Below are 112384 nucleotides of genomic sequence, written 5' to 3'. Positions count from 1 at the left end.
AGAAAGCGGCAGGTTTGGCAGTCTGCCTGGGAGAGGGGATGTGCTCACCTTCAGGCACACCTGAACAGACAGCTCCTGGCTTTTACTTTGAGGGTGACTTTATTTGGGTGGCTTTGGAGGGACTGAGGTGAGCCCTACTTGAATTGCTCAGTGGCTCAGGCCCTGTTCCATATTTTGTGTCACTGCAGGGCTGGAAGGGGGCAGTTCTGTGTCCCCGGTGGATTCTCTGCCACTGGAATCCAGGAAGGCTTGTGAGGGGGGAGCCCCCCTCCCTTAGGCTCTGGTCACACTCTGAGGCAGGGATTAATACTAACCACTTACCACCTGCCAGGCGTGGCCTGAGCATTTTATATTCATTTTTTCCCTCATACTCATCTGAACCCGACCCTTCCCCGCCCAGAGCAGACTGTGGCTCACCTTGGCCAGCACAAACGGTCCAGGAGACTGCTTGGAATCTTGATCTCTCTAAGCCTCAGTTTGCTTTTCTGTGATGTGTTCATTCACCAAATTGAGAATCTACCACATGCCAAGCTCTTGCCTACCAGAGCTTCTATACAGGGCAGATAAACATGGGACAAGTAATTTCACACATATTGGTGGCCACCATGGAGGTGCTGTGACAGAGAAGAGCAGGTATCTGACGGCAAAAGTGGCAGTGGGACCTGGGGGCCCAGGAAGATCCTCTGCCAAAAGGCCTTTTGCACCAGGGACTGGAGGATGGATCCAAGAGATGCCTGCTGAGGCTGAGGAAGCAGAGGAAACCAAAGAAGAGACTGTTTGCAAAGGGGCGTGTAGAAGGAAGGGGTGGGAAAGAAACTTAGTTCTTTCAAGGCCTGAGGGAAAGCCAGTGAGTAACAGGAGAGAGAGGAAAGTGGGGGAAGGAGGTGAGGTGGGGGGGCATGATGGGAAATCTGGGTTTAATTTTCATTGAGAGGGTACGTACTGTATCAGGGCACTCTGCCTTCATCCCTGGAGATGGCATCATAAGGACTGTGTGGAGATGGATTTGGGAGGTGGAATCTGAGGGCTTGTGAAGCAGAGGGTGTCTGAGAGGCAAGTGGCATGAATGGCTCCCAGGTGACCTGAGCCCATATGGGTGTGGGGGGGCAGAGGGCCCTCAGCTCTCTGTTGTACCTGCTAGATTTGAGATACTTTATGTCATCCCAGAAGAGATGCCTGAAACCAGATTAGAGAGGACATATGCCTGGGGATCCAGGCTCGGTCCTCATCACATGGATGCTCAGCTAGGAAGAGAAGAGGGCCCAGTGGGAACCAGGCAGGTTACCAGCCCCAGGTGACCCCAGAGAGGAGGCAGAGTCAGCCCAAAGACCCAAATGCAGCAGCAGAGGGAGCTGGTGTGAGAAAGGCCAAGATAAGTGAATGTTCTAGAAGGAGGGCATGGCGAACATGTAAAATCCTGCTGGGAGAAGGATGAGGGCAGATAGCCCTTCTTCAGGGGCTGCTGAGGGGACTCCGCAGAGCTATGAAAGCACCCACCAGCTCAGCGTGCAGCGGTGCTCAGTTGCCTCTTGTCATCATCAAACTCCTTAAGCTTTCAGGGCTTTCACAGGAAGTGGCCCTCAAACAAGGCAAGCCAGCAGAGCAGCAAAGGGAACCACCTCTCCGGGAGCTAACAACAGGGGGAGGCCCTTAGCACCACCGAGGGCTAGGAGAGGGAGCCATCACTCCCTGAGTCCAACTGGGGAGAAGCTGGAGCTGGAGGGAGGGCAGACACTTGAGGCACCTCTTCCCCTACAGCCTGCAGGGAAGGAACTGGAGAAACAGTTATTACCCTAGTCTCCTCCTGCTCCCAGGACTCTAGCTGGACACAGGGACTTGCAGCAGGGAGGTGCCAGCTGCAAAATGGATCTGCAGGGTAAACTGAGAGTTCAGCGCATTTGGTGTCCTTGCCCTGCCCAGCTTTTCTAGCTTCCTCACTGCATGTGGCCCATCATCTCCCCAGAATCTGCTGGATTAGCACACCTCCAAAATGTGTGTTCTCTTGTAAGTTAAAAGAGACTGTGGCCTTCTGGTCATTTTAGATCATTAAGGCCACTCACTAAAAGGTCTTCCCACAGTTACTCTGCCTCCTCTGGTTCCTCCTTCACTTGGTGCCAGGGTCATCTTTTAAAACCTAACTCTGGAGCTGGGGGTATAGCTCAGTGGTAGATTGTGTAGCCCTGGGTTCAATCCCCAGGCACTGCACTAGGGGAAAAAAAAGAAAACAAAAACAATTCCAACCATAATACTCTCCTGCCTTTTAAATCTTCAGTGTCTTCACTTTGCTTATTGGGCCTGCAAGGCCCTCTTTTCCTCAGGGCCTGGCACACAGAAGGTGCTGCATTTTGTTGATTGACAATACAGAGAGACAAGAACAGCATCAAGCACTTTACACTGTCAAGTCATTTCAGCCACATGGCAAAGGAGAAACCAAGGCTCCAAAAGATGAAATGATTTGACTCAGGTTGATTTAGACGCAGGGACTGAACCCAAGCATGCCTGATTTAAAACCTACACAGTGCTCCTGGGAAGAAGAATGGGGGTATGTGCAGGGAAATCCTACAAATATCCTGAAGATAGATGGGTGGGTCCTGAGGGCAATGAGGGCTTTTCTAGACTGAGACAAAGAGGAGCCATGAAACCAGGCCCAGCAAATGTTTAGACTGCGTTTGAGTTCTTAGGCCCAGAGAAGGCTAGGAAATTAGCCAAGGTTACACAGTCTCCGTGGCAGAAGCAGGACTTGAATCCTTAACAGGACAGGCTCCTGATGCCCTGTTGAGAGATTGACTGGACACAGCTTCACAGCCTAAATCAAGATAGTTATGGGGCTGGGGATATGGCTCAAGCAGAAATATTAAAATTCTTTCTCTCTCTCTCAAAAAAAAAAAAAAAAGAGAGTTATGTCTCAGGCTGGGAGAGGTAGTGCCTGTAATCCCAACAGCTTGGGAGGTTGAGGCAAGAGGATTTCGAGTTCAATGCCATTCTCTGCAAAAGTGAGAAGCTAAGCAAGTCAGTAAGACCTTGTCTCTAAATAAAATACAAAATAGGGCTGGGGATCTGGCTCAGTGGTCAGGTGCCCCTGAGTTCAATCCCCGGTACCAAAAAGAAGACAGCATAGCACAGTGGTTGCTTTCTGAATGATTATCCTGGTTGTATTATGTGAATTGGGAAATTCACAAAACACTGTGTGAATTGGGAAAATCTCTTCCATTTCTCTATGTATCTGCTTTCTCAATTTTCAACAGGGAACAATGAACTGGTATTTATGAAACCTGTAACCAATGCCAGGTACATACACATACTCAGTATATATTAGCTTTCTTCATTGTTATCTAGGTCTGGGAGCCGTGATGGGCTGTGTGATGGGACAGGGGCTGTCCACACAAGGAGAACTACGGCAGTGAGAAGTACCATGTGCCTGTCTATGTACCATCTCTCACTGAGCTCTGAATGTCTCTGGGAAGCTTCTAGCCTCTGAGGAAAGAAATGGCTCTGGAGTAGTAATAAGGAGTTTCAGGCAAGTCCATCAGGTCAAAAAAGGTTGTGGCTGGGTTGTGGCTCAAGGGGTAGAGCGCTCACCTAGCATGGGTGGGCACTGGGTTAGATCCTCAGCACCACATAAAAATAAATAAAGGTGTTGCATCCACCTAAAACTAATATATATATATATATATATATATATATTTTAAGAGGTTGGGTGGAGTTACAGAGGCAGAAGCATCTCTCTCCGTAGACACTGTACTGAAAGTGGCCATTGATGATCCTGCAGATATGCCATTTATTGTGTGTACCAAAATGGTAAACATGGAGAAATGAGATTGGAAAATGAAATTAACTTCACACTTCATATGAATGATTTAATTTTTTTTTCTGCGCTTTGGCTAGAACCCAGGGCCTTGTATATACTAAGCCACATTCCCATTTCCCCCTTATTTATGTGTATTTTTTTAGTTGTACATGGACATAATATCTTTGTTTTTTTAGTTTTTATATGGTGCTGGGGATCGAACCTAGTGCCTCACACATTGTGGGCACATGCTTTACCACTGAGCTACAACCACAGCCACCCAGCCCCTTTTGATGGTTAATAAATCATAAAGGTTCTTCTCCCCTTGACTTTTCTCACCTTCTACACCAAGGTAAGGCCTACTGTTGAGAACTCAGGACTTTGAGGAGCACTGACTTCCAGAATGGAGTCATGAAGCCCCAGCCCTGCCATGTCCCAGGTGACCAGGGATAAATCTCTTACCGGAGACAAGCCTCGGCTTTCTCTTCTGCAAATTGGAATGCTGATAAGACCTAACTCAGTGAAGTTCTAAGGGTTAAATGAGATGCTTCTTGAAAAGCTCTTAGCTCAGTGCCTGGCACAAAGAAAACACACCCAAAACGGAGTAGGGTTATTTTCATTAAGAATCCAGTCCTTTTAATTTCCCAGAAATGTCAGATCAGTTCACATGCAGGGAAGAAGAAAAAGTGCCTGTTAGTGTGGAAAGCACAATGCTGTAAGTTATGCTTTGCAGAGTCACATGAAAGTGGCATAGGCCACTTGTTCATGTGAACATGCGCCTGCAGATAAACCAGTCTTAGCTGGTCCTTTAATGTAGCTGAGTGTGAATATGCCATCACAGTGTGCACTGTTACCCAGGAAAGGGCCTACCCACAGGTAGGAACAGATGCTGCTCTTGCTCATAGGAACCTGTGATAAATTCTGTTGACAGGTGAAGGGTCAGAAAGAGCCCAAGCCCACTGCTTCCCAGGCAACTGGTCTGCCTGCCATGACTATTGCAAATGTATTTGCCACCAACACTTCTAGGAATGTTCTATATGCCTTCCTCTTGTCAAAGACCACAAAAAGTCTGAGATCTTACCCCACTAGGAAGCTGGCAAGTTAGCCTACCACAGGTTCAAGGATTCTAGCAGAAGACATGAGATTCCTGGGTCAGAGACAAAGGACTTTATCATGGCACAGCAAACCACATGAGCAGCAGCATGTGCTTGTCCCCTTGTCTCCAAGTTCCACTGGGGTGATGTAGATGGGCTCAGATTGGTGCTCGCATGTGGAGTGTATTGTAGTATGGGAACCCAAAGCCAGTGAGCATGCCCATCTCTTGCTCTGGGGGGAGACACTATCTCCACCTTCCATGGCTCTTCATTATATCTTTGAAAAAGAGAGTCCAGAGCAAAGGCAATTAATGCCTCATTGCAAAATGTGCAGAAACTCCAGAGACTCATAGAGAATTGTCTTACAGTAATATCCAATCCTCACTTGTACACCAACTTGGCTTTTTTTACTTCCATGGTAATTTGATCAACAGGGGATAAAACCATTTTTTTCCCCATTTGTCACATACAACATTTAATTGAGGTCACTGCAGACATTCTTCAAGCAGCAGGATGAGGCTAACTTGCAGTACTGACTTCACCCATGTCCCCCGTGGTCCCAGGTGAGCAAATCTATAAAACATCAGACCTATCTTAGAAAACCAGGTGGCTTCCTCCTTAAGTCTCTGCACAGACCCCTCCACTAGGCATGAAGCACTAACCAACCCAGGTACAAGGGGATACATTAACTGCATAGGGCTGGGGATGTGGCTCAGTTGGTAGAGCGCTCACCTAGCACGGAGGCACTGGATTCAATCCTCAGCATCACATAAAAATAAATTAAAGGTATTGTCCATCTACTATTAAAAATATTAAATGAAAAGAAAAAGAAAATTTAAAAATTAACTGCACAGACTCTGTCTTGGCCATAAGGAAGAAGCCCAGAGAGATCCGATCAACCATATCAACCTTGGTCAGTGAATAGAGACTGACCTAGTGACTCAAGGTGATGATCACTTTGGCTAAAGTCAGGGACAGATTCCAAGAGACTGTTTCCAGGAGAGAAGCAAATTAATGCTTGACTTCCACATAAAAAGTAGAATCTGGTGCAGAGGGGCTCATGGCACTTTTGGGAAGAAACACAAAGCTGTCTCAAATAAGTGGGACCTACATCAGTTAAGGGACACCGATTGATATTGCCTCCAGTGTGGCCTCCTCACAAGCTGGTAGGTCTCCCAACCCCATTTGGATAATTGAGTCTACCCCTTGTTTTGGGAAGGACTGAGAACCATAAGTCAACCTGTCCTGTTTGTCTGTGCCACTACCCCATGAAATGACTGAGTCCTGGCTACGGGAATAGTGATGGGGACAGCATGTGAGTATTGGTGTTTATGTGGGAGGTACAGGAGCTGAGGCCACCTCTGTCATTTCCCATCTCTTGGGAAGGCTAAGAAGAATAGCAATCAAATCCCTGACAGAACCAAGGTGGAGAATGGCAGACCCACAGTCTGTTAAATTTAAGGCACTTGCAACAGTCTGGGAGAGGTGAAGCAGGGTTTTTCCCTTAGCAAGGAAGGTTCCAGGGAAAGCGGGTTGGAAAGACAGAGATGATTAATATCGCTCCTTCTCCCACGTCCCCAGGGTCTGAACTGTTCCTTCCCAGGTGCCAAAGCTGTTGCTCTCCCTCCTCTGACTCAAAATTTGTATATCCCATTCCAGTAGCTGTAACTTCTCCCTTTTCCTGATCATCTCCTCCTCCTAATCATCACCTGAAAGTGTCAGGTATGAAAAGGACAAGGGCATTTTAATCAAACTTACAGGGATACATTCTGTCCCCACTTAGCCTATGGACCACTGTTTGTATGTGGCAGGGAATATTGAGGGACTCTGGGAGAGGTGTCACAGCCAAGGGCTGCAGTTATTCCTCTGATCCCAAGAGTGCCAACAAGAGAATTCGGGTGGCCTGGGCCACAATTACATTTGAGTCTTTCCAGACACAATGATGCACACCTGGATCCAAGAACTTGGGAGGCTGAGGCAGGAGGATTACAATTTCAAGGCCAACCTCAGCAACTTAGCAAAACTCTGTTTCAAATCAAAACATAAAAAAAAAAGGACTGAGGGTGTGGTTCAGTGGTAAAGTGACCCTGGATCCTATCCCCAGTACCATACACTACACACACACACACACACACACACACACACACACACACACACACACACGTTTGAATCTTCTAATCCCCCTGTTGACTAGGCTGCTACCTGGGAATCACTAACAAGCCTGGCCTGAAATTGATGTTAGGGGGAAGAAAGAAGCATCGTGTCCCCTACATGGTTAGGATGGAACCTGGAATTTTCAAAGTTGTTCTAAAAAAACCTCCACCCTCACATTCCAATCTTCATGAAGGATGTGGCCAAGATGGGAGATGGTCCCATCCTGGGGACAGCTGCATTCATAATTAGATTGCCTCACCAAGGTGTGGGGACCAGGAGGGAGAGCTAGAAGTATTCCTGAGTTGATTTTTGAGGAGGCTGTTTCAGAGTTCACAGGGGCTGGTAGGGAGCATGGTCACTGTCAGCCTATTCTGAGTGGCTTTTGGGATAAAAGACTTCATATGGTCCAGAAAACTGTAAACACAACACAGATTCATCTCAAGAATTACAATGGCAGGCTGGGGTTGTAGCTCAGTGGTAGAGCACTTGCCTAGCATGTGTGAGGCACTGGGTTTGATCCTAAGCACCACACAAAAATACTTTTTTTTTTTTAAAAAAAAAAGGTATTGTGACTATCTACAACTAAAATAAAATAATAAAGGACCACAGTGGCAAGGCACCATTTGACCTGAAAAGTGTGAGGTATCACCATAGTCCCAAAGGGGAACTGAGCATCTCGTAAATTAATCTGTCAGGTGTGGGCAGGGGCAGTGCTACATATAGTGTAATCTCCCTTATTGTGAAATAAACAGATGAACTTTTGGCAGAAATCACAAGTCAGGCATGGAGTGGCAGCCTCTGCTTCAGAAGCACAGAATCCTTTCCTTTGTACCCCCTCTATGATGGCTAATGTGCTGCCAGTCTAGTATGGTGATGAATCCAAGTGGAAATGAGAAAATGGCAGTGCAGCAAGCAGTGAATCACGATCAACAGCTTGATCCCAGTCAGTGTCATCATATAATGGGCCCTTAACACGGGCATCTATGTGAGTGACAGACAGTTTGAGCAGCTACGATTTTGTTTCCATGATTAGTTTCAGTTTGATGAAAACTTTGCTAGGTGCTTGGCAGTGTTCTTGCTACCCACTTTGTCCATTTCACATAGGGTGGCTGCAGGACTCAGCAACCATGGCCACCTTGTTTTCCACCTGCAGTTGCGATGTCTGCACCATTGGCTGACCTGGATCAGTCTCTAGCTGAAGATTCCTCAATTTTGTTGGTCTTTTAAAAAACTTTTGGATCAGTTTCTATTCTCTATTTCACTTATTTCCACTCAAATCTTTATTATTCTCCCTTTATTATCTTTCCTTCTACTTGTTTTTGGTTTGTTCTAGTTTCTTAAGGTGAAACATTAATTTATTGATTTGAGATCTTTTTTTTTCTTTTTAAAAATTTTTTAAAGATGATGATGAACCTTTATTTTATCCATTTACTTATACATGGTGCTGAGAATTGAACCCAGTTCCTCACACATGCTAGGCAAGTGCTTTACCACTGAGCCACAACTCCAGCCCTTTTTTCCTTTTTTAATATAAACATTAGAAGCTATACATTTCCCCCTAAGCATCACTTTGGCTGCATTCCATAAAATTTTCTGCATTGTTTTCATTTTAATTAATCTCAAAGTATTTTCTAATTTCCTGTGTGATTTCTTCTATGACCCATAGATATTTTAGGAGTATGTTGTTGAATTTCTGTATAAAGTTTCCTAAATCCCTTTCTGTTATTGATTGCTAATTTCATTCGATTATGGAATGAGAATAGATTTTGTATGAGTTCAATCTTTTTCAATGTATGGATCCTTAGAGAGTTTTCAGACCTCACATACGGTCAATCCTGGAGAATATTCCATGTGCATTTCAAAAGAATATGAATTCTGCTGTTTATGGAGTGTCCTATAGATGTTTGTTAGAACGTTGTTTGGTGTCTGTCTGACTTGCATAGCTGTGACCTTTGTTTTTTAAAGGAAGTGCTTAGGGGAAAATTTATAGTTGTTAATGTTTACATTGAAAAGAAAAAAAAAATCTCAAGGGCTGGGGATGTGGCTCAAGCGGTAGCGAGCTCGCCTGGCATGCGTACGGCCCAGGTTCGATCCTCAGCACCACATACAAAGGTGTTGTGTCCGCCGAAAACTAAGAAAAATAAAATATTAAAATTCTCTTTCTCTCTCTATCTCTCTCTCTCTCTCTTTCTCTTTAAAAAAAGAAAAGAAAAAGAAACTCGAAGAACAAACCAATACAAGCAGAAGGGAGGACAATAAGGATAATCAAGATTTGAGTGCAAGTAAGAGAAATACAGCAAAGCGACAGGGAGAATCAACTAATTCAGAAGTTAATTATTTGAAAAGAATTGACAAACCTTTAACTAGAGACCGAGCCACTCAAACCCAGGTCAGCCAATGGTGCAGACCTCACAGCTGTTGATAGAAAGTGATATGGCTGTGGTTGTTGAGTCCTAAAGTCTCCCACAGGTGAAATAGTCTTTAATAAGCACACTGCCCAACAACATGCATCGATGGCAAGCCAGGCGAGCACGCTACCGCTTGAGCCACATCCCCAACCCCTTATAAAAGAATCTTTATCTTAAGAAAAGAACTAAGATCTTTCCCCGTTTGGGGCGGTTTGTTTTGGTTTTGGTGGGAGGATGCAGGGATTGAACCCAGGTTCTTAGGCATGCTGAGTATCTTAGGCATGCTAAATACATGCTCTACCACAGAGCTACACCCCATCCTTTACCCTATGCTGAAAGGGGATGGGAACTTCTGTACTTCCGGGATCAGTGTCAGTACTGCTTGTTTCAATGAGGCAGACCTGCATCTGACTGTGAGAAGCTATCTATTCCTCCCCAGGACAGATTTATGCAGGATATGCAGGAGGGGTATTGGGGATTGAACTCAGGGGCCCTCAACCACTTAGCCACATCCCCAGCCCTATTTCTTGTATTTTATTTAGAGACAGACTCTCACTGAGTTCTTTAGTGCCTCACTTTTGCTGCGGCTGGCTTTGAACTCATGATCCTCCTGCCTCAGCCTCCCAAGCTGCTGGGGTTACATGCATGCACCACTGCACCTGACCCTACTCTACTTTTAAACAAACTAGTTAAGACTGACACAAGTTCATGGATGCTGGCAAAAGACACAAGACTTCTGGGATGAAGACAAAGGACTTTATTACAGCACAGCAAGCAACATGAATGTAAGCATATCTGTTACTTCCCCCTTCCAAGTCTATTGAAGGGGGCCTGCATAGATGCCTATACATGGTGAGTTGAATTACAGAGAACCCAGGTCTTTTATAAGGGACAGTGGGTATAGCAGCCCTTTGCTCTAGAAGGAGCCATTATTTCTACAGTCCAAGGCTGTACACTATACAAACATACTTGAAGATAGTTCAGAATAAAGGTACATACTCTTTTGTGTCTCTGCTCCTGCAAAACCTGCATAAATGAGAGATTGGTAGAGAACAGTTGCCTAGTACTCTTTACTCACATCTCCTCGCTACATCCTCACACAATCCTGCCAAGTAAACATAAGTAGCTCTGTTTCAGAGGAGGAACTGAAGTCTGGAGAGGTGAAGTCAATTCCTCCAGGTGACAGAGCCAGTAAGCAGAAGATCTAGGATCAAACTCAGGCCTGCCTGATTCCAGGCCTATGTCTTGTCCACCCTACAGTGGATCTTGAGGCAGGAAGAAGTCCTGAGAGAGGAAGGGGATAGAATTCCCTGGAGTAGTGGGTCAGGAAGAAAGTAGGAACAGTAGGAAGAGATGAGAGAGAACAAGGATTTTATTTGTAGGATCTTGGAGACCATAATAAGGACTTTGGACTATTGTTTATGTGTAATAGGGAGATGCCAGCTAGTTCTGAGCAAATATAACATGCCATATGTTCTAAAAGACTTATTCAAGTTTCCTACTCTGTGAAATGGTGACAACAGAACAACAATATGAGGAGAAAATGAAAGGGGAAAAATGGGAGGATAAATGACCAGTTGATACCAGGCAGAACAGGAGTTGAGTGAGTCTTGATGATGACACAGAGGGTACACTGGGGAATTCAGGATGGGCAGGAACTGGAGACTGTAATGGCCTGGAAAGTCTGTGCATATAGGCTGGAGTCCAACAGATGGTTCAGGGACAGTTTCTACAGTCAGTCTGGCAGAAATGAATCGGGATGCAGGCCCTGAGTTAAGTACATTGCTGCCCAAGAACCTGTTGATGATGGAGAGAGTAAAGAGGTACACAGGGCTCTCCTAGGAGGCAGCAAGAGTGAAAAAAATGGCAGTGCCAGGGGGTCCTGTAGGAGGAAGATGGGATTGGTGAAGGGCATTACAAGTAAGATTAAGAAAGCATATTTTGCCGGGCATGGTGGGGCACGCCTGTCATCCCAGTGGCTCCAGAGGCTGAGATGGGAGGATCATGGGTTCAAAGCCAGCCTCAGCAAAAAGTGAGGCACTAAGCAACTCAGAGAGACTCTGTCTCTAAATAAAATACAGAATAGGGTTGGGGATGTGGCTCTGTGGTCGAGTGCCTCTGAGTTCAACCCCTAGTACAAAAAAAAAAAAAAAAAAAAAAAACCAAAAACATGTTTTGTCCAGGGAAGGAGGTTTCGGATGCGATTTGGGGGGGTCTAGTCCTAACTCCTTTTTTACTGTCCTGGTTTACAGCCTTGAGACCTAGCAAGTTGCACATCTAGGGACCCCTGCCTACCCCATCTGCTTCTAATCTAATAAGGAGGTAGATGCACCTAGAAAAAGAACACGAAAGAAAGGGGAAAATCATAAAGGCCAATGTTCAGGGAGTACCAGCAACTTTCACTTGCAATCCACTTAAGAAAAGCCTAACGGTCACAAGTATATGTAATAAGTACCCCATCCCCACTCCAGAGCGGCGCGGCTGGAACCTGATCTGCGCATGCCCAGCACAAAGCGGGTTTTTCAGTCAGCAAACTTTCTGAGGTCATAAACTTAAAAAAAAAAAAAAAAAAAAAAAGTCTGCTTAGGGACAGGCTTTGCATTAGTCCCAGGAGTCCCAGGTCTTGGCACTAGGTGGGGGTAGAACATGTGACAGACTGGAACTCTGGACGTGCAGAAGGGGAGCGTCTTGAAATAAGCCGACAATGATCCCCGCTGGTCCAAGTGAGGCTCCACACGCGCGCAACCACGGTGGCGGTGGTTGGTTGGGATTACGACACTGCCCCGCCGGCTCAGCCTGTGAGGAAAGGACAACCCCAAGTCAAGCAGAGGCCAGCGAGGGCTTTTCAAATCAAGTGGTCCCCTCAATTCGCGGAGGGCAGGAAAAGCGACCTAGCGAGCTCACTCCTGAGCCCTACGACGCGAGCAGGATTTCCCCGAACACGCCTCTCCAGTTTCTGTCTGCCAGGGTCTGGGTGACTGACGCCCTTCCCGGGTAAGGTCGAGACTGCTGCAGACACGCCCCACTGTGGGCAGAGCGAGATCTGAGGACTCCTGGGATGCGTCACTTCCGCCCTCATCCTCAGGCCCCTGTGGAAGGGGCGGGGGCGCGGCGAAGGCGCTCTGCTTGTGCGACATTTCCGGTGAGCCCAGCGGCGACAACGGCAACATGGCCCTGAACGGCGCTGGTGAGGACTTGGGCTACGGGGGCCTGTGGCTGCGGGGCGCGGGAGCCTGCTCGCTCCGGCAAGATCCCGGTCTCTTGTGCCTGTCTTCCCCAGAAGTCGACGATTTCTCCTGGGAGCCCCCGACTGAGGCGGAGACGAAGGTGCTGCAGGCGCGACGGGAGCGACAGGATCGCATCTCCCGGCTCATGGGCGACTACCTGCTGCGCGGTTACCGCATGCTGGGCGAGACGTGCGCGGACTGTGGGGTGAGGAGAGGCTCGGGCGAGTGGCCGGCGATGGGCCCGCGGGCAGGCCGCATGGCCCCTCCTCAGCCCTCCCCTTTGAATCCCATCGCCCCGCTTCTCACCCTACCCCGTGTGCTTTCTGGTCCAGACGATCCTTCTCCAAGACAAACAGCGGAAAATCTACTGCGTAGCTTGTCAGGAGCTCGACTCAGACGTGGATAAAGATAATCCGGGTGAGGGGTCCGATGTGCTCGGTGGGGAATTGTTGTGGTGGTAGATGCCCAGAACAGTAGGCCTGGGAGGTGACAGTGGAGTCTGTGGGTGGGCAGACTCCAAGATGCTTTCTCCTTTAGGCTCTGGAGAGGACCATTCATTGAGAACACTAAGCACCTCCTGTTCCCACACTGCGGGAGAGTCTGAGTGCAATCAGGCACAGTCTTGATGGGCCCATCAAGTTAGGGCATAAAAAAACTGTGATACAAAAATAGAAAGTGGGTTGTGACTGAGAGTGTAGCTCAATGAAGTGCTTGCCTAACATGTCCAAGGCTCTGGGCATAGTTTTAAAAATCTGCAGCAGAGTTTAAAAAACAAAACAAAACAGTAAAGAGCACAAATAGAGGGTTCCTGGGTGTGCCAGTCATTCTGACCATTCCACCCACTTTCTTCCCTTTTTAGCTCTGAATGCCCAGGCTGCCCTCTCCCAAGCTCGGGAACACCAGCTATCCTCTGCCACAGAGCTGCCCTCTGGCCCCAGGCCCACACCTCAGCCCCCAGTACCACGACCGGAGCATTGTGAGGGAGCTGCAGCAGGGCTCAAGGCAGCCCAGGGGCCACCTACTCCTGCTACGGCTCCAAGTGCAGATGTGGTGACTTGCACACAGGCAGCCCTCCTGCAGAAGCTCACCTGGGCCTCAGCTGAGCTGGGCTCTAGCACTTCCCTGGAGACTAGCATTCAGCTGTGTGGCCTTATCCGGGCATGTGCTGAGGCCCTGCGCAGCCTGAAGCAGCTGCAGCACTAAGACCCAGCCCAGCCCAGCCCAGCCCACCCCCGAAAAACCCTCTAGAAAAGTCGATGTTCCTGTGTGTTTTTTTTTTTTTCTTCTTGGTTCTAAATGTGCATGCCAGCCCCAGCTCCACTCCCCTTTTTCCTACTTTTGGCCTCTCACCTCCCTACCCTATACTTCTCCTGAAGCCCTGAAAGTTGAGTTGAGTTTATATCTGCAGTCAGGATGAGTGGTAGGTACAGGGCTGTGTGATATCCCCTTTCTGAGGAGGACATAGCCTTCTCAAAGTCAGGAGCAAGAGGGTGGACCACCAGCCTTGTCTGTAGCTGCACCCTCCTCCCCTAGCCAGCTAAGCTAATTGGTGACTGAGATTTGGGATTCTGTTCCCAGGGTAACTTCTCCTCTCTCTCTTAAGCATCCTGGTTCTATCATGCTGCCTCACCTCATGCCCACTCCAGTACTCAGACACTGACAGAGATTGTAGGAACCCCAACTTTGCACGCTAAGAGCCACGCATGGTTTTGCCCCAATATTCTGATCCCCATTTTTAGTACCTTTTCTTAGGGAGGGTAATTGTGAAGGACACTTTGTGGAGAGGGGCAGTAAAAAAGAACCGCCAACGACACCCGCCTGTTCCTTTCGGACTCTTTTTTTTCTTTCTCCCCTTCTGTGGGCGCTCCTGTTGTTTTTACCAGGCTTTTCGCGACGCGGTCCCCCGGCCTGTTGCCGGTTTAAGAGAGGCCCCGCCCATGCGGAGGGGTGGGTCAGGGGCGGAGTCAGAGGAGCCAGGGAAGGAACAAAGCGCGGCCTGCGGGTGGCGGCTGTGCTGGGCAGGCCGGGCCGGGAGGTGCCGAGCCTGCGGGTGGCGGCCCGGGCAGGGCAAAGCTTTGCGGGGAGGAAGGTGGTATCGCCCTCTGCGCCGGCACGGCCATGAACGGGCTGCCCTCTGCTGAGGCTCCAGGTGGCGCGGGCTGCGCCCTAGCCGGGCTCCCGCCGCTACCGCGCGGCCTCAGCGGCCTCCTCAACGCAAGCGGGGGCTCGTGGCGGGAGCTGGAGCGCGTCTACAGCCAGCGCAGCCGCATCCACGACGAGCTGAGCCGCGCCGCCCGTGCCCCAGACGGGCCCCGCCACGCCACTGGCCCCGCCAGTTCGGGGCCAGCCTCCGGCCCGCGTCGCCCAGTCAACCTCGACTCAGCACTAGCCGCGCTGCGCAAGGAGATGGTGAGTGGGTGGGCGCCGCGGGGGGGAGGGTCCCGGGCGAGGTGGATCGCAGGGGCACCGGACTGGGTCTCAGAGGTCCCACAGAGGCATTTGAGTTATGGGGGTTTGTAACAGTAATTAGCAACAGCCAGGCGTGACAGTAGTTACTATACATATGTATTTTTAATGTTTTACTCACGTTACCTCATTTCATTCTCAAAGGCAGGAGCAAGAGGGCTGGACCACTAGCCTTGCTCTATTGCAACCCCACTTTACAAATGAGGGTCAGTGGCTTGCTTAAAGTTCCACAGCTTGCACGTGCCTTCTGTTGTCCCTAGAACTTTCACTTTGGAAAGATTGGCTAGGGTTGTGACCTGGGCCGGGGGCTCTGGATTCCAGGAGAGCCCACTGTCAGTTGTCTGCAGGTGGGGTTACGGCAGCTGGACATGTCGCTGTTGTGCCAGTTGTGGGGCCTGTATGAATCAATCCAGGACTACAAACACCTGTGCCAAGACCTGAGTTTATGCCAGGACCTGTCATCTTCCCTGCACTCGGACAGCTCCTATCCACCGGATGCCGGCCTCTCTGATGACGATGAGCCTCCTGATGCCAGCCTGCCCCCTGACCCACCACCCCTCACTGTGCCCCAGACACATAATGCCCGAGATCAGTGGCTGCAGGACGCCTTCCACATCAGCCTTTGAACAGCTGGGGTGGGTGGGGATGCACCCATGCAAAAGGGTCAAAACTCGCCCCTGAGCATGTCCTCAGAAGACAGTGCCTGCTCTTCCACCTGTACCTCCTCACCTCAGGAGAGCCAGGCATATGCCTCTCAGGCAAAACTGCCAACCCCTTCCTGGTTGGTTGGCACTGGGTGGGCACCTGGGTTGCCATGATACTGGGCCTCTTCTCTACATATGTGCACCCCCAGCTTGGCGATGGGGCCCGAAGTATCTTGCACTCTCCTTGGCATCACTGGGATTGGGATGAGTGCCTGGCTCCTATCTTTTCATCTTTTGCTGCTAAATGGCAGCTGCTGGCTCAGGGGCATTCCACCTCTGGTCCCTGGGATCCACTGCCCTGAATAAGGGCCTCAGGACCCATGCCTGCACACATCCAAGAGTCCATAACAGGCTAAGGCCCCAAGCTGGATATTTTAAGTTTAGGGGCCAGCCTCCTGGGCTGGTAAATAAATAAATAAACAAACATCCCTGAGTTCCTGTTCTGATTGCTGGCGCTGGGCAGGAATGTAGCGGCTTCTGACAAGTGAGTTCCACATTTCACCGGCAGGTGGCGTCCGAGACCCCTGAGTGAAAGGCTTACCAGCGGCGGCTGCGAATCATTCTCCCCCAGCGCAGTTGGGAGCGTTCCAGGCTGCCCGAGCCTGGCTCCGCAGCTGTAGGACTGCGGTGGAGTCACTTCCCCTCTCCCACTGGCGGCTTTCTCGCCCAGCCCGCCTTTCCCAATCGCTTTGGGTTTTCCTGGCCCGCCGGGAAGGAAGGAGAAGAAGCCGCCCATCTTGAGGAGAGAAACTTTCCACCTCGAGTGGGGGCGGAGTTGGTGCAACACAGGAAATGGGTGGGCCGGAGCGGCGGTCCGGGGGCCCCTCGGCAGGAGAGGGGAAAGCTCAGGAAGGCACTGGAGCTCATGGCTGTGGAAAGAGCTATGGAGGCTGAAGGGAGTGTAGTTTCGGCCTCAGTAGGGGCCAGAAAAGCCCAGAAGATGAGGGCTGGGCCCCAAGCCTGGGTGTAAGAGACTCAGTGTCAGTGAAGCGAGATTGGGGTCCCAGACACCCTCATTGCACACTTTGTCTCATACACATCGCACGGCTCGCCTGCTCCCCACACACTTTGCACTAAAGACTTTCATGTAAAGCTCTTCCCCTTACTCCGGAAACCGAGAACCACGCTATTGGGACTGAAAGCCATAATCGGGTGTCAAGCCCACCGGAAGAAGCCAGCACATTCATGAGGTTGCACACTTCAGGCTTAACAGGCAGCTCACCCCGTACTCTGCAGCACAGTCACCTGCCTCCTGGAGTTGCAACTCAGCTGGAACTCCTGGCAGATCAGATGTCCTGATCAAACCAAGTACCAAGCACCAGGGTCCCCTGTCAGTTCACAAACCTGACAGGGCAAAACGCAGGTCGGGAGGAAACCCACCACCGATGTATTGCCCCAGGCCAGTTCTCTTAAGTCAGGGTTTGACTTCTGCAGATGCTCATGCCCCTGCTGGGCTGGTGGGTGGGCAATAAAAACTCTAACTTAGGTGTTAAGTCTGCAGCTAAAGCAGGGTGAGGGGTGCATTTCCCAGGGGAGAGAAAGTAAACAAACATACCATACATGCAGGCACACGTTTCTTTCCTGTCCATGATAACGGATTTCATGAAATGATGCCTGTCAAAATTAGCCAGGCTCTGTGATAAATGCTTTCTGAGGTTTCATCCTCTCAATGACTCTATAAAAGACAACTATAGTTATCCTCATTTAACAGTTGTCAAAACTGAGGCTGAGTGTTAGTACTTTGCCCAAGTCCACACACTTGAGTTGGAGTCAGGATCTGAACCTCCAGCTGCTTGTGGGAGGTCGAGGCTGTCTTCCCTCTAACAGCTGAGGAGTCAGGTTCTGAGAGACTGGGGGATGGGTGCTGCCCACTGATAGGGCACCAAGGTTAGTCCCTAATTCCGCTTGCTCCTTCCTGCTCTGGTTAAGGCATGGATGGCAGCCATGCCAGAGTTGAGAACATTTGAATCTGGCCCAGACTATCAGGAAGACCCTGAACAAGTCCCTTCCCCTTTTTGAGTCTCTCTTTTCCTAGCCTGTGAAATGGGGTCACGAGTAAGAAAGGACAGCAAGCAGGAAGGGAGGCGGCCAGGACAGCACTCCTCCAGGGCGGCACGAAGTTGCCAGTTGCCCGCTGTCCCGGACCACGCGCTTCCATCCGGACCGCGCGTCCACGCCGCCTCTGCGCGCATCAAACGGGCACTACAGTCGCATGTCACCACCTCCCACCCCCTACCGCCGCCCCCCGCGCGCGGGTAGCGGCTCGAGGCCCCGGAAGCCGGGTCGCTCCGCCCCCCGGCTCTCCTGCCCCGGCTCCCGCCCCGCGCCCGGGCCCCGCCCGCCCTCCGACGGGGGTGCGGCTCCAGGAAACGGCGCGCTCGCCGCTCCGCTCTCCTGCCAGCCCGACGCGCCTCAGACCACCCCGCCGACTCAGCCAGACCACCGGGCGGCGGCGGGGACAGCAGCCCGGCGTCCGAGCCTCAAATACTTCCGCACGGACGGGGCGGGCAACGCGGATAGGAGCCCCGGACACCATGGGTACCCGGGTAGGGCCAGTGATCGCAGGCCAGCGGGAAACTTGGGCCTGAGAAGTGGGCAGCAGGAGCGGAGGGGGCCATGACCTCTGTGTGGAAACGTCTGCAGCGCGTGGGCAAGAGGGCCGCCAAGTTCCAGTTTGTGGCCTGTTACCACGAGCTGGTGTTGGAGTGCACCAAAAAATGGTGAGTGGGAGGGAGGCCTGAGGGACCATTCCAAGATTGGCTGGGACGCCGCCATCAGGCGGTTTGAGCCTGAGAGAACTCTGCCCGCCAGCCCAATAGCCAAAGGGTTCCATCCCAGCTTGAGCCTGGGGTGCCAGACTGAGGGGCTCAGAAGTGCCTTGCAACTTGTGGAACCCCTAGAGTTGGGGGTGTGGGAACCCTCTTGGGGCTGGGGTCAGGGCTTGGAAGCCTGAGCATCTGTCTGTGCCCACAATTTCATCAGGGCTTGGGGAGGGAGGTTGGGGGGGTTGGGGCCAGAGAGATGGTAAGGCCCGCACTGGAAAGTTGCATAAGGTCTACAGGTGGCCAGAGCTGGGGCAGAAACCTCATGGACCTTAGTCCAGCTTGGAACAAAAATGTCCCCCTCTCAAGCCCTGCCCAGAGGACACCCCTCCCCTTGAGCCAGAGTGGGCTCTGGGAGGCTGGAAATGTCTTCACAATGTCCTTAAAAGGGGAAACTGAGCACTTGGAGGGATGAGGAGGGAGGCGGGGAGCAGCTTAAAGGGGCCTCAGGACCTAGGAGGTTTGGGGGGTCTGCAGTAGAGGACCTGCAGAGGGCCAGGTAGTAGGGTGAGGGTGCACGTCCTGTCCCTAGACTGCCAAAAGGGCCAGGGGCATCTGGTTCAATTGTCCCCACCGGCAGCTGCCGGCCCCTGCGTCACACCCTAAATATACGAGCTCCCTGGTGTCAGCTTCCCTTGGCTGGATTAGGGCACAGCTGTGGGGGCCTCACCGCCCAGCCCAGTGGGGCTAAATTTAGGTTCCCAAGGGTAAGGGCTGGGGCAGGAAGAAACCATGGGGTCTAAGGGGAGGGGAGTGAGCAAAGGCTGGGGTGCCTGAGGCAACTGATATATGTCTCAGGTCTTGCTCACACCGAGCCCTTCACTTGGCAGAAGCCCAGAGAGGATAGGGCCTGACTCGGGTAACACACCACAGAGCTAGCACTTGAACTCTGACCTCTGGCTTTTGCCTTAGCATCCTGGGTGAGGCCAGGGGGACGCTGAGCATTGTCCTGGACAGCAGGCCAGGGGTGCAGGCAGTGTCAATGCGGCTGAGTCACAGGCAGTGGGTAGGGCCTTCTGGGCTTCTTAGTCTGGAGACCAGGACAGGAAGCTGCCCCTGCCCAGGTTGGAGCTCCCTGGGAGGGTGTGCCTGGCCTGAGTCAGGCTGCCAACCAGGCCCCCGCCCTCCCTAGGCACCCTGTGTTTTGCTTCCCCTTTCTGGGAAGGCCTGTGGCTATCTTTGCTTGGCTATTGCCTGCAGTTTGGGGTTAGGGAAGAGAGCTTAGCTCTGGGCCAGAGGGCTCAGGGCTCAGCTGTGGGTTCTTACTTGGTTGACCCCTTTGAGCCACAGCATCCTCAGGGGTTAATAGGAGAGCTATTTATCCGGGCTTGGCCTAGGAGGGGCAGTGAGTGGGCCAAACCAGAGCATCCTGGCATGGGGCTAGGGACAGGCAAGGAGTGCTGTTGGGTTCCTTTACCTGATTTTCCCTCAACCATCCTCATCCTTGGCAGCAGATGGACACTAACTCCATCGGGCCCTCTCCCTCAGGCCCAGCCACGTCAGTTCCATGTGTGGAACTAGGCCCTGGGCTTCATGCCTCCTTTTGTCTTGGCCTCCACACATCCCTGCATCTCCTGAGTTGGCCCAGACCCTCCGGAAGTCTTCCCTGACTAGCCTACACTGACATCATCTTTCTGCAAAGCTAGGATCTAGGGCTCTGGGGGCAGGCCCCCATGTCTGTGGCCTCACCCCCACTCTCTCCCTGGCCCTCTCCCTCCCTTGCACCTGCCTTCCCCTCTGCCTGGAGCCCTCTTGCTAGAGAACCCCAAATGACCCACCCCTCCCCAACTCACCTCTGCTCAGACCTCCCCCTCCTGGCTCTCCCACAACCCCCTGAAGTTAGTTTGCCATTTCTTTTCCTTCTTGCCTCCCACTTCCCTTGTCCTTAGCCCAGAAAGGTCTTGCCTTTCCTTTTTTCCTCACTGTTCCCCAAACTGGGCTGGGTTCATAGTGGGCAGTGGGTACTTCACAAATAATTTGTGAGTGAACGGACCATTTTTACTCTGAGACTTTGTCTTTGCTTGTGTCTCTGAGTGTGTGTGTGTGTGTGTGCGCGTGTGCATGTTTGTGTCCATCTATCTTTTATGTCTGTCTCTGCTTTCCCTTTCTTCTTTTTGCACTGGAGATGGAACTCAGGGGTATCTTTTACTACTAAGCTACATCCCCAGTCCTTTTTATTTTGAGACAGCATTTTGCTAAGTTGCTGAGGGCCTTGCTCAGTTACTGAGGCTGGCCTCAAACTTGTGATCCTCCTGCCTCGGCCTCCTGAGTGGCTGGGATTACAGGCATGCACATACCTCTCCTCTTTCCACATTCTTGTTGCTGGTCCATGTTGTCTGGGCCTTTGCCCTTGGCCTGGGCTCCACCCTGCCTCAGCAGCCCCACCCTCACCCTGTGGCCCCAGATAAGGGGCTGCCCATGCCCTCTCCTGGGGGAAAGGGACAAGGGCTGAAGGAGGACCCTGAAGGAAGTGGAGAAGGAAGACGAGATGAGGAGGCTGGGTGGGCCTGACTGAGCCCCCTCTTTCGCTCCCTCCCTCAGGCAGCCGGATAAGCTGGTGGTGGTGTGGACTCGGCGGAATCGTCGCATCTGCTCCAAGGTGGGGGACAGTGTGGTTGCAGGTTGGGGACAGGGCCTACTGGGTGGAGTGGGAGGCTGGTTGCAGCTGATGGGGAGCTGGAGTGGGGTTCCAGGTCAGACCAGGATACACAGGGGAGAGGAAGGTAGGGTCAAGTTTGGAGAGAAGGGAATGGGGGTGAGGGAGAAAGAGGTGAGTGCAGGGGAGGACTCACACTGTCCCTTTTAGGCCCATAGCTGGCAGCCAGGTATCCAGAACCCATACCGGGGCACCGTAGTGTGGATGGTGCCTGAGAATGTGGACATCTCCGTGACCCTGTACAGGGTGAGTCTCCAGCCTCTGGCATGGACAGGAGCAGGCAAGGGATTGCCGTGCTGGGCAGCCATGGGGCCCATGGTGGGTTGTTCATCCAGTGAAAAAGAATAGAGGGGAGATACCCAGATTTTCTGGTGCGGGGGTTGCACTACTCCACGTGGGTGGCCCGGGAGTTCTTGGAGGAGTCGGTATTTGCCACACCTGCAGGAAGAGGGGCAGCTGGCATTGGGGAGCAGAGGAGCTGGCTGCAGGCCCACAGGCGTGAAGGCCTCGCAGCTCCTGAGCCAGCTCAGGCTCTTCTGCTGCCCTCTCTGCAGCCCTGTACTCACTCACGCCCTTGTTCCCAGGACCCCCACGTGGACCAGTATGAGGCCAAAGAGTGGACATTTATTATTGAGAACGTGAGTGCTGGGGTGGGATGGAGAGGGCTGGGGTCCGGGGGATCTGAGGGCAGCATGGATGCTCTTGCTCCATTCCACCCCCGCCCACAGGAGTCCAAGGGGCAGCGGAAAGTGCTGGCCACAGCCGAGGTGGACCTGGCCCGTCATGCAGGGCCTGTTCCAGCCCAGGCCCCGCTGCGGCTGCTGCTGAAGCCCAAGTCTGTGAAGGTGGTGCAGGCTGAGCTGAAGCTAACTCTCTCAGGGGTGCTACTGCGGGAGGGCCGCGCCACGTGAGTGCCCACTTGCCCTCCTGGCCCTGGCTTGTGATCTCTGGCCCCAGCCCTCATCCCTGACCTCTCACCCCCAGGGATGATGACATGCAGAGCTTGGCCAGCCTCATGAGCGTGAAGCCTAGTGATGTGGGCAACTTGGACGACTTTGCTGAAAGTGACGAGGATGAGGCTAATGGCCCAGGGGCCCCTGAGGCCCGGGCTCGAGGCCCCCAGCCAGGTGGGCGCACAGCCTGCCAAGGCTGAGACTGCCAAAGCCTAGGAGCATTGGGGGTACCTAGGCTACAAGCCGCTGACTGTGCTGGGGTGGGACCAGCTTGTGCATGCCCAGAGGTGGAAGCTCATTTCTGCCCAGCACTTCCAACCTGCCCAGCAGCCCTGTTTGTTCTAAATGGATTCTGCCCTATAGCATTGATCTGACTGAGTCCTGTAGGATGGCTTCCCCTGCCCCTGGCCCTCTTAGCCCCGGGTTGGTGGGTGCCTGCCTGGACTGTGCCTGACCTGAGAAGCCTGGTCAGAGGCCCAGAGCTAAGCCAGGCTGCAGTCCAATCTCCCCACCCCTCACCACCTGTCCCTCCCTTCTGCTCATTAAGGCTTTTTGTCTGTCTGCCCCTGTGGTTTTCTTTCTCGTTCCTCTCTCTCTCTCTCTCTCTCTCTCTCTCTCTCTGCATCTGAGGGCCTGTCTCTTCTCGAAGGCCTGGGCGGTGCCCTGAGGCTGGGGCGATTCCCAGGTAGGCCCTGTACTCTAGTTGGGGGAGGGGGTGTGACCTGCAGGCTTGCCCTGGGCTCATTGAACTCCCCATGCCAGATACCTCTCGGGAGCTGAAGACACTTTGTGAGGAGGAAGGTGAAGGCCAAGTACAACCCCAGCAGGCAGGTGAGGCCCTGGGTTGGGATGGGGTGAGAACTGAACCCCAAGTTACAGGTCCCAGGCCTCAGTGGCTCCTCCCTTCCTCTCTAGCTGCCAGTCCTTCTAGTGCTGAGGATATCAGCCCAGCCCCCGTGAGTGCCCCTGCACCTGCAACTGGGGCCTCCCGGGGCCAGGGGTCAGAACCAGCTTCTGCAGCTGGGGGCCAGGTGGGGCCTGAGGCCCCAAGGCCCCCGGGAACCCCACCAGAGTCAAGGTGAGCTCTGGAACCAGCCTCCCCTGCCCCGTCCTCCTGGGAGCAGTCCTCTCCTCCTGCCCTGCCTCGCCAGTGCCCCAGCAGGCTGAAGGATGTGGTAGACGTGAGAATGGGGCCCACATGAGCCCCCCAACACTTCTTCCTGCTCTCTCCTCAGGTCCTCGACACAGCCAGGCCAGGACACGGCCCCTACCCCAGCCCCTCGGCTCCGGAAAGGCTCTGGAGCTCCCCGGCCCCCGGCCCCCAAAGGGGCTGATGAGGTCCCCAGTGCTCCAGAGGTTCCCCAAGCAGGAGTGGGTTCTTCTGGGGAGACCCAGACCTGGATAAGCCCCCAGGAAGGGACAAAGGCCCAGGGAGCCAGGCCAGGCCCAGACATTGAGGACCAAGGTCCCAGAGATACCTTGGAGGTGCAGAGACCCAAAGTTGAAGAGGGAGACAATGGGGAAAGACCAGAGGCTAGTGGGGTGGACACTGCACAAAGGGCAGGAGGCACAGCTGGGGAGGCTGAAGAGAGGTCAGAATTCAGTAGAAAGGATGCTGAGCAGAGATCAAAGGTGAGTCTTCTAGCCAATAAGGGACCAGAGGCAACAGGGCTGATGCCTGAGGCATGTTTTAGGGTAACTCCTGAGGCTCCTCCAAGGGGCTCTCAGGGGAAGATGGGGTTCAGAGCCCAGGAAGAGATGACTGCAGTCCTGAAGCCACCTCTAGTAGAGCTTGTAGAGCACTCTGGACATCTCAGTGACCTCGGGGGGGCCAGGACTGCTGTAGGCCAGGAGAGAGAGGGTGCAGAGGTGAGGGGCAGAGCCCCTGGTGTTGGGAGGACAGCCCTGGAGCAGGGCCCCTCTGCCGGAGCAGCAAGCACCAGGCCCCAGGTGAGCAGGTTTCAGGGGGCCCCATCATCAGCTGACCAGGGGGCAATATCTAGGGATCTGAAGGTCTGGGAGGAAGAATCTGACCAGTCAAGGGTCCTGGGAACAGAGGGTGGGCTAGCAGAGTGGGAGGAATTGAAGACTCAGAAGACAGGCACAAGCAGGTCAGTGTTCCCAGTGAAGGAAACTCGGAGAGTGGAAGCTGAGGTATTGGAGGCCCAGGCAACAGAGGCAGGAAGATCAGGGGTCCTGGAGGTAGAGGCTGCTGGGACAGCCAAGTTGGAGGTATCAAGGACTCAGGAGATACCTGAACGTTCTGGGTTGCTGAGGATAGAAGCCGAGGTAGCAGAATCTGAGATATTAGGGATCCTGGAGATGGGGAGAGGAAGTTCTAAGATATCAGAGACAGAGGCTGGGGAGGCAGAAGCTAAAATATTGGAGACCCAGGAAATAGCAACTGACAGTTCAGAGGTTCCAAGAATAGCAGTTGAGGTGGCCGAATCTGAGATATTAGGAGCCCAGGAAACAAAGTTGGGGGTTTTGGGGATACCAGGGATAGAGACTAGGATAGCAGAAGCTGAGATGTCAGGGATCCAAGAGGTAGCACCTAGGGGTTCAAGGGCCCCAAGGATACAACCTGAGATTGCAGGGGGTTCCCAGGAGACAGAGGTAGGAGATTTAGAGGTTTCAGTGATAGAAACTGAGGCAGCACATGCTGAGATATTGGGGGCCCAGGAGACAGAGGTAGGAGGTTCAGGGGTTCTAAGGATTGATACTGGGACAGCAGAAGCTGAGATGTTAGGGATCCAGGAGATAGTAGCTGGGGGTTCAGGGGTCCCAGGATTAGAAGCTGAGATAGCCAGGGCCCAGGAGACAGAGATGGAGCACTCTGGGGTCTCAGGGCCTGTGGCTGAAGTGGCAGAGGCTGAGATGCAGAGTATGGAAACTACAGTTCCAGAGCCTGGGGAGGTACAGACTGAGAATTTTGGGGTCCAGGAGGCAGATACTAGGGTCTGGGGAGCTCTCAAAAATGAGGATTTAAGGGCTCCAGGTACTAAGCAAAGAGTTTTAAGGTACCAGGAAGTAGGGGTAGAGGTTTTAGTGGGAGAGAAAGAGACTAAAGTTTTGAGAGCCCAAGGGGCAGAGCCTCATGTTTGGGGGTTGTCAGAGGTCAAATCTGAGGTTTGGGGAGCCCAGAAAGCAGACATGGTCAGTTTAGAGCCCCCAGAGAACAAATCTGTTATTTTTGAGGCCCAGGAAGCAGAGGCTGGGGTCTTGGGAACCAAGAAAGGGCAAGAAGCTGAGGGAAGCCTCCCAAAGGCCAGTCTGATTTCAATGCAGGTGGCCAGCGGGGCGGGGGCTGGGGTGCCCAGGCCCTCGGGGGCCTCTTCCCCAGGGGAACCTGAAGAGGACAGGAGGCTGCCGGGCAGCCAGGTAGGGATGGGGGCCGCCGAGGGCCCAGCCTGCTTCTTCTCACTAACCTGGGGCTGAGCGAACGGCGGCTCTGCATGGACCCACCTGGTGGACTGAGATGGGATGGGATGGGGAGCTCAGCTTCAAGAGCCCCCTCATCCCTTCCTTCCTCAGGATGTCCCGGCTCTCCCACCCTGTCTTCCCTGGGTCGCATGGAGCTGGTTTTCTGGGCTGACTGAGATGTGGCTGCTGGTGACCTCTGATCTTGCCTGGGGGCATCTGACCTTTTAAGTAACCTTGGCAGATAACACCCTTGAGCTGGATACCCTTTTACCTGACCCCAAGGTTCTGGCCAAGTGGTCTCTGAAGACCCCTGCAAACTCAGAGCTGGGATTGTTTTGTGCCAAGCCTGAGCTTCCCAAAGGGCAGAGGGAACAGGTCCCAGATGCACATCACCTAAGCCCACCTCTTTGTCCTTAGGCACCACCTACCCTGGTCAGCTCCAGCCAGTCCCTGCTGGAGTGGTGCCAAGAGGTCACCACCGGCTACCGTGGTGTCCGCATCACCAACTTCACCACATCCTGGCGAAACGGCTTGGCCTTCTGTGCCATTCTGCACCGATTCTACCCAGACAAGATGTGAGCTTGGGGGGCAGGCAATGACTGGGGGAGCCTGTAGGCAGAGCAGTCCAGCTTCTGACCAGCACTCTTTCTGCAGTGACTATGCCTCCCTTGACCCGCTCAACATCAAACAGAACAACAAGCAGGTGAGATGGGGGAGAGAGCCACGGAGGGGGGGGGGGATGAGGGTCTAGAGTGATGCTGAAGACCTGAGAATTGGGGAATCTATGGACTGCAGGGACCCGCCAATGTGGCTTTTGGACCTATGTCACCCTTTTTTGTCATTAAATTGTTTCATTTAGTTTGTTTTGGCGTTTTGTTTTGTTTTGTTTTGTTTTGTTTTGTTTTTTAAGCATTATTTCCCCCAGATCCTTTTTACAAAACCACCCTTTGGTAACTGGGGTGGACAGTGCAGTTGCTAAGGAACGCTTTGGGGGGGGGGGCTGTTGCTAGATTTCCCTCTGCAGGAGGTAGAAGGCGTTGCTAGGCAAACCCTGGCTTGCAACTCGGGGACCCCCTGAGCGGGCTGGCCCTGGGCTGCAGTTGCTGGGTAACACCGGTGGCTACCATGGCTGCTGACCCTGAGTGCACCCTTCCTAGGCCTTCGATGGCTTCGCGGCCCTGGGCGTGTCGCGGCTGCTGGAGCCCGCTGACATGGTGCTGCTGTCTGTGCCCGACAAGCTCATCGTCATGACATACCTGTGTCAGATCCGTGCCTTCTGCACCGGGCAGGAGCTGCAGCTGGTGCAGTTGGAGGGCGGTGGTGGTGCCGGCACATACCGCGTGGGCAGCGCCCAGGCGAGTCCTCCCGACGATCTGGATGCCAGCGGCCTGGCGCAGCGGTTGCGCGAGCACGGGGCTGAGGCTTCCAAGGAGCCCAAGGAGGCCACTGGCCGCGAGAACCGAGCGGCCACCAAGGGCGTGGACGTGGTCTGCACGTCCAAGGACGGAGAGACCGAGGCCACAGGGGAAGCGCGCCCGGCAGGGACCCCCGGGGAGGGCTCCGGAGCCCGGTCGCCCCCGTCCCCAGTGCCCCTAGCGGAGGGGCTGGTGAATGGGGCGGGGGGCCCGAGTGGCGCGAGTGGTGCGGGCGGTGTGAGACTGCGGCGGTCTTCCCTCAATACCGAGGCCGGGCCCGTGCCGCCGCCGAGAGCGCACGGCTCCTTCTCCCACGTACGCGACGCGGACCTGCTGAAGAAGAGGCGCTCTCGGCTGCGGAACAGCAACTCCTTCTCGGTGGACGACCCGGACTCGGGAGCCGCGGGAGCTTCGGCAGCCGTCGCTGGGGTGAGTGCCCCGCTTCCGCTGCAGCTTGAGGTGGTAAGGAGCTGGGCCCAAGGACAGAGCTGGTTGCGAGGGCAGCAGTTGAAGAGCAACGGGACTCAGCTGGATGCTGAAAGGCCTCTGATCAGAGGGACCCTTGTGTGGTATTCGTTCCTCATCCGGAGACATTGTTAAGCCAAGGCCCATCAGGCCCTCAGTGGGCCTGGACTTTGCTGCCTGCCTGGGATATATGCCAGCGGTTTTTAATATTTGTCACCCATTTTGAGGAACCATGGGCTGTAGTAGGAAGTTTCCAGAAGGCTCTGTATTGTCAGCACTGGGCACAGTGCTTTGTGGACTATAGAGTTCAGGCCTTTCTCTGTAAGCCGCCCCTAGGCAGGCACAATTGGGGCAGGGTGTCTGTCCTCAAGGGTCCTCTTAATCCTAAGATTCTCCACCTTGGATCTGTAACAACAGAAGCTGGAGACCAGGTTCCTTTTTTTCTGGAATGGGAGGTTGGAGGTGGAAGACCCTACTGGGGCCTGTGTCCCACCCCCTGCAGGTCTCTGGTCCTGTCACAGAGTGTTACATCTCTGTGCTCAAGGGGAGACAGTCCTGGAGAGAATAGGGACTCATTGAATGACTCCTGTTACTAAAGTCCAGGCTCTGGCTTTGAAGCTGGGGTCTCTGACAGTAGGGGCAGTTCTGTCAGGCCACTTCATGCCTGCAACTGCCCAATAGTCCTTGAGTTCAGAAGAAGGAAGGGACTACATTAGAAAAGGCTTTCTGGAAGAAGTAGCAGCCCTTGAGCTCGTTGATAAGATAGGAGGGCTTTCCCAGGTGAAAAATGGGATGGGCGGCTCTTAAGTGGAGGAAGCTGCACAAGCAAAAGCCGGGCAGCAGGCAAGTTCAGGGCTTGTTTAGGGAACTGCCAGTCATCTCCCAGAAGGTCTGCAGATGGTAGCTAGCGAGGCCAGGCTGAGGGCTAAAGTGTCAGGTCAGAGGCACAGGGTTGAGCCTGTGAAGGGGGAGCCTGAGAGGGCCCTCATCAGAGATAAGGTAGGCAGGCATCAGTGGGACACAGCCACCTCTAGCCCAACTGGTGAGTGTCAGTGGCTCTTTAAATCTTAAAGGGGAAGCTCTAGCCTACATCCTTCTGGGACCTTGTCCCAGCATCTGGTTCTTCCAAGCCTGGCTCTCCTCTAGCCCCTGCCCCACAGGAAATATTTGACCCAGGGGGCTGGGGAAGGCTCCTCCTCATTGGTCGCCCCCATCCCCAGTGCCCCACATGTACAGAGGGAGGTGGCTCTGCCTGGCCCCACCTTTGGGAGTCCCCGTTGCACCTAGAAGCTGGAATGGGGATGAAGCAACTCCATGAGAAAAGCAGATGTTTCTGGTGCAGCCCTGCTAGGCTTCCTGTTGGAGGGGCCACATTAAGGGTATAGAAAGAGGAATCCGGGTCAGACATGAGGAAGAAGCATTGGAATTCCCATCAGCGCAGGCATGAGTAAACTCAATTCCTGCTGTGGTTGGTCTTCTCCTCTTCCTGCCTCTGCCTGCCTTGTCGGTTGAGCCCCCTCCTAATTGCTGGCCTGCCACATGACCCCTCACAGTGCCGGTTCCAGGGAAGTATAACTACCCCATTTTCCACCTTGGAACATGGAAAAGCTCAGAGAGATGAAGAGGCCAAGAGTATGAACCTATGTTCTGAACCTGAGCTCTTAGGTGGCGCCCCCTGCTGGCCCAGCTCTGTGGATGCACTGTGCCATCCTGGGCAAACATATTTAAGCTCTGTGTGCTCTTTCCTTGGGGCCAAGAAACAAAGGTATGAAAGCCCTTTGAAAAGAAGCCTGCAGGTACTACTTAGGGTACTGTAAAAAAGGGAGCTCCGTGTTCCCTTAGATGCCATTCTGGAGCCCTGCAACTCTTACGTCCTAGGGAGCTGGGGTTTCTCCCCATTTTACATATAAGGACACACACAGAAAAAAATCCCAGTGGGAGTTCAAGCTTGGAAGTAAGACTTGGGTGAAATCATGCCTCATATGGGCTTCATCTCTGACCCTCAGTTTCCTTATCTGTAAAGTGAGGGTGGTAAGGGTCCCCACTTCACCAGGTCGTCAGGTAAACTAAACGAGAAAGCAAAGTAATGTGCTTTACAGTGCCAACTCGAATTTTTGATAGATATTTGTCATTATTAATTTTTATTTGATATTATTATTAATTAGTATACCCTGGGTGCATGATAGGGCCCAGCCCTATCTGAAGGAGAGCCCTTTGGTCAGGGAGACATGCACAGCTATGGTAAAGTGTGGGTAGGATCAAAGCTGTCATGGGAAAGGCCCTTGAAGGAAGCATCTGCCTAGACTGGGGACCAGGACAGGCTTCAGGAGGTAGGCAGAAAGGAATGTGGGAACCTGAGGGGGCCTCAGCAGGAGGCAAGCTGAGCTGAGTCATGAAGGTGTCCAGTTGGTTTAGGGCAATTTAAGATGGAGGCCCATTTCATGCTGAGAGTACTTTTTAGGGAACTGAAAGTCCATCACTGTGGCCAGATGGTGTCATCTAGATGGGACTCAGGATGGTAGGGGAATTGAGGCTAGAGCCACCCACAGGCTTTGGCAGTGAGGCTGAGGACTGAGAAGAGGTGCAAAGAGAATAACGCCATCAATGAAGGTTTTGGGAAGACCTTTCAGTTGTGGCATGGGGGTAGAGTTGCAGGCAGGGCATGGTGGTGGCTGGTGCGGAAGCCACCACTGACCCAGGCTTTAGAGGATGGTACCCGGTCCAAAAATGTCCTGGGCTGCTTCTGAGAGGTTGCAGCCTGGGGAAAACAGTGAGGGGACTGGACACCTTCTCTCCACCCTGTGAAACAGAAAGGTGGTCAGAGCAGCATTGTCAAGGAACTAGAATGTCAGATGAGCTAAAGTGGGAGCCCCCAGGGCTGACGTCCCGGCAGGATGACTATCAGGAGTGAGACACATCACCCTGGACTTCCAGGGTAAAATTTTCAGGTCCAGCCAACCTGGATTCTGGGTGTAGGAACGGATAATAAGGTGGGAGGGTGCCCCCTTTTGGCTGGGAGATGGAGGTGCTGGCTCAGGATGGCCTATATCCAAAGATGGGGCTGCATCGGGGCAGCTCAGTGTCACTTCCAGGGGCTCTGGCATGATGAGGGTGCCAGCCCTGGGTGACAGGAGTCAGGTGGCCTGGGGGTGCTCCATGGAGGGATTGGTAATCATCCTAGTCCCAGGAATGAGGACTTGGAGGCTTGGAGGATTGGTGTGGATGGGCCAGGACCGTGGGCTGGGAGTGGAGGCCTGGCCTTTGCTTAAGGAGGTACTTTCCCCAAAAGAAGGTGGTTGGGAACTGTAGAAAGTGCTGGGTAGCAGGGTTTGGGAGAGTGGACTCTGCTTTCCCTCTGTGTGAGAGGCTCTGGCTGGCCCAGGCTGGGGCTGTCAGGGAGCCCCTCCCAACCCTCACTGGTCCTTTTTTCCACAGGAAAGCCCAAGCCCTGACCCCAGCCCTACCCCTGGCCCACCCACAGCCACTGCCCTGCAGCAGCTCCCTGGTGAGTAGTTTGGGGGTGGGGTGACCCCCAGCTCAGCTCAGCAGCTCACAAATCCTGGGCTGAGGATTTCCTGGGGCATGTGTTGGCTGGAGATGCCTTAGCCCATCTCTGTCTACAGGTGGCAGTACCCCATTGGAGGAGTTACCCCCAAGTCCAGGGGAGGAGGCTGGACTGGTATGTAGGGCTAAATGGGGGAAACTGGTGGGTGGGAACTTCCTAGGCAGAGCTTGGACTGAGCCCACCTATTCCCTGATCCCCTTTCCACCCCCAGCAACGCTTCCAGGACACCAGTCAGTATGTGTGTGCAGAGCTGCAGGCCCTGGAACAGGAGCAGAGGCAGATAGATGGGCGGGCTGCTGAGGTGGAGAAGCAGCTGAGGAGCCTCATGGAGTCAGGTGGGGCTTGCCTCTGGGGTCCACTCCTCAACATACACCACCAGATCTAACCAGCCCTGCAGCTTCTTCCGGCCTTAGGAGGATCTGGGAGTAGGCCCAGCTGGAGTCATCGTCCCTTTGTATAGCTGGGCATGCTGAGCCCTAAGTGGGGAGCAGCTGGCTGGAGGCACACAGCTCAGGCTTCAGGGATGCCACAAGGAAGCAAACCCCTCCCCCAACCCCCAGCTGTGCTGCTCTAACTGGCAGATGTCCAGTGACTGTCCTGGCCTAATTCAGGTGCCAACAGGCTACAGGAGGAGATGCTGATCCAGGAGTGGTTCACCCTGGTCAACAAGAAGAATGCTCTCATCCGAAGGCAGGATCAGCTGCAGCTGCTGTGAGTACCAGTCCCAGCAGCGGGCCTGCTGCCCCACCAACCCAGACCCCACCAGCTCAAGCCCTGCCCCCAGCTGGCGTAGGGAGGACTAGCAGAGGGACTCTTAGCTACTTCAGTTAGAGGTATTTACTGCTTTCTTCTTTCTAAGAAAAATCTGTTTGAAAACCATTGTTCACTCATTGTATTAATTTTTTATGCTTATTTCCTGTATAAAGAGCATACCTTTTTATTAATGATAAAGCAAAGACTCAGAGAAAATTTTGGCCCAGAAGGGACAGAGCTAAGTCCTCCAATGTGATCCTCTGCCTTTTCAGTAGGAAAAACAGGCCTGGAGGGGTCTGAGCAGGCTCCCAAGTGGAGTCAGAAGCAACTCTCCCTATTATTCTCCATGGTGGAGATGATTTTGCCTCCCTTTTGCATTGGGGAATTTTTATTTATTTATTTATTTTTTGTGCCAGGGATTGAGCCCTGGGGTGCTACTGAGCCATATCCCAGCCCTTTATATATTTTATTTGAGATAGAGTCTTACTAAGTTGAGAGCCTTGGCTAAGTTGCTGAGGCTGGCTTTGTACTCCCAACCCTTCTGCCTCAACTTGTCACTGGGGTTACAGGTGTGCACCACCACACCTGGTAACATTTTGGATAACTTTTTCAGAACAATTTTAGCCTAATACTTCCATCCACATACCTTCTGGGTTGTTTCTTATTTTAAAAATGGGCGTGGACAGCATAAATATTCAATAATTGGAGACCAGTCAGAACAAAAGGGAATTCTCCATGGGGACTGGGGTATGCTTTTGAGATCAGCCTGAGGGCTAAGAGAATGGGGGTGGGGGGGTGGGGGGGATGGGGCCACAGAGCCCTCAGAGCCCTGGGCACTCCCACCCTGTGCGCTTTCCTTACCTGGCCTGCATCCTGCTTCCCAGCATCGAGGAGCAGGACTTGGAGCGGAGGTTTGAGCTGCTGAGCCGGGAGCTGCGGGCCATGCTGGCCATCGAAGGTGGGAAACAGGGCTGAACGGGGCTGGAGGCGGGACAGGGCCACTGGGGCACTCCTGACTCAGGCTACTCCGCCCTCAGACTGGCAGAAAACCGAGGCGCAGCAGCACCGGGAGCAGCTCCTGCTGGAGGAGCTGGTGTCGCTGGTGAACCAGCGCGACGAGCTGGTCCGGGACCTGGATCACAAGGAGCGGATGTGAGTGGGGACGGGGAACAGGAGTGGACCCAGGGCGCCGGTGTGGATCGTGGGTCAGTCGAGGCTGGGCTGACTTGAACCTCTTCCCTGCCAGCGCCTTGGAGGAGGACGAGCGTCTGGCACGCGGCCTGGAGCAGCGGCGCCGCAAGCTGAGCCGGCAGCTGAGCCGGCGCGAACGCTGCGCACTCAGCTGAGCCGCCCGGGCTGGCAGGCCTCCCTGGCCTCCCGGCCTCCCGGGCCTCCTCAGCCTCGGAGTCTTCCTGCTTCCCGGCCTCCCCAGCCTCGGAGTCTTCCTGCCTCCCGGCCCGCAGCTTTGCTCGCCTCCCGCCGCCTGTGCTGGGGAGAACCCAGCCCTTGGGATGAGGCCTGTGGCCTCCAGGCTGTTGGCACCGCTGCATCAGACCGGCCGGCTGGACTCCCTGGCAGACCGACAGAGCTGCTGGTCTGTGGCGCCGGCCAGGACGTTATTTATTTGTCGGTATGAGTGTGTGTGCGCGTGTTCACGGGCTTCCAGGGGCGCCTCACAGAGATCTGCCCAATTGCAGGGCCCCCAGGAGGCCTCTGAGGAAGAGGGAGAGGGAGAGGGATGGCGGGGGACTGTCAACCGCACCCTCCTCCTGTTTCTCTCTTGACTAATAAAGTTGGACAAGGACAAGGACACACTGGGTGGGACCTTTCTCTGAACAATTTGGGATGGGACAAATGGAAAAGGGGCTCAGGGTGATGTGGTCTCTGCGACCTGGCAGACCAGGTCGGGGACTCCCAGGTACACACTGAGGCATGACCAGGCCTCTCAAGAGTGATGCCTGGAGTGAAGTCCCATTTTGAAAGAAGGCACGAAAACAGTGGAGCTGTTGCCATTTATTTCCTTTAACCCTCAATTACATGAAGTTCTGGCACCCCCCGCCCCCATCTCCAGGTTCCTCCCCAAGGACCCCTGGCCGTCTCCTCAGAATCTTCCATCTTAAAGGAGCTGAACTCGGTCACCTGACACCTGTCAGCAAGCTGGTGCCTGTCCCGCAGCTGGGGCATCAGGAGGCAGGGTGCTCAGAGACAGCTCATCCTGGCCCAGGATGCCACCTTGGTCCTCAGGGGTCATCGAGTCACTGGGCCCAAAGAACTTCACCATGGCACGGACCTGTGGCAGCTCTGAAAAGGTCTCCACCGCCAGCAGCATGGCCAGGAGCCCTAAGAGCAAGTAACCTGGAGAGAGAGGTTGCTAGGGCAGTTCTTGGGGTGCCCACTTCCCAGGGTGATGACCTACCCTGGCACCTGGCTCCACTCACACCTCTCTCAACCATGCCACCAGGCTTTTACTGTATCTTTCAAACAATGCCCTGGGTTAGGGTCTCCCACCTGTGAAACCCAGGCCCCCAGTGGCTTATGGGAGTTGCAGTTCAGACTCTTTTTCCCTTCTTACACTCACCAAGAAGTGCAAGCTGGCCAAGGTGGTAAATTGCTGGATGCAGGCCATGACCTTGACTGGGCAGCAAGTCCCCCAGCCCGATGGTGCTGAGTGAGCCAAAGCAGAAGTAGATGGCCTCCAGTAGGCTGCAGTCACCCTGCAGACCCCACAGCACCAGTGCCGGCAGTAGCACAAAGATGCAGGCCACCAACAGGCCCAGTCCTGCTGCCTGCAGCAGTGCAGCCTGTGCTGGTGCCAGCTGCCAGCGGGCTGCTACCCAGGTACCTGGGCATCTAAACACAGGCAGCAGGCAGTGGCGCAGGGTGGCCACAAGAACTAGGGAGGCTGGCAGCCCCAGGGATGCATAGACCACACAGAAGGCCTTTCCTCCTGCCGATAGTGGGGCCATGTGGCCATAACCTGGAGAAGACAGAGAGAGCAGGCAGTGAGCTCTTGAGTGGGATGGCTGCTGGAGGTCTTTACTGTTTTCATTGTCTCCCATAGAAAGCTGCCCTCTAGTGGCGGAAATTGCATGCACGCTTCAGGTTCTGCTGCTTCAGTGGGTTAAGGTCAACTTCCTTAACCTCTCTGAGCCGTGTTTTTCTGGGAAATGAAAGGATTAAAGAAGACAATCTTAGCCAGGCAGGCATGGTGGCTCAGACCTGCAAGCCCTGGTACTCAGGAGACTGAAAGAGGATTGCAAGTTGAGGCCATTTAAGGCAATTTAGCCCATCTCAAAAAAAAGGAAAAAGGTCCCTTTGGCCATCTGTAGCTGGGACAATTCACAGAAATGCTGTCCTTCCCCAGGGAGATCCTGGCTTTCCCTTTTGCAGTAGTGGTGATGGAAGCCAGAGCTTCACACATGCTGTAGGCAAGTGTTTTACCACTGAGAAACCCCAACCTGATCCTGGCTTCCTAAGAGATTGTTCAGTTCTGTCCTTAACCTGTACTGCCAATCCACAGCTAGTGGAATATCACCCACTATTTCATCACCCCAAAGTGCATTACATCTTTCTATGTTCTGGGTCTTGCTCTGGAATCTGAGTCTACCTGGGCCCTCACTTTTGGTTGGAGAGATAGACAGGAAAAACAGTCTCGAAGGTGGACACAAAAGTACTACAATCAGGCAGCATGCATGAGAGAGGTCAGTTGGAGCCAGGGAAGCACATGCAAGGCAGGGAGAGGTGACAGAGCAGAGCATGCTGGGAGAACAGGATCAGCTAGTTGAGAGGTTGCAAACTCCAATGCCCACAGAAACTGACCGTGAGATAAGAGGGAGAGGTGAGTGGTGGGACTAGGATAGGCTGGAGGGCATGTGCTTTGCCTAGAGACAGGACCTGGACCAGTAACATACTGGACCACTATGTTACCTTGCAGGGACTCAGACTCAGTATAAATTGTTTCTTGAATTTCCAAAAGAAGGTAGGTGTGAGGCCCAGAGTTTGATCCCCAGAAACACACACACACCACACACATACCCTAATAATGATAATAATTCAGACACTTTGCAGGACAAAACAAAAACCCAGGGCCATTGCCTCATTTCTCTGGGCTAAGTACATGCTGTTTTCCTCAACCAGGAATTCCTTCAACCCTCATGGCTGTGCCTCCTGTCATGGCTAACAGCTCATCGGGGATTCCTCCACTATACTCCTCCTGAGCTGGTAATCCTGGTCTGTGCTTTCTCCCTCCATCCAATAATCCATCCTTTGGTGTTGTCTCAGGCTCATGGATCTGAGTATCTCTCCTGGATTTCAAAGGGTGCCTGGGGAGGCCACACCCCTTCTGGCAGCTGAAGTGGAGGCACCAGTTGGGGTGTGTTGGTATGGGGAGCCCCAGTTGTGATGTCAGGCCTGATAGGGCTAGGCTCTGTCTTAGGGCTTTGGAGTTGGGGGAAGGGCTGCACCCCCAGGGACCTCAGGGAGCCAGGGCCTCAGGAGCCAGCTCCGACTGGGCTGCCTGGCAGCCTTACCCGTGGTGGTGAGGATGCTGGCAGTGAAGAGGAGGGCCGAGGGCAGATTCCAGTTGCTGGCCTCAGAACTGTTGCCCAGGCTGGAGACTCCGTGGGCTTGTGCTCTCAAGGCCACGCCCAGTAGCTCTTCCAGTGCTCCAGGTGGCAGGCAGGCCCCGTAATCTGCCTGGAAGGTAGCCAGCTCGACCTGGAGCTGGGTCTGGAGCTGGAGCGCTGGGGGGCCCTCCAAGGCCTGGAGTACCACAGCCCCAAGCCCCATGGCCAGCAGGTGGGCCACAACTAGGAGCATGTACCGGGCCCAGGGCCTCAGACCCCCCATAGCGTGGCGCTAGTCTGGTGACCTGGGAGCTGGTGGCTCCTCCACAAGCACCTGGGAGGGGCTCCGCAGGGCTGTTGGGAGGAGGCGCTGTGTGGGTGGCTGGGCAGAGCCGGGTGAGTGTGAATGGGAGGGTGATGAGCCTGAGCCTCCTCCCAGTTTCTGGGGGCAAGACTTTTGCCCATTTCAGGCAGCTGGGGTGGGGGCAGGTGGAGGAAGGTGCTGCAGTGAGGGAGAGGGCAGGAGGCTGAGGCTGAGAGAGAACCTCACATTTATTTCAGGTCATGTTCACCGGTCACACATACCCCATCTCATTCAGATACCAAGGAAGAGGACAGTCACAGGTCCCTTTCCTCCTGATGTTCACACAGGAAATGTATGAACCAAGACGTGACATCTTCACATTGTCTTAAGTTCTTGGAGCAAACAGCCAGGTCATGGGAAAGCTCCCTTAAGAAGGTGACATTTCAGCTGGGGAATGAGAACAGGCTACTCATGGTGGGAAGAGGCTGCGGTGGGGAAGGAGCAGGGGGCTCACCATGGGGAGGGAGCAAGGATACAGGCCCAGAGACCTATGTGGGGGACCCTGGGGGTGGAAGGACAGTGGCCAGGGCAGAGGAGTGGTGGGATTCAGGATGGACGTGGTGGGGGCAGGGAAGGTGAGTCTCTGCTACACTGCAGACAGAGCCTGGCTGCCATGGCATGCTGGGGCAGGCAGAGGAGCCCGAGCCACACTCCCACAAACTCTTGTAGAAGCGTTGAAAATGCCAGGATGGGTGGACTTATTTTGCGTGTGTCCAGATTGTGGATGAGACAAACACAGGCAAATCCTCAAGACACTGCTTCACGGCCTGTGGGCTCCTAAGTTCAGAGATCTACCTGGGGTGGGGACAGCACAGCCAGGGATGGTGACCTGGGGAGAGGACTCTTTAGCTGGCCCCAGAAGATAGGCAGAGACCACCCAGCAACAGGGAGGATCAAGGCAAACAGTCGCTTGAATGGTGGAATGACCTGCAAACGTGCAGGGTGGAAGAAGTCTGGGAGGGGTGGGGAGAAGGTGGGCGAGGCCAGCATGTGTGGGTGTCAGGAGGGCTGGGGCAGGTCTCAAGACAGGGGTATGGTACAAGGTATCCTGGCCTAGGTCCAGGCCATCTGCCCACTGTGCTAGGGGCATGAGGACACCAAGGTCCTCGGATAGCTTGAGTCTCCTGGTTACCTCCAAGAAAAGTGTCAGGCTGCATTTGGAGAGACAGCTTACAAGTTTATTTGGCTTCATTGGATCCCGAGACCAGGGCCCCCACCCTGGCTGGGGTAGCAGGAAGGCACCCAGAGAGCCCCGGCCCCACTGACCCCCAGGGCAGGGGGCCCAGGCACTAAGCCCTAGGGGCAGGGGCCACAGTAGCAGGACTTGGTCAAAAGTGCTGGTGACAGCTGAGGCTGGCCCCTCCCCTGCACCTCCCTCCTCCCTACACCCTGGGGGCAATTCCCTGAGACAGGCTCTGGTCCTCCCAACCAGCTGGGTACAGTGTCAGGCCCCAGTGGGGCAAATAAGTCAAGGGGACCTATAGGTCGTAAATTGCACCCCCCATCCAGTGTGATGGCTTCCTGTGCAGTGTAGTGTTCCTGACCCCCAACAGGGGGCGGAGTCTCTGGGGGAAACCAAGCAGCTCCAGATGCGTGCCTGGCTCCTGTTCCAGTGTATGCTGCGGCTCCTCCATGGCAGGTGGGACAGAAGACGGCCTGGCCCACTCAAGGGCCGGCCTCTGGTGCCCATGGGGCTTGGGCACCCATGTCTTTGGTCTGCGCCCTGCAGTCCTGGGGGCCTCCCCGGAAGGGGTTGGCAGGTGGGGAGTCCCAGAAAGGATCTGAATCTGGGAACAAGGTCCAAGGTGCCCGTCTGGGCGCAGGCTGTGGTGAGGGCAAGGGTGAAGGCCGTGGTCCAGCTGACACGAAGCTCCACGGGTCGATGCGGCTGCGAAGGGGTGAGGGCCGAGGTCGGCTGATGAGGCCCAGGGGTGGTGAGCGTGGAGTGCCCGGGGTGCCGGGAGCAGAGCGTGATATTCCTGGTGGGGGTGAGACAGTGCCTCCTATGAGGGTGCAGGAAGAGCACAGGGTTAGGCAGTCACCACCTCCTAGGTGCTAATAGCTCACTGCAGCTTGAGGAACCAAGGCCCGAAGGTGTCACCACCTTTCTCAAACTGCACAGTGAGCTACTTGATTCCTAACTTCCACAGCCCTATATTCCAGAGTGCACCTGTTTATTACTAAGTGGCTCAGAGCAGGGGTATGGAGCAGATTCCAACCCTGCCACTTACAAATCTGGGAGCCCAGAGTCCCTGACTCTCTGTGCTTTAAATTTTATCATCTAAAAACTGGGTACCATAAAGTGCTCATGGCAATCTTTAGAGACCTTTTCTCTACAGGACCACCATGGACAGTAACTGGCACAATTAATCAACCTGTAGGAGTTGTCTTTGTCACCATCACTTCTATTATTTTATAGCTAGCTGGCAGCCCATCTCGCCCCTGACCACCGTACAGTTGAACCTACAACTCAGTTCTTTACATGTGTCCCCAGTGCCCTAAGGGACCAGCTTGGGCTCCAGCAGACATCTGTGGTCCTGGCCTTGGTTTCCTGAAAGTTCCCAAGCAGTTCTTCCCCTCTCTGGTGGCTGCCATCTCAGCATCTGCCCTAGGGCCACTCACCACGTGTCTCCTCCCGCCGGGCACTCTTGGCCGACGGCTGGCCGGTGGGGACACCCAAGTCCAGCAGCAGGGGCCCAGGGGTGGAAAGGCCTCGGGCATCCTGCGACTTGGAAGAGAGGCAGCCGATCGGGGAGGCAGGAGGCTCTGTGGGGCACGGTGAGGTCACCGGCACAGGGGTCGCTGTTGGGGGCTCTCCGCGCTCGCGGCCCAGACCCCCAGGTGGCTGCAGGTCTCGGCCGAGGCCCAGGGAGGCCAGCAATGCGGTGCCGCGCAACAGCGCCCGCTGGATCAGCTTGGGCGTCCCGGAGCTGCTGCCGCGCTCCGCTGGTCCCGGCCTCCGCGGCTCTTCGGGCTCTGGGCTGGGCCGTGCGGGGTTACCTGTGAGCAAGGGTGTCACAGGTTAGGCCACGGCTGGCACAACACCCTGGTGAGGGTCTGGAGGAAGGACCGAGTTCTAGAAAAAAGGACTGAGTTCTGCTTCCCAGCATTTCCATGGGTCAACTCCTTTCCCAGAGGTGCCCATCCCATCTGATACCCTCCAGCCTTCCACCAGCTGGGGGAGCCTGGGAAGGGCAGCAGAAGAACCAGCAGCGGCAAAGCCTGGTAGGCAGCTAGGCCCCTGGGGAAAGGACAGGAGTTCAAGAAGTAGCAGGCTGAGGCCAGTGACCAGCCAGGTCAACTTCCAGGCCCCAGTGCCAGGTTGGCCCCATTGCCTGGGACCAGTACTGTGCTCTGTGCCAACTCCCTCCCCCGCTGGGCGTCCCTGGCCCTTCTCTCACCCACCCCCACTCCAGCAGCAGTTTGTAGGGAGCTCACAGGTAAATTCCAATGTACACAATAGTTCCTGGGGGCACACATCACTGTCGCTATTCCAGAAATGAGGAAACGGAAGCTCAGAGAGGTTAGTTCCTTGCCTGGGGTCACAGCTAGCTTACAGAGGATGTGTTTCTGCCAGGTCTGAGCTGGATGATTTAGAAATTTCATGTTGTCTGATCCTTAGGCCCCAGAGGTTCCAATACAGGGACAGAGACAGAGCTAGCCTAATTTGTGCAGGAGCAGCAATGCCTTTGTGACCCACCGCTTGCCTACAAGACTCTACCTAGATTTAAGTATGAGTGTCCTTGGGGCTGCGGTGGTGGCTCAGTGGTAGAGCACTTGCCTAGCATGTGTAAGGCACTGGTTAGATCCTTAGCACCACATAAAAATAAATAAAGGTATTAAAAAGAAAAAAAAAAAGAGTGAGTGTCCTGTCTTTGGGGTTAGGATTGCCTTGACTCCATTCCAGACTACCTGGGGGCGGGGTGGCAGAGCTGGGGAACTGGCCATGAAGGGAGACATAGGGCATCTACGATGGTCTCCTTAAAGTCCTGATTTGGTTACATCCCTCCTTAGTTCTCTACTGCCATCAGAAGAAAGTCCAGCTTCCATAGGGGGCTGTCAAGTCCTCCCTGGCCTTGCCCCTTTTGTCCTTTCCCTCCCCCTTGGGTCATGGACAGAGCAGGCTCTCTGGAGTGCCACTCTGGGTTGGGTGGTGGGAGAAAGAGCTGCAAGGCTAGAAATGCTCTGCTGTGAACAGGACTCGGTGTGGAGGTCCTGCAGTCAGCCACAACCCTTACCCAGTCTCTCTACCTCCCATCTTCCTCCCAACCACCCTTGACTACTGCCACTCAAAGGCCCTGTTGCAAACCTGTTAAAAACAGGGTTCCTCTTAAAACTCATCATTTCCAGGCCTTTCCTGAAAAGGCTCTGCCTACCCTTCCAGCTTCATTCTCTCCTCCACTGGCCCACACACCCTGGCGCGCCGCCTCTGGCCTGACATTCCTCGGCTTTCAACATTTCTCTGAGTTTCAGTGCGTTTCCTTCATGCCTGTACTCTTGCTATTCCTTCCGGCTGGCACATGTTTCCCACCTCAACTTTTAGCTGACCTCTTACTCACTGTCAAAAACCCAGCTGAGGGCTGGGGTTGTGGCTCAGTGGTAGAGCTCTTGCCTAGTGCATGTGAGGCCCTAGGTTTAATCCTCAGCACTGTGTAAAACTAAATAAATAAAGGTATTGTGTTCAACTAAAAGAAACAAACATTAAAAAAAAGAGACCCAGCTGAGATATCACCTCCTCTGTGAAGCCTTCTCAGAATCCCCCTGAACCTGTGTAGCTGTTGTCCATATTACACCTTCTAGAGCCATATTCTCAATACTTACTAATCCCTACTCTACTTGTTTATGAGACTGCCTTCTCCATCAGACTAGAATATCCCCAGGGTCATGGCAGTGTTGATCTCAGTGTTGACAACTGGCTCATAATGCATCAATATGTATTTGAGGGAAGAGTCTGTGCTTAAACTCCTTTCAACAACCATAAGAGATAATCACTAATTCACAGTGAAGAAACTGGCCATTTATAGTGAGTTTAAACAGAAGAGGGGAGAGACACATTTAAACAAGCACGAAGCCACCTGCAGTGGTATACATTTGTACTCCCAGCTACTCTGGGGGCTGAGGCAAGAGGATCTGAAGTTCAAGATCAGCTCAGACAACTTAGTGGGACTCTGTCTCAAGATAAAATAAAAAGGTGGGCTAGCTCAGTTGGTAGAGTGACTGCCTTGCATGAATAAGGCCCTGGGTTCAAGCCACAGCACCACAAAAACAAAGGGCTGGGAATGTTGTTCAGTGGTAGAATGTCCCTAGATTGAATCCCAGTATCAGAGAGAGAGAGAGAGAGAGAGAGAGAGAGAGAAACCCAGGGTTCCAGAGGTAAGCAACTTATGCCAGGTAATTCACCTAGGATTTTAATTTGCTTCTAAGCTTCCTAGCAGTCAGAGTTGGCAATCCTGTTGTTTAAAAGAAGGCAGTATGACTCTTCCTGACCCAGAGGTGAAGGTGAAATTGCTTCCGTGGGGCTCATGGAGAGGACATGGCCATGAAGTGGTTAGTGGCTCCAGGGCAACCAGCTTCCCAAGGCAGTTTCTGTCAGTGTGGGCTGAATATATCCTGCCAATGTGCAACTCACTGCAACAAGGTCCCCAGGGGTCAGAGACATCCAGCTGGAATCAGGGTAGGGAGGTTGGGGGATGAGGCTCCCCACAATGGCTTATGCCTGGGACACTTTCACAGAATCTGGGACCTCTGTGAGGCCTCACTCTTTGAAAAGTCAGATACCTGAAAAGCCAGGTATCTGATTCTGTGGGTAGTTGAGAGGCCAAGGTCATGTACTCTTGTGGGCCCAGATGGAATCAAGTGCTCAGTCAAGACTAGGCTGGGACAAGTGGTGTGGTTTTAGGCAAAGTGGCAAGCTTGAGGAGACTGGGCTTCAGGTCCTTGTCGTTCCTTTCCTTGGGAGCTCAAGGAGGACAAGGCCAGAAGGCTCTGGAGAACATAGTCAGGGACTGCTTCAACCTACACACCTAGATTGACAAGACCTCAAGTTCTCCATTGCTCTGCCTTGGGGCAAGACAACTCACCCCCCACTCCCAGGGTGAGATAGACCAACAGCCTCTGCTCTGTTGGGTGTCCTAAAGCAAACAACTCCCATCTCTTTGTCTCAGTTTCTTCTTCTGTAAAATGGAGCCAATAATAATACCCACCTCACAGAATTGCCTGCCACATGGAAGCCAATAAGTACTAGCTGATATTATTACTATCAAATCAGATAATGGTAGAGGTGATGGGCTGGGTGGACATGGGTTGGGAGGGGTGAGTCTAAACTGACTGTTGTATAGGGATTTGGTCTGAGGGCCACTAAGCTAGGTGGAGGTGGGGCTCCTGAGGATAGTACCTGGGCTGGTACAAGGATCCACAGGCAAGGGATGCCACCTTCTACCTCCTGCTAAACTCAGCGTTGAGCTGAGCCCTCAGCCCTCTGATGCAGGAGTTCTGCTCTTTGCCAATCCTCTGGCTTCCTAAGCAGTTCAAGTGAGAAATGCTTTTTCAAGTGAAAGCTTCTGAGGAAATGGGCTGAGGAGAAGGGAGCCAGAACATCTCTTGGTTTCATGCTTTAACTGGGGGTTTCAGGCAGGTTATTTCCCTCTGCTTTTTTTTTTTTTTTTGAATAAGGGATTGAACCCAGGAACCCTTCATCCCTGAGCCACATCCCTAACCCGTTTTATATTTTATTTAGAGACAGGGTCTTGTTAAGTTGCTTAGGGCCTCACTATGTTGCTGAGGCTGGCTTTGAACTTGCAATCCTCCTTTCTCAGCCTCTTGAGCCACTGGGATTACAGGTGTGCAGCACAGTGCCCAGCTTATTTCCCTTCTTGCATCCTCAGTCTCTTTATCTCTAAAATAGGGATAACCCTGGCACCTTCCTCACAGGGTTGAAGAGAATGCCTGACACACAGAGAAGCCCAAACTTCCCCAGAGGCAGTGACAATGGGCCCTGGATCCCTGGCTATTCTGCTCCTCACCTTCCCTACCCACAGGCTCCCTATCGGGGATTCTGAGAAGCACAGTGTAGCAGTTATTTGTTTGGCCCCAACCCGTAGGCAGTTTCCTTCCTCTCTCTGGACCTTGCTTCCCTCAGTGCCAAATGGTGGGGAGCAGTACCATTCCCTGCTTCCTTTCCTCCCTAGAGCCAGCTGAAGGTACAGTGCGGCCACAAGGCTAGGAGAGCCTCTGGCAGGCCAGGCTTGAACAGGGGGGCTAGTCTCTTGGCCCAAGGTCCTGGGCTGAATCCAGTTTGGCTGTGGGCCTGTAGGTCAGACCTAGGACTGCTCTGCCTAATCTCAGATTCAATTTCCCAGTTGCTAGAAAGAGACCTATCAGGGCAGGATTCCTGCTCTGTCTGGTTACATTTCCTGGCTCTCCCCAGCCCAGAAAAATCCTGCTGGGGGAGACAAGGCCACTCACCATTGAGTGTTGGGGGTGTGGAAGGAGATCCTAAGGGGGAAGAGTCATCTGAATCCAGGTACCACGCGGCTTCATCCATGCGTGACCTTCTCCTAGCGAGGGAAAGGGTGGGGGGGGCGTTTTGTGAGTCTGAGGAGTGTGGGGGAGGCAGATCATGCTCAGGTAGGAGGCATTCAGTCACTCACCTCCCATTCTGGGCCTCTCCAGGTTTGGGAGAACTGGGACCCCAGGCCCAGCAAGCTCGTCGCTCTCCATTGCTTGAGTCCTCCAGACGACGGGGAGACTGGCGGCCCCATGCCTGTCCAGGTTCTGCAGGTTCCACTGTGGAGGAACCCGATGAAGTCTGAGCTGATCCTTGCCCCCCCCCCCCCCCCATCACGAGGCTTTGCAAGAAACTCTACAGGATGCCGGGCAGGCTGGGCCCCAGATTACTCCCAGGGAGGGGACTTGTTGGGACAGGTGGATCTGGGTCCTGGGTCCAGCAGTGAGGTGGGGCATATCATTAATCCCTCTGATGACATTTGCTGTTTATAAGTTAGTACAGATAGGGACACAAACTGCCTTATTAGCTATATGGCAAATTACTTTTTTCACTTTTCTCGTGTATGAAATTTAAGATAGTAATGCTATTTGTTTAAACAAACTCTTGTAAAGAATTAAAATTAGCAAAGGATTTAAGAAAATGACAAGTACATAGTTGTTTAACTAAGAAATTAAGTTTTTTGGTGAACTGAGAGGCAACAGTCTAGATAGAAGGGGAAGGAACCCTGGAGCAGAAGGGAAAGGAGACAGTGGGCGGAGTCTGACACCAGGGATAAGGTGTGACACAGGACTAGGAGCTAGGGGAAGAGATAGGAGGCTAAATTTCTTACACTGGATGGCCCGGAAACGGGGGAAGGTCGGCGAATCCCCAGCCCCAACCTCAAAAACGTTTCTTCTCCGGTCAAGGCCAGGTGAGGCCTGCACGGTGATGCGGTGCTTGAAATCTGGGGTTTGGGGAAGGAGAGAGTAGGTGCAGGTTTGTGGTGGAGAGCTACCAAACCGCATGTGACCGTGATCTCCGTCTGCTCCCAAGCCACACAAGGCAGCGGCACAGTGGCTTTGTGACAGCCTCACCGCTTCACAGGAACCCAGACTTTGAATAAGGAAAGCTGAAAGACCGGACTCCACGAACGGACTAGCCCAGCAGAGTCAAGGTTCCCCAGGGGCGGCCTGCCACGCCCCCTCGGTCTTCCCAGAACAGTCATGAGCTCCGCCCCTTCCCGGCCGCAGCCACTCCCAGGCAGAAATGCAAATATTCCCGCCAGAACCCACCCACAGATACAAAAAATACTCAGGATCCCATCCTTCCAGCCTTCAGCTCCAGGGTCCACCCACTAACACCCTACACCAATCCCAGTGCCGCCAGGACAGGGGGCTAATCCCACCCCTCCGCCCACGCAGCCAATGGGCTCCGCGACCCTGCCCCTTAGTGCCTACAGCCAATGGCGGGCGGAGTCCTGAGGCCCCGCTTACCCAGGGGCATGCTGATGCGCTCGCCGCCGTCACGCGCCCGGAGCTTGCTGCGCTTGAAGGTGCCGCGGCGACGGCGGACGTGCGGCCGTTCGCGGTCCACTTGCTGCAGCAGCAGCGTCAACTCGCGCTCAAACACCTCTAGCTCCCACTGAGCCAATAGGTGCTCGCGTCGCCGTAGCTGTTCGGCTTGTGATCGCTGCTCACGCGCCGCTCGTGTCAGCTCCTCCTCGCGGCTCAGTAGTTCCTGCGCCCCCGACAGGGAAGGCGGTGGGGTCATCTCGGCACTGATCCCTGTCTGCCCCACCGAGATTCGGAAAATGCTTTCCGACTTTGGGTACCCGCGAGTCCACGCACCTTTTCCTTTGCCCGCAGCTCATCGAAGAGGCCCTGGATCTCTCGTTTCCAGCCTTCTTGCATCGAATGGAAGGAGTCCCGCGGCATTTCCCGCAGGACCTGCGCCTCTAGCGCCTCCAACTGCTGCAGGATGGAGGCGAAGTCGGGCCTGCGGTGAGGGTCCTGTGCCCAGCAGTCTAGGGGCACGGCAGGGAGGGGGGACAGAATAAGAAGGGGGTCTGTGGGTGGATGTGTCCTGGACCAGGGAGCTCTGCCCCTTAGCTGCCCACCTTGTCCTCTTACCGGCCATGAGCTGTGCGAAGGGTTCTGGACAAGTGGACGGGATGGGCAGTGTGAGCTTGTTAACAGCTACACCATAGGCCACAGCAAGACAGTCGATACCACGGTAAGGCACTTCCCCAGTCAGCAGTTCCCACAGCAGCACCCCAAAGCTGTGGGTGAGACAAAGGGTCTGTGTGCCCTCCTCTGCTTACTTATTACTATTTCACCCCAAAGCAATGAGGAATTAAATGGTCTGGGTCCCTTCCCCTGGTCTTGGCTTGTCTGCCCACCCAAAGGCTTTGGCAACCACTTCTGCCCTTTGTAGCCCCATGGCAGACCCTGTCCAGTCCCCCAGGCCACACCTCCAGACATCGCTGCCCTTAGAGAAGGTGGAGGCCTTGATAACCTCAGGAGCCATCCAGGCATAGGTGCCTGCAGCACTCATTTGCGTGGTTTTATGCCACTCTCGAGCCAGACCAAAGTCGGTGATCTTCAGGGTCTTGTGTTCCATGTCATCTCCTTCAATGGGCTGCAGCAGCAGAACTGGGGAAAAAGTGGGGCAGGATTGTGGGTGTTTCAGGATCAGGTAGTGGGGACAGGGGAAAAGCTGGCAGCAACCTGTCATCTGACAGATGGCCTGGCTAGAGATGATGTGGTCGATATCTTGCCCTTGAGAGCTTACAGCTGGGGATGGGGTGGAATCAGTCAAAAATAAATTCTGGGACATATTTTCCTAAGGTCTACTAGAGCCATGTATTTTACACACAGTCCTAGCACTCAGAAAAAAAAAATCACTGAGGTAGGTGTTATTCCTATTTTAAAGTTGATGAAATAGTAGGAAAATGACTTGGCCAAGGTCATACAGCAATAAAGTAGAGATTCCACCCTGCTCTGTGTAGTTCAGCTCATGTTCTGAATTTTCCCTAATATTACATGAATAAAACTTAGCAATGTTCTTAGCAGATTCTTAGCATTTGTGAGTCTGATTTCCAGAGAAATCCATGAGTGTCTTGTCATTTTGCTGAGACAGGAGTGTGAATCAGACACACTCCTGGGAGGGGGAGCAGGTAGGAAGCCCTTGGTAAGCAAGAAGCCCAGCAGTCACCACTGGCCCCTGGTGCCTACATCATCCTGTGGCTAATGCAGCCACTCCTAGTAGAAAGGCTCCAGAAGATAACTATTAAGGCTGCAGGATGTGAGGAGAAAGGGAGGGGTGGTGATTCTTGGCCATAAAGGAGGAGGCTATGGCAAGTAGGAGTGGATGGTCAGACTTGGCAGGGGTGCTTGGCTTTGACTCAAATTTGGGCCACCATACTTGGTACAGGAAGACAAAGAAGCAACTTGCAGATCTCTTGCCAGGACAAATGCAGCTCAAGGGAGAGCAGTTTTAGAGGAATAGAAAGAAAGGTCACAGGATTGTCAAGGGTCTGAAAGGGACCTTCTAATTTTCTGGTTATAGCCAACTGCATGGTGGAGAGCGACATCTGCTTGCTGCACATGCTCTCCTGCCCAGGGTGTCACTCAGCACTGTAATGGGTACTGGGGGGGGGTGGCAGGCAAAGGGGAAGGGTACCTACCCAGCCAGGTGAGTCAGGGAGGACTTCTCAGCCGAGGTGGCAGACAAGGCATTCAATTTTTGAGGGCCTAAAGCCACAGCTCCCGATCCTGCTGCTGGCTAAGCCCTGTGGACCTTGTTGGGGATCTGGCACTGCTGTCTAATCCTTCCCACCATCCCTGGCTGTTTCCTTAAGGGCCTTCCATCATTGGCTGCTACAGTTCTGGCATTCCTCAGAGCCCAGCCTCTCTTCAGCTTCTGTGCATCATCCCTAGGCCATCTCAGCTCACCCAGGTGCCAGTCCCCCTCCCCACTGGCATCTTCCATACTTAGAGTTCTAGGCCAGACAAGAGCCAATTCAGTGCCCATTAGCTGCTCCACCTGGCATTCATCTGCTCTCAACAGCCTTTATTATGCCTGGCAAATGTTTCTGTCATTTCTCCTAATTAAGAGAATGGTCTCAAAATCCACCCATTCCTTGGAGCCAAACTGGGGCTGAGTCCTGCAGAGTTAATGCAGCTCAAGATGACCCACCTCAGAGGATCATCACAGAAGTAAGCTATTCATACTTTTTAAAAGCCTCCACTGGGGTCTGACATCTGGCAAAAGAGTTTTCAATGCCAGCTGCCTTACAGAGTCTGTGCTCACATCTGTCCCATCCACTCACTCCACTGCACCCTTGATCATTTCTTACTTCCAGCTTCACAGCGGCCTCTGGTCAGGCCACGGAGGCTCGGCACAGCACCAGTTATTAGCCCTGTGCAATTTCATCCAAGGAACCACTGTGTAGGCAGGAGGGGCAGCAGGCACACATACCTTTTCTGGAGCCCAGGCCCACTTTTCTGGAAGACCGGCCCTTGCTCTAGCCACCTGTGTGACCCATCAGACTGGTATTGCACTTTCTGCACCAGTGTCTCAGCAGGGTGGCCCGTCTCTCTCACTTTTTTTTCTCTAGAGGAATCTGAGACCCGGAAAAGAGCAGCAACCCCCCCAAAGCCTCAGATTTCTTTCTACTACCTCCCCAGCCCCACCGCTGGCACCTGCTAAGCCTCAACCTCAATTTGGCATCCCCCGCTTCTCCTCCAAGCTGTCTTTCTGCCTTCCTGGGCCTCGAACTCATCTCATTCCTAAGTTGCTGTTGTGACCCTGGGCATGGGAGATTAGGGGGTACGCTAGAGGGCTCAAGGCTGGGACAAGCCTTGCAGCCCCTCTTAGTGCACTTTAGCCTCTCAAAGGGACCTGACCACCAACCCCACCCCCCCACCAAGCTGGCCTCTGTGGAGCCTGGGAGTGGCCTGGGCAGTTCACACCTCTTCCGCTTCCCTCCCATGGTCCTTACTTCTCCTTTCTGGGAGGCCTGGGCAGGTCTACAACTGGGAGGGGGGTCCTTCAGGGAGAACTGGGGGAGGTCAGACCCAGGCCGGGCTGGCTGGTCAGTCCTGTGACTCGTGGGCCTGGAGAATTCCCCCTTCTCTCCCCGCCAGGCTTCCTCACAAGGCCCCCATTGTCCAGGAAAATCACGCCATTGTTTCCTGCCTGTCCCCCCCATCTCAGAGACTCCCCCCACCCCAATCCTGCAGACAGCAACTTGGGCCTAGGACTGGGGTCTGTGATGTTGGATGCCAGACTCAGAGGCCGAGGGCACCTTGCTTGGCCTTCACCACTACCACCCAGACTCTTAGAGGGAAGCAGGGGAACTGAGGGGGGCAGTTGGGGGAGCAATCCCTGTCTCCTTCCTCTCTGGCAACCCCCCCACCCCCAGCTCTTTCCTCCCCTGCAGGCAGCTGGGCTAGGGAGGGAACAGGGGCTGGAGCAGGGGCAGGAAGCCAGCCCAGGGGCAGCAGGAAACACAGGAAGCAGTGGGGAGGGTGGGGAGCAGGGGCCTGGGCTATTGTTCCATTTTTTCTGGAAAGAAAACGGAGGAAAAACAGAAGACAGGAGCCCCCCCACCCCTTGGGCCTTCGGGGAATCCCCTTCAGGCTAGAGCTGGGAATGGGGGTTCCTGGACAGCTAGTAAGGCTTGGGGGGCAGACTGCTCCCTCTTATGGATGAGTGTGTGGGGAACGGCAGGCCTCCCCTGGTCTCTCCAACCTTGGCAAGGACTCAGGTATCATTGAGTTTTGGTGCTATCCTCTCCCTAGCCCCTTGTCCAAAGAATAGAAGCTCAAAATACCTATGCTGCTTTCCAAATGCTTCTCCAGACTCCACTGAGCCTCCTCCACACCCTCACCCCTAGGTTTCCTATTGCTACTACTCTCCAGCCTGTGCCCTGCTGTCTGCCTACTTGCCTCTGCTTTGGTTAGGCTCTGCCTGGACACCCAACCAAGTGCTCTGGTCTGGCAGGAAGCTCACCTGTTGTGGGAAGCTCTCACTTGTCTGGAGCCCATGATGGGCAGTATGTAGAGGGCCTGAGGTGGTGGGAGAAGGAGCCTCCCTTAGCCAGGCACTCCAACCCCAAATGCTGCTCCCAGGCTGGGTCTTCCTCATGATCTTGCCCTCAAATGTCCACATTTGAGGACCTGTCTGGCATCCTGAACCAGGGTTTGCCCAGGCTGATAAGCCATTTCAGTCTCCTGGTGACTCCCTTTTTAGAGAGGCTGAAATTGAGGCTCTGAGTTGAACTAGCCAGCTAGAGGTCTCGCAGTCAGGGAGGGATGGGGCCAGGATTCCAGCCCTGGCTCCAGACTTGACCTCCACAGGATCTCTCCCCTCTGATATGTGTCCTGGAGGAGCTGCCCACCATGTACAGGAGAGAGGAGAAGAATGGGGGAAAGTAGAGCAGCAGACCCCCCACATGTGAACTTCAGGGGGGGAGGAGATGAGGAGCACCTCCAGGGGATGTCCTTAAGATAGTGGCCACAAGTGGGATGGGGATGGCCAACTTGAGAGATCTCAATGTCATTTTCTTTCTTTCTTTTTTTGGGGTGTGGTGGTGCTGGGGATTGAACCCAGGGCCTCATGCACGCTAGGCAGGTGCCCTACCAGTGGACTATACTCCCAGCCCCAGAGAGAACTCAATTTTCTAACTTGCCCAAACTGTAGTTACAGGCTGGAATCAAGGACTCCTGCTGGGGCTGAGGTAAGGAGACCCTGCTGGGTGTCTGGGGTTCCTGCCATGGGGCCAGTGTGGGGCCATAGGTAACCCTGGTCAGCAAAGACTCCCCTAGGACAGGGACTCTGGCCTCCAGCAGATCCCTGACTAGATTCAAGCTGAGGATTGGGAGGAGGTGTGTGCTGGGGCCATGCCACCCTTCCCACCCACTGTCCATGCCACTCAAAACTCACTGTTGTTGGACTTGAGGTCGCGGTGGATGACAGGTACCAGGGCCTCGCAGTGCAGGTAGTGCATCCCACGCGCAATCTGCACAGCCCAGTTGACCAGCACATGGGGTGGCACACGCCGCCCAGCCAGGGCACGGCTGAGGGGCCCACCGGCTGCATACTCCATCACCAGGCATAGGTTCGGCTCCTCCAAGCACACAGCCTTGAGGGCAATGATGTTGGGATGTGCCAGCATGGCGAAAAGCCGGGCTTCCTGGCGAACGCTCTCAGCAGTCACACTGATGTCCTCATCAGGATCCTGGCGAGCTGCCTTCACAGCCACCAGCTCCCCTCGCCAGCTGCCACGGTAGACCTTGCCGAAGCCACCAATTCCAATCACCTCCTCCAGCCGCAGCTCCTGGAAGCTGGCCACCTCGCAGGGGGGCGGGCCGCCACCCCGAGACACATAGTTGGATGGAAAGATGCCTACCTGGCCACCCACCTGGCCTGCCCACCAGCCCTCATCTCCTGAGATGGCTGCATCCCGGGACAGCACTTCCACACGGTCTCCCTTCCGCAGGGCAAGCTCGTCCTGCCCATTGGGCTCGTAGTCGAACAGGGCTGTCCACACAGGGTTGGCATATGCCGCTGCCTTCGGGGACCCCTCTGGCCGGCCTCCGCCACCACCCCCGCTGCCCCCACTGCCACTGCCATTCCATGATCCCAGAGGACTCTTGAGGAAGAGGTTCTTCAAGGGCTCCATGGCCAGGAGCTGGCACTGGAATGTGTGGGGGACCTCCCCGTGGTCCCCACCCCCGCTGACTGCCAAGGCCCTAATGCCGGAACCTGGGCATCCGGGCCCTGGCCCTCAGCCCCAGACCCACGCCTCTCTGGGGAGCCAGGAGTGTTGTCTCCCGGCCCCCCGCATCTCCGGCTTCTGGAAGAGGGCACCCGGAGCAGTGTAGTCAGGCTGGAGGGGTGGGGCCCCGGGGCCTGCGGTGCCTCACCATGGCTGGCTTGTAGGGGCCCAAGAGTCCCTCGGTCCTGGAGTACTCCTTGGAGGTTGGCTCCAGCGCCCTCCAAGTGTAAGGTGGGGCCTGCCAGGGGCAGAGCCTGGACTCGGCTGGGCCTTTACATGTAGCGGGCAGAGAGTCCCCAGTAGGGCCGAACCTGCCTCTTCCCGGCCTTGGTGGCTTTGGCCCCGACGGCTCCGACCCCGTTCCCTTCTTCCTCCTCCCTTTGTACTTTGGCCCTGGGGGCGGGAGGCAGAGGTGGAGGGTGGAGTTTCACTTTTTTCCGCTCTTCTCCCTCCTGCAGGAAACAGCATCAGATGACGCGGGCGAGTTGCACCGCTCCCCTCCCGGAGGCTCCGGGTGGCTGGGCTAGGGAGTTCCCTGGGACGCAGGCCCCGAGACGCAGAAGGGCAAGGGTAGTTGCAGACCCCCCCCATCACCGAAGACTTCGTGATCTAGGAAGGAAAGTCCCATACAGGGTGTTCCGTTGGCCAGGACCGACCGAAGATAGTCTCTCCTAAGGGACCAGCCCGGCCTTCTGCATCTGAATCCACAGCAGCAAAATGGGCTATAGAACCGCGCTTGGCAGTGCAGCAAGCCGAGTCTGGTTTGGGCTACGAAGTCGCGGGACGGTGTGATTCATTCTCTTTGAGTTCCATTCTTTTCATATATGAAATAGGAACAAGAAGCTCTGATTTGCAGGACTAGGGGGGTGAGGGTAGCGGAAGACTAGAGGACAGACTCAACGGGCAGCACCTCAAGCTCTTTCAAAAGGCCTATACTACCCCTCACCTAGGAAACAATCCGCTTCTTCGTGTCCCTTTCCCAATGGAAGATAACCTGAGTCTGTTGTTCATAAATTTGCCTAGGACTGACTGGAACCAGAATAGCTGAGTCGCCCTCACCACCGCTGGGTATTCTTGACCCCAATTGCTTCAAAAGTGTCACTTTAAGAAAGACGACGCTATCCTATTCGACTACTCCTGTCTGTTCCGGAGGATGGCTCTCTACACACCAGGTCTGAGCTCTGACCCGGAAGTAGAGGCCGCTCAGAGCGAGAGATGCTCATGACGTTAAAGGTCTTCCAGTAAAAGAGGCCGGCGCTAGAGGGGCGTGTCCCGTAGCGCCTAACTCTGGGCAGTAGCCCTGAGGAGACCACGCCTCCACCTTTTCCCCGCCTCCTGTAATTCACTGGAAGAACTTTGCGCCAATTACTTCACTTTCACCTATTGGCTACTCAACTACCCTTTCGATTCCGCCTAGCGGTCCCCTCCAGGTTGGCCCCGTCCGGGCGTACGCATGCGCTCAACCACTTTTTTTTTAAAAAAAACCTCTTTACTTCTGGACTCTGCGCACGCCCAAAGGGCACCTCCGTGTCCTGTCAGCTCCACCAGCTCTCTGCGCTTGCGCTCTCATGCCTCCAGATTTTCCTTTTCCGGGTCCTAACTGGGTCTACCGAGCGCATGCGCCACTGCAGGCTGGCGGCTCGCGGCTTCTTCTTCCGGCCTTCCCGTTGGGCCGGCACCGGCAGAAGCGGGGCGAACGCAGGTCCCCAAGCGAGTGACCTACGACCCCGGAAGTGGACTTCAGGGTCCCGGGGCTTTCCCCGGTCGGGAGCCAAGGGAGTCGTCGCCTGCACTCCGGGAGCACCCACCCCACGCCCACCTCTGGATGCCGCCGACGGGTGCTCGATCTGTGTCCCGCGCCTGCCTGCTGGTTCGGCACCCCGGAGCAGTTCTGGGCCAGGGGTGGGGGCCCAGACCCCGCCCCTGATGCAGCCCCACCCCCGTGCCCGGGCCGCTCACCGCTGACTGCTCCGACCGGCCCCGCCCCCTGCCCGCACCCTCGCCTCGCCGATCCCCTCCCCCTCTGGGGGAGGCCATGGCGTGAGAGCGAGGCCGAGCCCCGGGGCCTTCGGGCGCCAGGCGGGGCATGGACCGGGGGCCGCCCCCATGAGGGTCCCGGTAGGGGGGCGCGCGCAGCAGCGGCAGGGCCATGGGGTCTCAGGTGTTGCAGATCCTGCGCCAGGGGGTGTGGGCCTCGCTCACCGGCGGTTGGTTCTTCGACCCGCATCAGAGCACCTTCTCCAACTGCTTTCACCTCTATGTCTGGATCTTCCTGCTCACCTTTCCCTTCTTGCTGTACATGGTGAGATGTTCCTGCCACCTGTTAACTCATGCCGGGACAGGGAGGGCAGGATGTCATGGAAGCAGCCTGGCAGGGACTCTGGACGTACTTAGGATGTTGGGCCCTGCAGTTTGGGTGTATGCGAGGAGAGGCTAAATCCTTTTCCTGGGTCGGGTGACCTTGAGCCTCTCATTTGGTCTCTCTAGTTTTTAGTATTGCCTGCATGGAGGGGTGATGAGGCTTCTCCTGAATTTATGAATCGTAACCATGGTAGTGATGGCAGGTACATCCCAAAGGGGCAGGGCTATATGAGAAGGGACCTGACTTGCTGCCACCTCCAGGTCCTGCCCCCCAGCTTGATGGTGGCTGGCGTGTACTGCCTCGTGGTTGCTGTCATCTTCACTACCATCAAGACTGTGAACTATCGACTGCATGCCATGTTCGACCAGGGAGAGATTGTGGAGAAGCGCAACTCGACCATGGGGGAGCAGGAAGAAGAGCCTGCCCAGGGGGACAGCAGTCTGCCCAGGTGGGTGGGACAGGGATTCTGATGGGGATTAAGGGTTCTTGCTGCCTAGGCCAGAACCTCTGGGGGTGGAGGAGGGGCTGAACATTGGCTCCCTGAGTGAATGCTACCCAGCACTTGTCCTGAAGTCATTCTGGAGTTTAGCTCCAGTCTGTTTCTATGTGCAGGGACCCTGGCGTGGAGATGACTGTGTTTCGGAAAGTGAGTTCCACACCCCCAGTGCGCTGCAGTTCTCAGCATTCCGTTTTTGGCTTCAACCAGGTCTCGGTGAGTGGCCCCAGACCTTGGCTTTTCCACTGCTCTCTTGGGAGCCAGTTCCTGTTGTGGGCAGGTCTTGAGTTGTTGGTTCCTTTGTGCCTCTTTCTCTGCTCAGGAATTATTGCCCCGGATGGAGGATTCTGGACCCCTCAGGGGTAAGTAACTATTCCACAGGGTTGGGACATGGTAGCATGAAATGGGACGGTCTCCTGTGGCTGCTCCAGGATCCTGCTGATACCTCTGGTGCCATGGGTTTCAGATATCAAGGAGCTGGTGCGGGAGCAGGGCAGCAACAATGTGATAGTGACCTCTGCCGATCGAGAGATGCTGAAGCTCAGTTCACAGGAAAAATTAAGTGAGTGGGCACTATGAGGTATTACTTGCAGGGAAAGACAGTTGTTAGCTAACTTTTGCTCCAATGTAGAATTCTCTTTGTACTCTCAGATGGGACCTCCTCAGCATTCCTTCCTAGTTTGGCCCTCAGGGAAAGCAGAGTTCATTAAGCCCCCTTAGCCATCATTTTTTCTTCTATTATACAGTATATCCTGCTCTTGTTTTTTTTTTTTTTTTCTTCTGACAGTTGGAGACCTTCCCCAGACACCCTCAGGAGCTGTCCCAGATCCCTCTCTCCCCAGTACAGACTCTTCAGAACGTTCACCCCTGGCTGGAGATGGAGCTCCTTGGGGTGGGAGCAGCATGGTTGACACTCCCATGAGCCCCTTACTGAAGGGGAGCCTTAGCCAGGAGCTGAGCAAGAGCTTTCTGACCCTGACCCGGCCTGACCGGGCTCTGGTGAGGACCAGCAGTCGAAGGGAACAACACCGAGGAGCCAGCGGCTACCAGCCCCTGGATCGGCGGGGCTCAGGTGAGCCCACACCCCAGAAAGCTGGCTCATCAGATTCCTGCTTCAGTGGCACTGACAGGGAAACGTTGAGCAGCTTCAAGAGCGAGAAGACCAACTCAACGCACCTGGACAGCCCCCCTGGTGGACAAGCCCCTGAGGGCAGTGACACAGATCCTCCCTCTGAGGCTGAGCTGCCTGCCTCCCCTGATGCTGGCGTCCCCTCAGATGATACACTGCGTTCCTTTGACACGGTCATTGGAGCAGGGACACCACCAGGCCCAGTTGAGCCACTCCTGGTTGTACGGCCTAAGGACTTGGCCCTACTACGGCCTAGCAAACGGCGGCCACCCATGCGAAGACACTCTCCACCTGGCCGTGCTCCTCGACGGTCCCTGCTTGAGGGCGGGGGCTTCTTCGAGGATGAAGACACCAGTGAGGGCAGCGAACTGAGCCCGGCCTCCAGTCTCCGATCACAGCGGCGCTATAGTACTGATAGCTCCTCATCTACTTCTTGCTACTCCCCTGAGAGCTCCCAGGGTGCAGCAGGGGGGCCTCGGAAGCGGCGGGCCCCTCATGGAGCTGAGGAGGGGACTGCTGTGCCCCCCAAGAGGCCCTATGGGACCCAGCGGACGCCCAGTACAGCCAGTGCTAAAACACATGCTCGTGTGCTAAGCATGGATGGGGCAGGGGGTGATGTCCTAAGGGCTCCCCTGGCCGGCTGCAAGGCTGAGCTGGAGGCCCAGGTGGGAGTGGAGCTCGCTGCTGGGGATCCTGCTGTGCTGCCTGCTGAGGCCCGCAGTGGACCTGCTGCCAACCAGCCAGGCTGGCGGGGGGAGCTGCCTGAGGAAGGTGCTGTTGGTGGAGGTGAGTGTAGGCTGTGGGTGCTGGGGGCAGGAGGGGAGCTAAGGGGATTGGTTTGGGCAAGGGGTGGGCTGGAGTGGACCTGGTCAGCGTCAGCTCTGCCTCCCTCTCAGGCAGCAGATGGATGTGGACCAGTGATTGAATGATGTTATGTGCCAAACCTCTTGGGTCAGCAGGGTCCAGCCACCTGCTCCAAGTCCTGTGGTTAGCACCTGAGCCTCTGCTTCCGGAGGAGACTCATCATCCACGCTCATCATCCTGGCCACCAGTGGGGCAGGGCAGATCAGTGTCGTCCTTATTTCTAAATGAGGAAACCGAGGCATGAATGGCTAGGTGACCTGGCTGGGCTCCAGAGCCAATGCGTTGTTGGACTAGGTCTGATCTTTAGCACCATACTAGAGCATCTGCCCCCACGTCACTCCCCCAGCTCTGTTCAAGCCTCTGTCACTTATGCTCGGGGCCTCTCTCTGGACAGCGACTGAGGAGACAGGCAAGCGGGACCGCTCAAGCAGTGTGAGGCGGACCCAAGCAATCCGGAGGCGCCACAACGCAGGCAGCAACCCCACCCCACCGGCCTCTGTCATGGGCTCGCCACCCAGGTTAGCATCTGCCACCTGGCCTGCGGGGCACAGGGGCCCAGCTGGCTCTGTGGTGCTGACCCAGGGCTGCCTTTTCACAGCAGCCTGCAGGAGGCTCAGCGGGGCCGGGCTGCCTCCCACTCCCGAGCGCTGACTCTGCCCTCCGCCCTGCACTTCGCCTCTTCACTACTGCTGACCCGGGCCGGCACCAACGTGCACGAGGCCTGTACTTTCGACGACACCTCTGAGGGTGCCGTGCACTATTTCTACGACGAGAGTGGTGAGCTCCTCCTCAACCTGCCTGGCACCTGTTTTGCTCTCCTGGGGCAGTCTTCATTCTGTTGGTAACAGCGCTGTCACTTAAGTCTGTGTTCAGCCTCATGGCAGGTGCTTTGCCTGTGTTCCCTCTACCATCCTTACAGCCTCTCTGGGGTATGAGTGCCCTTGTCTTCCTTGCTTTGCTGATGGGAAACCAAGACCCACCAGAGGCTACAGCTGAGCAAATGGTAGAACAGAGATCCAATCCCAGGCTGGGCTAACCACAGACCCAGGCTTTTGACTTGCAGCCCCTTTCTCATTTAGGTTTTTATCCCTGGGGACTGGGCTGCCATGCCAAGGAGCACATCACGGTGTTCTTTCTGATTTGATGGCCTTGGTGCCCTTGTGTGTCAGGATTTGGCACTCCTGTTCCTGCCTTGCTGCCTCATCTCCCACTCTCCTGTCTCAGGTGTGCGACGTTCCTATACCTTCGGCCTGGCTGGAGGTGGCTATGAGAATCCAGTGGGGCAGCAGGGGGAGCAGGCGGCCAATGGAGCATGGTGAGTCTCCAGGCTGGGCCTCCTAAGGCCAGTGATGTGGTACACTACGTTTCAGAGAAGCACTCTAAACCTGGAGTTTTTTCTTTCTTTGCAGGGGTGGGGTAGGAGCCATGGCAGCTTCCTAGGAAGAGAGAAGCATGGGGAACAGTGAAGGACAGATTTGTGGGGATCCCTGGGAGCCTTGGCTCCTGGGCACTCCAAACAGGAAGCTTCCAGGATACTCAGGGCCCAGGGAGGAGGGGAAGAGAGTGCAATTTTGACAGTGTGTGTTAGCTAGGATCTAGGACGGGGACACTTCTGTGACCTGCCTCATCCTGAGCCTGGTACTCCTCTGTCCCTTGGGTTTCCAGTCATGGAATTGGCAACCCCACCTACCTGGCCTTGGCCTCAATTCCATGCCACCCTAGGTCTTGCTTATGGCTAGGATTCTCATGGCTGCTGTACCCACAGGGACCGCCACTCACATTCCTCCAGCTTCCACTCAGCTGATGTTCCTGAGGCAACAGGAGGCTTGAACCTGCTGCAGCCGAGGCCTGTGGTTCTTCAGGGTATGCAGGTGCGCCGGGTGCCACTGGAGATCCCGGAGGTGAGCATCTAGGGAAGGGCTGTGCAAGGAGTCTGTAGGGGTGAGCAGATCACTGAGGCTGGCCTTAGTTGAGAGCTTGCCCAGGTGCCAGGAGGGACAGGCTACCTGAGGAAGAGTTCAGAAACTCCACTATGTTTATCCTGATCTTTGATGGTTAGCTGAGGGTATACAGGACTGAAGCTGAATGGCTCAGGAAGTGTTCATTTGCTTATTCTGTGACTGTGTCTGGAGTACCTTCCTAATCCTGAGGGGTCCACGATTAACAGGTACAATGGGTGTTCACAGTGATACTTGCAAAAGTGACAGCTCAAATTTGCTGAACAGTGACCATACTCTTCTTGTGCCTGACTGTGTGATTGTCTGGAATATTCTCTTCTAATGATTCTCTTTTTAGTATATTTGTTGATAGCATGCTTTTTTACTTGTAAAACTATTGCAATTTGGACAATAATTAATGCAGTCAGTGCAGTGATATGAGAAACATTAAGAACGAACGAACCATAATTTTTTCACCTGTACTCCCAGCTACTTGGGAGGCTGAGGCAGGAGGATCATTTGAGCCCAGGAGTTTGAGGCCAACCCAGGCAACGTAGTGAGACCCTGTCTGTGAGAGAAACAAAAAAGCACAACCTCAGAGTTGAGAAAATAATCCTAAAAATGTGTATGTACACATTTTACAGCTAAAGCCACAAGTAGATCCCAAGCAGTGGTAGGAGCCACCAAGCATTGTTTTCCTGAATTATTTATTATTTTTAACTATTGTGTAGAATTGGAAGCATTGTCTTTTCTGTCTGGCTGATGGCCGCCTCCACAGTGGTTGTATATCTCTGCCTCTCTCCATGGTATCCTCAGAGGCCAGCACAGGGCCAGGCCTTTAGCTGTGTCCCCTGAGTGCTTCAGAGAAGGGCACAACAAGCCCAAAGAGGTGAAGTAACTCGCCCAGGGCCTCACAGCAGCTACATGGCATCCAGTTCATCCTCAGGACTGGGTACTTGTGTGGGTGGGGTGTCCCAGGGACAGTGATGGCTCCATCTGGGAAGACATGATATTTGTACGAGGTCCTGAAGGACAAGGCAGATTACATTGGGACTAGATGAAACAGGAGATTCTGCCTGAGTGGGGAAGATAGATGTAGGATTCTGTAACTCTGGTGCCTGGTAGCTCCCTGTAGCCATTGAGCTCCTAGCAGCCGTTGTCCTAGGAACTTGGAACAAGGAATAGGCCCTTGTAATGGAGGATACAGGCAGAACATGGGGCCACTAGATGGTGGGGTCATACTGTGCTGATGGAAGTGGTCAACCAAGCTAGTGTGCTAGGGTGGGAGTGGTGCTACAGACCATGGCAGGGGTGGCGGGGCTGATGGCCGCGGCTGTGGGGACTGCAGTTTGACCTGCTGGACCAGGACTCCCTGCACGAATCCCAGGAGCAGACACTGATGGAGGAGGCGCCACCCCGTGCCCAGCATAGCTACAAGTACTGGCTCTTTCCTGGCCGCTGGACCTCTGTGCGCTATGAGCGGCTTGCCCTGCTGGCTCTCCTGGACCGGTGAGTGCCTATCTGCTTTGGCCCGTAGCCCCCAGAAAGTCCTAGGGGTCCCAGGACCCTGTACTTTGAGACTGTGAACCAGTGGGGACAGTCATGGCTTCAGAGAACATAATGTGCCTTTGGTGGCAGTGGCATTTCTTTAGGGTCCTTGGGTACAGAGGGGTGGTCAAGTGGTAGGGAGTCGGGGTGAAGCAGCCACTGTAGTAATCCCATCTTTTTTTTTTTTTTTAATTTTTTTTGGTTGTAGATGATATCTACCTTTATTTACTTATTTACTTTATGTGGTGCTGAGGATCCAACCCAGTGTTTCACGTGTGCTAGGCAAGCACTCTACCACTGAGCCACAACCCTAGCCCAACCCATCTTTCTTAAAGCCCTGCTTAATACAAACAATTCAGTCTCATTTATTTTATTTTATTTTTAATTTTTTTAAGAGAGAGAGTTTTAATATTTATTTTTTAGTTTTTGGCACGCACAACACCTTTGTTTGTATGTGGTGCTGAGGATCGAACCCGGGCTGCACGCATGCCAGGCGAGCGCGCCACCGCTTGAGTCACATCCCCAGCCCTTATTTTATTTTTTGGCTTGTTTAGGGACTCTACCATTGAACCACATCCCTAGCTGTTTTTATTTTTTATTTTGATATAGGGTCTCCCTAAGTTGCTTAGGGCCTTGCTAAATTGCTGAGGCCACCCTTGAACTTGCTATCCTCCTGCCTCAGCCTCCCAAGTCACTGGGATTATAGGTACATGCCACGATATCTGACTGGTCTGATTCTGTTGTTTTTACAGTACCAGGGGCACTCTACCACTGAACTACATCCCTTTTTATTTTTCATTTTGAGACAGGGTCTTGCCAAGTTTCTGAGGCTAGCCTTGAACTTGTGATCCTCCTGCTTTAGCCTCCTGAGTACCTGTGATTACAGGCATGTGCCACCATGCCTGGAAGTCTGTTGTTTTCTTTTGCCTCTGTTTTTGATTTGATATAAAAATGGAATGCCGTAACTAAAAAGTTCACAATCATTTGTCTCACCTTTCCCAATTTTCAGAGGGGAAACAGGCCCAGAAAATCAGATAGAGCAGTCAGATGATCTTTATTGCCTGCTATAAAGGACTTGGGCCTGGAACCCACTTCCTGGTTTCCTGTCCGTTGGGCTTTGACATGGCACCATGACTGAGTGCTTCTGGGGTACTGCTTGTGTTTATAATGGGGTGCCTGACGTGGTGTGCCTCGCTTAGCCTACCATGAGCTAGGCATAGGAGGAAGTCTTAAGAGTGTCAGCACCTCAAGCCTTTAGCATCTAGAAGGTCAGAGACTGGGATGGAGGGCAGCAACAGGATGGCTTCCTAGAGTAGATGCATCCTGGGCTCCCCCTGTGAGATAGTAGGTTTGAATCTTCAGAGGTCAAGAAGCTGGCACAGCCAGAGACCTGGAGATGGTCCTTTAGGACTGAACCCCTGTGCTGAGGCAGAAGGGCTATGCCTTGACTCACCTGTTTCTGCAGGACGCGGGGGGTGGTCGAGAACATCTTCGGCGTTGGGCTGAGCAGCCTGGTTGCTTTCCTGGGCTACCTGTTGCTGCTCAAGGGCTTCTTCACTGACATCTGGGTCTTCCAGTTCTGCCTGGTCATCGCCTCCTGTCAGTACTCCTTGCTCAAGGTCAGGCCTGGCTTCATGTGTCTCTTACCCCAATTTTCCTCAGACCTTCCCCTTCCCCCTACTCTAGGTCTGAGGGCTCTGAGCTAGGAAGCAGACAAGATGCTTAAGGTCCTTTGTAGGCAGCCACCCATCTGATAGTTGAGAACACTAAGCTCAAGGCACTTGAGGGTCCTGCTCTGATTCCACTGTCTCATGCTCCTGTGGGCACTGGCTCTTGTTATCAACATAGCCCTATCTCTTTCAGAGCGTGCAGCCTGATGCGGCATCTCCCATGCACGTGAGTACCCTTGAGCAGCACCTCTCACCAGGAGGCCCTGGGAGGGGCTGAAGCCAGGTGGGAGGAGGTCAGAGCAGGAAAGAGGCAGGGCTCCCTCACCAGCCCCATTGCCTCCACCCTGCCTGGCTCTCTAGCTTGGACCCAGGGCCATCCCAGGAGCATGTGGGCATGTCCACATGCCTCTGGGGTTGTCAGCAAGGAAGGCCAGCTCCTCATAGGCTGACTCCTCAGGGCCACAATTGGGTGATCGCATACAGCCGGCCCGTCTACTTCTGCATCTGCTGCCTGCTCATCTGGCTGCTGGATGCCCTGGGCTCAGCACAGCCCTTCCCGCCCGTCTCCCTCTACGGCCTCACCCTCTTCTCTGCCTCTTTCTTCTTCTGTGCCCGAGATGTGGCCACCGGTGAGGCCTGGCAGGGTAGAGGTGGTCTGGGAGAGTAAGCCCAGGAGGGCGGGCAACAGACTGACCAGCCCTCATTTTCTCTCCCCGCCAGTGTTCACCTTATGCTTCCCTTTCGTCTTCCTCCTGGGCCTCCTGCCCCAGGTCAACACCTGCCTCATGTACCTGCTGGAGCAGATAGATATGCATGGCTTTGGGGGCACAGGTATGATCCACAGGTGGCTTGGGGGTGGGGTAGTATCGGGCCCTAGAGGACCTATGAATTGGGTCTGTGGCTCCAGCCCTTGCTGATCCACCTTCTTCATCTAGACCCCCCCACAAGATACAGGCCCCGCCTTCCTCTAGCACGTGGTATCAACCTGAGAGTGCTAAAAGTTCCGAAGCCCCCCAGGGCTGGGCAAGCAGAGAGCAGTTGGCTAGGGGTGATGTCCTGGGAGTTGGGCTTCTGGGAGTTGGATGGTGGGCAGGGGTGAGGTGGGCATGCCCACATGTAAGAGCTGGGTCTTGCCTACACCTCCGTGCCATGCAGCTGCCACCAGCCCGCTCACTGCAGTCTTCAGTCTTGCTCGCAGCCTTCTGGCTGCTGCCCTTCTCTACGGCTTCTGCCTCGGGGCCATCAAGGTAAGGTGGCCTGCAGGATGGGGGGCATGCTGAAGTCTGTGGGATTGTTGGGACAGGGCCATGAATTGGGCTCAGCAGCGGCTTCTCATGTGGGGATACCCCCGCCCCCATGCTTACCCTCCCTCACCTCTCCTGACCAGCATGCTTCTCTCCCCAGACTCCTTGGCCAGAGCAGCACGTCCCTGTCCTCTTCTCAGTCTTCTGTGGCCTCCTGGTGGCGCTGTCCTACCATCTGAGCCGGCAGAGCAGCGACCCCACTGTGCTCTGGTGGGTGCTGCATGTGCCTGTCCATGCACACGTGTGCGTGCTCCGTGGGTGTGCGTTTGTGTCTGTGGGCCTGGGCATCGTGCATGTGCCTGTGACCCACATGGATCCTGGTCTCCTGTGGCCCTGGAGGCCTGTGCTAGGAAGAGTAGCAGCCCCACCCCCTGACTGTTTTTCCCCCCAGGTCCCTGGTACGGAGCAAACTCTTCCCTGAGCTAGAGGAGCGGAGCCTGGAGACGGCCCGAGCTGAGCCCCCAGACCCGCTACCAGAAAAAATGCGCCAGTCCGTGGTGAGGGGGCGGGAGTGTGGGTCTCTGGTAGGGAGATGGTGGCAGGGCCAGGGCTGGGTATGCAGGCCCTGGCATTGGGTAGTGAGCTGTGTTTTCCACCTCTCAGCGTGAGGTCCTGCACTCCGACCTGGTGATGTGTGTGGTGATTGCTGTGCTCACCTTCGCCATCAGCGCCAGCACCGTCTTCATTGCCCTAAAGGTTCGTGTGGTGTAGTTAGCCCTTCTTGGGTCTTGGCAGGAGAGTATTGGACCTGAGGCCCTGAGAGGCCCCTGCCTGGTCTGGTGGGCTGAGCCCCTGAATAAGCATCTGGACTCTCTCTCTGCAGTCGGTGCTGGGTTTCGTATTGTACGCGCTGGCTGGGGCAGTGGGCTTCTTCACACACTACCTGCTGCCACAGCTGCGCAAGCAGCTGCCCTGGTTCTGCCTCTCACAGCCTGTGCTGAAGCCACTGGAGTACAGCCAGTACGAAGTGCGCGGTGAGTGCACCCTCCTACCTCGTACCTCCCCTCCGTACCTCCGATGCCTGGTGCACCTCCCTTCAGGCCCAAGCACTGAGTGCTCTGGTGGGAGTCTTGGTCTTGGCTCAGGGTGACAGTAGGGGGCAGTCTTTGCCTACACTGCCCTCTCCACCCTGACCCTGCCACCCATCCCTGCTCTCTTGTGCCCACTCTTCTCACCATGACCTGGTGTGGCCCTGTTATGCTCTCAGCCCACGTGTGCCTCCCCTTTTCTGCCTTCCTTGTCTCTGAGGAGATGGAAAAAGTAGAATTCCAGGGCCCTGAAGGGATCTCTTGTCCAGAATTGCAGACTGGTCTCTGCTGGACTAGAGCCATCCGGTGTGCATTGTTGCTGGGGTGTGCAACAACTTAAAATATTCTCCAACCTGTGTTTAATCATCTTGAATTGTAATAAGGAAGGTCACATTTCTCGTTTTTCTAAACAATGGGAGGTTTTGAGCTACTGAGCCAGTATCCCTCTGTAGTTTTTACCAGCCTGAGTCAGGGAGCCTTGCCCCTCAGAAGCGTCTGTGGCTTGGGGTCACCATGTGCTTGTCCTCCCAGCCTGCTGTACATCACCTTTGCCATCCCCAGTGAGTAGCCTTCATCAGCCTTGTTTCCATAGATAGTAAACAGGTCAAATCACCAGCCCTAAGCCTGTGGTGAGCCCAGTGGTATGCAGAGCTCTGGCTCTGCTGGGGCCCGGTACTTTGTTTCAACTGCCAAAGATCAGTTCCTCCTCACCCTGTTGAAATTTCTGGGGACCCAGGACACACAGCTTCTGGTTTGTCCGCCCTCCTTGGTTTTCTCTAGTCCTGCTGTGATTAGTCTTCTGGATCCCAGGGAAGAGGGGCATATGTGGGGGACCAGGTGCTGGGCAAAAGTTCTACCTCCATGTTGCAGGCGCTGCCCAAGTGATGTGGTTTGAGAAACTGTATGCTGGACTGCAGTGTGTCGAGAAGTACCTCATCTACCCTGCCGTGGTGCTCAATGCTCTCACAGTGGATGCCCACACTGTTGTCAGCCACCCGGACAAATTCTGCCTCTAGTGAGGACTACCGTGCCTACTACCTATCTTCCCATTTGATTCCCATTGGGGAAACTAAGGCCCAGAGAGGGAATGGGTAATGGGTGGTGACCAACATTGCCCAGAAAGCCAAAGTGGGGCCCCAATTCCTGATGCACTTTACCTGCACTGGAGGGATGAGCCAGAGAGTCACTGGTTCAAGAGAACAGAGGCTACCTGAATAGAGAGAGCTGAGGAATAGGGTTGCACTCGGGCCAGGGTAGGTGAGAGATGGGGCATGTGCATCCACTGCCTCCTAAGCCCTGCTGAACTCACCCACAGCTGCCGGGCACTGCTGATGACTGTGGCTGGTCTGAAGTTGTTGCGCTCGGCCTTTTGCTGCCCACCCCAGCAGTACCTGACCTTGGCCTTCACAGTCCTGCTCTTCCACTTTGACTACCCACGCCTCTCCCAGGGCTTTCTGCTGGACTACTTCCTCATGTCCCTGCTCTGCAGCAAAGTGAGCGGGGAGTGGGGGCTGTGACTTAGAATTCTTCAGCCTGGGGGGTAAGGGGGAAGAATGTCCCTGGGGCCTGTCACCTGCCTCTCGGACAGTCCTGCTGTTGGCTGTTCAGGGAAGAGGTTATCTCTGTCTCTCCTTGCAGAGAGGAAGCTGAGGCTTAAAGAGGTGGAATGACTTGCCTTAGGCCCTCCAGGGAATTGACAGTCAACCAGGATTTGACCCCATGTCTGTCCAACCCTATAACCACCTTTCTCAGAAACAGCATAGTTAGGACCCGACCTTGACCTCTGGACAAGAGCCAGACTCTGAGCTCTTCCTCTGCCAGCCTTGGCCCTAGAGAACAGTTCAGAATTGTTTCAGAAGCCTGGGGCCTGTGTATGTAGATATTTTGCTAGACCATTGGATTTGCACTCAGGGTTTGAGACGGGTCACTTTGAACAAAGGACCATTTCCTACTGTGTGCATGATGCCTGTTATGGTGGCTGGGATTCCTACAGGCCTGAGCCTTTCTCACTCACAAGGGTGCTCACTTTTTGTTTTCTGGCCAGGCCCAGGGTGGTGGGCCTCCCAACTTGACTCCTCTGAGGCCATGACCTGGGACTATTAATATTCAGTCCCACTGTCCACAGCATTACCACTGACCAAATTGCATGGCCTGAGCAAGTCATTTATTTTCTCTTCCTTCTCTGAACCTCACCGTAAGCCATCTATAAAATGGAAACAGCTTCCAGGGTCATCATGTGAGTTAAATGGTTAGTGTGCCCTTAGAGCACAGTCAGGAGTTGGTCATGATATCAAGTGCCTCAAGCCAGAACCATAGAGAAGGTGCTGGGAGTGATACTGAGCTAGACCCCACATAGGCACCCAGTGGGACCCCAGGGTTCTGAATGAGGCCTTGTGTCTGGGGGCTTGGCAGACCCCACGTTCATGAGTGATACTGCACGTCTTTTGTGTCTCTTGCCCACCCTACAGCTCTGGGACCTGCTGTACAAGCTGCGTTTTGTGCTGACCTACATTGCTCCCTGGCAAATCACCTGGGGCTCAGCCTTCCACGCCTTTGCCCAGCCCTTTGCTGTGCCACGTATCTGCTGCCTGCTCTCTGGGTGGGGTGGGCAGGGAGGGCAGTGGCCTGGGGCTGCAGGGAATGGGGAGGGAGTCTGGGAGATCCTGTGTGTCTGTTGTCTCCTTGACTTACGCCCAGACTCGGCCATGCTGTTTGTCCAGGCCCTGCTCTCAGGGCTCTTCTCCACACCCCTCAATCCTCTGCTGGGCAGTGCAGTGTTTATCATGTCTTATGCAAGGCCTCTCAAGTTTTGGGAGCGTGACTACAAGTGAGTATTATGGGAAAAGGAGCAAGTGCCTGTCCGGGGAGGGGGAGGGGGTTTGAAGCCCAGACTGGACAGTGCCCAGCAGCAAGTGTGTGAATGCTTGGGCATAGAGGGGGCACTTGTGGAAGCAGATCCCATGAGAGCAAACCCTGCACCTAGACAAAGCCTCAGGGAGATAGGTGGGCCTGGATGAGATGCCAGTTTCCCCAAGTCCTGGCTGTGTGGTCTGGTTGAGTCCCTTCATGTCCCTGAGCCTGTCCTCCTTATCTGTGACAGTGTTACTAGTGCTATCATAGGTAGTTTCTGTTCATAGCACAGGGGTGTGGACTTGGAGAGGACCTGGGTGGAGCCTGGGTAGGAGGTCTCGACAGGTGGAAATCGTCACCATTGTCGATGGCTTCACCTTTTCTGATGCCTTCGCTCTCTCTGAACAGCACTAAGCGTGTGGATCATTCCAACACCCGCCTGGTGACACAGCTGGACCGGAACCCTGGTGTGTATCCAGCTGTCCAGAGGCTCTGGGCAGGGCTTCCCCTAAAGGGAGCCATTCTCACGTGTCACTGTGGTCATTTGTCTATCTGCCCTGGTCCCAGGCGCTGATGACAACAACCTCAACTCCATCTTCTATGAGCACTTGACGCGCTCACTGCAGCACACGCTGTGTGGGGACCTGGTGCTGGGCCGCTGGGGCAACTATGGCCCTGGTGACTGCTTCGTCCTGGCTTCCGACTACCTCAATGCACTAGTGCACCTCATCGAGGTTGGCAATGGCCTTGTCACCTTCCAGCTGCGTGGCCTTGAGTTCCGGGGTGAGCCTCAGGGCTGAGCCTGGGAATGGGGGTGCAGGCATGCTTGGGTCCTGAGCAGTGCACTGTGTGTAGGGACTGCATTCATGTCCAGTTTGGCTTGGGTGACCCCGGGCAAGGAGCTCTTGCTCCCTGGGTCAAGGTTTCCCAGTCTAAGCTATGAAGTGACAGGTTTTCCAGCCAAGCCCTCTGTGTGCCTTGACTTTGGGTCTGTACTGACGCCAGAGATGGCTACAATCAAAGTTGGGGGCCAGAGTTCTGGTTTCTTGTGCTAACTTTACCTGGCCTGCTCTGTGGTCTCAGGCTAGGCCTCATTCAGGCACCACGCACAGCCCCTAGAGAGCAGGGCTAGTGTCTTCCCCCTCTAGCTTGCAGGAAGACATATAGGATGTAGCTTCACAGGAAGCTCCAAGAGTGTATAGCTCATGAGCACTATGACCTTGAGCAAGTCCCTTCTCCTCTTTGAGGTTCCGTCTTTACCTCTATAAATGAGGGAGCAGACCCCTGCCTCTTCCACTCTCCCTTACCATGGCTGCTGGGAATTAAGAGAAAGAAGGGGCTCACTTGCCATTCACTCAGTAACCTTTCCACACACTATGCCTGGTGGAGGGTGAGTGGCAGCAGCCCTCAAGTGCTACATTGGCCTCTTGCTGGGGGAGGCAGGCAAGGATTGTCCTAGTGTCCCTGACTGGGCACTCCTCCCCCACAGGCACGTACTGCCAGCAGCGTGAGGTGGAGGCCATCACCGAAGGTGTAGAGGAGGACGAGGGCTGCTGCTGCTGTGAGCCTGGCCATTTGCCACGAGTCCTGTCCTTCAATGCCGCCTTTGGGCAGCGCTGGCTGGCCTGGGAGGTGACGGCCAGTAAGTACGTGCTGGAGGGCTACAGCATTAGCGACAACAACGCCGCCTCCATGCTGCAGGTCTTTGACCTCCGCAAGATTCTCATCACCTACTATGTCAAGGTACGGCCGGCAGGCGCCTGGTAGGCAGCAACGTCCTCTGCTGGTGGATGCTCTCTGACCAGGAGCATCCCAAGTTCTGTTTTCTAGAATGTTGGAAGCCTGTTTGATCCAAGGGAAGCAGAGGCCTCAATTTAATCATGCTCCACAGTGCCACCACCAGATAGCAGAGGTGAAGTGATCAATGTGAGACTCCAGAATTAGGAAAAAAGGACAGAGCTGGGCATTGAACCCAGGCCTAGGGTTAGCCAGTAGGCTCTGTGCCTCCACCTGGGAGCTCCAAGCTAGGCCAGAGGATCTTGAAATCTGTTTGGCACGGTGGGGATTGGTGGGGCCTGTGGGTGTTGAATGATATAGGCTCCTTCTCAGGGTTCTGTGCACCTGGAAAGTTACCTCCCTTGTCATGGCTCAGTACACCCCTTGAGAAGTGTGGTATTGTGGTCTGAGATGACAGACATGATGAGGCTTTATGGTGATCAGAACAGGGTACTGCAGGGGTGAGGTGGGTGGTGATCACACAGGCCTCCATGTGCTCCTAGGATTTGCCTTGGAGCCACATGGGGCTTGGCACGTTTCCTGCTGGGGGCCAGGGGAGCCTGTCTTCCTCGGGTTCCCCCTTGGGTAAGCACAAGTAGCTCCAGCTGTCCTTTTTGCACCCCATAGACAACCTACTCATGTCACGTGTTACAGCAGCTGTAATTTCCATTGGTCTTTTTGTCCTCTGAACTCTTGGAGAACAGTTTGGGGCTCCCTCTACTTTTTTTTTTTTTTTAAAGAGGTTTTTTTTTTTTTTTTAATATCTTTACCTTTATGTATTTATTTTTATGTGGTGCTGAGGATTGAACCCAGGGTCTCATGCATGTGAGGCAAGCGCTCTACCGCTGAGCCACAACCCCAGTCCCTCCCCCTACTTTTTCTAAGAAAGACATGGTCTAGAATGGGACAGTCTCAGTCCCAGGTCACCCAAAGGTCAAGGTCCTATCCATCTTCCTGTCCCATCTTGAGAGTTGTGCCCAGTCACCCTGCTGCCTCACAGAGACCCCACTCAAAGCCACGAGCAGCCCTCTGATCTCGGGCCTGAGCTGATGGGTTGAGATGAGCCCTGCTTGGCTCATTGTCCTATGGGAAGCTGCCTCAGGTTGGGCAGAGGAGCCAGAGGACACAGGGATGGCTCTGCTAAAGATGTGTAGAGCATGGGGTGAAGTCTGGAAGGCTGGGGGTGCAGGGGAGGCAGCCATGCGGGGCACATGGGGGGCCCAGTGTAGGAGGCAGTGCTGGGGACATGTCCTGTTCAGCCCTTGAGATGGGCCAGGCAGGCCCAGCCCTTTCCGTACAGCTTTGGCCACCCCTTGGTGCCTCCTCCACATCTTGCCCTTCCTGTGGGTGTTATTGAGTACAGTGGGTGGCAGATGTGGTGCAGCCCTTAGCCAGAGCCATGAGCCCCCACGGCTGCCTGCGGCCATACCTTGTACTCAGGGTTAGCCCTTCTAAGCCAAGTAGTTCGAGACCCTGCCACATTCTTTAGCCACCCTTGGGAGAGGAGGAACCAGGGTGATTGTCCTCATTACAGCTGAGGTGATGGCCTCAGACTGGTCCTGAGGACAGTGATGTGAGAGCAAGAAGGCCCACAGCTGCAAGGCCTGTGCAGCGGTGAAGTGCACCCAGACGATACCTGGACCTAATGACTCTTAGGCACTGCTCTCAGGTGGGAGCTCTTGCTGCTTACGGGCCCAGGTCTTCATTTTCTCCCTGAGAATCACTCTGAGGCTGTCACGGGATGAATGACACTGGCAAATTAGCCAAGCACTAATGTGTGCCTGGCCAGCTCCTCCCCCTGCCCCTGCAGCACTGTTTTCTGGGGGCTGTGATGGTTCCCAGAGAGTGGAGACATTCTAGGTGGTCAGGAAGACCAGTCTGGAGCCTAAAGCTGCCCCATAGCCATTCTGCCCCCTCATGCCATTACTTTTCTGATCCCTTCTTGGTAAAGCAACGGCCCAGCCCTCCCTAGACTGTCACTCATCTGCCTGTGCTAAAGCCATGCCAGAACCTCCATCCCAACACAGCCATTAACTTCAGGTGTCCTCCCCTGCCAGGGAATTATTGGAGACCTTGGCTGTTTCCATCTTGTACCCTGCTCATTTTACTCAGGTTCTTGACTTCTCCATGCCCCACTGTAGCCACCTTGCTAGACACTCTGCTGCCCAGAATACTTTCTTTTTTAGAGAGAATTTTTAAATATTTATTTTTCAGTTTCCAGTGGACACAACATCTTTATTTTTTGTTTATGTGGTGCTGAGGATCGAACCCAGGACCCCGCGCATGCCAGGAGAAAGTGTTACTGCTTGAGCCACATCCCCAGCCCCGCAGGATACCTTCTATTTTTGGCCAGCTACCAGCTGCATAACTCTCTCCAGCCCAGACTTCCCCACCTCTTAAGGCACACAAAGCGCTGACCCCATTGGCTCTGTCTCAGGGTGGCACATGGAATCCCCATAACCTCAATGGCTGCAGCTGCCAGCCTCACGCTGCCTCTCCATCCCAGTGGTGCCAGCTACCTGCCTTCCTAAAACACCTCTCCCTTTGCCCAACTCCTAATTAGACATCAGCAGCGCTTCTAAATAAGAGGTCCAGGAGCCCCCAACTTTAGGCACAAGGTTCTGTGCCTCTGCCTTTTTTCTGAGGAGAGGCCCTGTGACTGTCATGCCTCGGCTGCCTAAAGTGACCTGAGACCTAGGGTGCTCAACTGACTTTCTAGGCCCTGAGATCTGGATCCCACAGCATCTTCAAATTCCAGCTCAGCCTACCCTGCTGTGTTGACATGGGGCAAGACTGTCATTTGTCAGTGCCTCTTTACAAATGGGTTAGGTGCTAGGGCCTGCAGCACAAGGTGAGCAGGTATTGTATACAAGCATCTGCTGCAGTGTGGGACCCTCCAAGTCCGCTTTGTAAGTGGGGGCACTTCCTACTGGCCTCCCACCCTCCATGGCCCTGGGTTGGGGGTGGAGCTCACTTGCCCTTGTGGCCTTGGGGAGCTGAGCTGAACTGCAAAAGGTGGATATCCTAGGAAATACTTTAACTAGGCTGGGGCAGAAGTTTGTCATGTTTCCCCCCAGTGTCGGGCAGTGGTGGGCTGCCCTCCACACATGTCCAACACCTGCTCCTCCTCTCCCAGAGCATCATCTACTATGTGAGCCGCTCCCCAAAGCTGGAGGCCTGGCTGAGCCATGAGGGCATCGCAGCTGCTTTGCGGCCCGTTAGAGCCCCCGGCTACGCCGACTCAGATCCCACCTTTTCGCTGAGTGTGGATGAGGACTATGACCTTCGCCTTTCCGGCCTCTCGTTGCCTTCCTTCTGTGCTGTGCACCTCGAGTGGATCCAGTACTGCGCCTCCCGGCGTGGCCAGGTTGGGCCACCACTACCCTGGGGCTGCCCCCACCAGGCCTCTGGGGACCTGAACCCTCTTCCACTTCTCCCCTTCCCATTTGGGTTCTTCTCACCCTGAGACTCCCTTGGCCTGGGCCCTGGCCCCTACCTCAAGTTCCCAGTCCCAGGTCTGAATGGGGCTCTGGGGACGGGGCTCCTTGTGCCACAGCCCGTGGACCAGGACTGGAACTCGCCGCTGGTCACGCTGTGTTTTGGCCTGTGTGTACTGGGCCGCCGGGCCCTGGGGACAGCCTCTCACAGCATGTCTGCCAGGTGAGTGCATGTGTCCTGCTGGTCCTACTACTCTCCCTCACCCATGCAGGCAGAGCTCAGTGGCTCTGGAAACCGAGTTGGTCTTTCCTGTTGGTGTAGCTTGTTTCATATGGGCCAGGCGCTTCTCAGTCATCACTTTGCCTGTTCCTCAGCACTCTGAGGGACATGGGCAGAGACTGGCTTCCTTGGAGAGATGTGAAAACAGGTTCAGTGTGAGGAAAGGTCTCAGCTCACATGATTCAGAAACCTGAGATGCCTGGCTACTTCCCACCCCTCGTTCACCTCCCTGTTCCTCCTCCCTGACCAGCCTGGAGCCCTTCCTCTATGGCCTACACGCTCTGTTCAAGGGGGACTTTCGCATCACGTCCCCACGTGATGAGTGGGTCTTTGCCGACATGGACCTGCTTCACCGTGTAGTGGCACCTGGGGTTCGCATGGCCCTCAAGCTTCACCAGGTGGGAGAGTGGTGTGCCCAGGCTGCTTGGGCAGGTGGGGGCTGAAGGCTCACCCAGTGCAGGGGCCCCTGACTCCTGCCCTCCCATCCCCACTGCCAGGACCACTTCACATCCCCAGATGAATATGAGGAACCTGCGGCCTTGTATGATGCCATTGCAGCCAATGAGGAGCGGCTGGTCATTTCACATGAAGGTGACCCAGCCTGGCGTAGTGCCATCCTCAGCAACACACCCTCCCTGCTGGCACTGCGCCACGTCATGGATGATGCGTCTGATGAGTACAAGATCATCATGCTAAACCGCCGCCACCTCAGCTTCCGAGTCATCAAGGTGGGGATGGCCTACCTGCCCTGGAGCTAGATCCCTGTCCATGGAGCTAGATCCCTGACCCTCAGTGTGGCTGCCCACAGGTGAATCGCGAGTGCGTGCGTGGCCTGTGGGCTGGGCAGCAGCAGGAGTTGGTGTTCCTGCGTAACCGCAACCCTGAGCGTGGCAGCATCCAGAACGCCAAGCAGGCACTCCGCAACATGATCAATTCCTCCTGTGACCAGCCACTGGGCTACCCCATCTATGTGTCACCCCTCACCACCTCACTGGCTGGCAGCCACCCCCAGCTGCGAGCGCTGTGGGGCGGCCCCATCAGCCTGGGCGCCATCACCCGCTGGCTCCTGCGCAGCTGGGAGAGGTGAGCCCTCGCCGCCACCCCTAGTCCATAAGGCCTCATAAAGGGCTGAGGTGCTGGGCTTCAGAGGGAGCGTAGGTGCAGTTCCTGCTCAGGTCTTCAACTGAGGAAGTGCTGGAGCTAGGGCTTGAACCCCAAAAAATGGCCCCTCCCAGAACTGATGTGAGCTGTCATCCCCAGAGGTGTCCCCTTTTCCCTAGAGTTGACAGTGGCCTTTCATCTTTAAGCATAATTGAAAACTCTGTCAAAAGGCCCTTAGAGGTGAGGACCTGGGGCTCCCAGACATTGGATGACTTGTTCTGGGGCTGGGGACTTATGCTTGTGAGGCCTGTGGCCACAGCCTTGTCCTTCCTGACCCTTTCATCTCCCCACCTCCAGGCTTCATAAGGGCTGTGGTGCTGGCTGCAATAGCGGTGGGAATGTGGATGACTCGGACTGTGGTGGGGGCAGCGGCCTGACTTCCCTCAGTGCTAATCCCCCCTTGGCACACCCGACGCCTGAGAATACAGCAGGTGAGCAGGCAAGGCTGGGCTGACTTGGTGGGTAAGGATGGCAGCCAAGCTGAAGTCTGCTCCCTTATCTGTGTCTTACAGGCAGTGGCGACCAACCCCTCCCACCAGGCCCTGGCTGGGGGCCGCGGCCTTCCCTGAGCAGCTCTGGTGATGGACGCCCCCCTGCTCTATTGCAGTGGCCTCCCCCTCGGCTCCCTGGTCCACCCCCTGCCTCACCCGTTCCCACTGAGGGTCCCCGGTCCTCGCGGCCCCCTGGTCCTGGTCTCGGTTCTGAGGGGCCCAGTGGAAAGTGGAGCCTAGGGGGTCGGAAGGGTCTAGGAGGATCTGATGGAGAACCAGCCTCAGGGAGCCCCAAAGGAGGCACCCCCAAATCTCAGGTAAAGGGCCTGTCAGGGGGTTGGGTTGCAGAAGGCTCAATCCTGCTCTCCTGCCAACCGGTCTCTTCTCTCCCAGGTGCCTCTAGACCTCAGCCTCAGCCCGGATGGCAGCTCTGAGGCCTCACCCCCCAGAGCAGCACAGGATATTTCTTGCTTGGACAGCAGTGCTCCCGAGAGTGGTACACCCACTGAGGCCCCAGCTGACTGGCCTGTCCCTGCTGAGGAACGCGAAAGTCCAGCTGCCCAGCCATTGCTGGAGCACCAATACTGAGCAGCCTGGCGTCCACTGGATCCCATCATAGGACTCAGTAACTTGGACTTCCTCTGCTGCCTCTGGCCCTCTCTATTGGACCACAGAACTGAGTGGCTTTGGCTCCCACATCTGAACCCTGACCTCTGGCTGCTTCAGCCAAAGTACCAGAACTGAATGGCCTGGACCTCTGACCTTGACCCCTGATCTCATTCCTAATTTACGGCCTGGGTACCCCAAACTGAGGCAGTCAGCTTCCCAGCCAGGCCCTAAAAGCCAAACCCATGGGCTGGTCCCGCTTTGAGCCCATGGCCAGGACTGACTTGGTCCCTGGGCCTGCACTGCCTGCAAGGGTGGTCCCCTTGTCCTGGACCTGGGGCTTGAAATGTGGCGAGGGTTGTTTCTTCTTCTTCTTTTTTTTTTTTTTTTTTTTTTGGTCATTTTTTTTTTCGTGCTTCAGAGACACCAGAATTAATAACACTATTTTTGATTTTGATTGGCAGTTTCTTCTCTCTGAAAATGGGTATAGGGTAGCGATGGGGGCTGAGTATGGGTGGATGTGCATGGAAGGGGGCTGAGGGATGAAGGGGATAGGGGTCAGACCAAGGTGGGGACCAGGTAAGATGGGTCCTTTTCCCCACAATTCTGTTCCCTTTAGAAGCCTTGAGGTGAAGGTGGTTGTGTTGCATTTCCCATTCCAGTATGTTCAAAAATTTCCAGCCCTATGCATCCTACATTCCTCAACCTTGACCTTGGCCATAGCCTTTCTCTGAACCTCAAATACTCCAAGCCTTAAAGAGGTGATGAGGACACCTTTGTAAGGTGTTCTACAATAAATGAGACAGGTGTATAGAGCATTTACCCAGAGTCTGGGGCTGGGCATCCTGGGTACCTGCTGAGTGCTGGAGGGGAGCTGGACGCAAGGTGGCCTCTAGCCCTTCCAGTTGATCTGGAAGGCAGGTACACTTGTTCCCATTTCTCAGCCAGAACGTGGGCCCAGCATAAAGGGTGGCAGGAGGCGCCTAGGTCAGCCTGGCCTCCTGCTGAGCACTGACTGGTCTGACCGTGGCCAGGCCTGGAGTCCCCGCCCCCTGCGCTTCCCGCCGGCCGCAGACAGACCCAGGCGCGCTAGAAGCAACCGCCCCGCCCCTCCGTCTGACCACGCCCCTACATGGCCCCGCCCCCAGGCGGAGCCGGAGCCCAGCCAGAGCCTAGCTGGAGAACAGGCAGCAAGATCCCGGCGCGGGAGGCTGCTGTGATCCATTGGGCGGGAGCCCCAGAGGTACTGGTGGGAGTGGGGTTCGGGAAGCCCTACGGTCGGGCCAGACAGGGACAAAGTGGCCTGGATGCAGGCACTGGTAGTGTTGGGGTGGAGACGAGGCTTCTCACCGCGATCGCTGCCTGCACCCTCCCAACCTCCCTCCGGCTCCAGCTCAGTCCCGAGTCAGCATGTCCAGTCCTCTGCCTCCGTCTGATGACTCCCAGTCCCTCCTCTGCATGACGGCTTAACCCGACTGGTGAGCCGGTGAGTGGATTCAGTGACGCCTGACTCCTCTCTGGCGCTGGCAACTGCCCCTCCTGCTGAGTTGGGGGGTACTCCCCCTCTTCTGGGTCTCCCCTTCTCTTTGGGTGGCCTCCTCTCCAGCTTTTGCACACCACCCCCCAGTCTTGGGCCTGGGCTGGGAGGAAACATCTGTCGCGCCCCCTGGTAGCAGAGATGGGGTCATGACCTCCAGATGTGCTGGGAAGCGTCCAGGGCCGCCTCCTGGGGCAGCCAGGCCTTCCGGATCTGTGGGGGCGGAGCTGCCCCTTCCCCGCAAGTGACACAAACTGCAAGGAATGTCCTGGCCTCAATGGACCCTGTGTAAAGCTGTGGGATGGGGGGCAGAATCCAAGACACCCCCAAGGCAGGGCTAGAGCCCGGCACTGGGCCAAGGCAAGAGTCGATCCCTGGGCTGGGCTGCACACACTCACAGAGCTCCCTTACACACTTAGCCACGTGGAGCAGGAACCTGCACAGACCCCCTTCTTCATACCCTCTCCCCACCCACCCCCACGCCTACCCAGCCCAAGCCTGCTCGTGCCCAGAGTTTGGCACATGGAGCCTGCATCTGTCATGCACATAGATGGCTAGCTCCAATGGCTTCACCCTCCTTTCAGTCTCCCTGCAGTCTTCAGTGGGAACAGGGATAGTTAACTCCTTTTAGAGATGAGAAAACAGAGGCTCAAGGTCCACATCAGAGCCTGTCCCAAGAAACCAAGGTTGGAGGCACCCTGAGCTTTGGAAGCCTACCCTTGTTTGGTTCTGAAGGCCAGCTGAAAGTCCTCAGGCCCCTGCTCTGGCTGCCCACTCCATAAAGGGTTCACAGGGCACGGGGTAGCTCCCCCTCATGTTCTCACACCACCTTTCACACCTGCCCCGGGGCTCACCTCATTTCCTCACTCAGCAGGTCTCTGGGGCCTTGGGTGTCTCAGTCTTACATCCTGTGAGACCGAGAGCCTTGCTTGGCCCAACCCCCACCTGCTCCACACCTACGCAGGTTCCTTTTTTTTTTCTTTTCATTTTTTTCAATACTGGGGAATGAACCCAAGTGCACTACCACTGAGCCACATCCCCAGCCCTCTAAGCACACAGGGACAGGGGTGTGCTGGTGCAGCTCTGTTAAGGCCCTGGAGATTCAGACTTTTTTCTTACATGGAATTGCTAATAGGCAAGAGCATCTCTTTTCTGGACCCCAGACTGATCTGTTACATGAGGTTCAGACTTCCCTGTCCATATCACTGAGATCACATAGGCTGAGGTCCCCATGGATTCCAGTTCTATCAAAGGGGCTTGGGTGTTTAGTTCTAGCATGCCCTCTCCTGCTCTCAGGTGTGGGCATAATAATCTGTAAGAGGATGGGCCTGGGGTCTCTCTCTCAAGCTAGGGTGATTTGGGTCCCATGACTAAGCTGAGTGATCCCAGCCCCTTCCTCATGATGTGTGGGCTTGCAAGGGGGCTGGGCCCAAAGATGGGACCATTTCCTGTGTTGAAGGAAGTCTTCTAGCCCTTCCTGTGGCCCTGGGAGCCCCTATTCCCCTGAGGTATTGAGACTGTAGGAGCCAGAGCGCTGAGAGCAGGCCTCTGGGTGCTCAGGTCCTCAGGGACCCTGGAGGAAGTGGGAGGTGCAGGGAGGAAGGTCTCTGGGGACAGGACGTCCTCCCTTTGTCAAGCAGGCAGGACCCAGACACCAGTGGCCCCATGGGTTTCCCGTTTCAGTCCAAACCAGTTGTCTATCCTTTGGACCAGGCCTTGGCGGGGACCTTCACTCTGGGCCCAGGCCAAAGCAAAGGTGTGTTAAGTGGGACTTGGCAACCTCAGAGCTGCCTAGGCTTTAGGACCCTCAGGGCCAAGGCACCATAGCCCAGCCCACACTAACCCGGGAAGGGGCTGGAAACCTCAGCCCTAGGCAGACAAGGAAGTGGCCAGGAAAGCGGAAGCAGCTTTGATGGTCTCGGAGGGGGCCGGAAGCCAACCGGGGTGGTGGAAGACCAGGCTAGGGGCCTGGGTTCCTGTTTTCTCCCCAGGCCCCTCTGAACAGCCCCCTCCTCCTTCAGGGCAGAAACAGCTGCCACAGCCTCGGCCTGCAGGCTGGGCACCAAGCACCCTTGTCTGCCAATGCAACCCGGCCCCCAGAGAGTCAGGCCCACAGAGCATGCCCATGTGGGCCGGCGGCGTGGGGAGCCCTCGGCGGGGCATGGCCCCAGCACCCAGCGATGACCTCTTCGCCCGTAAGCTGCGCCAGCCAGCCAGGCCCCCACTGACACCACACACCTTTGAGCCAAGGCCAGCTCGGGGCCCACTCCTGCGCAGTGGCAGTGATGCAGGTGAGGCCCGACCCCCTACGCCAGCCAGCCCTCGGGCCAGGGCCCACAGTCACGAGGAAGCCAGTCGTCCTGCTGCAGCCCCCACCCGGCTCTTCACGGACCCACTGGCATTGCTGGGGCTGCCTGCTGAGGAGCCAGAGCCCACCTTCCCACCAGTGCTGGAGCCCCGGTGGTTTGCTCACTATGATGTCCAGAGCATGCTCTTTGATTGGGCTCCACGGCCACGGGGAACAGGGGGCCATGTGGAATCCAGCTCTGGGACCCGGGCCTCAGCCGAGGACCAGGCTGTGAGCTCAGACCTGCTGCTTGGGGCACCTGGATTTGTGAGCGAGCTTGGGGGTGAGGGCGAGCTAGGCCTAGGTGGGCCAGTGTCCCCACCTGTGCCCCCTGCACTGCCCAACGCATCGGTGTCTGTCCTGGAAGAGCCACAGAACCGGACTGCAGCCTACAGCCTGGAGCACGCAGACTTGGGTGCTGGCTACTACCGCAAATACTTCTATGGTAAAGGTGAGTGCAGGCTGTCTGGGGGAGAGGGAGGAGGGGGCTGGGGCCGAGGTCCCTGTCACCTGCAGTGCATACAGTAGAGGGGTCAGGGTTTTTGTTTTTTTTTTTTCCCCTGTAAAGTACCTGGCTTCAGGAGGGAAAGGGGCTGAGCCAGGGCTCTGCTGGGCTCACCTCCTTAAGGGCAAGCCCTGGCCCTTCATCCCCAGCCAAGGCACACCCTTCTGGTTCATCCTCGTAACCCACCAAGCTGGAAAGAGATTTTCTGTCCACATTTCTGTGAGGGGAAAACTCGGGCCTGAAAGGCCTACACTTAGAAACCTTGTTCTCACCTTTGCTATGAAAAGAAATTCTCTTAGAACGAAAAATATGGGGGTAGGGATGGGGCCAGGCAGCATCTGCGCCTGGGTGCAGTCAGGCATTGGCCTTTTAGGTCTTGGGCAAGTTGTGATGTGGGCTGGGCTTCAGAAGGAAAGCTCAGGGACTACATTTGGTGAGATGGGACCTAGTGATGAGTGTGGTAGATCCTGGTGGGCAGAACTGCCAGGGGGCCCTGACTGATCGTCCATAGCCTGCCCCTCCCCAGAACACCAGAACTTCTTTGGGATGGACGAGGTGCTAGGCCCTGTGGCAGTAAGCCTGCGGCGGGAGGAGAAAGAAGGCAGCGGAGGGAGTACCCAGCACAGCTACCGCATCATCGTCAGGACCACACAGGTGGGCCAGGATCATGGGATCAGGACGCAGGTCCCCTCATCCTTACCCCATCTGGTCCTAAGTGCCCCAACATCCCTTCAGCTCCGGACCCTCCGAGGCACCATCTCAGAGGACGCACTGCCACCAGGCCCCCCACGAGGCCTGTCTCCGAGGAAACTTCTGGAGCATGTGGCACCACGATTAAGCCCAACATGCCTGCGTCTGGGCTCGGCTTCCCCCAAGGTGCCTCGCACCCTCCTTACACTGGATGAACAAGTGGTGAGTGGCCAGGATGGGGAGACCCTGCCTTATAAGTAGACCCAGTCTGCCCATCCCCCCAGCCTAGAGAAAGCCAGTCCATCTCCAGTGTTTCAGAAACCATCAGGGGTCATCTGGAGCCTTGTTTCTCAAAGGTCTGAAGACCACCAGCATCCTCAGCCTCTAGGGTCTTAGAAATGCAGATTCTGGGGTCTCAGGCCAGGCCCACTGTACCAGAGTCTGCATTTAAAAAAAACTCCACAGTAGTGCATGTGTACTTTTAAGACCCAGACTCCCTGGTCTGACTGACCCTAGGGCTTCTGCTGTTCTCTTATCATTCCTGACCAATTTGCCTTGCGGCACCTGCTTGTTCTCCTTTCAATATGGTTTGCTGCTTCTTCCCAAAGTTTCCTGTTCTACTTTGGGACAGTCAGGCCAGCGGGAAATTCTTTTTTCTACCCTCTGCTAAAAGCTGCCCCCTGACCCTGACTCTCCTCTTCTGTGTCCTTCACCCATCACTCAACAAATATGTCTCATACACTCTTGGTGTCAGGCCCCAGGCTGGACCCTGGGGACAGGTCCAGGCCAGGTGCTTTCCTTGAGTAGCTCACAGCTGGGTGTGGAGAGAGATCTACTGAGAACTGTTGGAATACAGGAACAGAACATTGGCAAGGGGACTTTGGAGGGCTGGTGCTGATGCGCTTCCTCAGCTGGGGTTTTACACTATGGAGGTAATGCAAGAGCTCAAGCCAAGATGAGCGGGGTGTTTTTTGCAGACAATGTTGAGCAAGGCTTCTGGGCTGAAGAAACAACTTGGATGATGGTTGAGACTAAGAGTGTCACATGCACTTTAGTGTGGGTGGAGGACAGCTTGAGAGGGGTGAGAGAGGCTTGCTTTTGGTTCCAGGGGCACTGAGAAGCAATGGTTGGATCTGAGAGGCACAGTGGCCCTCTGGTTACAGGAGACTAAGCTGGAGCAGAAGGCAGAGAGGCCAGGTCAAAGGTCAATACAGTTATCCAAGCTAGACATGTTGGTGATGATAGAGGAGGTGACAAGAAAGTGATAGCCCAGGGGTAGAGTCAGTAGCCCTTGTGACTGACTGAAAAAGGGAAGATTGAGACTCCTTAGCTTCTTGGCCCCTGAGAATGGTGTTTTCATGGAGTCGGAGACCCTGGAGGAGGAAAAGGGACCAGAGAGTGGCAACGAGATGAGGTGCCAGAGTGCTGGCAGGGTACCTGGCAGCTGGGGAAGGAGGCCTGGAGTTTGGAAGAATTGTCTGGATTGGACTTAGAGAGGGGGTGTCATCCTATGGAGGTGGCCACCGCAGCCACTGAGGGGAGAAACATAGGTGGAGAAGAGGCCCGGTTGTCAGAGCCAGAGGTGGCCGAGAGAGTCCTGGGATGGGGCTGCCATCCCTTGGCTGCAGAAGAAGTCAAGGTGTGTGTGTGTGTGTGTGTGTGTGTGTGTGTGTGTGTTGCCAGGGTTGAACCTGGGCTTCATGTGTGCCTGGCTCTAGCTCTGAGCTTAGCCATGAAGAAGGGATGTAAGAGTTGGGGAGACCCCAGGGTTGCTTTAATGGGTTCAGAGAGCCTTCAGCTATGCATGGTTATCCACAGATGGAAAAGAGCTAGGAACAGAGATGGTTCATGGGGCTGGGGTGGGGGCACCTCAAATTCAAAGAAGGGGATGCTGGTCTAGGCTTGAGTCAAGCAGGATGGCAACAGGAACATTTCTGGGCCACGAGTACACTGTGTGCGTGGCCTGCTCCATCGTCACAGGAGGACTAACCGCCCCCATCCTCCCCTCCTGAGCAGACTATACCCACTTGACTAGTGAGGACATAGAAGCTCAGAGAGGGCTGGGACTCAAGGCCAAACCCCCAGGCCAGGGTCCCAACTGTTCCCCATAACACAGTCAGGGTGGGATTGATGGGATACTGAGGCCTGTGCCTTCTGCCACCCTCTTCTCCCCCAGCTGAGCTTCCAGCGCAAGGTGGGCATCCTGTACTGCCGGGCCGGCCAGGGCTCAGAGGAGGAGATGTACAACAATCAAGAGGCGGGGGCAGCCTTCACACAGTTCCTCACCTTGCTGGGCGATGTCGTGCGGCTCAAAGGCTTTGAGAGTTACCGGGCCCAGCTAGACACCAAAAGTGAGGCCCTGGGGGCTAGTGGGGAAGGGGCAGAACTTGTACTGAGGGGCAGCATTCCTTGGGGTCCCTTGTGACTCTTTGTCCAGAGTCTGGGGCTGAGGACATGTCTGGCTGCAAAGCCAGGCTATGGGCTGGAAGAAGGGTCCAGGGCTGTCTTCCAAGGCCCTGGTACCCTATTGCCTGAGTTGGGGCCCAGTGGTTTTGGAGGTATCACCCCTCCAACATGGAAGCCAGCTTCCAGGGGAACACCCCACTTCCCTCTGGGAGAGGCCTCTGTGCTCAGGCCATCAGTTCCTCCTAACTCCTGTCTCCTTCTGAGACCCTTTCTCACTTCTGTCTTGTCCTGACCCCCTTCACCCTGGTGTGAGGCTGCAGCCTGCAGGGGAGGGGAGGGGAGCAGCCAAAGCTGAAGGCCTCAGACCCTGTGGCTTAGGCTCTGGCTGGTGGCATGAAGGGGTTGTCTGCCTGTTGTTGGAGCATGGAGGCTCCTGAGTGTGAACAAGATGGCAGGTTTAAGCCATCCGGACTCCCTTTGTTTTCCCTCTGTGTCCCCAACTCCCCGGCCACAGCGGATTCCACGGGCACGCATTCCCTCTACACCACGTACCAGGACCATGAGATCATGTTCCACGTGTCCACGATGCTGCCTTACACCCCTAATAACCAGCAGCAGGTGTGAGGGGCCTGGCACAGGGTGGGGAGTGGCAGGAGTTCTGGGGAGTCTTGGAGAGTGCTGTGTGGGTGGCAGTACTTGAGCCTTGGCCTGAGCTCTCCTGACCCCTGCAACCCTTCCCTCTGGAAGCACCTTCCCAAAGATAAACACCTTATGCCTTCACCAGAGATAAGTGGCGGTGATGGTCAGGTCGAGGATTTGCCCTGCCTGAATGAGGGGTTTGGGGGTACATAGTGCCTCTTGCCCACTCCCCACCATCTAACCCCCAGCTCCTGAGGAAGCGTCACATCGGCAATGACATTGTGACCATCGTGTTCCAGGAGCCGGGCAGCAAGCCCTTCTGCCCTACCACCATCCGTTCGCACTTCCAGCATGTGTTCTTAGTGGTGCGGGCGCATGCTCCCTGCACGCAGCACACGTCCTACAGGTGGGCACCTGGGTCATCCCAGGTTTCCCATGGGCACTGGGTCCAGGAGCCCCTCTGCTGTCCTTCACTGCAGCCTCCCTCTGCACAGGGTGGCTGTGAGCCGCACCCAGGACACTCCAGCCTTTGGACCAGCTCTGCCCCCAGGTGGAGGTCCCTTTGCAGCCAACGCTGACTTCCGGGCCTTCCTGCTCGCCAAGGCTCTCAATGGTGAGCAGGCAGCCACACATGCACGCCAATTCCACGCCATGGCTACACGCACGCGCCAGCAATACTTACAGGACCTGGCTACCAATGAGGTGACGACTACATCGCTGGACTCAGCTTCCCGCTTTGGCCTGCCCTCCTTAGGCGGCAGGCGCCGGGCGACCCCTCGGGGACCAGGCACTGAGCTGCAGGCGGCGGGTGCACTGATGTGGGGCGTGCGCGCAGCTCCAGGGGCGCGGGTTGCGGCCGGAGCCCAAGCAGGAGGACCCGACAGTGCCGAGCTGCCGTGCCTGCTGGGCATTTCGGCGGAGGCACTGGTGCTGGTGGCGCCACAGGACGACCGCGTAGTCTTCAACTGTGCCTGTCGTGATGTGCTGGCCTGGACCTTCTCTGAGCAGCAGCTCGACCTGTACCACGGCCGCGGGGAGGCGATCACCTTGCGGTTCGAAGGGGACCCCGGTCAAGCGGTGGGCGAGGTCGTGGCGCGCCTGCAGGTAAGCCTGGAGGAAAAGAGGCCAGGGAATAAACATGGGGTTCAAGGGCACTGGCCGCCAGGGTGCCCTCACGCGCTCAGAAGAAGCGTGTTTTGGAGTCCCCACCACCCCCGAAAGGGAAAGTCCGGGAAAGAGGCAAAACCAGCGTGGGGATTTAAGCTCCCTCAGGAGCCCTCTAGTGTCCGAGCCTCAGGTCTTCACCTGTCCGTCGGCCACTAAAGCTTTTCAGGGAGGGCGGGGAAAGCCTTGCCGTGAGGCGGGGCGGGGCGGGGGGGGGGCGCTGGCTTGGCCCCGCCTCCTTGTAGCCCCGCCCACACCCCACCCCGTCCTGCAGCTGGTAAGCCGAGGTTGCGAGACCCGGGAGCTGGCGCTGCCCCGCGACGGCCAGGGCCGCCTGGGCTTCGAGGTGGACGCGGAGGGTTTCATCACGCATGTGGAGCGCTTCACGTTTGCTGAGACTGCTGGGCTGCGGCCCGGGGCGCGCCTGCTGCGCGTATGCAGCCAGACGCTGCCCAGCCTTGGCCCCGAGGCTGCTGCCCAGCTGCTACGCTCTGCGCCCAAGGTCTGCGTCACTGTCCTGCCCCCCGATGAGAGCGGCAGGCCCCGCAGGTCAGGGCGCTGGGGACACTGGGTAGTGGGAGGACTGGGCAGCCTGTGCCTCCTGTGTGGCCACCAGCATTCTCAGGATTTGCATGTGTGTGCTTTGAGAGTCCTCTTGCCCTGACCTCTCTGAACTGCACTTTACATAGAGTGGAACCAATTAAGCACCATTGGTTTCACTGCTCACAAGATTAGATGGCCACCACTATAACCCCTCCCACTATTGTTTATTTACTCTGCTAAGGCTGTAAATTGCCAGACAGTAAATATTTCAGGCTTTCTGGGACTTCCTGTCTCTTCCACATCTACTCATCTCTGCCGCTGTAGGTAAATGAATAAGTGCAGCTGAGTTCCACTAAAACTATTTATGGACACTGAACTATTTGGATTTCAAATAGATGCTGCTTGCCTTATAAAGGGGTTACTGTAATTAACCGACATATCCCAGGGTCCAATAATCACAAGTCAAATTGTGGGTCTGAACTAATTTCTACTTGTCATGAAATATTCTATTGATTTCTTTCAATTATTTAAACATCTAATCATTCTTAGCTCATATGAGTTGCTAAAACAGGTACTTGTTCTAGAAAAGGGAAAGGCACTGGCCAAATTTAGCTCCAGGCAGTGAATTTGGGATACTTAAGCAATTACATGGGCTGTTTAAACTCTCATAGCATGATACAAGCATAGCGCTATTATCCCATTTCATAGTTGGGACATTTGGAGTGATTTGCCCAGGATACATAGGACAGCACTGGGATTTGAGCCCAAGTCTGGAAGAATGGGCAGCAACTAGGCACACGTTTTTTTACTGTTAGGGAGTTTGGAGCACTCTCCCCTGGTGGTGAGCCTCTGGCTGCATCTAGGGATGGGCCTGTTGATGCTGGGAGTCCTTCCTGATGCCACCCCTCCCCATCTTCCCCAGGAGCTTTTCGGAGCTGTACACACTGTCTCTGAAGGAGCCCAGCCGGCGCGGAGCTGCAGAACCTCTGCAGGATGAGACCCCCAAGGTAGTCCTGCTGCCTACCACAAAGCAGCTGCTGCACCTATGCCTGCAGGATGGCAGTGGCCCTCCAGGGGCTGAGGATCTGGCAGAAGAGAGGACTGAGTTCCTACACAGCCAGAACCCACCATCGCCCCACAGGTGCACTCTCTTGGGCACTTGGTGGGGCCTGGGCAGGCAAGGCTCTGGGAAACCAGCTTCCAGGTCTGAGCCACTCCTGCTCTTCCCAGCTCCCTGTCAGATGAGGCACCAGTCTTGCCTGACACCACCCCAGACCTCCTACTGGCCACCACTGCCAAGCCATCAACACCTGGTGCTGGCAGAGAGATACCTCCCTTCAAGGTGAGTAGTAACAAGGCTCTGGAGCCCAGTGGCATAGAGGTGACAGTTGGTATCACTGCATCAACATCCATTTCTGTCCCCCAGGACCAGCCAGGCAGCCCCAGTGGCCATGAGGACTCAGCCCCAGAACTGAGGGCCTCCTTCTTGCCACGAACCTTGTCTCTGCGGAACTCCATCAGCAAGAGTGAGTCTGGAGTGGTGGGCACGGAGGGGGAGGGTGGCTCTGTGACTCCCCCTGCTGAGCCCCCTCCTGTGCCCACAGTCATGTCAGAGGCCGGCAGTGAGACCCTGGAGGACGAGTGGCAGTCCATCTCGGAGATTGCCTCCACTTGCAACACCATTCTGGAGTCACTATCCCGGGAGGGTAAGGCCACCAGGGTACTGGGAGGAAGAGCCAGGATGGGATGGATTCTTTCTCCCTTTCAGACCTGCCCACATGGCCCCTCTGTCCCATAGGACAGCCCATCCCAGAGAGCGGAGACCCCAAGGGAACTCCAAAGTCTGATGCTGAGTAAGGCTTCCCACCCTCACATAGCCCCTTCATGTGCCCTTCTGCCACCCTTTGTGCCTGTCCATTGGAGTTAAGCATTATCCACCTAAGTCTCGGAAGACAGGGTTTGGGTGCTGCACATTTAAGGGGCTTCTGGGAGTCAGCCTCTGGTGCTACCCCTGTGATGGTCCCACTGAGTTCTGACTTCATGTCCTCAGGCCAGAACCTGGGAGTCTATCAGAGAAAGTCTCTCACCTGGAGTCCATGCTCAGGAAGCTGCAGGAAGACCTTCAGAAGGTGATGAGGTGGCCTGGGGCTGGCACAGAGTCATGGGGCTGCCACAGGAAAGGGGTGGCTGCTCTGACCCTGTTCCTGCTGGCCCGACACACACAGGAGAAGGCAGACAGGGCAGCCCTGGAGGAGGAGGTGAGGAACCTGCGGCACAACAACCAGCGGCTGCTGGCTGAGTCGGAGAGCGCCGCCACCCGCCTGCTCCTGGCTTCCAAGCAGCTGGGCTCCCCCACTCCGGACCTGGCCTGAGCTCACCCACAGCCCCAGGCCAACTATGGACCTACTTAGAACTGCCTGGGCCCGGCAGGGTACTTGGGTCACACCAGCCCTGGGCCCTCCTCAGGATCCCTCCCTGCGCCAAGGCGCGTCTGAGCACTGCCCCAACTCCCCAGTCCATTTGGTGGCAAAGGTGCCCCTATTCGTCCCTGTTTGTAAATATTTTGTGGAGACAAGGGGACGACAGGGAGTAAAGAAGCCACAGTATCAGTGTCTGTACATGTGTTCAAGATGTATTGCGGGGGTACGCCTGAGGCCACATGAAGCTCCCAAGACAAATTAGAAGGATAGGCCTGGGAATATTAGCCTAGGATTGGGCTGGCTTTGAGGGGGTCTCTGCGGTTAGGCCACCTTTTGGCTTCTCTCCCACAAACATTTATTTGGTTCTGTTGGGAAATTGGTGTCCGACTTCCATATTCCACACCTACTCTGTTTAGGTCTCCTGGTTCTGGAACCAAACCCAGGGGCCTGAGATCAGGGACAGAAAAAGAGAATAGATTTTCAAGACAGGGGAGGGACAGAGTTTGGGGGTCAAGAAGAGGCTGACTGTGCCTCATGTGTCTCTCCGGAAAGGCCATATTCCTTCTTTCTAGTCACTGAGCCCTCAATCCTGGTACTCCCTTTGACCACCTGACCACATCTTGCAGGACCGAATTCCAGGGGTGGCAGCTTCTCTATTCCATATCCCAGAGGACACTGGCCCTCAACCCACTTCTCTGCTCACTGGTCCACAATCCCCCACCAGACTGGGGCTATCCTGTGAGAGGCACCATCAGGCCCAAACTTGGACTTTGTCTAAACCCTGAGTTTTCCAGGTTTCCAGTCTGAAACCCAGACAGGGCACTGACTTGTCCAACATCACGTGCTTCATCCAGGCCCTTCCCTAGGCTAGCTAAAGCTTACTCTGCTGAAACCAGGCCACAAGTCTCTGTTAACTTGGGCTCGGAGGGTGAACTAAGCTTTAAGTAACAGGGAAGATGAGGGAGGCTTCATGGAGGAGATGACACAAGGACTGAGTTTTAAAGGTTGAGTTGGAGTTGACCAGGCACAGACGGCTAGGGTATCCCAGTAGGATGTGGTCCTGTCACATGCAGAAATCCAGGATTCAAGTGGCTGAAGCTGGATCAGAAAGGGTTGTGGGGAGTGCACAAGCCATCCTGGAATGGCGGCTCTGAATACCTGGCCCAGCTTTTCTTGGTTGGGAGCTATAATGAGGAGTTCTTAAGTGGCAGTGTGGAAGGCAGGCTCTGGTCACTTTGGAAGTGTGTCTGCACAAAACTGAGACCTGATCGTGTGGCTGATAGATGTTTAAAGGGAGAGTGACAGATGAGATTTGGGTGTGGAACCCTTTGGCTGCAGGAAGATGTAGCTAGCCGCAATCCTGGAGGGAGGGAAGGTGACTTAAACGAGGTGATTACAGTGATGATGGGGAGAAGGCAGATTTGCCAAGATGTCATGAGGACTAGATGCGAGGGCAGAAGAGGTGACATCCACAGTGGTGGCCAGTTTCCTGACCGAAACCCTTAGAAGGTGGCAGGGTGACGGCTGGAACAAGAGGGAAGGAGGGGCAGGTTGGGGACAGCTGAGGTCACTTGAAACGGGCGAGTTTGAGAGACCTGAGAGACGTCGTTGTGGAGATGTCAAGTGGGCTGGCCCACAGGGGAAAGAAGTTTGGGCTGGAGACAAAGATTTGGGACTGATGAGCCACAAGCACGATAAGGTCACTCGGGGAGTGTGGGAAGGACCATGAGAGGGCTTCCGGGGGTCAACGAAGGTCACTGCAGGACACTGGGAAAGCCAAGAAGAGCGAGGCGCTGCCTGGACTGAAGAACCTGAGCTCACTGGTTTCCCTTTGGGCTGGAACCCTGCGCGCAAACTCGCGCACGGCTTCCTGCGAGTTAGAAGCTGCCTCTCCACGACCGGTCCCGCCTCCGCCCCGCCCCTACCCCCCCCCCCGCTCCAGTCAGCCCCGCCTCCCGGGCGCTCGTTCCGGCAGGTCCTTAAGTTCACCCGGGTTCTGACCCTAGGACGCGGCCACCGCTAGCTCGGGTTCCACCCCCGCAGCGGGATATCAGCTTGACCCGCTTTTGCTCCAGGACACGCCCCCGGGCACGCCCCCTGAGCTCGAGGCCCTAGTGCAAGTTTGACTCTACTCCTCAGACAGCTTCCGGTTCCCCAATATTACGCTGCCCGCTGGCGTCCTGTTTTCAAGGCCCGATCCATTGGCATCTGCGTGCAGAGCCTATTCCCAGGGGACTCGTTAACTTTTGCAGCAGGTTCCGCTAATGTTATCTCGCTTGTCCCTGGGAGCACCCTTCTGCAACAGTGAGACACCAAGTATCTCCGCCCAGAGGGGAAACCCCAAGCACTTTGCCTGGCCCATCGTTAAATGCCATATACACATGAGCATCGAGACGGCTGGCCCGTCGGCCTACACGGTTGGCTGCTGCGAGTGAGCCGGCTCAGGGCTGTGCTCTCGACTTTTACACCTTTGAGGTTGCGGGTTAGTATTCTGCCTCTCCTCCCAGAACAGGGTATGGAAGCATTGGTGCAGCAGGCATAGACCTTTACATCACCCTTTCCCCGCAGTCATTCCCTTGTCACCGAAATGTGAAACTAATGCAGGCCCTCTGATCCTTTACTGCCAGCCTCTAACATGGTCTCTGGCCCTAGTGGCCTCCCAACACTAGCAACAGGTTTAACCTCTACTGATCTAAGACCTGGATGGAGTTAATGGTGCCCCTGTGAAGATTCTGAAACAGTTCCATCCCACCAGCCAAGGGGCCCAACTGGTCTCTGAATTGGGACCCCTGTCTTCACCACCTGTTTCCATCGACATCCTAAGACCACACACTCTCAAATGACGGTATGCATATTCACTCAACTCTGTTACCAATGTCCAGCCTGACATGACCAGCAACGTATGTTCTGTGTTTGCTGAAAGAAGGCAAATGTTTGGCCAGCTTGACAAAAAATTTATTAGTTCAGAATAGAAACAGCAAGAGTCCAATTGCTTTAATTCTTCAGTAGAAACTGCCTCTTAACTGGAGAGGTTCCAGCCACTTCTTCAAACTCTTCTTCTCCACTCTCCAAACAATCTGCCCCACTATTAAGGCACTTAAGAAAGGGGGGAGCAGGGAAGTCTCAGACCAAACTCCCTCAGGATCCAGGAGAGGGCGAGTACTATGCCATTGGTTCCCTTCAGCCACTGCTGAGCAAGGAAAGAGCTGGCAGAGACCTCTGCAGGGCAGGAATGCCAGTCCCTCAAGTGCTGGTGTTAGGCAGCGCCACCGAGGGTTTGGTGATGGAACATTATTTTGGATCAAAGTGTAAATTAATCCTTTATGTGAGGAAGACACTGAAAATAAGGCTTTGTGGCCTCAAGGGCCATAGCTCCAGCCTGCTCCTCTCTCTAGGAGAGTGCTAGAAGTTGGAGCATGGGGATGGGGTCCTCCCAGAGTTCCCTACAAAGGGAGATGACCATTAGGATGGGGAAGAGTTATTCCCAGTTCCCCCATTTCCAGAGAAGTTAATGCTTCTGCTTAAGCACCTCCAAAAAGAGATAGATAGAAACTGCCAATGAAAGAATAAAATGTGCCCCCAAAAAGGCATTACCCAAAGGTATTGGGGGCAGCTGGAGCACACCCCCCAGAATCCATAAGTGCTTTGGGAGGGCTTCAATCCCCTGCAACCTGGTGCTCTGGGCAGGGCTGATATCACCCCCTTAGGAGCTGATCTGACTCAGAAGGGCTGAGAAGTCCATGTCCACAATGGAGGAGAAGTCTTCATCCCCAGTGAGGCCATTGGGGAGCCCGGAGTTTCCCAGGGAGGTGGGAGCTGGGTCAGGGGGCCTCTGGGAACCTGTCACCAGGCGAGTGATGGCCTCAGGGTACTCCATTAGCATAGGCTCAGCTGTGGGGTGGGGCATGGATACACCCTGGTTCAGCAGCTGCTGAAACTCCGAGTTGTCAACTGACGCCAGGTCTGTGAATACGGCTGGGTCTGTGCTGTTGCCAAGCAGGGCCCCCAGATCTTCATCAGCATCGAACTGCAAGTGCAGCAGGGCCTCCGACAGTGTGCTTTCCCCGGCCTGGGTGGTCTTTGAGGCTGGTGGGGCCACAGCCTGGGGAGGGCCTGGGGCTAGGACTGGGCCAGGGGCTGGGGCCTGGGCCTGGGTCTGGGCCAGAGGTGGTGGCATGGATGGGGCTGGGACCAAGGCCTGGGCCAAGACTGGGGCAGAGGCTGGTGCCAAGGCAGAGGCCTGGCTTGAGATCTGCCCAGAAGGTAACATCATGGGGGGAAACTCATCGAAGTTGATGGTGCTGAGGGATGGTGTAAAGGTGTAGGTCTGGGGAGCTGCAGGAGAGACAGAAAGGCTGAGGTCACAGAAAGCCCTAGAAAGACCCACCCTATTCTCTGTTCCTGAGCCACTCTTGATAGTGCTTAGGACCAGCCCTTCCCTTTTTGTTTTATATTTTGAGACAGACAGGGTCTCACTAAGTTGACCAGACTGGCCTTAAACTTGTGATCCTCCTGAGTAGCTGGGATTACAGGCGTGCCGCACTACACCCAACTCCTGGCTCCCTCCCTGTAACCAATGTGACTTGGTCAACAGGGTCCAGTTCTAGCCACACTGCCTCCTTGGACACCCCCCGCCCCAAATCTTAGAGCCCACAAAGGGCTCTCACCTCTGACCTCACCGTACAGCTCAAAAACCAGTTGAGGGGAGATGAGCCTTTGGAGGACCCAGTGAGCAGTGGCCTGAAGTGGGCACTTATCGCTTTTTTGTTGTTGTTTTGCTTTTTGGTACCAGGGATTAAACTCAGGGCACTTACAACTGAGCCATATCCCCATCCCTTTTATGTATTTTCATTTAGAGACAAAGTCTCACGAAGTTGCTTAGAGACTCAATAAATTGCTGAGGCTAGCTTTGAACTTGAGATCCTCCTGCCTCAGCCTCCTGAGGGGATTACAGGCCTGTATCACTGTCTGGCTACTTATCACTTTTTTTAAGCCACATACCAACACTTCTTGGTGAGGTGCCACACACCTCTTACTACTTTAGAGGTGCTTTTTGTTTTTTGTTTTTTCTTCCCTAATTCAATTGAGAGTTTGGGCAGAGATCATCCATTTTGATTATTGTTTTGGTACTAGGGATTGAATAGAGGGGTGCTTAATCACTTAAGCCACATGCCCAGCCCTTTTTTATTTTGAGATAAGGCCTCACTAAGTTGCTTGTGACTGTCCTGTGACTGTCCTTGTTCCTCCTGCCTCAGCCTCCTGAGTTGCTGGGATTACAGGTGTGTACCACCACACCCGGTTTGAGATCATACATTTTCATGTCTGTTTCCCAAGATATCTAACTCAGGGCTTAACTGATGCAGTGGTTCTCAGACTTCCCTGTATATTAGCGTCCCCAGGAAGCTGCTGCTTCCTGAGCCACACTTCCACAGCAGTCTGTAATGAGTGGGGTAGGAATCCATGTCTCCACTGCTCCCTGGATGAGCCTGACAGAGATCACCAAGCCACATCCCTGAGAAGCATGGGCCTCACAGAGAGCAGGCCTCAGACACCTGCTGGTGCCTATGTTCATCTCCTTTCTAGGCGTCCCAAACGTAGCCTGAGCACAGTTGAACCCATTGTTCCAAGGACACTAGAGGAAGTCCTTACCTGACTTAGAGATGGAAGTTGAGGTGCGGGAAGGCACGGCAATACGCCGGGGTGGAGGCCGGGGATCAGTGGGTCCTGAAGGGCAAGGGCTGAGTCAGTTCAGTCTCTGGGATATCCCCTCCCCAATTCCTAGGGCCTCTCTCCCTGCCCATTCCCCATCTCACCACTGAAAGGACTCTTCTTCATGATGCTCTTGAATGTCTCATATGTCCTTTTGCGTTTCTCCTCAATACGATGACGATCATCTGGAAAAGCAATGGGGAGTGGGCCTTGTTCTCAGCTGGCCTCCAGTGGCCCCAAAAGCCCCTCAGGAAGAAGGGGAAGGGTCAGGCTTTCCTGAGACTGGTCTCCCAACCAGTGAAGAGGGAGGTGGGACACCCACACAGCAGTTCTAAGACTCTCCCTTTTTTTTTTTTTTTAAGATTTATTTTTTAGATACATGTGGACACAATATCCCCATCTTATTTTCATGTGGTGCTTAGGATCGAACCCAGTGCCTCACACATACTAGGCAAGGGCTCCATTTCTCAGCCACAACCTCAGCCCTCTCCCAGCTTTTGAGAAGACTCTGTTGGCTGAATCTGTCCTTCAGAGGCCCTGGATGATGCCATATGAAGGGGCCCTGCTCTGGGGAGAGCAGCCCTCAGGGGGGCCAAGCCTCCAGGTCATCCCTCACCTGACTGCTCACCTCCCAGCCTCCAGGCAAGTCCAGAGAGGAGCTCTCTGCACTAAGGCCAAACAGGCCTATTTAAGACTTCCAGTCTCCTCATCTCTAGTGGTTTGGCACATTAGCCTGGAGCTTTCAGAACTATCTTCCACCTCAAGTGTCCTCAACCCAGAGCCAACTTCATGACCTTTCCTCCTGGGTCCCTGGCCATCCTTCTGCTAGGTCACCAAAGCTAGAAACCTTGGAGTTATCCCTACCATCATCTTTCTCCCCCTCCCACTTACTAACTCGACACATATCTACCAAGCACTTAATGTGTGCCGGCCTCCCTCCAAGCCACTGGACATATGGCTGTGAGTAACATGCAAGGGTCCTGCTCCTAAAAACATGGTCTCTTGGGCTGGGATTATGGCTCAGCGGTAGAGCGTTCACCTAGCATGCGTGGGGCCCTGGGTTCGATCCTCAGCACCATATAAAAATAAATGAATGGAACAAAGGTATTGTGTCCAACTAAAACTAACTAAATAAATAAATAAATATTTTTAAAAAATGGTATCTTGGTGATAGAGGGACACGGACACAACCATACACAAGATCTCAAATGTGCCAGGAACTTTGAGGAAGCTCATGTCCGAGAATAAGGTGACAGAACAGCACCATAATGGAGGTGAGAGTCAGATTAGAGGTCATCAGGGAAGGACTGGTGTGAGCCAAGCATTCCAAGGCAATAGCCAGGACACAGGTCCTGAGGTGAACTGAGCCTGGTGTGTGTCACGCACTAAATGGCAGCGAGGCTGAAAGACAGCCAAGCAGGACAGCAATGGGAGGTGTGATCATCTTGCTCCTTCCTTTTTGCAAGGGCCATGCCCCACATCTCCTCTTCTTACTCTATAGCAACATCTTCCCAAATGGCCTCCGCACCGTGAGTCCCTTCCTCTCTGATCCTCTGACTGCAGCAGAACAAACCTCCAATTCTCCTGAGAAGACCTTGGAGGCTCCCCACTGCTTCCAGGATGAAACCCTGTACTCGGCCTGAGAAGCAATTGCATCTAGGTTTGCCCACGGCATGGTCAGCTCCCAACACAAAAATGCTCCTGATTTGGCCATGTCCTTGCCTACACCCCTGCCTTCCAATGATGGCCCACAGGCCTAAAGAATATGCTTCTGGATCTTTCTCCAAGGTAAATGCTACCACCTCCAGGCACCTGTCTCCAGCTCCCTGTGCCTGCACTCCAGGGCACTCTGCACACATCTCAGTTTCACACATCATTCTGTGATGTAATGATGTGTTCTGTGTGTCCATCTTCCTCATGTGACTGAGCTTATGAAGGACAGAGAACCCGCTTGTTCATCTTTGCATTCACAACACCAGGCATGGGTCCTGCTACCAAGTGGGCGCTCAAAGCCTTGACCAAAATGTGGCTGGGCTCTATGGCAGTGACAAGGAACACACGTCTACAACAGGACGTGGAGCCAGGTGGCCTAGGGTCAGATGCTGACCAGATATGTCCCTGCCCTCAAAAGACTGGCAAGAGATTAAAATCAGATAATGCTGAAATGTTTGGAATAGGGGCAGACTAGTATGTGCTCAAAAGTCTTGGCTACCATTTTTAAATGAGGCAAGAGAAAGATTCTGATTAGTTGTATTTCTCTCAACAATGGGACATATTCTGAGAAATGCATCGTTAGGCGATTTCAGATTTCGTCATTAGGTGATTTCATCATTAGGTAAATGTCATTGTGTATGCTTATAAAAACTAAGATGATACTACATCACTAGACAATATAGGCTTATGGGACACCCATCATATATCAGTTTGCCCTTGACTGAAATGTTACACAACAGTGACTATACTGCATAAACCCAAGTTCCACCCCAGACATCCAGCCCTGGCTTTTCTTTTTAGAGCCCAGCAGCCCTGCTGCCACCCTCCCTGGCTGCGTACCTGTGTCTGGCAGGTACTGGAACTCCATGGGCTCACTGAGCTCCCGGTCAGAAGGCCGACGCAGCTGCATGGAGACACGCACAGGAGCCTGCAGGCTGGGGTCCGCATAGGGAGGGGTCCGGAATACAATGGCCACTTGCCTGTGCACGTCAGCTTGAGAAAAGGAGCCTCGGGCCTCCCAGCCTGGTCCCGTGAAATACACCTCAATGTCCTCTGTGGGAGATGGGTGGGGGTGTCATCAGTGTCTAACCTGCTCAAGTCTGCAGGTCCTAACTTCTGATGCTTGTCTCCTGGCCCATCCCAGGCCTGAGTGTTTAAAGTCAGGTACCTGGCACCACACCTTCTCAGCCTTGCCCTCACCCCTCACTCCAAACAGTCCAGCCTGCCCCTGGAGAGTACCTTTCTGCACCTTGTCACACAACAAGAAGATCTCATCCCCACCAAGGCAGCTCCCGGAGTTTCGGTTCACTCGGCAGATTTTGAGCTCAGCAGTGTTGGGGGCACCTGAGAGCGTGACAATAAGGAAGGAAGCCCTGAACCACCAGAGGTCCCCAGGGTGGCCTGCAGGAGATGCAACATCCCTGCCCTTCCCTGCCTGCCCAGTGTCAAGGTAACCCACAGTTTGCCAATCACACTTGTGTAGCCAAACTTAGACCATTCCTGTTGGCTCCTTACACCAACCAATCCAGCAGCTCTTTACCAGCTGTGTGCTCAACACTGCTCTGGACAAGGAGAATCCAATAACACATGACACCTTAACATCTCCGCCCCCACAGAGCTGTGGCCCAATGGGAACCAATTTGGTCATACCTTCTCTTTCTCCACCTGGCAATGAGCCCTTCCCTCCTGACTCCCAGTTTACTCTGGTTCCCCATTCTTGGGGCTCCAGAGTCCTTTCGTTTTCATTCATCCTGCTGGTTAAAGATGGCAACTGATCAACATCAGCCCATGTCATCTGTTAGCTTCTGGTAAGCTGCCCTCATTGAATTCTCACTGTCTAGCATTATCTTGTTCCTGTGAGTTGATGTTCCAGAATCATTAGTTCTGGGCACATTAACTCTCCCCTCACATGATATGGAAAGTGCCCATTTCCCATCAGACTTGCGACCAGTCTGGAAGCTACACCTTAAGGGCAGCTCAGCTGGGCACTGAGGAAATGACGAGTACACTAGAGGCCTGAATAAAGCCAGAGACCCTCTTGGAGGCCACACCCGCCACAGCCTGGTCCATCCCTCTTCCCTTTCTGTGGCATCCTAGCCACTCACGGTTGTCAAAGATCGGATGAGAGAGGACAGGCGGTAGGCAGAGAGGCCTCCCTGATGGGTCTCGCACTGTCACCTGGAAGCAGAGCCGCACAGCATTCAGGTCATAGTCCCCACGCTGCTCTTCTATGGGAACTGCCAGAAAAACAGTTGGTCAGGAAAGTTGGGGGGGGAGGGCGCATGACACGGGATGAGGGAGGGCAGGCAGCTCTGTACTGAGGGTGCCCTTTGAAGGCATGTGATACAGAAGTCCCAGGGAAGAAACAAGCCAAGGTCCCAGACCCATCACTGATTTCACAATGACTAGATGCCATGTTCCCTTTCTGGGCCTCAGTTTCCAGGTGGTAAAATGGGAGTATGTAATGAATGGGCAGCAAGATTCCATCCACACTATGAGTTTGGGCCAATGAGGGAGACACAGGGCAGGGGCCTGGTGCGGGTGAGAGGGTATGGTGCCACTGGCAGGCTCAGGTCTTCGCCCCTCCCCCCTCACCTTGGAAGGGGTTGTTGTTGGTCTGGATGCGCTGGCTGATCGCCTGCTCCAGGTCCCGCTTCTTCACACACTGGATCCCCAGGTTCTGGAAGCTAAGGTGTCCCCCCAGGCATCAGTTCTGGGTCTCCACCTTGCTCCCTTGTCCAGTTTACCCCTTCTTCCCTCCAAAACCCAAGCCCCCAGATGACTGCTGTGCTTCACCCCCTGCAATGGCTTCCCGTTATGCTGCAGTGAAAGCTACACCTACCTCAGCCAAGGAGCCCCTGTGGGTAGGGAGCCCTCAGCCCAGGAGCTTCCTTTCTATCCTCCACACACACTAAACTCACTCCTCCTCCTCCAAGGCTACTGCACTTGTTTTTTCTGCTTGGAATGTTTCTTCATGCTTCTCTGCTTTCTTCTCTTCATGCTTTCTCACCATTTAAGTCTTAGCAGAGAGAGGCTTTCCCTGACCTCTCAGTCCAAAATAATGAAACCAGATCTCCTGCCTCCCCCACCGTTGGTTACCCTCCCAACCTATTACCCTACTTCATTTTTATCACTGAAATTATTACTCTGTAACAGTATCTTGTTTTTGTTTATTTTTTGGTACTTGGAATTGACCCTAGGGGCACTTTACCACTGAGCTACATCTCCAGCCTTTTTATTTTTTCAGACCTCACTTTGTTGCTTAGGGCCTTGCTAAGTTGTTAAGGCCTCAAATTTGCAGTCCTCCTGTCTCAACCTCCTGGGTCACTGGAATTATAGGCATGCATCACTGCACCAGCCTTCTGCAGTATCTTGTCTGTTTATTTGTTTGTATAATTAGTTGTGGCCTGACTCTGTCAATTGGTATGTAAGCTCCAGCGAAGTCTGCTAGTTCACGGTTTTCTTTCTCATAAGAGAGATATGACAACAAGGGACTTGCCCCTCCAGCCACAAGTATTAGGGCTTCAGGATGATTAGGGAATTGTCCCTTTCATAAGAAGCTCCCACTTGATAGAGTGGACACATCAACATGTGTGTGTGTGTATTTTGGTGCTGGGGATTGAACCCAGGGGCACTTAACCACCAAGCCACATTGCCAGTCTCTTTTTTTTTTTTTTTTGTATTTTATTTAGAGACAGGGTCTCAGGGTTTCAGGGTCTCACTTCGGCTGGCTTTGAACTTGAAATCCTCTTGCCTCAGCCTCCCGAGCCACTGAGATTACAGGCGGGCAGGATGACCCCGCTCAGCCCAACAGATAATACTCCAGAAAGGAGTAACAATGTAATAGCTACTTGTCCCCCGCATTTCATAAGCTACTGCCTGGCCTCTGGGGAACTCACCTGTGGATGCATCGGTCTGGGCAGAGCTCAGCCTCATAGAAGCCATCACGGCAGTCCTTTCCCACAAGCTCATGGGGATGAGGGCGGTGAGGGGGGTCCTTGGTGACCAGGGAGATGCGAACTGTCCCTGGTCCTGTATACCCATTGATCTGTCCAAAGTACAGAACATATTTTCGTGGCCCATTAATTCCAAACCTGGCTCCTAGACGCAGTGGCAAGTCTGCTGGGGGCTTCACAGTCCTTTCCACCTCACCTGCACCCCCACCCAGCCCTGGGGTAGTGCTGACCTTAATGGTGGGGTGGGTCTTAGTGGTCTCCGTGCTTCTCTCTCCTGGGATACTGCCCGCTGACCGGCCCTCACACTTATAGCGGAAGCGCATGCCCCGCTGCTTGGGCTGCTCGATGATCTCCACATAAGGGCCAGAAGCCTGGGCTGGCTCTGCAGGAGACACAGCCAGCCGGTCTGGTGCTGCCCCTATGCCCCCTAATGCTGGGCAGACCCTCCCCAAGCCCTGCGGAAGGATGGCCCACTTACCTGAGGGGAAGATGAGGGGGAACAGGTCTGAAAGGGGAGGAGAAAAGGATCAGCACAAGCCCACTGCCCACCCTCACTGGCGAGGGCCTGCTGGAGCCAGCTCCCTCCCAGGGAAACTGAGTCAGGACTGGCTCCTACCACCTGCATTTAAACTTAAGTGCAGGTAAAGGAACCAGCACCACCTGCTTCCTGAGGGAAACGGTATGCAATCCTTCCTTCCCAAAGGGTAACTGAGTCGGGGCACTTCCCACCGCCCTCCCACGAAGAAAACTAAGGCACCGTCTTAAACGAAGTCAGACCTGCCCCAACGACCCTGGGGGGGACTGCGTCAGGACTCACCCCGCACCCCCGCCCTGGGAGGAGACTGAGTCAAGCCGTCACCCCCACAGAGGGGAAACTGAGTCAGACCCCTCTTCGCCCGCCCCGCCCCGCGCCACCATCCGGCCGGCCGCTCCCTGCGCAGCTCCGGGTGGCGCAGGAAGGGGCGGAAGGCGGCGCAGGGCTCCTGCTCCGGCTCCGGCGAACCGAGCGCGGCCACCCGGAGGGGTCAGAGGGCGCCCTCACCGTCCATGGCCAGGGTCCGGGGGCGGGGGCGGGGCCGGGGTCGCAGCTGAGCCCGCGGCGCGCGCTACAGCGGAGCCATTCGCCAGAGGCGGAAATGCGCCGCGCGCGCCCACAGTCACGTCACTGCCCGGAATCCGTCCGCGCCTGCGCGCTGCGCCGCTGCCGCGCGCGGGGGCCGAGAGCAAGTGCACCCTGCGCGGAGGACGAAGAGGCCCCGCGCGCGCCGCCGCCGCCGGGGACGCGAAACAAGTGCTTGCCGCGTAGGGGACGAAGAAGCTACTCTCCTCGACGCTGCCTGCCTGGAGGCCGCTCCCCTGGCTGGCACGGGGGCAGGCTCAGCTCGTTGTTAGGTCTCCGCCCCGCCTGGAGGGCGGGCCCTCCGATTACTCACTATGTTTTTAGGGGATTTCGGCTCCCCCCCCCCACGGCTGATCCGAGGAGTTTGGTGATGTCATCCCGGGCCCATCTGGAGCAGAGCCAGGGCTGCTTGCTGCGGCCGCCCGCCCTGCGCGGGGAAAGGCCCTGGCCTGCAGCGCCCGAAAGATCGGAAGGCTCGACTCTACATGGCTTTTCTAACCGTCCAGGTGCGATCTGGTTGTTGTTGCCTTCGAAGCACTTTGGATTCCCTATTTTTTTCAATCCAGATGCCGCTGAGGACGGTGCATGGATGGTGGGGCTTCGCCTGCATCGGGCGATCGAGGTTCTGGGACACATCTGCTGCCGCAGACGCAGACAAGCAGACCGAGGGATTGTCACCTATCTCTCTAAAGCGCCCATTTAGGATGCCGCCAAACTGCGAGCCCTCGGGGGGGAAGGGAATGGGCCCCCCAAAGTAAATCTCAGAGCCTAGTGCCTGTGTCTCAGAAGGTCCCAGGGTCCATGAGGCCTCTTGAACCCGCAGGGTCATGTCCCGTATGCACCTTCCCAGGTCCTCCCATTAGGGCCCAGGCTCCAACGTCAGAATCTTTTCCAGTAGTTAACGGTCTTGTAACTCCAGGGTGCGGGTATTGTCAAGGCCCAGGGCATATGTTCGGGTTGAGGATGGAGATTTGGGCTGGAGCATCCCCATCCCAGGCCGCCTCCTCAACCCAAAGTGAAGATGCTCCACAGCAGGCAGTGGAGGCTTCTCCAGGCGGAGAAAAGCTTATTTTCTCAGAATTTGTTCTAAATTAGGAAACCATGTGGAAATTGGAAAAGATTGGAAATTCTGACTTGCCTTCCCAGGCACTGAAAAAACAGGAAGAGAAAAGTGAAAATAGAGTTTCCACCCCTCCCACTCATTTCAGTTTCCCACGTGGCTGGCCCTGATTAGAAAAGTCAGTTCAGTATTTTGAAGAGGCGACTTCAAAGGTCCACAGAATGGATAATCTCTGGTTAACAACACACACAGTCACCACTGATTCTTGCATGATCCTCTTTTAAAAATTCATATATATTTATAACTTTTCAGTTAATACCATGAGCCAGACACAGTGGTGCACCGTGAAGGATTGCAAGTTCAAGGCCAGCCTCAGCAACTTGGCAAATCCCTGAGTAATTTACTGAGACCCTATCTCAAAAAAGAAAAAGAAAAAAAGACTGTGTGTGAAGCTCAGTTGTAAAGAGCCCCAGGGTTTAATTCCCAGTACCCACCAAAATTAATACCATGAATACCAGTGTACTCATTGAGAAATTCAAGTGGGTAGGTAGAACACCACTGTGATTCACATTTATGTCATTTGTCCATTCCCTCCTTATCCCCAGGTTCAGGCTCTTCCCATGTTCAGGCTCTATACGTACACAACACACAGACACTACACACATGCAAACACACACACTCACACACATATTATACTGGGGATTGAACCCAGAGATGCTTTGTTACTGAGCCACCTCCCCAACCCTTTTATATTTTATTTTGACACAGGTTCTCACTAAGTTGTCCACTCTGGCCTCAAACTTGGATTCCTCCTGACTCAGCCACCAGAGTTGCTGGGATTATAGGTGTGTGCCATAGCACCTAGCACAAATTTATTTTTTAAAGGAATGAATTTTGAGGAGTGAAAATGTGGGGCAGAGAAGTATGAAATAGAAAATAAGCACAAATATAAACTGTTTTGCAAGTGTTTTTTTTTTTTAATAACCACAACTATAAAGAATGTGCTGTACAAAACACAAAGGTTTAAAGACAGGTGTTCCCCCCGCAAGGCATTAGATCTCAGTCTCTGGGTTTTGGATGGCTGATCACTGATAGAAGGCACAGTCCATATGTCTGACCAGACTTCAACAGAAGAATGGCTACTTGGCCCTGGTAAGAGATGAAGTGGTTCATGTGTCACACAATTATCAAAGTTTCTCCCACAATGCCAGTGTAGAAGGGCTATGGCTTTTATATTCTCTTTCTTTTTTTTTTTAAACTATACTAGGGATTAAACCCAGGGTCTCCCATGTGCTAGGTGAGTACTCCACCATTGAGCTCCATCCCTAGCCTTTTAAGTTTTTATTTTGAGGTTATCTGGTTAAGTTGTCCACCGTGTCCTTGGACTTATGATCCTCCACCTCAGTCTTCTGAGTAGCCAGGATCACAGGGGTGTGCCACCACCCCAGGCTAGAAGCCATTTTTACACTCCACTACTTCTAATTTTACTTCTGAAAAGGATTTATACAGTACTCCTGATTTTCAAATTCTGTGTGTCTGATTTAAAGGATATATTAATAATCTTTACGCACTTACACGAGAAACGCCCATGTTAGTATGATGTTTATTGTGAGTTTTTGGTACATATTCATTATCAGGCTAAGTTCCTTTCTAATGCCAGTTCACTAAGAGTGTTTTTGATAAAATGAGTGTTGATTTTATTCAATCCTTCTCCTTTATCTACAGAGATCTTGTGAGTTTTCTCCTTTATCTGTTAATGAATGATACAGATTTCCTAATAGTAAACCACCCTGTATTCTTGGTACAAACCTGACTTGGTCATGATGTTACCACACTGTTGAATTTAATTAATTGATATTTTAGAAGGGGATTTTTATGTTTGCAACTATATTTACAAATGAAATAGCTGAAGTTTTTTTCCTTTAAAAAAAAGTACTAGCCTCGAGCCGGGATTGTGGCTCAGTGGTAGAGCGCTTACCTATCATGCAATGGGTTCAATTTCTGGCACTGCATAAAAAAATAAAAACAAATAAAATAAAGGTATTGTGTTCATCTACAACTAAAAAAATAAAAATAATTAAATAAAAATACTGGCCTTAGCCCAGTGTAGTAGTGTACACCTGTAATACTAGTTACTCAGGAGGATCCGAGTTCAAGGTCAGCCCAGGCAACCTAGTGAGATTCTGTCTCAAAATTTTAAAAAGGTCTGGGGCCAGTTTATTTGTTTGTTTGTTTATATTTGAGACCATGTCTGTCTAGGTTGCCCAGGCTGATCTTGAACTTGGGATCCTCCTGCCTCAGCTCCCCAGATATCTGGGATTATAGGCCTGTATCAGTGCTCCTGGCTTTAAATAGTATAGTTTAAATGCATACTTAAGTAATATTTAAGAAATCAAACAAAATGATGCCAAAAAAAAAAGGGTTGGGGTTGTAGCTCATTGGGAGAGCACCCCTAGGCTCAATCCCCAGTAAACACACACACACACACACACACACACACACACACACGCCTTATCTAATTTTAATATTAAAGTTATACCAGCCTTAGAGAATGATTTGAGGGAATATCCTCCCTTTTCTATTCTCTGAAAGTGTTCATGTAGGCCTGGACTGATTTCCTTAAAAGTTTGGTAAAAGTCCCTAGTCACCTGAGACTATTATTTTTTTTTTTCAACTTAAAAGAAAGATTTATTTTTCTCACAGTTTCAGTGGTTTTAGTCCATGGTTGATTCAATGGCTTTTGGAAATATGGTGAGACAGAACATCATGGCACCAGGAGTGTATGGTGGCAGAGGAGGCTGCTCACCTCATGGAGGCCATGACTCAGGGTTGGCCAGTTCTGACTGGGGACAGCACAAAGATTAAGTAAGCCAAGCCACATGGCTGAGACTATTATTTCTTCTGGAGAAAGATTTCTTTCTTTTTTTTTTCAAAGAGAGAGAGAGAGAATTTTTAATATTTATTTTTTAGTTCTCGGCGGACACAACATCTTTGTTGGTATGTGGTGCTGAGGATCGAACCCGGGCCGCACGCATGCCAGGCGAGCGCGCTACCGCTTGAGCCACATCCCCAGCCCTGAGAAAATAGTTCTTGAGGTATTCTAAATACAAATACTTTTTCAGCTACATGTGTTGAACCTTTTTAAAAAATTAACTCACATATAGCTATCATTCAGTTTATATCAGTAGTCATCTTACTTTTTTTTTGTAATGCTGGGGATCAAACCTAGGTCTCACACATGCTAGGCAAGCACTCCACCCCTGAGCTACACCCCCAGTGCTATTACCCCTCTCTCTCTCTCTCTCTCTCTCTCTCTCTCTTTTGGTATCAGGGATTGAACTCAGGGGTGCTTAACCATTGAGCCACATCCCCAGCCCTTTATTATATTTTATTCTGAGACAAGTTTTCACTAAGTTGCTGAGCCTAGCTTTGAACTTGCAGTCCTCCTGAGCCACTGGGATTACAGGTATGCACCACTATACCTGGCTTCACTACTTTGTTGTTTTTGTTTTTTTTTTTAATATTTTTAGTTGTAGATGGACACAATACCTTTATTTATTTATTTATTATGTTGTGTTGAGGATCAAGCCCAGTGCCTCATATATGCTAGGCAAGCACTCTACCACTCTACCAATAAGCCCCAGCCCTTCCATTACCTCTTTTTTTGAAGAAATATTTATTTTTTAGTTGTAAGTTGGATACAATACCTTTATTTTATTTATTTATTATTAAACAGTGCTGAGGATCGAGCCCAGGACCTGGCACGTGCTAAGTAAGTACTGTACCGCTGAGCCACAACCCCATCCCCTTTCATTACCTCTTAATATGTTACCTATTCTCTGTGTTTTCCATGTATTCTTTCTAAGATTTATTCCTAAAATGACTAGACAAGTCAAAAGAAAAAATACTTGCAACACATGTAGCTGAAAAAGTATTTGTATCCAGAATACCTCAAGAACTTATACAAATCAATGATAAAAACAGGCAAAAGGAGGGCTGGAGTTGTGGCTCAGTGGTAAAGCACTTGCCTAGCATGTGTGAGGCCCTGGTTTCGATCCTCAGCACTTCATATAAATAAATAAAATAAAAGATCCATAAAAAAAAAAAAAGATTAGAACAGAAGATACACAGTAAAAGGTATTCATCAAAGGTCATCAAGGAAATGCAAATTCAAATGTAATGAGATGCTAATTCACCCATATTAGAATAAATCAACACAAAATGATAGAGAATATGTAGCTTATGCTGGTCAGAGCATCAAATAGTACAACTGCTTAGGGGAACATCTGGCCCTTATAACGTTAAATCTACATTTGCCCTCAGCAATTTCACTCTTATTCATTTTCCCTCAAACAAGTTTTTAAAATTACATTCACAGAAAGTACAAGGATATTTGCGGCTTTTTATAATACGAATAAACTACAAGGCATCTAAATGTCTATCAAAAAGAGAATGGAAAAACATGTGGTTCAGGTGCTGGGGTTGTGGCTCAGTTGGTGGAGTGTTTGCCAAGCATGTGTGAAACACTGGGTTCGATTCTCAGCTCATATATAAATAAAGGTCAACTAACAACTAAAAAAAAATTAAACAACAACAAAAAGGTGGTACAGTCATATGGTAGACCTCAATCAGCGATTGGACCTTTTGCTCCTTGCCACCAAAAAGCAAACTTTCTGGCTTTTTTTTTTTTTTTAAGACTACAGTATACACAGCACTTGGGAATGCTACTGTGATCTTTCACTGAGTGCATTGAAGGCTGCCAGGTTCTAGTAGGACTCAAAACAGAAGAAGCTCTACTCCATGTTCAGTTTAAGGATCAAGTGTCCTTTGCCCATCATGATCTAGGAATCTTTAACCCCACCAGGTTCAAGGTGATATACTCAAGATTTGGTCAATCCAAAAAGCATGAGTTTCATAACCCTTCGACCTGTCTTCCATCTCTCTTTGTTGGGGCAGCAGCTCTTCCTCAGCTCAAACCTGTGTCCTCTTGGGTGTTCCCTAGAGAAGACAAACTCAGGCTTCATTTACAGATGGGTCAGTAGAAGGTGGAGTGAGTCCCAAATGGACTGCTTATATTTTCCAGCCCCATCCTGAAGAAAAACAGTAGTGAGGAGTAATCCTCCTAGAGGACAGAAACTAAAGGAATAGACGGGCATCAACTTCTTGTGGAGGGAGAACTAGGCGAACAAGAATGGGAGTACGTATGGACTCCTGAGCAGTGGGGAACGCGTTGGCTGCTTCACCAGGGGCCTAGACATAGCGAGATTGGGGGGGTGAGGAGGAAGAGGCATGTGAGTGGAGCCATGAGACGGGGGACAAAGTGGGCAGATCACTGTCTTATGTTACTTCCCAGCAGGTGGCATCCATGTCCATCACAGAGGAGAACTGGACAACATGGTGGACATGACTGATTTTGTGGATATTAGCCAGCTTCTATCTGAGGCCACTCTAATGCTGTAGAGTTGGTTCATGAATAGAGAACCACAGTGGCAGGGAGGTGGGTCATGTATGGCTCCATAACAGAATGCCTGTCTACTTCAGGGGGTGACAAATCAATCACACTGCAGACCCATGCTGCCCTGGAGTCGCTGTGCTTTGTTTGTAGTGGTACTGGCACACATTCTGGGAGTGGGTTTGCCTTCTCTGCTACATGCATTGCCGAAGGCTTAGTGTAACTTATCTCCCAAGCTGACATCAATTGTATAGAAAATCAGATGTGATAATGACCATATTACCCCAGGAGACACTAATGCTACCATATACTGCATCACCCCAAAACTGTTGACCTGATAGAATGCTAGAATGATGCAGCTACAATCCAGGAATGTGGCACCTCTTCCCATCATTCCCAAAGACCAACTTGGAAACTTTGTGCTTCCTGCTCTCACAGCTTTAATCTTTCCCGAATGGGAGTTTCTGGCTTTTGGTGGTAATGAGGGGTGTGCTTCTACCTAAAGCTATGGCTGCGATTTGGCCTTGGCCTATTGGACTCCTCATGCTAGTAAGCCAGTAATTAAAGAAAAGAGATATGCTACTGGCAAAGTAACTAAACCTGATTAACCTTTATTACAAGGAGGTAGCGTTCTTTCACATAAGGAGGACATCAGAGATACACATGGAACTCAAGAGATTCATTGACATGCCTCATGGTATTTCCATGTTCATTGATAAGTATAGATGGGTAATCACAACAACCACAACCTGACAAAGATGAAGTTCAGTTAACCCATTGGGCTAGAAACCATGTTCACGGATTGAAAATTCAAAATTATAAAGATATTGATTCTCTCCAAATCTGTAGATTCAGTGCAGTCCCAATCAAAATAACTGCAGAAGTTGACAAACTGATTTTAAAATTCATATTGAAATGCAAAGGACCTGTAAGTTAAAACAAAGATATTGTGCCCATCTACAACTAAAAAAAAAAAAAATGGGGGCTGGGGTTGTGGCTCAGTGGTAGAGCACTTGCCTCGCATGCATGAGGCCCTGGGTTTGATCCTCAGTACCACATAAAAAAATAAGTACTAAAACAAAGGACCCATAAGAGACAAAACTTAAAAACTTACTTTAAACCTAAATACTGGACTTTAATTCAAGAAGGTTTTACTGACAAAAGCTACAGTCATGGAGAAAGTTGCACAGTAGCATAAAGTGAGACATAGCATAAAGTAAGATCAATGGGATAAATTAGGCCAGAAAGGTCACCTGATTTTTCAATAAGGGTATTAAGGCAATTGAATAAGGAAAGACTAATCTTTTCAAGAAATGGAGTTGGATGGGCATGGGGTGCACGCTTATAATTCCAGTGGCTCAGAAGGCTGAGGCAGTTAGATTACAAGTTCAAAGTCAGCCTCAGCAATTTAGCAAGGCCCTAAGGAACTTAGTGAGATCCTGTCTCAAAATGAAAAATAAAAAGGGGGGCGGGGATTGTGGCTCAGTCGTAGAGCACTTGCCTAGCCCATGTGAGGCACTGGGTTTGAGCCTTAGCACCACATAAAAATAAATAAAGATATTTTTAAATAAATAAATAAAAATAAAAAGGGGGCTGAGTATATGTGGCTCAGTGGTTAAGTGCCTCTGGGTTCAATCCCTGATACACCCATCCCCCCCAAAAAAGAAATGGTACTAGAACAATGCGGGGGGTGAATCCTATTCCTTACTTCACACCATATACAATAAGTTGTTTCTTGCTTCTCTTGATATTCACTCATGATAATTTACCTTCATGTGTTTGGTGTTGGTTATTAATGAGATCAAATAACAAACAGTCTGTGGATTCAGTTTGGGAAGGCTTCCCTCCATGGAAGGTTGTTTCTCTTTCTGCTTCCTCTTTTGTCCTTGGTATTGGTGGGGGTGGGGAGGTATGGGAACAGCGAGTTCATTTCAGGAGTAAAATAGTCAGCCCTCCAAATCTGCACATTCCTCATATGCAGGTTGAACCCAGAAAGGACCAAAATATTTGAAAAAAAATGTGTTTGTATAGAATATGTACAGACTTTTTCTTGTCCTTACTCCCTAAACAAGTATAACAACTATATATACTGCTTTTACAATACATTAGGTATTATAAGATGATTTAAAGTATACAGGCAGATGAGTATACATTATATGCAAATCCTATGCCATTTTATATAAGGAACTTGAACATCTGTGAATTTTGGTACCCACAAAGTCTCCTGAGCCAATCCTTCCCGCCCTCCCTCCCTCCCTCCCTCCCTCCCTCCCTCCCTTCCTGAGTCTGGAACTCAAGGATACTCTATTTTGGTACTGGGGATTTAACCCAGGGGGGCTTTTCCAGAGAAGTTGAGATTATAGGTGTTTGCCACCACGTCTAATTCCCTTTTTTTTTTTTAAAGAGAGAGAGAGAGAGAGAGAGAGAGAGAGAGAGAGAGAGAATTTTTTAATATTTATTTTCCATTTCTCGGCAGACACAACATCTTTGTTGGTATGTGGTGCTGAGGATCGAACCCCGGCCGCATGCATGCCAGGCAAGCGCGCTACCGCTTGAGCCACATCCCCAGCCCACCACGTCTAATTCCAAAAATGATCCATTTTACATTAACAGTATTTAAATTAATAAACCAATGTAAATATTGTCAATAAAAGAGCAAAACTAGTCCCTAAAACTCCCTGTTTAAGTTAGGGAATGAATGAAGCTATTTGTAAGGTTTGTGTCTTGTTTTTGTTTTTTCAATACTAAGGATTGAACCCAGGGCCTCCTCTCTGTGAGACAAGCACTCAATCACTGAGCTCTATCCCAGCCTTTTTATTTTGTTTTGAGACAGGGTCTTACTAAATTGCCCAGACTGGCTTTGAAGTTGCTGTCCTCCTGCCTCAGCCTCCGAGTTAACTGGGATTATAGGTGTGCTTCACTGTGCCCAGCTCTGCCTATTAGTTTTTCTGACAGTTATGAGAAACAACTGTACCAGACGTGGATTTTCTGCCTGTTTTTATGACTCTCCTAGAAATGGCATCTTCCCTATCTCTGGGTATTGTTCCTAATATGGAAGTGTAAGAATCAAAATTGAGGGCTTGGGCTGGGGCTCAGCCGTGGAGCGCTGGCCTAGCACATGGGCGGCGGCCGGGTTCGATCCTCAGCACCACCTATAAATAAATAAATAAAATAAAGGTTCATCAACATCTAAAAAAAAATATTTTAAAAAATTGTATCACACTTTATGTTTGTACTTTAGAATATTTAAAGAAAACATGGCCACACACCTTTCTGATGGCTGACCAGTTGATTTACTTTGCATATGGTATGTCCCTGTTCCCTAGGTCCTGAGAACCAGCCCCTGGCCCATTTCCACCACTGTAAACAATAGCAGTGCTCACTGGGCATGGGCTGCATGCCAGATACTTAGCTAAACACTGCACAAATGTCATCATTTAATCTGATGTTTACAGTCAGCCCTTGCAATAGCACCATTTGTACCTCCCCATAAAGGTGAGCTTACAGGTATAGAGGTATAGAGTGACAGGTATAGAGGCATTGAGGGACATGCCCAAGTCACCCAAGACCCAGGACTGAAATCCCATTCCGCTGACTCCAGAACTATCATCTCAACTGTTACCTGCCACCTGGAACACAGGGGCTGGAAGGACCCTCAGTTGCCCCTTCAGGTTATGCTCTATAGTGTCACCCCAACATGCTCAGCTCAGGAAACAGGATGCTCTCAGCTCTGGCTGATGAGGGTCTTTTCTGATGGATCAAAGGGACAGAATCTGCCTCCCTTTGTCTTCCATGAGGAGATCAGCCTGGTGACTTTTGGGGCCTTGTTGGAAATAAGCCGTTCCCTACTCTAGGGAAGCCCCAGATCTTGCCTCCTTCACTTAACCCATATGCCTAGGACAGCGCAAAGAACAAGCCAAGTGGTAATCCTGGTGGAGCTGCTATTTAAGAGAGGAAGACAGACAGCAAATACATGTTGGCAGTGTCACTCTTCATCCTTACTTGTGACCTTTCTGGATCTTTCCAGCTTTCCAGATCTGAAAACTTTTGGAAATGTGGCTTCAGATCAGGTAGCCACCAAAAGAACAGGGCCAGGGCTGGTTGTGATGACCTCTGTGAGATACCCTGGCTTGTCACTGGGGCTTGGAGTGACCACAGGTCTAGGACAAACCCAGAGCTTCACTTTGGTTAAATTTTTGTAAAAAATAAAGAAAGATCTGCTTCCCTGTCACCATATGCCGAATAAGCAGATTGCAAGACAAGCCCAATCCACCGGCACCCCGTCCCTCTCTGCAACCCCAGCCTTCTTTAATGCTGCCTCCCCAGACGCCCCAGCCCTTCTCAACAAATTCACATCTGCCCCTCTCGAGCCCCACCGCTCCCTGCTCTCACAGCTCCAGCCAGTCAGAGACCAACCTTGCATGTGACAGAGTCACACTCCCTGGCTGGGTGCTGAGGCGCTCAGTCACAGAAATGTGCAGAGCTTTCCCCACCCTTCTTGGGTTCGAGGGTCCATGTCTGGTGCATGGGTGTGTCTTGCTACAGCCCCGTGGGTGAAGCTCCGCTCACCTGTTCCTTCATAACCCCTTGCCCTGTTCAGGATGGAATCTTCCATGGAAGTGCCTTGTGTGTGTCCCCTTCTCTTACTGTGCCCTTGAGTGTGGCCTACCCAGGTGTCAGTCAACCTGCTGACAGTGGACATCATGAAGACAGACTCAACCCCTGAAACCTGACCCCTTGCCTCATTTGAACAGCTTCTCCTCCTTGATAAAAGGGGTCAGCACGTGCTCGCTCGCTCTCTCTTTCTGCAGACCCTTAAGGTCAGAGAAGCCGTCACAGTGACCCCAAAGAAAAATGTATTTATGTCTCTTGTGTGGTTATTTTGTGCAGCCCGGTCAGCCCAGTTCAACTGGAGTGACCCCTGAGCCTTTCAGTGGAGAGAACAGAAACCCCGCACCAGCCTCTTCCCCTCCTCAGGCCCACCCCCCACCTCTGGACTCTTCTACCTCCAAAATCACTCCCCAGTCCTGCCACAGCCCAAGATCAAGCGTCAGTGCTGTTCCCTCAGATACACCCCCCACCCCACTCCTCCCCAACCCTGTCTAGTAGAGTTTTGGAGTAGGAGAGCGGATTTTGAGATTGTATCACAGGTCACACACACCCACACCCAGACACATATTTCCTGTTATCCTGTGACCCTCCCTCTCTGGGCACAGACTCAGGACACAATGGAACAAAGGAAGTCACCCATGCTGGTTTGGAGTCCTTAACAATAGACTTGGAAGAATGAATGTCCACCCAGGAGGTAATGAGAGGATGAGCAGGGTTTGAGGAGGCAGAGAAGTTGGGCTGTGTGTCCCAGACCCCAGCAGCCTCCACTGTGGCTGAGGCATGAAAATGAAGAAAGAGATCTGAGAAATTAGGTTGCCGAGAGCAGCAAGGTGCCATGCTTCTGGGCTGGGGCCCGCGTCCAGGGAGCCTGAGGGAGGGTGGACGGGAAGCTTCCTGGAGTCTCTGGGCGGAGGGAAGGATCAGGACACAGGTGAGGGGTTCCACTGTGATCCTGCCATCAAGGGCTGGCAAACCCAGAGAGGCCCTGCCCTTAGGGAGGTGTCTCAGTCCATACTCTGTTGTTTGACAAAATGCCTGTATAAAGAAAAGTCGTTTATTTAGCTCACAGTTTTGGAGGCCGAAAGTTCTAGATCAGCATGTCCCATCTATAGGCTTCTGGTGAGGGTTCCCTTGGCTGTGGTCACAGCGTGGTGGAGAGGCAGGAAGAGAAAATAGCGGAAGAGGACAAACACAAGGGCGGACCCCCTCTTCAGAACTGACTGTCTCTTGGAGACTCTCTAGAGACTTTCACCCCTAGGGCTTTCACTCCTTCAAGGACTAGGCCCAGTGTCCGGATTGCCATCCTCTGTCCCCACCTCTTAAAGGAAACAGCACTTCCCAGCATCAACACAGTGGGACCAACTGCTTACCAGGACCCCTGGGGGGACAACACTCAAGCCCTATCCAAACCAGAGCAAGAGGGGGTCAAGATGCAATAGAAAGGGCTGGGGCTGCGGCTCAGTTCTCAGCGCTGAGTATAAAT

At 53.8% G+C, this 112384-nt stretch overlaps 8 protein-coding genes and 1 long non-coding RNA gene across 27 annotated transcripts; 5 read left to right on the top strand and 4 right to left on the bottom strand.

Annotated features, from left to right (window-relative positions):
* Nucleotides 1-10185: 10185 nt before the first annotated feature.
* Nucleotides 10186-12475, bottom strand: LOC144376973 (uncharacterized). Its single transcript, XR_013437413.1, has 2 exons — nucleotides 12335-12475; nucleotides 10186-12239 (listed from the first exon to the last, which is right to left on the bottom strand). It is a non-coding gene; the product is annotated as an uncharacterized LOC144376973 (long non-coding RNA).
* Nucleotides 12476-12499: 24 nt separating this feature from the next.
* Znrd2 (zinc ribbon domain containing 2) lies at nucleotides 12500-14483 on the top strand. The gene is made up of 4 exons (XM_005333440.5): nucleotides 12500-12630; nucleotides 12724-12875; nucleotides 13003-13087; nucleotides 13530-14483. Exons 1-4 carry the CDS (start codon nucleotides 12612-12614, stop codon nucleotides 13871-13873), a joined length of 600 nt encoding a protein of 199 aa, XP_005333497.1. The 5' UTR covers nucleotides 12500-12611; the 3' UTR covers nucleotides 13874-14483.
* Nucleotides 14484-14631: 148 nt separating this feature from the next.
* Nucleotides 14632-16266, top strand: Fam89b (family with sequence similarity 89 member B). Its single transcript, XM_078045622.1, has 2 exons — nucleotides 14632-15079; nucleotides 15484-16266. The coding sequence occupies exons 1-2, from the start codon at nucleotides 14789-14791 to the stop codon at nucleotides 15760-15762; spliced, it is 570 nt and encodes a 189-aa protein (XP_077901748.1). The 5' UTR covers nucleotides 14632-14788; the 3' UTR covers nucleotides 15763-16266.
* A 1891-nt stretch (nucleotides 16267-18157) lies between these two features.
* On the top strand, nucleotides 18158-33702 carry Ehbp1l1 (EH domain binding protein 1 like 1). 8 transcript variants are annotated; one of them, XM_078045604.1, is made up of 20 exons: nucleotides 18158-18560; nucleotides 21204-21261; nucleotides 21469-21564; nucleotides 21903-21956; nucleotides 22047-22225; nucleotides 22303-22445; nucleotides 22921-22956; nucleotides 23034-23102; nucleotides 23187-23349; nucleotides 23507-25187; nucleotides 26112-26269; nucleotides 26349-26397; nucleotides 26852-27538; nucleotides 31010-31079; nucleotides 31198-31253; nucleotides 31351-31474; nucleotides 31751-31850; nucleotides 32777-32850; nucleotides 32930-33044; nucleotides 33139-33702. In XM_078045604.1, the coding sequence occupies exons 1-20, from the start codon at nucleotides 18457-18459 to the stop codon at nucleotides 33236-33238; spliced, it is 4116 nt and encodes a 1371-aa protein (XP_077901730.1). In that variant the 5' UTR covers nucleotides 18158-18456; the 3' UTR covers nucleotides 33239-33702. The 8 variants fall into 8 exon arrangements, with proteins under 8 accessions (XP_077901730.1, XP_013217495.2, XP_077901729.1 ...); XM_013362041.4 differs by having other exon boundaries at nucleotides 23507-25652; XM_078045605.1 differs by having other exon boundaries at nucleotides 18159-18560; nucleotides 23507-24221.
* A 188-nt stretch (nucleotides 33703-33890) lies between these two features.
* Kcnk7 (potassium two pore domain channel subfamily K member 7) lies at nucleotides 33891-37847 on the bottom strand. Its single transcript, XM_005333433.4, has 3 exons — nucleotides 36422-37847; nucleotides 34471-34869; nucleotides 33891-34247 (listed from the first exon to the last, which is right to left on the bottom strand). Exons 1-3 carry the CDS (start codon nucleotides 36738-36740, stop codon nucleotides 34042-34044), a joined length of 924 nt encoding a protein of 307 aa, XP_005333490.2. The 5' UTR covers nucleotides 36741-37847; the 3' UTR covers nucleotides 33891-34041.
* A 130-nt stretch (nucleotides 37848-37977) lies between these two features.
* On the bottom strand, nucleotides 37978-53189 carry Map3k11 (mitogen-activated protein kinase kinase kinase 11). 2 transcript variants are annotated; one of them, XM_013362047.4, is made up of 10 exons: nucleotides 51256-53189; nucleotides 46778-46958; nucleotides 46437-46585; nucleotides 46155-46330; nucleotides 45801-46044; nucleotides 45158-45271; nucleotides 44471-44606; nucleotides 44286-44377; nucleotides 39444-39821; nucleotides 37978-38800 (listed from the first exon to the last, which is right to left on the bottom strand). In XM_013362047.4, the coding sequence occupies exons 1-10, from the start codon at nucleotides 51992-51994 to the stop codon at nucleotides 38487-38489; spliced, it is 2523 nt and encodes an 840-aa protein (XP_013217501.1). In that variant the 5' UTR covers nucleotides 51995-53189; the 3' UTR covers nucleotides 37978-38486. The 2 variants fall into 2 exon arrangements, with proteins under 2 accessions (XP_013217501.1, XP_005333489.1); XM_005333432.5 differs by having other exon boundaries at nucleotides 37978-38824; nucleotides 51256-53184.
* Nucleotides 53190-53331: 142 nt separating this feature from the next.
* Pcnx3 (pecanex 3) lies at nucleotides 53332-75486 on the top strand. 8 transcript variants are annotated; one of them, XM_021731784.3, is made up of 35 exons: nucleotides 53332-54392; nucleotides 54713-54900; nucleotides 55065-55164; nucleotides 55271-55310; nucleotides 55415-55510; nucleotides 55736-56863; nucleotides 57288-57459; nucleotides 57543-57718; nucleotides 58166-58256; nucleotides 58707-58842; nucleotides 60227-60387; nucleotides 61892-62045; nucleotides 62290-62322; nucleotides 62554-62725; nucleotides 62817-62927; nucleotides 63252-63343; nucleotides 63501-63610; nucleotides 63792-63897; nucleotides 64004-64096; nucleotides 64224-64374; nucleotides 65299-65443; nucleotides 65744-65921; nucleotides 66897-67005; nucleotides 67126-67255; nucleotides 67687-67745; nucleotides 67846-68061; nucleotides 68768-69021; nucleotides 72191-72421; nucleotides 72611-72714; nucleotides 73022-73169; nucleotides 73269-73499; nucleotides 73580-73854; nucleotides 74230-74363; nucleotides 74445-74740; nucleotides 74817-75486. In XM_021731784.3, the coding sequence occupies exons 1-35, from the start codon at nucleotides 54240-54242 to the stop codon at nucleotides 75009-75011; spliced, it is 6168 nt and encodes a 2055-aa protein (XP_021587459.2). In that variant the 5' UTR covers nucleotides 53332-54239; the 3' UTR covers nucleotides 75012-75486. The 8 variants fall into 8 exon arrangements, with proteins under 8 accessions (XP_021587459.2, XP_077901725.1, XP_040140052.2 ...); XM_078045599.1 differs by having other exon boundaries at nucleotides 53334-54392; nucleotides 57336-57459; nucleotides 60266-60387; XM_040284118.2 differs by having other exon boundaries at nucleotides 53334-54392; nucleotides 57336-57459.
* A 124-nt stretch (nucleotides 75487-75610) lies between these two features.
* On the top strand, nucleotides 75611-87466 carry Sipa1 (signal-induced proliferation-associated 1). 3 transcript variants are annotated; one of them, XM_078045601.1, is made up of 16 exons: nucleotides 75611-76272; nucleotides 78588-79364; nucleotides 79945-80072; nucleotides 80154-80330; nucleotides 82285-82459; nucleotides 83029-83132; nucleotides 83402-83559; nucleotides 83648-84257; nucleotides 84592-84866; nucleotides 85783-86001; nucleotides 86091-86202; nucleotides 86287-86386; nucleotides 86465-86566; nucleotides 86659-86713; nucleotides 86911-86989; nucleotides 87086-87466. In XM_078045601.1, the coding sequence occupies exons 2-16, from the start codon at nucleotides 78686-78688 to the stop codon at nucleotides 87230-87232; spliced, it is 3120 nt and encodes a 1039-aa protein (XP_077901727.1). In that variant the 5' UTR covers nucleotides 75611-76272; nucleotides 78588-78685; the 3' UTR covers nucleotides 87233-87466. The 3 variants fall into 3 exon arrangements, with proteins under 3 accessions (XP_077901727.1, XP_077901726.1, XP_077901728.1); XM_078045600.1 differs by having other exon boundaries at nucleotides 75611-76515; XM_078045602.1 differs by lacking the exon at nucleotides 86659-86713 and having other exon boundaries at nucleotides 75611-76515.
* Nucleotides 87467-90213: 2747 nt separating this feature from the next.
* Rela (RELA proto-oncogene, NF-kB subunit) lies at nucleotides 90214-100023 on the bottom strand. Of its 2 annotated transcripts, none has more exons than XM_078045596.1 (11): nucleotides 99701-100023; nucleotides 99137-99163; nucleotides 98889-99040; nucleotides 98602-98750; nucleotides 97298-97389; nucleotides 96808-96939; nucleotides 95942-96046; nucleotides 95543-95755; nucleotides 93094-93174; nucleotides 92930-93004; nucleotides 90214-91615 (listed from the first exon to the last, which is right to left on the bottom strand). In XM_078045596.1, exons 1-11 carry the CDS (start codon nucleotides 99705-99707, stop codon nucleotides 90984-90986), a joined length of 1665 nt encoding a protein of 554 aa, XP_077901722.1. In that variant the 5' UTR covers nucleotides 99708-100023; the 3' UTR covers nucleotides 90214-90983. The 2 variants fall into 2 exon arrangements, with proteins under 2 accessions (XP_077901722.1, XP_077901723.1); XM_078045597.1 differs by lacking the exon at nucleotides 99701-100023 and adding an exon at nucleotides 99476-99498.
* Nucleotides 100024-112384: the final 12361 nt, after the last annotated feature.

The sequence above is a fragment of the Ictidomys tridecemlineatus genome, chromosome 4 (assembly GCF_052094955.1).
Source record: "Ictidomys tridecemlineatus isolate mIctTri1 chromosome 4, mIctTri1.hap1, whole genome shotgun sequence".
NCBI lineage: Eukaryota > Metazoa > Chordata > Mammalia > Rodentia > Sciuridae > Ictidomys > Ictidomys tridecemlineatus.
Note: the sequence above shows the minus strand (reverse complement) of the source record. Positions and strands in the feature narration are given on the sequence as shown.

Bases quoted from the DNA above. Each gene is read 5' to 3' on its own strand.
- Znrd2 (XM_005333440.5), top strand. The intron at 12,876-13,002 runs GTGAGGAGAGGC...TTTCTGGTCCAG, and splicing joins AGACGTGCGCGGACTGTGGG to ACGATCCTTCTCCAAGACAA. The intron at 13,088-13,529 runs GTGAGGGGTCCG...TTCCCTTTTTAG, and splicing joins CGTGGATAAAGATAATCCGG to CTCTGAATGCCCAGGCTGCC.
- Fam89b (XM_078045622.1), top strand. From the start codon at position 14,789: ATGAACGGGCTGCCCTCTGCTGAGGCTCCAGGTGGCGCGGGCTGCGCC. The intron at 15,080-15,483 runs GTGAGTGGGTGG...AGTTGTCTGCAG, and splicing joins CCGCGCTGCGCAAGGAGATG to GTGGGGTTACGGCAGCTGGA.
- Ehbp1l1 (XM_013362041.4), top strand. From the start codon at position 18,457: ATGACCTCTGTGTGGAAACGTCTGCAGCGCGTGGGCAAGAGGGCCGCC. The intron at 23,103-23,186 runs GTGAGGCCCTGG...CTTCCTCTCTAG, and splicing joins AGTACAACCCCAGCAGGCAG to CTGCCAGTCCTTCTAGTGCT. The intron at 31,475-31,750 runs GTGGGGCTTGCC...GGCCTAATTCAG, and splicing joins GAGGAGCCTCATGGAGTCAG to GTGCCAACAGGCTACAGGAG.
- Kcnk7 (XM_005333433.4), bottom strand. From the start codon at position 36,740: ATGGGGGGTCTGAGGCCCTGGGCCCGGTACATGCTCCTAGTTGTGGCC. The intron at 34,870-36,421 runs GTAAGGCTGCCA...TGTCTTCTCCAG, and splicing joins CAGCATCCTCACCACCACGG to GTTATGGCCACATGGCCCCA. The intron at 34,248-34,470 runs GTGAGTGTAAGA...CTCTCTCTCCAG, and splicing joins TGGCCAGCTTGCACTTCTTG to GTTACTTGCTCTTAGGGCTC.
- Map3k11 (XM_005333432.5), bottom strand. From the start codon at position 51,994: ATGGAGCCCTTGAAGAACCTCTTCCTCAAGAGTCCTCTGGGATCATGG. The intron at 46,959-51,255 runs GTGAGTTTTGAG...CTTTTTCCCCAG, and splicing joins CGACCTCAAGTCCAACAACA to TTCTGCTGCTGCAGCCCATT. The intron at 46,331-46,436 runs GTAAGAGGACAA...CCGTGCCCCTAG, and splicing joins CTTCGCACAGCTCATGGCCG to ACTGCTGGGCACAGGACCCT.
- Pcnx3 (XM_021731783.3), top strand. From the start codon at position 54,240: ATGGGGTCTCAGGTGTTGCAGATCCTGCGCCAGGGGGTGTGGGCCTCG. The intron at 64,375-65,298 runs GTGAGTGCACCC...TCCATGTTGCAG, and splicing joins CAGCCAGTACGAAGTGCGCG to GCGCTGCCCAAGTGATGTGG. The intron at 73,500-73,579 runs GTGGGGATGGCC...GGCTGCCCACAG, and splicing joins TCAGCTTCCGAGTCATCAAG to GTGAATCGCGAGTGCGTGCG.
- Sipa1 (XM_078045601.1), top strand. From the start codon at position 78,686: ATGCCCATGTGGGCCGGCGGCGTGGGGAGCCCTCGGCGGGGCATGGCC. The intron at 86,002-86,090 runs GTGCACTCTCTT...TGCTCTTCCCAG, and splicing joins AACCCACCATCGCCCCACAG to CTCCCTGTCAGATGAGGCAC. The intron at 86,387-86,464 runs GTGAGTCTGGAG...CTGTGCCCACAG, and splicing joins GCGGAACTCCATCAGCAAGA to TCATGTCAGAGGCCGGCAGT.
- Rela (XM_078045596.1), bottom strand. The intron at 98,751-98,888 runs GTCAGCACTACC...TACTTTGGACAG, and splicing joins AGACCCACCCCACCATTAAG to ATCAATGGGTATACAGGACC. The intron at 91,616-92,929 runs GTAAGGACTTCC...TCTCTCCTGCAG, and splicing joins AACTTCCATCTCTAAGTCAG to CTCCCCAGACCTACACCTTT.